The 129,211-nt window shown below is 41.5% G+C and overlaps 8 protein-coding genes and 1 long non-coding RNA gene across 17 annotated transcripts; 5 read left to right on the forward strand and 4 right to left on the reverse strand.

Annotated features, from left to right (window-relative positions):
- Nucleotides 1-537: 537 nt before the first annotated feature.
- Nucleotides 538-6,630, reverse strand: chst7 (carbohydrate (N-acetylglucosamine 6-O) sulfotransferase 7). Its single transcript, XM_077533752.1, has 3 exons — nucleotides 5,703-6,630; nucleotides 3,746-4,226; nucleotides 538-788 (listed from the first exon to the last, which is right to left on the reverse strand). Exons 1-2 carry the CDS (start codon nucleotides 6,516-6,518, stop codon nucleotides 3,759-3,761), a joined length of 1,284 nt encoding a protein of 427 aa, XP_077389878.1. The 5' UTR covers nucleotides 6,519-6,630; the 3' UTR covers nucleotides 538-788; nucleotides 3,746-3,758.
- A 638-nt stretch (nucleotides 6,631-7,268) lies between these two features.
- Nucleotides 7,269-17,746, forward strand: tubgcp5 (tubulin gamma complex component 5). Of its 2 annotated transcripts, none has more exons than XM_077533740.1 (22): nucleotides 7,269-7,598; nucleotides 7,961-8,014; nucleotides 8,169-8,277; nucleotides 8,354-8,450; nucleotides 9,503-9,582; nucleotides 9,860-9,995; nucleotides 10,136-10,253; nucleotides 11,273-11,362; nucleotides 11,999-12,092; nucleotides 12,220-12,454; nucleotides 12,813-13,015; nucleotides 13,123-13,504; nucleotides 13,893-14,091; nucleotides 14,182-14,370; nucleotides 14,773-14,955; nucleotides 15,029-15,113; nucleotides 15,528-15,648; nucleotides 15,723-15,871; nucleotides 16,065-16,190; nucleotides 17,204-17,292; nucleotides 17,369-17,469; nucleotides 17,535-17,746. In XM_077533740.1, the coding sequence occupies exons 1-22, from the start codon at nucleotides 7,465-7,467 to the stop codon at nucleotides 17,579-17,581; spliced, it is 3,021 nt and encodes a 1,006-aa protein (XP_077389866.1). In that variant the 5' UTR covers nucleotides 7,269-7,464; the 3' UTR covers nucleotides 17,582-17,746. The 2 variants fall into 2 exon arrangements, with proteins under 2 accessions (XP_077389866.1, XP_077389867.1); XM_077533741.1 differs by having other exon boundaries at nucleotides 15,732-15,871.
- A 517-nt stretch (nucleotides 17,747-18,263) lies between these two features.
- cyfip1 (cytoplasmic FMR1 interacting protein 1) lies at nucleotides 18,264-40,298 on the forward strand. Its single transcript, XM_077533726.1, has 31 exons — nucleotides 18,264-18,579; nucleotides 21,636-21,756; nucleotides 22,758-22,847; nucleotides 24,018-24,095; nucleotides 24,164-24,265; nucleotides 24,436-24,617; nucleotides 25,734-25,830; nucleotides 26,020-26,148; nucleotides 26,248-26,352; nucleotides 26,435-26,526; nucleotides 26,626-26,743; nucleotides 26,971-27,093; nucleotides 27,329-27,454; nucleotides 28,321-28,487; nucleotides 28,602-28,749; nucleotides 28,846-28,999; nucleotides 29,211-29,367; nucleotides 30,016-30,112; nucleotides 30,213-30,289; nucleotides 31,140-31,248; nucleotides 31,385-31,504; nucleotides 32,103-32,302; nucleotides 32,392-32,479; nucleotides 36,509-36,652; nucleotides 36,730-36,820; nucleotides 36,936-37,066; nucleotides 37,972-38,044; nucleotides 38,116-38,210; nucleotides 38,312-38,550; nucleotides 38,935-39,082; nucleotides 39,825-40,298. The coding sequence occupies exons 2-31, from the start codon at nucleotides 21,640-21,642 to the stop codon at nucleotides 39,987-39,989; spliced, it is 3,762 nt and encodes a 1,253-aa protein (XP_077389852.1). The 5' UTR covers nucleotides 18,264-18,579; nucleotides 21,636-21,639; the 3' UTR covers nucleotides 39,990-40,298.
- fndc9 (fibronectin type III domain containing 9) lies at nucleotides 33,169-35,318 on the reverse strand. The gene is made up of 2 exons (XM_077535027.1): nucleotides 35,181-35,318; nucleotides 33,169-33,909 (listed from the first exon to the last, which is right to left on the reverse strand). The coding sequence occupies exon 2, from the start codon at nucleotides 33,845-33,847 to the stop codon at nucleotides 33,266-33,268; it is 582 nt and encodes a 193-aa protein (XP_077391153.1). The 5' UTR covers nucleotides 33,848-33,909; nucleotides 35,181-35,318; the 3' UTR covers nucleotides 33,169-33,265.
- Nucleotides 40,250-46,986, reverse strand: nipa2 (NIPA magnesium transporter 2). 3 transcript variants are annotated; one of them, XM_077533756.1, is made up of 6 exons: nucleotides 46,709-46,986; nucleotides 45,324-45,587; nucleotides 43,902-43,958; nucleotides 43,339-43,429; nucleotides 43,084-43,244; nucleotides 40,250-42,649 (listed from the first exon to the last, which is right to left on the reverse strand). In XM_077533756.1, exons 2-6 carry the CDS (start codon nucleotides 45,460-45,462, stop codon nucleotides 42,018-42,020), a joined length of 1,080 nt encoding a protein of 359 aa, XP_077389882.1. In that variant the 5' UTR covers nucleotides 45,463-45,587; nucleotides 46,709-46,986; the 3' UTR covers nucleotides 40,250-42,017. The 3 variants fall into 3 exon arrangements, with proteins under 3 accessions (XP_077389882.1, XP_077389881.1, XP_077389880.1); XM_077533755.1 differs by having other exon boundaries at nucleotides 46,666-46,983; XM_077533754.1 differs by lacking the exon at nucleotides 46,709-46,986 and adding an exon at nucleotides 46,088-46,244.
- Nucleotides 42,751-47,049, forward strand: LOC144026769 (uncharacterized). Its single transcript, XR_013285293.1, has 2 exons — nucleotides 42,751-43,269; nucleotides 45,223-47,049. It is a non-coding gene; the product is annotated as an uncharacterized LOC144026769 (long non-coding RNA).
- A 731-nt stretch (nucleotides 47,050-47,780) lies between these two features.
- nipa1 (NIPA magnesium transporter 1) lies at nucleotides 47,781-52,133 on the reverse strand. Its single transcript, XM_077533757.1, is given in 6 exon segments — nucleotides 47,781-48,671; nucleotides 48,673-48,973; nucleotides 49,042-49,202; nucleotides 50,464-50,554; nucleotides 50,889-50,936; nucleotides 51,073-52,133. Coding segments are annotated over 6 exon segments (906 nt in total). The 5' UTR covers nucleotides 51,206-52,133; the 3' UTR covers nucleotides 47,781-48,499.
- Nucleotides 51,683-100,441, forward strand: herc2 (HECT and RLD domain containing E3 ubiquitin protein ligase 2). 5 transcript variants are annotated; one of them, XM_077533721.1, is made up of 92 exons: nucleotides 51,684-51,893; nucleotides 53,016-53,140; nucleotides 53,323-53,416; nucleotides 55,116-55,244; nucleotides 57,675-57,894; nucleotides 57,980-58,080; nucleotides 59,013-59,154; nucleotides 59,235-59,339; nucleotides 59,532-59,703; nucleotides 60,602-60,775; nucleotides 60,874-61,062; nucleotides 61,136-61,287; nucleotides 61,992-62,149; nucleotides 62,211-62,324; nucleotides 62,481-62,732; nucleotides 63,326-63,519; nucleotides 63,619-63,819; nucleotides 63,937-64,165; nucleotides 64,291-64,415; nucleotides 65,209-65,387; nucleotides 65,546-65,733; nucleotides 66,339-66,494; nucleotides 66,567-66,752; nucleotides 66,854-67,030; nucleotides 67,096-67,199; nucleotides 67,438-67,588; nucleotides 67,786-68,000; nucleotides 68,174-68,306; nucleotides 68,405-68,532; nucleotides 69,461-69,656; nucleotides 69,873-70,000; nucleotides 70,358-70,534; nucleotides 70,607-70,743; nucleotides 70,896-71,047; nucleotides 71,971-72,162; nucleotides 72,586-72,773; nucleotides 72,862-73,054; nucleotides 73,187-73,369; nucleotides 73,452-73,636; nucleotides 74,244-74,391; nucleotides 74,473-74,669; nucleotides 74,830-75,060; nucleotides 75,179-75,317; nucleotides 75,538-75,684; nucleotides 75,838-75,980; nucleotides 76,109-76,379; nucleotides 76,563-76,705; nucleotides 76,811-76,909; nucleotides 76,978-77,146; nucleotides 77,232-77,357; nucleotides 77,448-77,556; nucleotides 77,940-78,079; nucleotides 78,605-78,795; nucleotides 78,956-79,061; nucleotides 79,157-79,248; nucleotides 79,609-79,784; nucleotides 79,874-79,985; nucleotides 80,113-80,194; nucleotides 80,263-80,497; nucleotides 80,579-80,756; nucleotides 80,839-80,920; nucleotides 81,387-81,558; nucleotides 81,640-81,784; nucleotides 81,876-82,101; nucleotides 82,886-83,057; nucleotides 83,288-83,474; nucleotides 83,725-83,865; nucleotides 84,962-85,153; nucleotides 85,236-85,389; nucleotides 85,471-85,578; nucleotides 86,707-86,838; nucleotides 86,968-87,126; nucleotides 87,409-87,527; nucleotides 87,637-87,762; nucleotides 88,095-88,250; nucleotides 88,969-89,283; nucleotides 89,471-89,685; nucleotides 89,766-89,943; nucleotides 90,565-90,726; nucleotides 90,824-90,915; nucleotides 90,999-91,138; nucleotides 91,284-91,471; nucleotides 92,270-92,467; nucleotides 92,535-92,618; nucleotides 93,936-94,077; nucleotides 94,234-94,428; nucleotides 95,271-95,383; nucleotides 96,759-96,949; nucleotides 97,080-97,185; nucleotides 97,619-97,831; nucleotides 98,625-98,912; nucleotides 99,999-100,441. In XM_077533721.1, exons 2-91 carry the CDS (start codon nucleotides 53,069-53,071, stop codon nucleotides 98,895-98,897), a joined length of 14,481 nt encoding a protein of 4,826 aa, XP_077389847.1. In that variant the 5' UTR covers nucleotides 51,684-51,893; nucleotides 53,016-53,068; the 3' UTR covers nucleotides 98,898-98,912; nucleotides 99,999-100,441. The 5 variants fall into 5 exon arrangements, with proteins under 5 accessions (XP_077389850.1, XP_077389849.1, XP_077389847.1 ...); XM_077533720.1 differs by lacking the exon at nucleotides 99,999-100,441 and adding an exon at nucleotides 98,986-99,305; XM_077533724.1 differs by lacking the exon at nucleotides 99,999-100,441 and having other exon boundaries at nucleotides 51,683-51,893; nucleotides 91,287-91,471; nucleotides 98,625-99,305.
- A 2,058-nt stretch (nucleotides 100,442-102,499) lies between these two features.
- oca2 (oculocutaneous albinism II) lies at nucleotides 102,500-129,144 on the forward strand. 2 transcript variants are annotated; one of them, XM_077533743.1, is made up of 24 exons: nucleotides 102,500-102,704; nucleotides 106,084-106,312; nucleotides 107,600-107,695; nucleotides 107,784-107,981; nucleotides 108,050-108,107; nucleotides 108,665-108,737; nucleotides 108,811-108,968; nucleotides 109,722-109,804; nucleotides 109,952-110,105; nucleotides 111,378-111,449; nucleotides 111,674-111,739; nucleotides 112,370-112,426; nucleotides 114,588-114,712; nucleotides 115,980-116,118; nucleotides 118,797-118,929; nucleotides 119,773-119,920; nucleotides 121,152-121,209; nucleotides 121,352-121,460; nucleotides 123,258-123,385; nucleotides 123,575-123,634; nucleotides 124,210-124,314; nucleotides 124,452-124,545; nucleotides 125,610-125,703; nucleotides 128,648-129,144. In XM_077533743.1, the coding sequence occupies exons 2-24, from the start codon at nucleotides 106,092-106,094 to the stop codon at nucleotides 128,733-128,735; spliced, it is 2,517 nt and encodes an 838-aa protein (XP_077389869.1). In that variant the 5' UTR covers nucleotides 102,500-102,704; nucleotides 106,084-106,091; the 3' UTR covers nucleotides 128,736-129,144. The 2 variants fall into 2 exon arrangements, with proteins under 2 accessions (XP_077389869.1, XP_077389868.1); XM_077533742.1 differs by having other exon boundaries at nucleotides 102,500-102,700.
- The last annotated feature ends 67 nt before the right edge of the window (nucleotides 129,145-129,211 follow it).

Raw genomic sequence — 129,211 nt, forward strand, 5'->3', positions numbered from 1 at the left:
TATAATCTTAGAACAACTTGAAAAATCAGTCAAAATACTCCAAAAGCACGAACGATAAGCCTGTTCTGAAAGCAATTTCCATTGGAATCAGTAAAGAGCCAATGTGCAACAATTGCAAATTCTTGACCTATTCCCATCAATTCCCATGGAAAGTTTCAAACAAAAAACTTTACAACCCTAATCAGTACCATTTGTTTAAAAACAACAACAACAAAAAAAAGTGTCATTGGAAGGACAGCGGTGGAAAAAGTCCCGCCCATGTGAGTGTTTTGTCAGCGTGGTGCTGCTGCAGCTGTCCAGATTCCTCCGGGGCGAAGAGGGGTTGGAATGAGGGAGGAGGGGGGCAAGACTTCCTCACGCAGGCCTCTCAAAGCACACACGGTCTCCTTCAACTTTCCAGTTAGCGTGGTTAGCAGATCCACTTAGCCCTGTCACGCCAAGGTGAGGACACCCACCCAACTTTTTTTTTTTTTTTTTTTTTTTTTTTTTTTTTTTACACGGGGATTTGCAGTCAGGGTGTCAGTCGCTGGGGATTAGTGCGGCTAAAAATGGCCACTGGCGTGTCAAGCAGGCCTCCTGGCTGCTAGTCAACAGGTTAAAAAAAAAAAAAAAAAAAAAAGTGGTATCCCACGTGTTTTTCTTCCTACTCCTGCGGTCATGATCTCGCTGAGCTCGGCTGGAAGAAAAGGGGGAAAAAAAAAAAAAAAAAAAGCACGTTCGCCGCTCCCAGTCGGCCACGTTCCAGCTGTTGGTCCCTTCGTTTGCCCTCAGCCTCGTCTTGCAGGCCGCTGGAAAACAGCCGCATAAAAGCAGTGAGGATAAACAAAAAAACAAAAATCATCACAGGAAGCTGTGACCTTAAATAAAAATCTATAATAATGGATTTGTCCCACTTTTGCTGAAAATGATTTGCTTTTTAGACCCGCCACTTCTCTTATTTATCCTGAAACCAAACTTTTAAACTGTTTTTCCGGCATTAATCATCTCCACACAAGATTTTTTTTAATTTTTTTTTACGTAACAATGTGAAAATAAGTGTTTCCTCATGGAGAAGACGGCCCCAGTAAACACAACGATTAATACATTTTAAAAGAACATGTTTCACGTTTGGACGTCAAGTCAAATCAAGACAATTTGATTTATTTATTTATTTAGCGCCGAGGTGAGGGAAGGCGACTGCAAAAAAATGACACGACTGGTCCACTTGGTCTCAAACTAGCGGCGCGGGGGCCATTTGTGGCCCTTGGGAGCACATTTTGTGGCCCCCTATTTGGCTTCAGTGGCTAATGTCGGTGCAACCAAAAAACAAAAACAAAAAACCCGGAATAAAATGACCTGTAATAAATGAATGAATAAATAAAAAAATAAAAAATCTGTCCCCTTTCGCCCTAATTTTTGGTGCACCATGAGACCTGTTTTGGTGCTTTGTGGTGTCTGCTATATTTTGTGTTATGAATTTGATGTTTGTTTATTTATTTTGTTATTTATTTAATTATTTATTCATTGACTTACCTATTTCTTTTTATTATTAATTTATTGATGTACATTTATTTCACGTGTGTACTTACTTACAATGTTTTGTTTTGTTCTTATTTTATTAATCTTACTCTCTATCTTTACTGCCTGACCGATTCCTGTTTCATGTAAAGCACTTTGTATACTAGGAATGTAACGATACCGGGCAATATCGCGATATTAAAACTGCCACTATATATCGACGTCGTCATGTCATGATATTAAAAGCAGCACATCTTTAAAAAAAAAAAAAAAAAAAAAAAAAAAAAAAAGTCGGGTTGATTTCCATTTGTGCAGTTCTAGCACCCTCTGATGGCTATTTTTTTAAGTGCAGCTTCATTTTCACAAGGCATGTTTTGGCCCTTCTCTGTTTCAAATTCACGCTAATGGTTAAATGAAGCGTATGTAATATGATTGTGAACTGAGTCAATATGTGGAAGAACTCAATGTGAGCTAGCATTAGCATGTAAGTGCCTCAATATTAAGTTTATTATTATTATTCTTATTTTTTTTTTTAGCATGAAAGTTTTTTTGTTTTGTTTTGTTTTTTTTACAATATTGTGACCTTTTTTGTCTCGCCAACCTCCCCACAATATGGTGGTAATTATTGTATCGTGACCTTCATATTGTGATAATATTGTATCGTGATGTTTGGATATCGTTACATCCCGATTGTATACAGCAATGCTTGTTTTAAAGTGCTTTATAAATAAAATTGAGTTGAGTAGTTGGCACCTCAACAACCAATCGACCTTTGCTGAAACTGTGGCAGAATATCCACCTCCATCGAATCCAACAAATGCACAACAGAAGAAGAAGCCCTCCCACCCCAACCGCCATCTTCATAATAACGGCATGTATATGAAGGCCTGTTTTCTTCATGGTTCTGCCTGTCCAAAGCTGGCGGCGACACGTTGCTAACCCAGGGAGGAGTGTCAGCCTGTCACGGCCAGCCGCGGACAATGAAGCCCCTTCTCAAAGGGGTTAAGGGCGCGAGGGCCTGCAGGCGACACCCTCGGCCCGCCGTGGCGCCGACCGACCGCCCAACCGCGCAACAATGAGGCCTTTATTGGAGGACGGCAGAGCAAAATAGCCACCAGAGAAAAGCACTCGGATGGATTTGATTCATGTACAGTCATTTTCAACCTGCCTCTGGCTTTCACGCAACCAAGGTGGGAGGTATACTTGTGTCTGCTTTCACACAAGGAGACCGCCACGTAGGCCCACAATTGGATAATCAGCGATAACATCTGATACAACGTATAAAATACTACTGCAAACCCGCTTCGGGGAAATCAAGTCAACAATTTTCTATGCGCCCCCAGTAATCTAAATACGACATTCTGGTTAATTTTGTGTTTATGTAATATGATTGAAGTAGCAAAATCCACCTATTGTTATCCACCACAAGGGGCGGCCATTTTGTTTTGTAATTTATATATATATATATATATATATATATATTAGGGGTGTTAAAAAAAATCGATTCGGCGATATATCGCGATACTACATCGCACGATTCTCGAATCGATTAAAAAAAAATCGATTTTTTTTTTTTTTTTTTTTTTTTTTTAAAGAGCTCAGAATTGTTCATTCGGTAGTCTTACCGATTCAACGTCTTATCATCATTGCCTTTTTTTATTTTTTATTTTATTTTTTATTTTTGTGTGTGAATCGATTTTTAAACTTCCATTTTTAATGGAAAATATTCAACAAAACGTCTGACTTCGGGTTAGGATTCACACCTTGAGCATGGAAGAATGTTATATGAACGGCACATTAAGCCTTAATATTTTTATTTTAATGCTGTTCAAACATGAAACAGATTACAACCTCTATAAGACTGAAATTTCAGATAAATAAATAATACATTTTCATATAAATCTTACACTCTACAAGCTTACTGATTAGTATTTTCTAAATTTGAATGAAAAAAAATCGCAACAATCGACTTATAAATTCGTATCGGGATTAATCGGTATCGAATCGAATCGTGAATCGTGATACGAATCGAATCGTCAGGTACTAGGCAATTCACACCCCTAATATATGATATATATTATTATATTATATATATTATTATTATATTATATAATAATAAAAATAGGGGAACCGCACATGCAGACACTTGATTTAAGTTACAAACTTGTTAGTGCGCTATAAACAAACAAACAAAAAAAACAAGCAAACAATAGATGGATGGATAGTTAATACAGAGCAGTTATCTCACCCGTCCGTCCCCCTCATGTGGTTTTCTCCGCGCTGTGCTTGGGGTATCCGAGCTGCCTCATAACCTCGCTGCAGTAGGCCTCCACCTGGTTGATCTGCTCCACGCTCAGCCTCTCCCTCCACGCGTAGATGGCCTCCTTAGCGTCCCGCGACGAGATGAGGAAAGGCCGGTCCGACGAGTAGCCGCGGCCGTGGGTCATGTTGAGGGCGAATCTCTCCAGCTCCGGCGACGTGGACAGGTTGGAGAAGCGGTAGAGCTTCTGCAGCTCCTGGGCCGGGTGCAGCACCAGGTCCTCGTAGCGGACCCTGTGGTAGCTGCGGCGCACCCAGGGCGGCGCGTTGGTCACCAGCATCATGTCGCCCAGCCAGTTGTCGCAGATGAGCTCCATGGCGCTGGACACGTAGCTTTCGGCGCGGTTCATGCGGTTGTTGGGCACCAGCAGACGTTTGTACTTGTCGTTGTGCTTCTTGCTGCGGAGCACCTGAAAGCACAACGCACATTTTCAGCGTGAAGCAAATCCTCGTTTGTCTGCAAAAGTGGTCCTCTATCACGGGTCTGCAGACTGGTACCTATTTGGTACAGATACTGTAGGGATAGACCGATAATCGGCCCCGGCCGATTATCGGCGCCGATATTTGGCATTTTGACAAATATCGGCATCGGCCATTTTTTGAATCTGAAGGCCGATAAAGCTCACTGAGCAGGGGATACTTGCGAACGTAGCGAATTTGGGGTTTTCATCAGGATTTGTAAGATGTTCGCAGTCAGTTTTTATTTGTCGTAAACATATTCACACAATTTTTCACCGCGAAAATCTTTTTGAAACGTTTTTACGAACCCTAACAAAAACCCCAAATGAGCTACATTCACATGAATTTGTTACTCAGTGAGAAATTATATATATTTTGAAAGAATTCCCCCCACCCTCCCCATTTTACTGCAAATGAATATCGGCTTGAAATATCGGTTATCGGCCGACTTGACTACAAATAATCGGTATCGGCCTTGAAAAAACCATATCGGTCTATCACTAACAGGTAGATTGGGGGGGAAAAAAAGATAAATAAATAAAAATACAGTGATGGGGACCGGGCTGGTTTGCGGATAACAAAAATCCTCAAATAATTGATGCACAAAAAAATAATAACCTAAAAAAAATCTACAAAAAAAAGGGTGATGAAAATTCATTGTTTTCCGCAAAAACCCGACAAAATATTTACAAAATATTGACAAAAATTTGCAAAAAAACAAACAAACAAAACATTAGTGAACATGTGACTGATAGATTGTCATCACCATCACAAAATTTACATGATTGTGATCTTATGTCTGCTTCGGATTGGCTGTTTTCACTCGGCGTGGTAGTTTGCTGTATATCAAATTTGAGGCATGAGATGACAAATCGTAATGACTAATTAACAAATTTGACAAAAACTGATTATTTTTTCAGCAGTTACCCCTTTTTTTTTTTTTTTTACAGTATTTGCGTGGAAGTTAAGCATGTAAAAAAAAACTTTCATTCTGAGCTGTGTGCTAACTTATGCAGAAAAAAAGTCTGCTTCCGATTGATTGGTTGTTTTTTCCTCATATGTGGTGATTCTGAAAAATAATATTACTGGTACAAGTTTGGCCTGATTTTCTTTCCCCCGCAGATTTATTTGTGACTGTCGTGTGATTGCAAACTCCCCTTGTCAGAATGTCTTTTTGCATCTAATTTTAAATGGCTATCTTCGAAAAAAAAAACTTGGGTGAAAGTTAATCATATAAAAAAAAAAGTTCACAAAATGGTGCCAGAGTTGGCTGATTTTTTTTTTTTCTCACAGAAGTGTAAAAAAAAAGAAAAGAAGTGAAGTGCAAAAGGAAACAGAAATAGAAATCAACATGTCAAACTGTCACGCAAGCACAAAAAGATGCAAATTGCTAACTGTAAAAAGGCAAAAAAGAAAAAAAAGCTCACCTGGATGCTCTCCTTCACCAGAGCCTGCTTGGACTTGAGGCGAGAGTTGTGCACGGCTCTCGGGTCTCGAAAAAGCTGCACGATGTGCAAGTTGACACCCGGGTCCTTCATGAGCGGCACCAGCGTGCTGAGGTCCAGAACGCGCACGCCCTTGATGACCACCACCGGGTACTTCTTGCACTCCCGCTCCAGCTCGCGTATGTCCCGCTTGGGGCACTTGGCGCAGCGGTCCTCCTGCACCAGGCCGACTCGGTGGCGTTGGTGGGCGTCGCACAGCGGCTCGGAGCACACCACCTTGTTCATCTTCCAGCCGAAGATGAAGGCGGTGGTGAGGTTCTGCGAGCCGGCGTACAGCTTGAGCACGGAGAAGTCGCAGCGGAACAGCGCGCTCAACATGTCGCGCACGGCGCCCTGCAGGCTGCCCGCGTCGCCCGGGTACAGGGCCTGCCAGATGTGCCACATGGGCTCGTACAAGTAGAACACGTCCGGGTGCTGGTTGAACAGCTCGCCCAGGAACGACGAGCCGGTCCTCCAGGTGGCGTGCAGATAGATGTGCGTGCGAGGAGCGCCGGGCCCGGGCGGCTGCGTGCCGTTGGCGCCGTCCACTTTGTAGCCGTGCTCCCACAGCAGCGCCACGGCGTTCTTCAGGTCCGAGCACCGCGACTGCTGCTGCTGCTGCTCCTGCAGCTGCATGAGCCCGTGCTTGGAGCGCTGCAGCGAGCGCTCCCCGAAGTCGAACACATAGGGGATGAGCAGGAGCAAACCCGTGTAGGCGAGGATCAGAATCAAGTATTTCTTCTGGAGCCTCCTCTTCATCGCGCTGGCTTGCACGCGTCGCGCTTTGGAGCTCCGCTCGAGTTGTGCGTGCGCGAATGAGGCGACTTGTGTGGCATGCTCATGCTCAGATTCAGGGGGAGGGGCGGGTCGAGCTGGTTGCTTAAATAAAGGCGGGGTCAACTATGACGTCTGTTTAGTGCTACAAGTTGCTAGATGACGGCGTCGTTGATTGTTGCTAAAAGTTGCTCAATGAAGGCAGGGTCGATCTGGTGCAAAAACGTTCCCAAAATATAAAGCCTAATCAAACGACATTAAATTAAAGTGGGGCTATTTGTTGCTAAACATTGATGTTACCCTTGCATGAATTATCTGCACATCCTCAACCAGACAAGGCTACCTCTGTGGACAGCCTTGCCACATTCAAGATGGACATGCTTACGTATCCTAGCAACGGCCCATGCCACTCAAGCGAGGAAACAAGCTTTCATCACTAATTAAACCACATATAACCAAATGCGAATGCGGGATTTATTCGTAGCAAGGCCCTATTTTTAATGAAAGATTAATAGGAAGTTTAATAGCACCAAATCGGGCAAGTTGATACACTTCCTGTTTTGTGAGCACGCGATGCATTGTGGGAAAAGTGAATAAGACACACTCATGCAACTTGGACACTTTTTTTTAGTGTTAAGTTTCGACTTTTCATGTCACTTAAAATTTCATTCGTATCCTACTTAAATCAATGATACAATTTGTGTTGTAAAAATAAGACAGATAATAGCGGTTTGTGTTCGCGCATGCGCACACCTCCTCTGGAAGCTAATAGCGCGCCAGTGAAGATGTTGCTAAGTTAACCAGAGCTCCTCCTGCTACGGTCACAAATGGCGTTATCCAAAGCAGACCGCCGCTTGTGTTAGCGCCTCGCTCGGTGTAAGGTAGTCTACGCCGTTACGACAGCTCGCCACATGTGACGCCGAGCTAAGCTATGGCTCACTGGAGCACCTTCGAGAAGGAGACGGAGAGAGAGACCAAGGAGCTGATCAGGTGCTTGAGTGGACTGGAGGACGAAGAGGAGCACAACTTCCAGCTTGCGCTCAAATTCGCTTGGTCCAATTTCAGGTAAGATGTCCTGGCCCACATCCTGTCCAGAAAAAAAAAAAAATAGAAATTGATTTGTCATGTTCGCCTACGTTGTTTGTGTATGGTATTTGAAATTGTGACACAAGCACAACAAGCAACAGCGGGCCAGTTTGGCCATATTATTATTATTATTATTATTATTATTATTATTATTATTATTATTATTATTATTGTTGTTGTTGTTGTTGTTGTTGTTGTTGTTGTTGTTGTTGTTGTTGTTGATAATAATAATATTATTATTATTATTTTATTAGTGCTTTATCTTGCGTGCAGCTCAGGTGTTCAGGAGGTGATGCTAAATTGACTATCTCCTGTGTGTGTCGCCCCCCAACTCCCTCCAGGTTCCATCGTTTCCTGGATGTTGACAGCCACAAAGTGCAGCGTAGCATCAGTGGGTAAGTGTCAGTTTTGGGTTGAATTTCACGTTTCAAAGTACAAATTATACTACTACTTTTTGTCACATGATGTTACGCTTGCTTCTGGTTTTGAGCTCTTGAGTTTTGTAGGGAAAAAAAATGAATGTGAATGTGTTGTTGTTTTTCAACGCAGAATCTACGAAAAGCTGATGGTCCACTCGGAAGTGAGTAAGGCCGAAAGCTGGATGAGGCTGACTGATGAGTTCCTCAACTCGCCCCTAGCTAACACCAATGGAACAAAGGTGAATCCACAATTTGCCATAATCTTCCAGAATTGATTGCGTGTGTTAACGTAACGATGTGCCTGTGTGTTTACAGACTGATGTACACTACAGCATACTGTCGCTGCTTCTCCTGTTATCGGCCTCCCTCTCCAACACAAACTTTACAGAGAGACCCCGAGTAAAGGAGGCCGGTGAGTTGTTATAATGCAGAGTTTTACGTTATTAATTGTTATTTTATTTTATTTTTATTTTGACAGTATGCAGACAGGCACGTCTGAATTTAGGATTGCACACATTCAGTCGTATCATGTTGTGCCACATTCCATTAATAATATTTATTAAATTCTTTAAAAAAAGAAATGAAAGGGGACAGAAAGAAGTGAAACTTATATCTGCCCCTGATAAAAAAAAAATATATATATAAAAAAAATAATAATCTTTTTTTCCAGTAATTGAGCTTTTATGCATTTTTAAAAAAAAATACCAATGGACTAAGATGATTTTGATTTATAATCCAGATTGTTCCACAAACTGACACATTGAGTTGAAATACATCGTTCTTTTTGTTTTGTTCTATATTTAGGTTTGGATAAAATATCTGTTCCTCTTAATTTGTACTCACTTTCCCTGTTTTTTTGTTGTTTTTTTAAAATTTGATTTGCATGTTCATTGGTAACATTTCATGATGGTCTTTATACATTATTTGAAGGAGGTTAAACTCAATTAATTCATTGAATTTTCAAGTTTTTAGTTGTATAAATATTGGATTAGTGTGGTCTCTGTATCCACATGCAAACACGACACAAATAGCACGTTTCTGTAAAAGGAAAATGGATTCGGTGTAGGTTTTGCAGGCACACCCCCACACTTCAATGCAATTGGTCAGCTATGGAACAATCATATATAAATTATATAACAATGAAAATGAATTATTGTTCAATGATTCGTTAACCTTGTGTAGCAACGGCTACGGTTTGGGATACCTTATATCTAGAAACTTTATTTCATTAGTCTTTTCTATTTCTATGCCTTGTACATTCAGTGTTGCTTCAACATCTTTAGTTCTACAACTGAAAATCCTAAATCTGGTTTTACTAATATTTATAGACATCACCCTGGGCAGTAGGACTAAACAATTAAATTAATTAAAATGTTGTCGAATGCAATTTTCAATCAGCAAATTGTGAAATTTCTGGGGAAAAACACGGCTTCATATCGATAAAATGATAATCCGCTTCCACAGAACCAGAGGACAGCTTCGATTGGACGAAATACCTACTGGAGGGTGAGGACATAGACATTGGGCCATACCCTGATACTCCGGTGAGTATTAAGTCTAGTAGAACTGCCTTTTCTAGGTCTGCTGTGTTTGCCACTCGCACTCAAAAGTCACAGACGTCAGATACTACAGTTGAACATGACGAGGGCAACCCCAAGTGGTCAAAAATAATAGCTACACTTCACATGCATGTCGGTGTTTGTTCATCGAAAATCAATTTACATGATTCTAACGATTTTGGACAAGTTGCAGCATCAGTCGATTTTTTTGTTTTACGCTCAATTAATTTACTGAAGTCGCTATTTCCTGCGGGACGATCAGGAATGGTCCGAAGAGGACAGCGAGGGCGAGGAGAGCCGTCAGCCAATCAGCAGGGAGGACTCCGGGATCCAGTTGGACAAAACCCCCCAGGAGGACAAAGACCACGGCGACAAGACAGTTTTGGTACCGTGGACAGGTCGGAAACGATTGCGGTACTCAGCATAAGAGTTTCATTTATTCCGTGACCCAACTTGTAACACAATTTACGGACAAGAAGTCAGGGTACTACTGTCGATAAAAAGTAGAGAATAATATATTTGGTTCGTTTTGTCGTAGTGGGTGAACCCGATGCCCGAGCCTGGCTGGAGCAACACGTGGTGACTCCCTACTGGGTGCCGCACGCCCCCCGATTCGCCCACAGCCTCCATTTACACTCCAACTTGCTCAATGTCTGGTGAGACCCGATGCCAAAACACTGATACTATCTGATATTATTAAAAATTGAGCTGTCGAAATGAATCCGGTAATCGATTTTCAAATTAGTCAACTATTTTAATAATCGAGTTATCGTATGGAGCCTTTTTTTTTTTAGATTTATTTAAAATGGTCCAAATCCTCTGATTTCAGCATATCGATAGTAAATTGTTCACTGATTTCTGTAGTCCTTAATGAAAAAAACAACAACTGAACTGGTAACGTAGTACAACATTAATCCCCCTTGTTGCTTTTGTAATACACTTTAATGCACATAAAATGAATCCAATTAGTCGATTAATCGATTGAATAATCAACAGATTAATCGATTCTAAAGATATTCGATAGTGACAGCTTGGGCTGTGCAATTAGTCAAATTTCAATTATTACTCTCCACAATTACAAAATCAGCATAATCGTTAAAGAAAAAGAAAAAAATTCTTAATACTAATTTTGGAGTTGTTTAAATGTATACATTTGCAGTTTTTTTTTCCAATTTTAAAATAACTAATTTAATTTAAAAAAAATCATCCAAAGGGAACTTGCATAATCAGTGTTTCAAAGAATTTTATTTGTTTTGATTTACTTTTTTTAATGTTTTTTTAATTTTTTTTAATTTTTTTTAATTTTTTTTTACATTTAAGCATTTTCCTGTTTTGTACCAAAAACATAAATGATCGTCCTCAGAGCCCTTTCTTTTTATTGAAGATTAAGGAGGCCCTAAAAAAAAAAAAAAGTAAGAACACTTCTAAGGGGAGGGGAAAGATGGCAGAGCACTACGATGTTATCTCAAAACAATACACGTGTGTGTGCTATGTTATGACGTGTATGCATGACTATGGAATATTTCTGTTTAAATGTTTTGCAAGATCTTTTCTGCACAGCGCCAATTCAAAATATGTAGTAAGAGGACATTGACATTGGGGGTAATCACAATTATTTTTCAAAATGGGTTGGTCATACGTTTGTGATGTTCTGATGACCTGTTTTCCTGCGCAGGGACCAGCACTTGTACAACACCGATCCTCTGTATCTGCCCGACGAAAAAGCTTTTGTCACCGAGACCCAAGTCATCCGGGAGACACTGTGGTAAGCTGCGTGATCGCATTTTTCACTTTGAACACCCTCTTTATGGGTTATTAACTCATTTGCTCCCAAAAACGTATAAATACGTTCTATTTGAAATGTTTTAAGTGTCCCAAAGACGTATTTATGTTTTTTTTTTTTAATGCTAGAGCATACAGAAGGCTTTGATGCAGCCTCTCAACTGCAAAGAACGGTTGAGGAAATGGTAGTTATTACATAAACGGCCAGCAGGTGGCAGCAGAGTATAAGAGATCAACCAGGGCCATGTTGAGAAAACGCTCAATTACTCACAATTCTAAATAGATTTGTGAATGATGATGAAACTTAGCTATATTGTAATTCTAATTACTACAAAATGGAAACATATGAAAGAAGAGACTTTAATCTTTCTTTTGGTAGGTTCCATGTTTTTATAGCAATAGAACACAATATTCTGTGGGCCTTGCAAAATCTGTCAAAATCCAGTAAAACAGCCGAGAGTGAAGGGGATTGCTTCTGTGAAAATGCCTGGGAGTGAATGAGTTAAATACGGTCGACTCGTTTTACTACCGTGTCCTCAAAGTAAATGACATTTACAATAGTAGTAATTTATTCCTTAATTCTTATGTTGTGTTTTTTTTTTGTGTGTGTGTGTCTCAGGCTTCTATCCGGTGTTAAGAAGCACTTCATATTCCAGCATCATGAAGGGAAAGTGTCGGTCAGGACTAACGTGGTGGTCACTCACCTCACCGGTGTAAGTGCGGGGGGAAAAAAAAATAAATAAATAAATATATATATATATATATATATATATATATATATATATATATATATATTCGTAATACAGTTGGTGCCTTGAATTGATGTTGATTTGTCCGCAGAACTGCCTCCGATCCGTGCTGGAGCACGTAGCGGCGTACGGCCAGGCGGTGTTCCGGCTGCAGAGATTCATCGACGAGGTGACGGGCCACAGTCCCGAGCTCGGCCCGTCGGGATCCAAGAGGGGCTCGGAGCCCCCGTTCAGGACCTACCAGGCCTTTGTGTGGGCCCTCAATAAGTACTTCGCCGGCTTCAAGGAGGAGCTGGTCGCCATCGAGAGAGGCCTCGTGTGCAAAGGCAAGTGCCGTGAATAATTCATCGAATTCAAATCAGCATAACAATATAGTAGGAATTCATCATGGTCCTGGTTGATCTCTTATACTCTGCTGCCACCTGGTGGCCGTTTTTGTCATTACTAACATTTTTTTTTTTCACACTTTCTCTGCAGTTGAGAGGCTGCATCAAAGCCTTCTGTATGCCCCAGAATAAAACAAAACAAAACAAATAAAACGTATAAATACGTCTTTGGGACACTCAATACATTTAAAATAGAACGTATGTATACGCATTTGGGAACAAATCAGTTAATAAACAGTAATCAGGGGAAAAAAAAAAACGTGTCAGTTGTAATTTAAGGCGGTGGTTGTCGTTACAGACGAGACGGTGACGCTGTCGGCCGTGCTGGAGCGACTCAACCCGCAACTGGCGCAGATCAAAGTGCTGCACAAGGTCTTCTGCACCGGCATCGCCGAGGTGCCCCCCGAGACCCCCAATGTGGTGCGGGCCTCCCACCTGCTCAACACCCTCTACAAGGCCATCATCGAGTACGACAGCGTCGGGGAAGCTTCCGAGCAAACGGTGACCTTTTTTTTGTTCTTTTTTTTTGTTGGTCTGCCTCAATTCTCAAATACAAAAAAATAAAAAATACAAATTTAAAGTAAAAGTTTGCCACTTTTCTCCATTAGGTGGCCTTACTGTTTTCACTATGGACCGAGACCGTGCGGCCATATTTGGAGATAGTGGACGAATGGATCGTCCACGGTCACCTGTTCGATCCCGCCAAAGAGTTCATCATCCAGAGGAACAAGGACGTGGCGGTGAACCACCGGGACTTCTGGCACGCCACCTACACGCTGTACAGCATCTCGGAAACGGTGGAGAGCGAGATGAGCGACGCGGCGAGCGGCAGCTCCGGGGGGGGCGACGGCGCTGGCGGGGGAGGCAACCGGCAGCTCACCATGGTGTCCTTCCTCAAGCCCGTCCTCAAGCAGATCATCATGGCTGGGAAGTCCATGCAGCTGCTCAAGAACCTGGACCGGAAAGAAGATGCTCAGCAGGCCTCGAGAGGTCAGTCACTTTTTTGTGAAAAAGTCGACGTTGAACAGGGAGTTGGTCGTTTTTGGATTTTGAATCTGCGCTTTCGTAAGCTGTAAAAAAAAATAAAAAATAAATAAATAAAAAGCAGCAGCACGTAAACAAAGTTGAAAAAACTGCTGCTGGTGGGTTAGTAAAAAGCACCTTTTTATAAGTAACTAGACTACGTGCAATTTCTGGAGAAATTGCGTGCGAATGCTGAAAGCCGAATGCTAATAATCTTATTCCTTACTGCATGACCGATTTCTGTTCCATGTACAGCACTTTGTAAACAGCAATAATCGTTTTAAAGTGCTTTATTAATAAAGTTGAGTTGAGAGGAAATCAGCTATTCCGCTGAAACCATTGTCTTGCAACGCAGATGCCGAGCGCAAAAGTTTATATACGCTGTTCCTGGAGTCGGTGCAGTCGCGGCTCCGCAGCCAGGAGGCGTCTCCCTCCAGCGGCGTGACCGAGCAACGGGACGCCAGGAAGAGCCTGATCCGGATGCAGTCGGTCATTGCGCAGCATCTCCAGATGGAAGATCTGCGTGACCCGCTGCTGGCCATCAACTTTGCCAGGTGCGCACCAGGAAAAACCGAGCTCAAATATACACACGTGGCTTGACAGTGTTTGGAACGCCTCCTTGGTGTGTTTGTATTTTGCCTCAGGCTGTACTTGGAACAGAGCGACTTCCACGAGTGCTTCTCCCGGGACGACTTCACCGTGGACCGCTCGTCGCAGTCGGTCACCTGCCAGACGTTCGAGCTCACGCTGCGCTCCTGCCTCTACCCGCACATCCAGCGACGCTACGTCGAGTGCTGCGGCAATCTCATGAAGACCCTGAAAAAAGACTACAAGTAAGTCGAGCAGCAACGTCGCACGTTGGAACCTGCCAAGAATTTTTACCAGAGGAAATGATGGAAATAAAGCCAGTCCAGTAAATGCTGGGAGACGGTGCGTCTTCCCCTAATTCTTCTTCTTCGTATCTTTTTCTTATCTTCTTCTTCTTCTTATCTTCTACTTTTTCTTTTCTTCTTCGTCTTCTTCCTTTCTTCCTATCTTCTTCATCTTCTTATCTTCTTCTTCTCCACATCTTTGTCTTCCTTTTCTCCACATCGTCTTTTTCTTCTTCTTCTTCTCCTCCACATCTTCATCTTCTTCTCTTCTCCACATCTTCTTCCTCTTCTCCACATCTTCTTCTCCACATCTTCTTCTTCTCCTTCTTATCTTGTTGTTCTTCACACTTTCTTGTTCTTCAGGCTCCTGGAGTACCTTCAGGCCATGAGGAACTACTTCCTGCTCGAGGCTGGCGACACCATGTACGACTTCTACACGGCCATCTTTGACAAGGTGCGAGAAAAGGAGAGCTGGCAGCAGCCGTCCATCCTCAACGGCCAGCTTCAGGAAGCTGTTGGACAGCGCCGCCCGGAGGACAGTAGCCGGTACTGCATGTTCGCGCCCGCGTGTTTGTTTTGATGTGAAATTTAATCTGCATTTTTTTTCTTGCTTTGTAAGATTGTCAATCTTCTTGGAGACAATTGATCCTAGCCGGAAGAAACACCCTGTCAATAATCTTGAAGTGCTGACACTCAGTTATAAGGTAGCTTTTTATTATTAGCCAAGGATATTTTTTTGTTTGTTTGCTAAGAGGATTAAGCAAATATAAAAGTATACTATGCTTGTGTATCATTTCATTTTTTAATTTGTATTTTTTAGATTTTATTGTAGCCAATAAGTTATTAATTATTTTTATTTATTTTATTTTTTTGCAATTATGTAAAAAAAAAAAAAAAGATTTTTTTTTCAATCACTAGATTTAATAGATAGAACATTTTTTCCTTTATTTCCTGCTGAATACCCCACTAATCCTACTAACAAAAAATTAAAACCTATGCAAGCATCGTCTAGTAATATAGTGTACAATTTGATGGTGTTCCAATTTAGGATCGCTTTGTACTAGTCATTAAAGGTTCAAAACACGTCTTTGAATATTTTTGTCTTTCCTCCTGTCCAGGTTCCGTGGCCTGTGGACATCGTGATCAGCTCCGAGTGCCAAAAGATTTACAATCAAGTGTTTCTGCTGCTGCTTCAGATCAAATGGGCCAAGTACAGCTTGGACACGCTTCGATTCAGCGGTAAGGTGACGTCATTTGCACCGTCTTGCTCAACTGGCGCATATTCCACAGCATGCGATTCATTTAATCATCAGAGTTTGCAGATTTCGCAAAGAAACTGGAGGGCACGCCGGCCGCCGACGCGAAGCACAAACCAGTCAAGCAGCAGATTCACCGCATGTGTTTGCTGCGCGTCAAGCTCATGCACTTCGTCAACAGCCTTCACAACTACATCATGACCAGGGTGAGCGTCAGACCAACCCGAGAGAACTTTACATTCACCGTATTTGGTACGGCTGAAGTACCGTAATCCCTTCGCATGTGGGCAAGGAGAGCCACTGATGCCGATGCAATTTCACCGTTAATTGAACCGAGTTTTGCCGTGTCACTTGACAAAAGCAGTTTGTGTATTTAAATTTGTTTTGTCTCTTGGCCAGATTCTGCACAGTACCGGACTGGAGTTCCAGCACCAAGTGCAGGAAGCAAAGGACCTGGACCAGCTGATCAAGATCCATTACAGATACTTGGCGACCATTCATGACCGCTGCTTATTGAGGGAGAAGGTAATTAATAGAGGGGTGACGGTTCGTGTACTGCATTCCTATTTTTCAGTACGGTACAGATAGTATCAAGGCACAGCAAGTCTAACTGCCTCGCGCACTATAAAAATGTTTACAAGCCGTAAATAAATGCAGTACAGCTTCTGGTTAGCGGACGACTTGGCTTGCTTTTTGCTTCTTGGCAGTGAGTCAAAGTTGTTGACTCGTTTGAAACTAAAATGATCGCGTGATAATTAACTCATCTGCATCGTTAATTTCCTAAAATGACAAACTTTTGATGTTGCATGCTCTAAAAAGAAGACAAACTGTTGGTGTTACACTTTCCTAAAAAGAAGACGAAGAATGATGTTGCATTTCTCTCCAAAGAAGGCAACTGTTTTGCTTTCCTAAAAAGGCAAAGTATTGATGTGTCACATTCCTAAAAAGAAAATATAAATTGATGTCGAGCTAAAAAAGACAAACCATCGATTTTGCACATTGCTAAAAAGAAGACAAATAATTGTTGTACGTTCCTAAAAAGAAGACAACTGAACGCACTTTTTTTTTTAGTCAAACAGTTGATTTGCTTTCCTAAAAAAGAACACAAACTCTGATGAACATGTTGCACATTCCTGAGGATGACAAATAATTTCTGTTGCACTTTCCTAAGAAGAAAACATATTGACACATTGTTGGTTACACTTTTGTAAAAAGAAAAATGATTGGTGTTGCATTTTCCTAAACAAAAAAACAACAACACACAAACCAGTAATATTATATTTAGTAAAGAAACTATTTAGGCTGTATTATATTATTCATTTGATATTTTATTGTATACAAAATTTATTTAGTTGAGAATTTACTGCTAGAAGTTTTTTATGATAGATTTTGAAGTGCCATTTAAAGGGTTCCAGTTTACACAAAATATAATCACTTAACTACTTTGGAATTTGTTCTGTTATTATAATGTGTATTAATGTCAACACAACAGTGACATCAGCCATTTTCTCTTTCCTTGTTTTCCATTTCTTCCTTAGGTCAGTTTTGTTAAGGAAGCCATCATGAAGGTGCTCAACCTTGTCCTCATCTTCTCGGACCGATGGCAAGCCGGATTTGGAGCCTGGAAGTAAGAAAGATGTACCCACAGAAACCCTTCATTTTTCTTTTCTCTATTGATGTCCTGTGTTTATTTTTTTCAATAGGATTGAGTCCATTGCCAAAATGGAGTCCGATTTCAAAAACTGTCACATGTTCCTGGTGACCATCCTCAACAAGGCTGTGTGTCGTGGCTCCTTCCCTCACTGTAAGTTTAATTTGAATGCAATTGTAATGTTTAATGCACAGTTGAGATGTTGTGGTTGATTACAGTGGAGTCGCTCGCCCTCTCGTTGATGGCCGGCTTCGAGCAGTGCTGATGGTGGGGCTGCAGTCCAGCAATGTGTTTTATGAGCATCACAAGTCATCTGACTGTACATATTGAAGCAGGACTTGTTTGAAAACGTCTTTTTCCTTACTGTCAATGTGGCTGTTAAATTAATAATGTTGTTGTATGAAGCACAATAAATCCTACTTAATTCTGAGGTTGTCATTTTACTGGCTCTGATAGTGATGTTTATGAATTGCATTTCATCAGTCAGTCATTTGACCAAGGCAGAGTGATTTTGGAAGTGGGAACGCTGGTTGTAATTTCACATTTCAACAGTTACATAATGTTGTGGAAATTCAGGCTAACGTTAAGTTATCAAATGGAATTTAAAAAGTCTTGAATAAAGCAAATTTTAAAAAATGAAACTCATATCTCAGCACCACCTTACAGTGGACCCAGATTATTTGCGGTGACTCTGTACCAGGCTGGCCAGTGAAATCACAAATACTGAAAACCCTTTAAATTGCATTGTTTTATTTTTATTTTTTTTTATTGCAAATAAATCTCAAATTAGCGGGGATTTACCACCAACAAGAGTTTTCCATGAAAAACTGAGTTGGCTTCCACCCACCCCACCCAAAAAATAAATCAATAAAAGACTATCTGTCGAAAAAGTGAATAGGTGAACCCGCGAGTGCCGAACCGTTAGTATGCGGGGGTCCAGTGTGCATTCCTTTGCCTTCACCTTTCCTGGTTGGTTGGGGGAGGCGTAGGCACTGTGCTCTGCTTTGCGCCTGTCTCTCTTTTCTCTTCCTGTTGAATTTCCCAGTTTGTTTGAGCTTGGACAGGAACTCCGTGCTCCGCCCCATGGTAATAACAGCGAGCCTGGAAAGACTCTTCGAGCTGCCGACGATACATTTGGAAAAACTCCAACTTGAACAGCCAGCCTGGTTGGAAAAAGAGGACGAAGACGTGCCCGGCTGAATGGAGCTCCTGTCGGCCTAGACGACTCTTGGTTTCCGGTAACTAACCACCAACTCTCGGCGGGTGAGTTTGGACAGATTGAACGGCGAAGTTAAGCTAGCAAACTTTGGGTGTAGGCGTCCCTTATGTCGCCTGCTTGAATGTTTTCTCACAAAAATACCACTAAACTTGGCTTAAATGTTTACGTGGACTGTTACTTCTAGAAACACGGTGAAATGTATCAAAGTAACTTTTTTTTTTCTTCTTCTTCGTGGCTCGAGTGGTGAGGCCGCGGTCGGCTTACCGCAGCGACATACTGTATTGGGGGCAGGAATTTTATCACTTCAAATGCAAAATGTATCATTTTATTGAAATTTACGACATGTTGGGTTCTATTTATGTTTTAACTACCTAATAGGCACATTTTGCACACAACGTTGCTCGTTGAATCACCTGCCCTCGAACAGGGTAGAAAATGTGGCGTCAAACTAGTGTAACTGTGGTTGATGATGCATTCACGGGACTGTACTGTATCTCTCCCGTTCACTGTTCAATGTGCTGCGTTTAGGTGAGTAATGAAAACTTAGTTTTAGCCAAATTTTGTCACATTTGAATTGAAATACTTTATAGTTTCAATATTTTTAAACTGAAATTTGGTTCAGTTTGACCTGCTGCATGTATAGTTTTTTTTATTTTTTTTAAGGGAAGCGTATTGCTGCCTACCAAGAAAAATATATAAATAAATATCACACAACTCAATTTTATTTACAAACTTAAGCATTTTATAACAGCCATCGCTGCACATGGGATAACAATCAGTCATGCATAAAGACAGGTAAAACAAAATGTAAAAAAAAAAAAAAAAAAATGTCCTGAATTGGTAGGAATTGCTTAATTTTGTTCTGCCAAATGTGGAGGCCAAACTTGAATTTAGTGAAAAAAATAAGAAATTTAGTGATGGTAAAAAAAAAAAAGCCATATGCTGCTCTGGAGCCGCTGGTATAGTAGTAAAAAATTATATGTGATAAAGCGAGAGAGAAAAAAAACAAGCACAACAGAAAAACGTTTTACCCATGTTTTATTTTACATTTCTAAAATATTTTTTTACACATTTAATTTAAACAATAACCTGTTGCAGGTTTAAGAATGTTAGTTCATGTTAGTTCTTTGCCAATTAAATGCTAATGAAATATAATAAGCAAAATATAATAAACTAAAACAAGGACAGCACACTAAGTGATATTGTTTTTTTATTATTTTAAAATCATTTTCCAAGCCTCTTTAAGGTCAAATGTGAACCGCGGCATCGGCATTTTCAGGCAAAGTCAATAATAAAAAATAAAAAAAACATGACTAGCAAAAGATTTTAGACCTTTTCTTTCTTCCTTACATATATATTTAAAAACAACAACAAAAAAGTCTGATTTGTGAGCTTTATACTGGGTTAATTTGACCCACAGTGTAACAGGGGAGGGGGTGTCTTTAAATGAGCTCATTCTCAGCTGTGAGAATCCTTCCAACATCAACTGTCAGGAAATTCCGTAATGCACTGTTGTCATTTTGGAGAAGTTGACGAGTGCCTATAACCATAGAACAGGAAACGGAATGTTTGGCTCTGGCAGTAGCTCTTAAATGTGAAATGTTATCACCCTGCCTTGCACCAAACATGTGACTTAAGACCTTGTTTGTACACAAGAGTATTCATTTAACACTGGTGTTTACTATCAGTTGCAGTTCTACCACGAGCTTGTCTTGATTGCGTTTGAACACATCACTGTGCTTCCTGTGATGTCATAAAGAAGTTTGAGGAGGCATTAAATGGCGGGTGTTGCTTACTGGGCTTGACACTGCCCGCGTCACCCGCTTTAGGCCACTGTAAGTAATAAGCCTCTTACCGTGGTGGCAGGAATAAAACTTCTCTAGCTCTTTCTCGTTTATCAGAGGTGACACTTTCAGGCTACCCCCCCCCCCCCCCCCTCTCTCTCTTTTTTTTTTTTTTTTTTTAAATTAAATTTGTGTTCCTGTCTTTGGTATGCAAGGTTACAACCAGATTATTCTTATTATTATTATTATTTTGTTCTGTGAGGTTGAGAGCAATATGAATAGCTACTTAAGCACATTGAAAGAAATGCTTAAATATCTGAGCAGAAGTGGTTTCTTTCAATCCCGTGCTTTTGAGTTGCACTTCCTAGTCTGGTCGCTTGTTGCAAGTAAGGTATTGGCAAAACTTTGAAGGAAAGCCAAACCTCAGCTTTTTTTTTTTTTTTTTTTTTTTTCAAAAATACATCATAGGTGTTCAAATCATGTCATGAACCCATATTTATGCTAGTCCTTATGCTAGCATAGATGGGGATTCCGCAAACCTGGTTTTCATTTGAATATCTTTTATTGTTTGCGCTATGGTTCCCATGCCTCAATTGAGTTTCTTGCTGTACAGCCTCGAATACATAACGTACATTTCATGTAGATATAAAAGGAATGAAACTCTAGTTTCATCCGTAGCCAAGTGTGATGTCCTCCTGTGACCTTGCGGGCCCGACGTGCTTTGTTTGACTCGCTGATTGTTCGCTATCAGGGGGGAAAGTAAGCAGTCAGCAGCATCACTTTGATGAATCACTACTCGACAGTCGACACAATTTTGTTTTGTTGAGCTGCGCCAGTGCTTCTCAAACTGGGGTCCCCCACAGAGTTGTGGGTGCACGTAAAATGATCTGCAATCAATGATTATTGTATCGTTAAAATAAAAAAGAAAACAAAAAGTGCAGTGCTGTTTTAGCACAGCTGTCCTTCTCGGCCGTTCGGAACATTTGGTTACTTGGTCATTATTTTTAATGGCATTTTTTGTTTGGGGGTGTGACTTAAAAACCATCTTGCACACAAATACCCCATAATAATAATAATATACTAATAATAAAAACAAGCTAAAACTAACAAACCCGCTCTAGGAGCTAATTAAAATTAGTTGAACGTCAAATTGAAATACATCTTAACTATCATGACAAATTTAAAACTGTTATAACTTGTAACCCTGCTTCAACACACTCAAATTTGCTCTGATTTTGATGATTGACACATCTTGATTTTCCTCTTCTGTGCATGCTCGATGACAAACATAGTAAATGTGTTGTGTCTTTTTCCAGCAGAATGACGTCCACCGTCACCTTAGAGGATGCTCTCTCCAACGTGGACCTGCTGGAGGAGCTGCCGCTGCCCGACCAGCAGCCGTGCATCGAGCCTCTGCCTTCCTCGATCATGTACCAGGTCAGCTCCCGACGGGTCTTACCTTTTATGCTTCTCATGTTTATGCAGTGCTGGGCCATTCAAGTGGTACCTGGGCATTCATTGGGGATTTACGTGACTTTATCCAACTCTTAAAGCCTCCACTTTCACGCCGTAATTATAGAAGCCATCAAGACTATACAAAAACGCAATGCAATAAAACCCCTGTGTATTCAGTATTTGCCAATTAGACTGGTCACGGTTTAGTTTCTGTTTTTTTTGTGGTCGCTTTGGGGTCATCGGGTGTTAATTTGGTGTCAGAGAAACCATTTTAATTGATGTGAGGAGTACTTTTTTGCTGACATTTTGTAGCATCATCCCATTACTAGGAATGTAACGATATCCACGGTACGATAATTATCACGGTATTGTGGGGAGGTTGGCCATACAAAAAAAAGTCACAATATTCTATTAAAAAAATAATTTAAAAAAAACCCAATATTTTTGTGTAATACAGCAATGAAAAATATTAGAAAAATATTATAAATATTTATAAAAAAAAAATGCAAATATATATTGAGGCACTTGCTAATGCACGCAACATATTGAGTTTCTCCATATTGAGCATATTACGTTCCCCTTCATCTGACCATTTGTGTGGAATTGAAACATAGAAGGGCCAAAACATGCCTTGTGAAAATTAAATTGCACTAAAAAACTAGCCACCAGAGGGTGCTAGAACTGCACAAATGGAAATCAACCTGACTTTTTCAACAGATTGCTGCTTTTAATATCGTGACATGACGACGACAATATATTGTGGCAGTTTTAATGTCACGATATCACAATATTGTCGTCATCGTTACGTTACATCCCTACCCATTACTAATATAGTTGGTTATGAAGGCCCTTGGCAGATTAGATTGGCATAGATTGAGAAATCCAATTTTCATCTATTCACCTTCCAACTGTTGGGAAACGAATGTGAGTGCTTCCGATAGTGTTTATTGTTTGACCAACTTCTACTGTCTTTCCTTTTGCAGCCCAACTTCAACACCAACTTTGAGGACCGCAACGCGTTCGTCACGGGCATCGCCAGATACATCGAGCAGGCCACCGTCCACTCCAGCATGGTGCGCTACCTCGCTGCTTTCAAACCAGTGTCATAATCCATTGTCCCCCGTCATAGGAATAATTGGAATTGTACAGGCAAATGCTTTATGTGACATTTTTGCATTTTAAACTGTCATACAGGCTTAAAAACCACTATGTCACAAAAATGTAAAAATGGGAGATTACTCCGCATCCTGAGAGGCGAGACACAGTTCACAAGAGTATTTTATTATAAACAAAAAATAGTGTAGATGTTTTTAAAACTTCAATTAAAGAAAATGTCCAACCTTAAAATTGCAAAATACTAATATTAAGAACAAAAGTTAAAATAAAATAAAATAAAATAAAAGCACCCCACAGATTTCTATTTAAAGAAAATCTCCACAGTTTACTTATCACAAATCGTATTAATATTCTAATATTTATAATAGTAAAAACTTAGTGTGTCTCTTTACCTCAATTAAAGAAAACTGCACAGCAGATTAAAAAGGGAGAGATATTCTATTATTAAGCAGTATTGCAAATTTGTTTTAAGTGTAGATATTTGCAAAACTGACACATCCAAAAGAGACACATTTTATTCATGAGTTACAAAAATTCTGGCCCTTTACCTCAATTAAATCTAAACCGAATAAATATGGCAAACATTTTAATATTGTATTATTAATACATTGGAGCTTTGCTGTGTTTTATAAGGACAAGTGGCTGTCGGCAGGCATCTTTGGCAGGGCACGAAAAGGCTTTGTGTCCAATTAGGAGGCAGGAGGGGGATAATTCCTGGGTTTTGGAATCAAACACAACTTTGTTTGGAAGCAGCAATGCCTCCCTTTGCTCTGGTTTTCCTCCCACCTCCTCCCTGCCACCTCCTGGGAGTAAATGACTCACGCATGCCTTCAGTTTTTTGACCCCTCTATGTGTGTGTGAGCTATTGGAGGACAGGGAGTGGACATTGTTTACTCAACTGTATCAAAAAACGGGCCATCTTCATTTTGATAGTATGTTATAAAGTATCAAATGTATACATAGCGACAACAAGTTAACAACAGTCACATCAATATCAATATATTGTATTCAGCACAACATCAGTCTAGGAAATGAAGGTAAATGGAATAAAGTGACCAATTCCGTTTTGACAACACGTGTCATGGTGTTTTTTTTTTTTGTTATTGTTTGTTTGCTTGTGGCCATAGAACGAGATGCTGGAGGAGGGTCAGGAGTACGCAGTCATGCTGTACACCTGGAGGAGCTGCTCGCGCGCAATTCCTCAGGTAAATCGCCACAAGTCACAAACCTAGCGTTACCTTCACTCACTCGTCGTTCCTCTCTCCGGCTGTAGGTGAAATGCAACGAGCAGCCCAACCGAGTGGAGATCTACGAGAAGACGGTGGAGGTGTTGGAGCCTGAAGTCACCAAGCTGATGAACTTCATGTACTTTCAGGTACGTGACGCACATTCTATCCGATGTTTTTAGAATTGAATATTCAAGCGACTGTCACATCAATTAATAAAGTAATCAGATAAATAATTTTGTTTACGGCCTGGAATGCATCTCCCGTGATAAACGGGCTTTCACTGCAATAGAATCAACATTGAAGCTTCTTCTTCCAGCGCACCGCCATCGACCGCTTCTGCGGCGAGGTGCGCCGCTTGTGCCACACCGAGCGGCGCAAGGACTTTGTGTCCGAGGCCTATCTGCTGACGCTGGGGAAATTCATCAACATGTTTGCCGTGCTCGACGAGCTCAAGAACATGAAGTGCAGCGTCAAGAACGACCACTCGGCTTACAAGCGGTAAGAACAAACGGCAATCCAAACCCTCTGCAGATGATAAGTCGGCTTTTAAATAAGACTGCACTGCCACCAAAATAAAAGAACATTTCAAAACGGATGAAATACTGTTCAAAATAGGAACATATAATTATTCATAACAGAAAGGGTCTGAATTTGTTCCTAAAAATGTTTAAACAGAATTAATATTACCGAAAAATTGAATATTTTGATAATAAAAGCAACAACAAAAAATAAATAAATAAAAATCTGGATCTACATCTAAATTAAGGAAAATATAAACACAGATGAGATATTACAAAATATTATTATTATATTAGAAAAAATGAGTATTTCAATGAAAAATTATTATTATTATTTTAACCAAGATTAAGGTAATTGTCAAAATATAGGAAACAATAACATCTCGAACAAAACAACGTTATTAAAAGAGCAATATTAATTATTCATATTTTGTTATTAATCGATGTTTTTTTTTTTTTTCCAGTCTGTTTTTTTTGTCTTTTTGGAGCTGCACCTACCTGCAACTAAAGGAAATGTCAAAACTGATTCAGTGTTGAAAAAAAAAATCATATAGAGTTACTGATAAAAGTTTTTAAAAACTACAACTTAATAAAAAATAAATAAATACATAAATATGGCGAAGATGATTAGTATGCAGTATTATTTAAAGTATATGTATAAATATGCAACCTTCCTTAAATGAAGTAATTTTTTAAAAAAGTAATACAAAAAAGTAATGTACAAAAATTACATGTTAACTGAAGTTTAAAAAAAAATACATACAACTGCATTTTTTCAAGATTTGCATCAAAGTGAGATATGTTCTTCACACACTAATGCAATAAACATTAACTTTACTTTTTAACTGTTTAATTTTATTTAAACTATTTCATGTCAGTTCTATGGAATTTTATTGATATAAAAGCGTGACAGAGAGGTTTCTGTGTTTTGTGTGTAATCAGTGTTTGAGAAACAGCAAAATAAACACTAGGTGGCACCACCTGGCAACTATCCACTTCACACTACATGAAAGATGAAAAGATCTGCTTAAATGCTGTGAGATTTTGATTTGAGACGAAATCCTTCTTCCTTTTTTTTTTTTTTTTTGTCCTACAGCGCTGCTCAGTTTCTCCGAAAAATGTCTGAGCCGGCATCCATTCAGGAATCCCAGAACTTGTCCATGTTCCTGGCAAACCACAACAAAATCACTCAGGTTGGCCTCCAGATGAGCAGTGATTAAAAAAAAAAAAAAAAATAAAATACAGCAACATTCAATGCAATGTAAACTTTCTATTATGCAAAGGAAGCAGGAATTTACAAAATTTCAAAGTAACTCTTAAAGCTGTGTTGAGTAATTTTGTTTTTATTTTTAACAAGTCTCTATTTTTCTGCACACGCTCAGTCTTTGCAGCAACAACTGGAGGTAATCAACGGCTACGAAGAGCTGCTGGCCGACATCGTCAACCTGTGCGTGGATTATTACGACAACAAGATGTACCTGACCCCCGGCGAGAAACACATGCTGCTCAAGGCGAGTCATCCCGGCCAGCTCAGCAGGAAACCGTTTGCTCCAGTTTATTGTTTAGCCACCAAATTCATTGAGTAACCTCCTCACTTGCCTTTCAACCAGGTCATGGGTTTTGGCTTGTACCTCATGGATGGGAACAGCAGCAACATCTACAAGATGGATGCCAAGAAGAGGATTAACCTGACAAAGATTGATAAATTTTTCAAGGTATGATTGGAGGCGCATAAGCATGTGTGTCGTGTTACGCCACCTAAACTCAATTGCCTGATGTGGCTCGTCTCGTTCGCAGCAACTACAGGTGGTTCCTCTTTTCGGTGACATGCAGATCGAGTTGTCCCGGTACATCAAGACCAGCGCTCACTTTGAGGAGAACAAATCCAGGTGAGAGGAGAATGCACACGTTGCCGTTTGCAATGGTCCAGTTTTGTCTCCCATTCTTTTGTCTTCCCCTAACTGCGACGTGAACAACTGTCCCTCCAGGTGGACGTGCACGTCCATATCCAGCAGCCCTCAATACAACATCTGTGAGCAGATGATTCAGATCCGCGAGGATCACATGCGCTTCATCTCCGAGCTCGCCCGCTACAGCAACAGCGAGGTTGGTATGGAATTCCGGAGACGTTTATTTTTTTTACACGGGAATGGCTCAACCTGATATGTCACATGGACTTAAATATGTGTATTAATTGTGCTCACGAGAGGAATAGACAGAAAAGTGTGATTGATTTTTCTGGGCTATTTCGACATGAATTTGTTTGACAGTCAGATGTCTTAAGTTGCAGAAAGTGCAGAAGTGGATGAAAATGAACCATAATGATTCCTTAGGTGGTGACTGGGTCAGGTCGGCAGGAGGCCCAGAAGACGGATATGGAGTACAGGAAGCTTTTTGACCTGGCCCTGCAGGGCATGCAGCTCCTGTCGCAGTGGAGTGCTCATGTCATGGAAGTGGTGAGTCTTAAGAAAAACAACAACAAAGCGGTCGTTGACATTTACAGTGAGCAATCGTGCAGCATCACTTTAATGGAAATGAAGATGAAAAGAAGATGCTCACTGGCACTCTTCTCCACAGTTTGACTTGCTACAATAACCCATAAAAGATTTGCACTATAGCAGAGGTGTAAACGAACCAATTGTATAGCGCGGCTTCATTGTAAAAATGTCTTGACGCAACTTTTCTCCTCAGTACTCCTGGAAACTGGTCCATCCCACAGACAAGTACTCCAACAAGGAGTGCCCCGACAACGCTGAGGAATACGAGCGCGCCACCCGATATAACTACACCAGCGAGGAGAAGTTCGCCCTGGTTGAGGTGGGCCGATCACAATCACATCACAAATACTTCCATGTGGCAGAAGGTTTAGCTTAAGTGACTTTTCGATTGCTTGGATTAATAGCGCAGACATGATCTTTTCACGCTGAAATCGATAGTTAGCTAACAGGCTTGTTTTGTTTGCTAAATTACGCCCAGACAATCCTGACTAAAGAACTTAAATTTTTAGCACAATTTTCAGTTCAGGACATTTTTTTCCCAATCGGAAATAGGGATGTCACGATAACGACAATGACGTGATGCCGCGATAATAAAGTGGCCACAATATTGTTGTCGCCATAGCACGATTTATTAAATGCAGCACATCTGTTAAAAAGGTGAGGTTGTATTCCATTTGTGCAGTTTTAGCACTGCCTGGTGGTTAAGTATATTAGTGCAGCTTAATTTTAATTAGGAATGTTTTGGTCACTGTGGCCGTTAGCACTCCTATAAATCAGTCATTTTAGCAAATATATTTCAACTCCGTCAAAAAAATAAATGAAAAAGCAAACATTTACTTTTGGCCAACAATGGCAAAACAACATTGTGAACTACATAGACCATGATTCTTTGCGCCGATGTGCCAATAGGGGCACATGACAATGGCATAGCCACATCAATTTCTCCATCACTGCTGTTATTTATGTAAAAAGAAAAACCCACAATATTGTGCTTTTTTTTTTTTTTTTTTTAAACAATGGTGATCCTCCCTACAATATCGTGATAATTATCGTATCATTCATCAGTTTCATATGGTGCTGTACATCATATCGTGATGTTTTGGATTTCGTCACATCCCCACTGAGAAGTACTCTGGCGCCCATCGTCGACCAACATTACGAAACGTTGACGTTGGCCATTTGCAGGTGATCGCCATGATCAAGGGACTGCAGGTGCTGATGGGCCGCATGGAGAGCGTGTTCAACCACGCCATCCGCCACACCATCTACTCGGCCCTGCAGGACTTCTCGCAGGTGACGCTGCGCGACCCGCTCCGCCAGGCCATCAAGAAGAAGAAGAACGTCATCCAGAGGTGCAACACGCCACGCGCTTGACATTACATTCTGGAATAAAGGCCCGCCAAGCATAACGTTTAGCTGGTCTTGCTGGCTTTTCCTGACAATCTTCCTGCTCCTCCTCCTCTCAGTGTCCTCCAGGCCATCCGGAAGACCGTGTGCGACTGGGAGGCGGGCCGCGAGCCGTACAACGACCCGGCCCTTCGCGGGGAAAAGGACCCCAAGGGCGGATTCGACATCAAGGTCCCTCGACGAGCCGTGGGACCGTCCAGCACTCAGGTGACACGCCCACATCCGCCCGCAAGGATTTTGCTTCCTCTCCAAACTTAACGTGTTCACCAATGCGCTTCCCCCCCCCCCCCCCCCCCCTTGAAGCTCTACATGGTGAGGACCATGCTGGAGTCCCTCATCGCCGACAAAAGCGGCTCCAAGAAGACCCTGCGCAGCAGCCTGGAGGGCCCCACCATTTTGGATATCGAGAGGTTTCACCGCGAGTCCTTCTTCTACACGCACCTGCTAAACTTCAGTGGTGAGCGTCCGCATGTCACACCTTATTTTGGGTGGGAAGAGACCACCACTAGTCAACAAACTTTACTATTGTATGTCATTTGACCAAGGTACAGTGAATGATTAAACATGCCAAATGCCACAACGGATGATTTTAGTCTTTTAGTCTACAGCCATAATTTGAATATGTGAAGTGTGACCTGGTCAGTCTGCGTCCGCTCCTCTCTCTGCAGACACCTTGCAGCACTGTTGCGACCTCTCCCAGCTTTGGTTCAGGGAGTTCTTCCTGGAGCTCACCATGGGCCGCAGGATCCAGTTCCCCATTGAGATGTCCATGCCGTGGATCCTCACCGATCACATTCTGGAGACCAAGGAATCTTCCATGATGGAGTGAGCACACCTCCCCTCCACTTTTTTTTTTAATTATTTTTTTTGCTTGGTCTTAAAGCTTTCCGACAGTTTAACTCATTTACTCCCAAAAACGTATAAATACGTTCTATTTTAAATGTATTAAGTTTCCCAAAGACATATTTATACGTTTTTGTTTGTTTTTTATGCTAGAGCATACAGAAGGATTTTAGGTAGTTTCTGACCTGAAAGGTCGCTTAAAGCAATGGTTATTACAAAAAACGGCCAGTAGGTGGTAGGTAGCAGAGTATAAGAGATCAACCAGGGCTGTGATGAAAACAAGCTGTTTGCCCACAATTCTAAGATTTTTGAATAATGATGAAACTTAGCTCTATTCTAATGCTAATTGCTGCAAAACGGAAACAGATAGAAATATACTTTCTTCCTGATCAAAGAAGAGACTCTAATCTTTCTTTTGGTAGGTTCCATGTTATTATAGCAATAGAACACAATATTCTGTGGGCCTTGCAAAATCAGTCAAAATCCAGTAAAACAGCCGGGAGCAAAGGAGGTTGTTTCAGTGAAAATGGCTGTAAGTGAATGAGTTAAAGATTTGTTAAATTTTTTTTTTTCCATTGAGTGAACACTTTTGAAACACCTGACATGGTACTAAAAGTCATTCTATTTCAGGTACGTGCTGTATTCTCTGGATTTGTACAACGACAGCGCCCACTACGCCCTGACCAAGTTCAAGAAGCAGTTCCTCTATGACGAAATCGAGGCCGAGGTGATCCATGTCCTCCTTGTGTCGATTTTTGTGGTTAACCAAAACAAAAACCGGAATAAGATGTTATTAATTTCTTTGGTCCTTTCTTGATTTTTTTTAGGTGAACTTGTGCTTCGATCAGTTTGTCTACAAGCTTGCCGATCAGATATTTGCTTACTACAAGATCCTCGCTGGAAGGTAACTAATAGATGTTTATATTGATTAATTGATTTGAGGAATGGGTAAACTGAGCTACCCTGAGTTACTGAGTCACAGGCAGGGTTATTATAGTTTTGGAATTTTCATATTAGTTTTTTTTTTCGTTTTGAATTTTTTCTTTTTCGGTTTTTTTGTTTAATTTAGTTGGTTTTAATTAGTTTTCTGGATGGTTCTGTTAGTTTCCATTAGTTTTAGTTATTTAATAAATGCTTACTTTTAGTTAGTTTCGGTATTAGTTTTAGTTTTTATAAAAATGTGCCTTACTTGTGTACAATATTGAAAAAAAACACCATGGGAGCGACGTCATCTTAAGGTGCTTTTCTATTGGCTGCTGCTAGATGACGTCACTTCTGAGTGACACACTTTCACACGTCCTTATTCCGGTTTATACCAAAGTATATCTACTTAAAATCATCCCCAAATGCTCATGCATTAAATTAATTACCAAAACAAAGGACATTTTTGCTATAATTATAGTTTTGTAAACATAAAATATAGTTTCATTTTTCGTTTTTGAAAAAAGCATTTTCGTTCCTATTTTATTTCGTTAACGAGATTGTTTGTTTGTTTTTTGAATTTTAGTTTGAGTTTTTTTGGTTAGTTTTAGATAACTAAAATAACCTTGGTCACACTACAAATTAAAATCGTGAGCGTAAGTAACAAATCGATGTGCAGTTTTTGTATTAATTTTTTTGTGCTGGTTTTCAGTGGAATTGTTTTCATTTCCAACACAATGCCAAAAGTCACTCTTGAGGCCAAACCTTTGCAACAGCTCGTCTCTGTTTGTGGCCTACTAATGAGTGCTATTAAAAACTATGATTCCTTTTAGTCTCCTGCTGGACAAACGTTTGCGTGCTGACTGTAAGAACCAGGGCGCCAACATTCCCTGGCCAGCGTCCAACCGCTACGAGACTCTGCTGAAGCAGCGCCACGTACAGGTACCTTTTCTCTTGCGCTCTCTGCAATTTATAGACCTTTTCGCCATCAGTGGCCAGGCGCCTGTTGCTCACAAACGTTCAGAAAAAAAAATCTAGAGCGTTCTTTCCGTGTAACTAACATGCCGGCGTACCGCAGCTCCTCGGACGCTCCATCGACCTGAACAGGCTCATCACCCAGAGGGTCTCGGCCGCTTTGTACAAGTCCCTGGAGTTGGCCATCAACCGCTTTGAGAGTGAGGACCTCACTTCAATCATGGTAGGGAAATACCTGCTACAACTGTGTTCTATATCTAAATGTGCTATATTTGTGGCAACAATGTTAAACATTGCACTAACAATGAACTTAACTCATTCACTCCCAGCCATTTTCACTGAAGCAACCCCCTTCGCTCCCGGCTGTTTTACTGGATTTTGCAAGGCCCACAGAATATTGTGTTCTACTGCTATGAAAACATGGAACCTATCAAAAGAAAGATTAACGTCTCTTCTTTCATCAGGAAAAAAAGTATATTTGTATCTGTTTCCGTTTTGCAGTAATTAGCATTAGAATAGTTTCATCATTATTCACAAACCTGTTGAAAACACTGGAGAAAAGAGCTTGCTGCAACATGGCTCTGGTTCATCTTATACTCTGCTGCCACCTGCTGGCCGTTTTTTGTAATAACTACCATTGCTTTAAGCAACCTTTCATGTCAGAAGCTGCATTAAGGCCTTCTGTATACGCTAGCATAAAAAACAAAACAAAACAAAAACGTATAAATACGTTTTTGGGAGCAAATGAGTTAAAATGCTTCAATTTAAAACTCGAAAACCTCAAGGTATCAAGGCCCCGTTCGTAATCTTGCGTCTTGCAGGAACTGGAAGGACTCCTGGAGATCAACCGGCTGACGCACAAGCTCCTCTGCAAGTTTTTGACGCTGGATCGATTTGACGCCATGTTCCGCGAGGCCAACCACAACGTGTCGGCGCCGTACGGCCGCATCACGCTGCACGTCTTCTGGGAGCTCAACTATGACTTCCTGCCCAACTACTGCTACAACGGCTCCACCAACAGGTAACGGGCGCATCGGAACGGCCTGACGACATTCTGTCTGGATTGAGCTCTGCTAATGTTTTTTCGTTCTTTTTTTTTTTTGTGCTCAGGTTCGTGCGCACCGTCCTGCCTTTCTCTCAGGAGTTCCAGAGGGACAAGCCGCCCAATGCTCAACCCCAGTATCTGTATGGATCCAAGGTCAGTGGCACTTTACACACAAAATTGGTGGAAAATAATTACAAAACTGACGAAAAAATTCCAGAAAATAGCTAATAATGTAAAATAAAAAAAAAATAAAAAAGTATTAAAATTATAAAAAGCTTACAAAAAATAAAAATCCTATAAAAATGGACAGAACTGAAAATTAGGCTCCAGCTCCAGTTCTGAATTGCATACAAATTCGGGTTACTTTGTCAGTATATGAAAAGAATTCCATCGCAAGAACTCAGTTGCAATTGGATAACTATGCCACAAGATGGCGGCAAGACGCTTAAAACGGGGATGATCATGAAACATCAACACCCTGCATCTAGCATAAATGCATGGTACTATTTAATAGTTTAATAGTTAAATTCTAATAATATTAGCATAGACAAGCCACATTCACATGAGTCTCATCAAAAGTATTTTGCTAATCGCTAGCATATATGAATGGATAACACTTTAACACAAATCCGACATGGGCCAACAAATATGCACCCCACAAAACATGTGCAAGTCATGAACATCACCTTTTGGCATTTTCTCACAAAGATAAATGTGAGAGCATGCCAGACTCAGGAATCAAACCTGCACTCATCCACAGCTGCCCCACTTTACTTCCTAGGATTAAGTGATGGCAGATTAAAAGAACGAATTAAGCAGTCAATTTGAAGTGGGTCGTTTTTATTTTCCGACACATTGGATTCCATAATAATCCATAACACAGTACAACATGATTCCGTCTGGGCCGCACAATATGGCGGCGACCTCAATCCAATTGCGTCAAGCTGGCTCGCTCCCAGACAGCCGAGCCAGCGTCCTGAGCTCGAGGAGGCCGCGTTGGCCGCCGTTGTCGCAGCTGCCCCTGGGCGTGTAGAGCCGCCCGGCCGAGCAGCGACGCGACCGGACCGCGTCGGTCACCACCGAGCATCCGTCGCTCCGACCCGCGCACATGCCGGCGCCGCCGTGCAGGCACCCCCACAGCAGGACGCCGGCGACGAGCAGCAGCAAGAGGCAGCAGGTCAGCCACACGGCCGTGGCCAGCTCCCAGCCGGCGCGGTCCTGCCCGTCGCCGCCGTCGCGCAAGGTGGCGAACACCTGGCACTGGTCCCGCGCCGGGTTGGCGGCCTGGCACGTGACGCACAGTAAATAGGTGGTCTGCGGCAGCAGGTTGGCCAGGTGGGCGGCGGTCTGGCTGACGGGGATGCGCTCCTCGTGCATGAAGCTCTTGCGCTTGAAGGCCGTGAGCAGGCTGTTCCAGTTGGGGCTGTACATGACGCTGTAGAAGGTGTCCAGGCAGCCGGCCGACGGGGGCCAGCTCACCCTGGCCGAGGTCGCCGAGACGTTGTAGACCGCGATCGCCATGAGGGGAAAAATGCTTCGTCTCTGTAATTCCACGGGGCGACGCTCACGGTGTTAAAACGCACCTGGAAAAGAGGGGACAGTCATTCGCAAACTTTTTACGCCAAAAATACTTGGACTCTCATATAATACTGCGGGGCCTGAAGATACAAGTCCAATTCATTCTATGATTTAGTGTTAATTTTATGTCACTTTTAAATTTAGTCCAAGTCCAGTTTGAATCAAGCTTGTTAGTTTTCACCATAGTTAGTCAACCTCATACCTCATCCCATTTTTATTTAGTCCATTTTAGTCTGAGTAGTTTTGCTCAACAAAACCTGTCAACGTTTTGGTCAGGACAATCATTTAACCCTATATATTTTTTGTCAGCATATAGTTGAACATTTCGGATCTAAAACTATTTCACATAAAGTTTTCTCATCCTTTTGATGAAAAACGACTTCATACACAATTACAGTATATCAACAAGTGGCTACTGTGGCGCCATGCTATGAGCTAGTAAGTTAGCCAGCATCATTAGCGGACAGATGAACGTTATAGCCATTGGGTTAAAGGGGCGCGATGCAAGATTCAGAGTTTTTGCACATTTGCGACCCCTCTGGCGAAACGTGGAATGGACCCCAGCGACGCGCACAGGCCGGGAGCGTGCGCGACTTTTCGGGCACAAGAAAATCTCCAAGTTAATCGAACAAACGTAAACGCGGAGATTTTTTTTTATGTGAATTTAATAAGAAAAAAAAATCACTCAATTAAACCGTTTTTTGTTTTTTTTGCCGTGAATTCATGCATTGGGATTAGGGAACAATGGCAGGATAATAAGCATTCTGTGCAGGGGATTGTCTGGAATAAACCCTGGTCACTGGTGGGATTAAATTACATAATCGTGCCCAATGATTTGCCAAGAGGTCGTTGAGTCACCGCCAACCATTTGACTCTTTTTAGAATATGCCAATGATTGATGATCAACAATTCTCAAGCCTTTTACATCAACTACAAAAACAAAAACTGCAAGTACAACTATCACAATCATTGTCAAGAATTACACTTGGGTTTTATTCCTAAAACATTTACAATTCTAAAGCTCTGTTTTATTTGATTTCACAAAAAAAGGAGGTCAAACTGTATTCAGGAAGAGATTCTTTTGCATACCACTAGAGGGAGCATGTGCCCCACTAGTACTTTGAGCATCCATGTCAATAATAACACTTCATCAAAAACATTTTTTGTACAACCTAGCTATCAATTATAAGCCATAGCAACAAAACAAGCACTTCCATGTGGAATAACACATTTAGCGTTTTGAGCAAAAAATGAGAGCAAAACACGGGAGACTTACCTCTGCGGGCTCTTCAGATTATCCCGCGTCTATTCCCGTCACATCTGGGACGACGCTGTCGACATGCGGCGCAGATCAGCGCGTCCTGGTTTTTTTTTTGTTTGTGTTTTTTTTTTTTTTTAACCCATCGCGGTCGAGTTTGTGCGCAGCCGCCAGCAGACGAGAAGGGGCGGTGGGGGTGGACTGGGGCGGAATGTCCTGCAGTCGATGACGGAAAAAGGGAACAATCCCAATTTCCAAACATTATTATGAGATGGAGTTAAAAGCAACCATCTGCTCCTAAAAAGATTTCAAGGATTATCGAGCGGATCATTCCTAAAAGGTTGCTGACGCGCATAAAAAGGACTTCATTTTTTTTTTTTGTACTGAAATATGAATACCAAAAAAAAATGAAGCTCTGATGACATAACCACGGTTTGTTTTAGGGCCCGACCGATATGCCATTTTGAGGCAGACACCAATTATTGGCAGAAAAAAAAAAATACAGATTAATCTGTCGATTATTTAAAAAAAAAAAAAAAATGCATAAAATTAACCTTTTCCCAATTCCTTTTCAATGGGTGCCCTTATGCACAAACCTTTGCTATTAAGAGTCTCTGCTTTGAATGATAAGTCCGTGTAAAAAAAAAACAAAATTATGTGTTCATTCTTACTTGTTTAGAACTGCTGTAAAGCATTGACCTTTTCGATCTCATCTGTGGGTATGTTTACCACAAGATTTGTGTGTGGTTATTTGAAGCAAAAAAAACACTCCCGAAGTCGATGATAACTTCCTGTTAGCATTTGCTAACTTCCTGTTAGCGCTAGGCTAGCGATGTTTTAAAAACGAAGAATATTTTGTATGTGTAGAGTGGATGTCATTCTTAACGTTGTGTATTTAGTTTTACAGTTAAGTCCAACTGCGGTGTCGTTAAACAAAAGGACACTTCAGGACAACAGAATAATAGACTCTACACACTGGCTAGTTGCTAAAGTTAAATGGCGCATTCAGGGTACTTTCACAGTGTCGGAATCTTCAGTTTTCTTGTGGAGTTCAGCAGGTTGCAACAGAGAGTCTGGAAAGTAGACATTCTCTATGCTCTAATATTATTGTCATTTATGTAACATGGGTTAGTGATTGTGTACATGTTACTTAAACAGTGTTGATTTTTTATGATCCTGTCCATTTTAAGTGCTTTGCTGCCATCTTGTGGCACACATACACAATTATGAGCCCCTTGTCAATATTCAGGATTTTCACTATTTGCAGCAGGCAGGCGGGGGGGTTTCACTATGCCTTTTTTTTTTTTTGAACTTCCTGTTACTGCCCCTCCCCCTCCCAATCTCAGACGCTGAACTTGACCTACAGCAGCATCTTCAGCTGCTACCGCAACTTTGTGGGCCCGCCTCACATCAAGGTGATGTGCCGGCTGCTGGGCTACCAGGGCATCGCCGTGGTGATGGAGGAGCTGCTGAAGGTGGTGAAGAGCCTGGTGAGTCCGATTTGGCGATTGTCATCGGGATGACGCGGGTGTACCTAATGAAGTGTCCGCCGGCTGGGCTTTTCTAGCTCCAGGGCACCATCATGCAGTACGTGAGGACCCTGATGGAGGTGATGCCCAAGATTTGCCGGCTTCCTCGTCACGAGTACGGATCACCAGGTGTGTATGTGTGCACTCATTTGCAACAACAACTAATAATCAGAGACAAATATGAATGGCATCAACACAGACTTCCAAAACAGAAATGATATTCAATAATTTTTCCCCTCTTCAGGAATCCTGGAGTTCTTCCACCACCAGCTGAAGGACATCGTCGAGTACGCCGAGCTGAAGACGGTTTGCTTCCAGAACCTGCGCGAGGTGGGCAATGCCCTCCTCTTTTGCCTCCTCAGCGAGCAGAGTCTGGTACGAAGACGCCCACTCCCTCTCCATTGAATCTCACACACTTGGACCGCCATATTGTTTTCACGGATTTTCAGGAAAAATACATTTTTGTGTGATTTGTCAATGGGATAATTAGCAGAGTACTTGATTGGTAAATTTTTCAATAGCTGCAGCTCTAGTTATGAGTAACTTGTGTTTTTGAGTGGCCAGAAAAAAATGATATATAAATCTGATGGGTTGTTGTTGTTATTATTATTGAGAATTAATTAATATTGTTATAACTAAACTATTGAAAATACTGAAAATAAATAAATAAAACTGATGCATTATTATTACTATTATTATTATTGTAATTGATAATATAACTAAGCTATTGAAAATATTTGAAATATATAAATGCAATGCATTATTATTATTATTATTGATAATATAACTAAACTATTGAAAATGTATAATGAAAATGTATAAATCTGATGCATTATTATTATTATTGATAATTATTATACATACACTATTAGAAACATTGAAAATATATATAAATCTAATTTATTATTATTGATAAACATTATTATAACTGAACTATTGAAAATATTTAAAATATATAAATCTGATTTATTGTTATTGATAATTAATATAGCTGAACTGTTGAATATATTGTATATATATAAATTTGATACATTATTATTCTTATTATTATTGTTAATTTATTATTATTATTATTAGTAGTAGTAGTATTATAACTAAACTACTGAAAATCCTCCCCCCAGAAACTTCATCCATTCACTAATTAACTCAGCTAAAATTGCTTAATAAACTTGAGTTGAGTTGAGTTAAAAAAAACAACAAAAAACGCACAAGTGGTCAATTCCAGCCTAGAGGAGGGTCAACTAACGCCCGTTGTTGGTTTGTGTCGCGCTGCTGCGTAGTCGCAGGAGGAGGTTTGTGATCTGCTGCATGCGGCGCCTTTCCAGAACATTCTGCCCAGAGTCCACGTCAAAGGTAAACAGCAACCATAAGAATTGTTAAATTCATATAATGATTACAAAAATGTGGCGTGCGTGCGTGGACAGAGGGCGAGCGCCTGGACGCCAAGATGAAGCGCCTGGAGGCCAAATACACGGCGCTGCACATGGTTCCTCTCATCGAGCGCCTCGGCACGCCGCAGGTACGTCGTTATGACGATACGGTGCTAAAAAAAAAAAAGATGGGATTCGTATTTTTCAACTTCTGAACCATTTGTAAGATTATTTTTCCCATCGACCGTAGCAAATCGCCATCGCCCGCGAGGGCGACCTGCTGACCAAGGAGCGTCTGTGCTGCGGCCTGTCCATGTTCGAGGTGATCCTGGCGCGCGTGCGCGGCTTCCTGGACGACCCCATCTGGCGCGGCCCGCTGCCCGGCAACGGCGTCATGCACGTGGACGAGTGCGTGGAGTTCCACCGCCTGTGGAGCGCCATGCAGTTCGTCTACTGCATCCCCGTCGGCGCGCACGAGTTCACCGTCGAGTGAGTGCCCGACGTTTGTCCGACCGTGGGATTTAAAAAACGTTTTGTTTTGATTGAAACACCGCTAGCTTAAAGCTAATGTATACTGTAATGTGAAACGCTAACGAAGGTAGGCTAACGAAAATTTGTATAGGTTAGCATAGATGAAAAATGTTAAGACAAACCCCATTTTTACAAACGTCTGCTAGCTTAATGCTAACATGTAACGGGAAACACCATAGATGGGCTACTGAAAATTAGCATGGATGAAAAAAAAACATCTGCTAGCTTGATGCTATTCAAAACATGACATGACGTCATCCGGCACAGGCATGTGTACACAAACGTGACAATACGGATTTGTGCCACCTCTTGACCGCCGTGCGGTTCTGGTCCGGTTCTCAGGCAGTGCTTCGGCGACGGTCTCCACTGGACGGGCTGCATGATCATCAGCTTGCTGGGCCAGCAGAGACGATTCGACATCCTGGATTTCAGTTACCACCTGCTCAAGGTGCAGAAGCACGACGGCAAGGACGAACTCATCAAGAGCGTCGTGAGTACCGTACACCGAAAAAGGGGTACACCCTGGACTAGTTGTCAGCACACTTATATTCACATCTCAGGACTATTTAAAGGCCTCATTGAAGTTAAATATGAATGTTTTTGTCATGTTAAAAAGACTAAATCAAGCAATAAATGCTCTATTAAAATATGGAATGCAAACTCAAATATTTGTTTCACTAAATGATCCCAATTATGTCTTCATTCGTCAACAAATTTTAAATTGTTTTCTATTTAAGATTTGAGAGGTTTTTCTGAATTCATTTTTTTATTGTAATAATGAAATTGAAGAAACAGAATGCATCTTAAATTTTCCATTTACAATGAATGTTTTTTTCAAGTAATTTCTAACATTTTCTACTTCATTTAAAAAGGTATTATTTTATGTCGAAATACAAATATTTGTAAATTACTGACAGTAATAGAAAAGTATTTTATAATTTTGTATAAATTTTTTTGGACAATCAAAATGTTTAATTTATCATTTAAAAGGTATATTTTATGTATAAATACAAATATTTTGTATTACTGACTAATAGAAAAATTAATTTTAATTTTGTTAAAAGCAGGAACAACTAAAATGTAGTTTAAATTTATTTATTTTTTTATTATTTTTTTGGTTAAAGCATTGTGAAAATATGTAATGACAGAAATGACTTTTAACGCCTTCTCTTGATTGAAGTTATTGCATCACTTTTTGAATCCATTTTGTGTCCGTTTGTGCTTTGGCGCAGCCGCTGAAGAAAATGGTGGACCGCATCCGCAAGTTCCAAGTGCTCAACAACGAGATCTTCGCCATCCTCAACAAGTACCTCAAGTCGGGCGACGGCGAGAACATGCCGGTGGAGCACGTGCGCTGCTTCCAGCCGCCCATTCACCAATCGCTGGCCAGCAGCTGAGTGCAAAACAAAATATTACAAATATTCCTTTTTTTTTTTTTTTTTTGACTTGGCTAGCAGAGACCACCGAGTTTTATTCCCACAATAAAGTTTTTGTATTCACATGTGCCTTACCGGGAAATAGATTTGTTTTATACTTCTAGATATTGTTAAGAGATTAATATTTAAAAGATTTTGTGGTGGTGGTGGTGATGATGATGGAACGTTAGACGTGCGGTTGAAGTTTTTCATATTTTGCATGCTTTTCTATTGACTGTGCCTTGACTTTTAATCAACTTTTATTATTTCAATAAATACGTAACAAATCTGTTGGTTCATCTACAGAGCTGCATTTTTTTTAAGCAATTCAAAACAAAAAAAGTTACTTTCAAGTATCGCAACAATGTGTAGTGTCGAATATAAATGATAAATCCAGTGCATGAAAATGGGGTTTAATCCTCCTGTCTATGCTGCGGGTCAAATTTGGGTATTTAATACCACCTTGGGGGTGGTATTAAATTCATTTAACAATTTTCAACTTCACGATCAAGTGATTGATACACTGAGTGTTTATGGGTCAATATGACCCGCTGCATGAATAATACAGGTCATAACACAGGTGAAAATGATTGGAAATTAGTATAATATTTTGAGTGAAAAAAAATAAATACACTGGTGCCTTGAGATACAAGTATAATCCATTAAGTGACCATACTTGGATCTCAAAATTTCCCAAATCAACTTTCCCCAGGGGAAACATATAAAATTGCAGCAGGCCAAATTGATACATCATCTTTTTTTTTGGTATAACAAAACAAACATAAACAGGAGGGTTACACACAACGTGGGTCAAATTGACCCAGGAATGCAGGAAGAGTCTCGAAATCACTCACTTGGTCGCAAATCATTAGAAAATTATTTTTTTTAAACCATTTCTCATTTTTTTGGATTTAAATGCTCTAGTTGACAATACAGTAGTGCCTTGAACACGCATCTTACATCAGCTTTCCTCATTGGTCAGGTTGATTTCCATTTGTACAGCTCGAGCACCCTCTTGTGGCTAGTTTTTTAGTGTAGTTTAATTTTCACAAGGCATGTTTTGGCCCTTCTATGTTTAAAATTCACGCTAACGATCAAATTAAGGGTAACATAATATTCTTGTCAAGCGGGTCAATATGTGGATGAACTCAATGTGTGCTTTTTTTTTTTTTAAATACTGTGACTTTTTTTGGATCATCAACCTCCCCACAATATGGTGATAATTATCGGAGTGTGACCTTCATATCGTGATATCGTATCATGACTTTTGGATATCGTTATCTCTTGTTTGCTAGCAACAAACAAAAGAAAATTAGTACTCTATGGTGTTACTTTTTTTTAATTTTATCTCTCGCTCATCAAAAATTTATTTGGGAACTGGAACGGATAAACGCAGTGAGTGCACGAGTGTTTTGAGATACGAGCATTGTTTGCGGAACAAATTGAACTCATTTATCAAGGCACCACTGTATTTGGAATCTGGTTGTTAGGCTGTTAGTAGCTAATAAAATAAGACAAAAAAATGTTAGTTTTACTCAAAAAAACAAAACAAAATATTGATTGTGGACCCCACATACTCATGGTTCGGCACCTGGGGTTCACCCATTTGCAGATTTTTTTTTTTTCCCTTCTGTTTTTGTGGAAAATGCTTATTGATTGTTTATCCATGTTTTCCCAAGATTTTTTTTATTTTATTTTAAAAAATTGAATGCATTTACCATTAGTTGTTGCTATTTTGCAAACTGGTGCGGTCCCCTGGCAAATATCTGGGGTCCACTGTACCTCATAAACGTCATGTCATTATTTTCCATAAACGGAGGAGCAATTATCTGATTATAAATTCAGGATTTTGACTTCATCAATTCCCCTGAGGGAAACCATAAACGAACGTCCCATGATAAAAACGAGTTTTTCCAGCCGTGCCATTGTGATTCACAACACAGCCGTTTTTTTTTTGGTTGTTTTTTCCTCCAGTGCTACAACTGAACGTCAAAAGGAAATCCAGTCCACCTACGACGCCGCCAGGCTCCCGTTGCGCCTGGAGACGGCGTCGAACGGCGCTTCGTGCTCCTCGTCGGCAGCGGCGTCGCTGCGCAGGAGCTGGTACGTGCCGTTGGCGTCGGCGTAGGCGCCGTTCTTCTGCTCTTTCCGCACGGAGGCGGCGAGCGCCGCCAGGCTGACGCTGACGTCCTTGAAGGCGTGCAGCAGGAAGATGCCCACCACGATGGTGAGGAAGCCGGCCAGCGTGCCGATGACGTCGGCGGCGCCCATGCGCCGCCACTCCTTGAAGAGCGCCGCCGAGCACGTCAGCACCGAGGTGGTGAAGAAGACGTAGTAGACGGGCGTGACCAGCGACGTGTTGAAGATGTCCAGCGCCTTGTTGAGGAAGTTGATCTGCGTGCCCACGCAGGCCACCAGGCCCAGCAGCAGGAGCCAGGCCAGGGGGGCGCGCGCCACGTTGACGCCGCCCAGCGCCTCCTTGATGGCGATGCCCAGGCCCTTGACGCACGACACCGACAGCGAGCCGATGAGCGAGCAGATGCCGATGTACACCAGGATGTTGGTCTGGCCGTGGCGCGGGGCCACCGCCAAGATCAGCAGCAGCACCGCCAGCACCACCGCCGTGGCGAAGATGAAGAAGCCTCGACGGGACAAACAAAAGAGTTGCACACTGAAGCGCGAGGGCGGGGATTGTCAAAGTTTGGTGCGAGGGCTCCCTCTAGTGGTATGTCAAGATTTTTATTTCATTTAATTATTATTATTATTTTTTTTAATCCAGTGCAGTACATTTGTTAAGTGAGTTAAGATTAGGGCTGGCCCAAAAAGCTGCCCTCTTGTGACCGTTTTAGAATCATGATGTAGAAATTAGTGGATTGGAAAATTGCCATTAATTTCATGCAATTTTAAAATGATCTTTCCCAAAATTGATGAATGTGGTACAACAATCGGGTAGAAGACATGAAAAAAAAAAATAGAAACACTCAAGTGTTGAATGTAAACCATTTGACCCAAATTGTTTGATTCAATCCAGTGAAAACAACATTTTTCTTTCAACATACAATTGAACTGATGTTACCTGGGTCAACCAGCTTTTGCGCCATGTCCTCCAGGCTGCTGATCTCCTCCTCTTTGGGGGCGTGGATGACCATGGTGGTGGAGCCCAGCACACTCAGCAGGCAGCCCAGCTTACCGTGGAGGTTCAAGCGTTCATTCAGAAAGTACGACGACAGCACCGCGCTGGCCAGGGAAGACGGAGAAAACAGTAATTATCAACTGCAACATTTTTTTTTTTTTTTTTACATTTTCAAGTGACAGTAAGGATAATGCGTACCTGACCAGCACGCTGAGGGCGCCCAGAGGCGTCACCAGAGTGGCGGGGGCAAAGGCGTACGCCGCAAAGTTGGCGGCTTCACCCGCACCCACTGAAAACGGCCGGAATGAAAACAAAACAAACCAAAAAAATTTTTTAAGTCATTTACCGCCAGCCCAATAAAAATTTATGTCTTTCGAACCCTCGCCTCCTGTTTGCAGGTCAAAGCTCCGGCAAAAATTGACGTCTTTATCCGTCAATGGCAGTGAATGAGTCAATTAGCAAAAAATGTTTCGTTTATAATTGTTTTCCATACCAACACTTGCATTTTATTTATTTTTTTATGTTTTCTTGTGGGATTTGGCTAACGCAAGTTATTAAGAAGTTTAATATAATAATAATAATAATAAGTGATCCAAATCACAAGTAAAAACTGTTTTTATTTATTAATTAAGACCTCATGGTAATCTAAATTTAAAATGTAATGATTGAATTCCCTTAAAATAATTCCTATTATGAAAAACAAATGCAACCAAGTTTGATGTCAAGCAGGTTTGCAAATTGAGTTTCAATTCGCTACTTACTTGAAAGTAAACCAGCCCACCAAAGCCATTCCTTCAGGTAAGCATGGCCGCCCTGACCTGAAAGGTGAACGAGGAAAAACGATTGAAAACAAAAGCATAATCTCACGGACGCATTCCATTCACGTTGCCACACGGAATTAAAAGATCATTTCGCTATCGACCAGGATGTGTGCAAAACTACTTATGCATTCTACAGTTCACATGTACATCTTAGAGCACATTTTAGCTTCATCCTGAAATTTCTCCAAAAGTCTCAAATTGCAATGAAATGTCGCCTGCGTTTAAAATAATTGTGGGAATGCTTCAGCATTCCCCCACATATGTTATTGTCAGTTTTATTCTCCACACTTTTTTGCCGCCTAACAACTCCCACATACTTCCAATTTACATTGTTCAAATTTCAACTCGCTTAAAAAATTCCTGACTTCCGGGGTATATATAGCGTCTGATTCCAAATTACTTTCAGTATTTGCACAATTTCACATTTAATATCAACTTTTCGCCATTCATTTTCAATGGGACAGACATTGAACTTTTTCTAAGTATCACTTTCCACGCCCACTTCCATATATATTATATAACTTATCATCATTACCAGATGTCTGAGACTGTTCTGTGGCACAGTTGGTAAAGCACATTGTCCAGTAACCAGGAGGTTATAATTTCATAATTTATCTCTCAATGCGCTTTCAGCATTCCCACGCAATTTCTCCAGAAATTGCACTTAGTCTAGTTAAAAAAAAAAATGCTTCCGATGCAAAAGGCTGGCAGAATTGAGCAGCTGGTTTTGCTGCAACGTTGCCGGTGGCTCAACCCGACTGACTATACAGCAGGGCGGTCTCCAAAATGTGCCTCCACTGGTTTTTCCATAAGTCGCAGCTTTCCGGGTTGCACAATCACGAGCTGGCAGGACGTGCCAGCTAAGGTTAAAGTTATGTTTGTAAACAATAGCAAAAGTGAGTCAAACTAACCTGAACTGATGAAAAAAGCTGATTGTGTTTGGGGTTGCGCTACCAGATAAGTCGATGCTTATCTGTCCACAACTATTTATCGATAGTTGAAAGCAAAAGTTTACATTTACGTTTTTAGGTGTTTAGAAATTCTAAATTATTTTTCATTTGCGAAATGCCAGAGTAATTTTTCATTACTTTCCTCAAAATCAGCGCTTTTCAGGTCTAAAAATGTCTTTAATGTGTTTATCTGAAATCCATGCCATTCAAAGCAAACCCTAAGTCACATCTGTTGCCATAATGATGATGCTTGCAGCTTGATTTGACCATTCTCACAATATAATTTTCACTGTCCACCTTTGTTTTACAAGTGAACTCGGGAGAATGCCATTTTTGTGGCAATCTAGGCTACGAAGTTCACGTGAAAGGTAAATATGACTCCATCCCGCACACGTCGCTGAAAGCTTCTTACCGGCTCGCATGGATCCCTTCCTGGCCAAACGCAGCAGGCCCTTCTTCTTGAGGATGAAGCTGCCTCCGATGAAGATGCTGGAGCTGATGGCCAGAGCCAGGCCGATGTAGAAATCGTACTTGCCGTGGTCCTGAGCCATCCCGAAGCCGCCGGACGTGCTGCTATTGCTGCTGCTGTTGTCGTTTTTCTCCTGTGCCGCATTGACTACCAGGCAGCGAAGAAGTCCTTGCTGGCCAGAGGCGCAGCTCAAGTCGAGCCACACGCCTTCGGGGAAATAAAATAAAAAGTAGTTGTTAAGAAAGAATATTTTTGTTGGTCATCATCCTGTAGCGGTAAACAAACTTTCCTGACAAAAAAATTGGCATTCTGGAGAGCTGACTTGGAACGTTTGAATCTTATATGTTCATTTTCTCTTTTATGTACGCTTTCCGACCTTTGCCACTTTTATGTTCATGTTCTCTTTTATGTCTGCTTTCTCTCATTCTGTCGCCTTACCTACATTTAAGATGAAAAGGAACAAGCCTATTTTGACAAAGTGAGAAGAAGAAAGTACACATTTGGAAAAGGTCATCAGATTAAAAACAAAACTCAAGTACAGATGCCTGAAAAATCAAATTAAGTACAGTAACAAATTAATTCTTAAACAAATCCAGACGGGGTGGAGGTCATTTGTTTCTGTCCTATCGTTAAGTAGGCAAGCCAGTTGTTAAAATTCCATACAAAACGTGAACACGTTCCAATCTTAGGACAACTAATCCACGCACCATTTTCGCTACAAAAAGTCCAATTCGGTTCCGACGACGAGTCCAAAGCTTTTACGCTGCACTCCATGGCGAGCTCCAGAATCTCGTTTAACCGGCTCGCTCTCCTTTGGAAACACCAAAGGCACTCCACTTCCCACTCCAACGCGTAGTTTTTTTTTTTTTTTTTTTTACGCCTCGTTGTCACGCGTTCTCTTATGATAATTAAGAACCATTTTGGCTTCCTTCCTCTTTATTTTTATTTTTTTTCGTCGTCGTCACACTCAGGTGACAGGTGAGCGTAATTAGCTTCGTAGCTAGCTCGCACCGTAAGGAGGCCAAGTTTGGTTTATTTTCACTCGGGACTGATCTTTATTTGCCACTAACTTTTAAACAATAACTTGAGATGTAGGCAAAATATATATTTTTTGTGATAAATCAAACAAAAAGGCGAATAAACTCGCACTCCACATACACACGCTAGCGGCGCTAGCTTCCCTAGCATGAGGCGCTAACTCCGGCTAGCCAAAGTCGGTCACCGTACCTAAAACAATGTCACTTTTATTTTTGATTAATCCGATTATTATTATTTTTTTTGGTACCTTTCTAAAGACACTCCACGACAATCGGCTGAGTAGAGCTCACACCCAGGGCCGCTTGAGAACCATCACAAAAACCATCCATCTCTGTATGTGCAGCGTCCATCACAACCGACGAGACGACTGGCCGGCCGTCTTTCCGGCTGGCATCTCGGGCAGATTGAGGCAGCTTGTGCCGCACGTTGAGCAGCCGGCAGCGGCCCCAAGCGCCACAGTGTTCACGCGTGGGATCACACGTTCCTCTCCTGCACCTCCCACACACATTCATACAAAAGGGGGCGTTTCTAGACCACTCGTCCCAAAAACAAAAAACAGGACTATGGGTAAGCAAACGTATTTTTCAATGACTTCACTGATATTTAAAATAAAAAAGGCAACTTGCATTCATCTGTCGTCTTTGTCAGCCCTATTTTGTGTATTTTATGTTTCTTTTTCAATTAATGTTCTGTAAATGTTATTTTTGTGCCATTTTTGACGTTCTACTTTATTTGGATTTTTGACTGTTGTCATAGCGACCAGTAGAAACTTGACAGCCAGTCATGCGCTCACACGTACAACAGGTTTGTTTATTTTTAGATTTATCAAAACATAAAAGTTATTGACCATGGCAAAGGCAACTATTTTGAGTACAGCAGTACATACCTGTAGAAGGCTAGGCACTTTGTGACAGTATCTAAACAATTGACCAACTTTCTGTTTCAGACTGAATATGAGCTATTCTTGAGGCGATACCTTCCGTAAAAGTATATTATGGTAGGCTACTGTAATACAATGCACAGTTTGATAACACTGCACTTAAATATAGGGCAGAAAGTACTGAAATAAAGATTCAATTAAAATGTATGGCACATCAAAATGAAATAAAAATCTACCAAAATAAAAGTTTACAAACAGTTCTTAAAAATGACACGCAAATGATTCAACTGAAATGTACTTTTAGGTACTTGGCAAACTACAAGACAAAATCAAAATGAATCGAGTGATTGGACAGTGTAATATATAATAAGTTTGTTAGTGTTAAGTAGCATTTTTGTGTGTGTGCAGTTTTCCATTGGAAAGCCAAGACAAGTCAGTCCAGCCGACTAGTGACAATCCACAAGTGAACCACTTCAAAGTAGTTTGTAATTGCTTATTGATGCCACAAGGTGGCACTTGAAAACACTTCAAACAAAGGATCATAAAGCATCAACACTATCTCGAGCATGTAGGCTCCTCGTCCGCCATATTGCCCAAAGTGTTTTCCCCTCGTCCGCTATTTAGCCCTTAGCTAGTGCTAGCGCTTGTGCACTTGTGGGAGTATCTTTGGCTTTTTCGCCCTCTTTTTTTTCCCATATCATGGCCCCAACGAAGAAGAAAGCTACGTCTTCTATCAATGTTGGTCCAGCCAAAAGAAAAGCTATTACCATGGAAACGAAGCTAAACATCATAAAAAGATCGCACAAAGGAGAGACAACGACGAACATCTGCAAAGACTTGGGCTTCAGTCGGACAGTCGTGAGGCATCTTATTATTATTTTTTTTATTTTAATGTATTTTATATTTTTATGCAAGTTATTTTGATGTAAATATTGACTTTATTGGGGAAATTCGACTTAAGTCGAAATTTGGGTTACATCACTAGCGTAGAAACGTAACTCGAGGACTCCGTGTACATGAATGAACACATGGTACGTAAATAACTATTCAGTTGGTAAATTACTCAACACAAACAAAGCACCACATTAGCCTCGTCAATAGTATTAGCCACGCTAGCATAAATTCACACAAGTCATTGAAGTCACATGTTGGCATTTCGACAAAAAAAATAAGCTAGCTTTCACAAAGCGGTGTAAAAATGTCACTGCGTCTTTTTCGTTTGCTCCCAAGTGAGCGAGGCCCCCTGCGATATGCGCAGCAGGGCGACGCCCACGCACACCGTGGCCAAGCCGCACAGCGCGGCGAGCCAGTCGGCCGCCGTCAGCGCCGCCCACTCCCTGAAGAGCAGCGCCGACGACACCAGCGCCGCCGCAGTACGCCGCCTCGAACACGTGCGAGTCGAACGCCTCCAGGGCCTTGTTGATGTAGAACAACTGCAGCAGGACGCTGGCGCCCAGCGTGGCCAGCAGGCCCAGGAACAGGGCGAGGGCGGGGCCGCCCGAGAGGGCGTCGCCCGCCGCCAGGCCCAGGCTCTTGCAGCAGGGCACCGTGAGGCTTCCCAGCAGGGAGCAGATGGCCACGTAGGCCCCCATGCTGGACGGGACGCCGGCGGGGGACGTCCGTCTGATCAGCGCCGCCAGAGTCAGCGCCACCAGGAGCACGTAGGTCACAAACACTGGGAAGGCCACACAATTGTTGCTTGTTATTCATTTGAATTGAATTTAAAAGTTGTTGAAAAGTCACCTGGATCTGCCAGCCTGGCCGCCAGTTGGCGCGCCGACGTCACGCTCTCCGAGGCGGGCGCGTGCAGCACCAGCACGGCCGAGCCGCAGCAGGTGGCCACGCAGCCCAGTTTTCCCACGATGTTTAAACGCTCCTTCAGGATGCGGGAGGCCAGCACGGCTCTGGACGACACCAAAAGTACAATTATCGGTCAAACATGCCTCACACACGGACGGAATTTTGGCCTGTTTTACTGCCGCTTCTCTTCTTCTTCTTTTTTTTAAATTGATTCCAAGTACACTCGTTAAAATTGTGTTTTCGAAAATGAACATTTTATTGGTGTAAAATAAATGCATTACAATTTTATTTACAAAAATACATACTTAATTTTAGATTTTATTTTAAGAAATTTTGGCCTGTGTTATTTGAATTAATTCCAAGTATGCTCATTAAAGTTCCATTTTACAAAATCTACAATGTATTGGTAAAAAATGCATCAACATTTATTTGCAAAAAAAAAAACATGTTTAATTTGTTCAAAAAATATACAATTTTTAGATGTTATATTGAGAATTTTGTCCTGTTTTACTGCCACTTCTCTTCTTTTTTTGAATTGATTCAATGTACACTCGTTAAAATTGTGTTATAGAAAATAACAAATAAAACATTTTATTGGTCAAAGATGAAGTCAATCAAATTATATTTGAGAAAATCCATGTTTTATTGGTCAGAAATAAATGCATTTCAATTTTATTTATGAAAATACATGCTTAATTTTAGATTTTATTAAAAGACATTTTGGCCTGTTTTATTGCCACTTTCCTTATTTGAATTAATTCCAAGTATACTCGATAAAATTTCATTTTACAAAATATACATAGTGTTGGGGAAAAAAAAGAATAACTTTAAATTTTATTTGCAAAAAACATGTTTAATTTGGCCAAAAAATATAAAAGTTTTAGATTTTATGTTTTGAAAATTTTGTTTTGTTTTAAAATTTTGGGAGTCTGAGATATGGTTCATTTGTTAAAAATACACTATTTTTAATTAAATTCCAGAAAATTTAATCGATTTTATTAACACTTTATTTGTAATTTTCCATTACGAATGACAGAAATGAACAACCCAGGAAAATTTAAGTTTAAATGCATTTTAAAAATTGTTGGTTTAGTTAATTTAAATTGTTTTATTTTTTACATTTAAGAAAAATGTGTTTAATTGGCCTATTTTTTTATTTGATCTGTCTATACTGGATATATCTAATTCGTCAAAAATTCACCACATTAAATTTATTAAATGTATGTTATTTGTCAAAAAGTCTTTTCCTCTCTATTAGATGCTATATTTCGTCCTAAAAATATAAGATCTAAAAATTATCATAATATTTGATGGTGTGACACTGTGACCAGACATGTGCAATATGTATGCAACACATTTACATACCCAAACAGAACTCCCAGTGCTCCCAGTGGCGTGACTATAACGGCAGGGGCCGCGTTGTAGGCCAGGAAATTCCCAATTTGACCGACGACCACTTCATGACATGGGAGAAAAAAAATGTGCATTTTAACATAAACGTTCACCACCCAGACAAGGACAAACTCTTCTTTGTGTCGGAGAACGAGTGACAACAAACACACAGTACAGTACTGTGAACCTTAGTCACAATGTGTTTTTCTTCTAAAGAATCTAACAATTCACAAATATCACACATACCAAAACAGTCACAAACACCACCCAAAAAATACTTTTTTTTTTTTTAATGTGAGTTTTTTGGGGCGGGGCGTGTGTGTGTGTGCACGATTTGTTTTGTACACAATACTGTATTGTTCCTTCTCCATTTGAACGGCAGGTGTCGCCAAACTCACTGGACAGCGTGCCGCTCCACCACACAACATCTTTCAAGTAGGATACACCTGAGGGTAAAAAAAAAAAAGAAAAAAAAAAAGGAAAATAATTCGGTTAAGCGAATCCATCTGAATTGCTCGCTGAGTCAACTTTTGAAGAAGAAGAAAAAAAGTTTGTGAGTTTTCGTCAAATGTCCCATCGTACCTCGTTCTCGCGAGCGTAATATCCCCTTCTTCTGCAGCACAAACGTCGAGCCGTTGATGAAACTGGAAATAACCGCGATCGCTATGCCAACAGTTGGCTTCGAGACGCCACTCGGGTCCGAGTCTGACAACATTAAAGTGTGTATTTCCCCCGAACTACAGGAGAACGTTTTCCAGCGTCATCCGCAGTCGGGATGCAGGACTGTGGTTCCCAGGAGGTGGAATGGTGCGCATGCGCAGTTCGCCGCAATTTCGTGATATTTCAGGCACAAACTATTTTTTTGAAAAAAAGAAATGACTCATATTTCCCATCAATAATATATATTTTTAAGTAATTTGAAAAAGATATAAATGTTACTGTTGGTAGGTTATCAGTGAGTCGCATAAAGACTTCTATTTTTTTCTTTCTTTTTTTTTTATCCAATTATCTTTACTTATATTCAAGTCCAGCACTTTTGCCACATGTCATTATTTCAGACAGTATAATTTATACTTTTTAATAATTAAAAAATAAAATTCCGCAGGCTTCCGCGCTTACGACCCGCCTTGAATTTGGAATGAGCGCGTGATTTAGAAATAGTCAGTGCCGAGCGGGCGGAGCGTTAGGCACTTTGTAACGAGTGAACGTGCCTTCATTCACTCCACCCCCCACATTGGCGGCCCCGGAAGAAACAAAGAAATCCAACAATCGCCCTGTCATTGCTAATGGGTCTCTATGGTTTTTGCCCCGTTCTGCGAACTGTCAATCAAGTCCAAATAATGCAGCATAGTAGCTGAGGAGAAGGACGGCAAAGGCGTCAGCGCGTCAGCGGAAGACCGCAGGTAATGTCTTCTTCTGAACTATGAAGCCGTTTAAATACTAATTTCTCCCCAAATCGTTTCGACTGGGTGTCACTCTTTCGGAGGTGAGTTCCAACGGGCGAGAATGACGACAGCTGGATTAGCATGGCTAGCTGTGGCTAACGTTGTACAGTATTCCCATTGCGGCAGGCTACTTAGCATTAGCCGCCGAGCTAAAGGGCTCACTACTTTGCCTCCATAAATATTAATAATATAGATATGTATATGCAGCTGCGTTGTCGTGGGTTAACTATGACATCCCGCCTGCTATTTTAAAGCTACGACAATGATGTTTTGCCTCACCCTCCCATCGTCATGTCACGATAAATACACGCACGCGCATACATAAACGTATGTAATTCCTCGTTAGACTAATTGGTATTATGTTCATGTTCATGTTTATTCTAGACATGATAGTCTCTCAACGATGCAGCGACTGTGTGACGTTCTCGTCGCGATTAAAATGAAAAACAACTAAATTTAGATGCAGCAGCAGCATCAGCAACCTATTTTTCTGGTCCAGCCTGTAAACATCTCATGATTGAATTTCCAAAAGTGTTGCAATCATATAATGAGATCAGTGGCCTGCTACTATCGTGTTTACATTACACTATGCATTTCGTAAATTGAGTGTCCTTTCATTCCACCATGTCAAAGCTGCTAAGCTATTTTTTTCTCCTCAGAGGGCTGTTATGACTGGGATTTTGCCTCCTCAAACAAAAAAATGGTGGATAGATGTTTGCTTGCAATATATGAAAGTTATTAACATTGAAGACAAGTCACTGAGAACCAGAGTGTGCTAGCTCTATTTTTGTGTTTTTGCCAGATTTTAAAGCTTTATGACTTCCACTAAAAATTGAATGCTGTTGGAGTAATCGGTCTAATCTCTCAGTATTTTACGAAAGATGATAAATAACATGAAGTTGACGAACATGATTAGCTTTCGATGCCCGCATAGAATGATGCGGTGGGCTGGATCTGGCCGTCGGGTCTTGAGTTTGACCTGTGCGGTATATGCAGCATGTGTTATGTTGCATGGATGAGATCACATGTCATTTGATGTATTACACAGTCATGTTTTTTTTTCTTCTTTCATGTTTACAGGTTGGCTGCGTTTGCAGCCCAGAGAGAAGCAGGCGAGGGGGGTGGGGGAAAAGATGCCGTCTCCGTCTTTTAACCTCGACGCTCAGAGAAGATTTCATGACAAATGGCTCAAGATAGATTTACAGGTATGTGACGCAATAATCAACAAAGGTGACCTGATGGGTTGCAAAATTCGGGCAAAAAAAAAAAAAAGTTTACCCTGTTTGTTGGCAGCCAAGCCCGCTGGCCTCACTGGGCTACATTTATCTCAGGCTATCCGATCATGTGAAAGTGATCATTTGTCAAATATTTTGATTTCCTCTGGCAGTGGGCCTTCTCCGCAGAAGGGCTGAGCGAGATGTGGAACGAAATGGTGAAGGATGAGGAGATAACATTCAACGGAGAGGAATCGGCGCATCCAGGTATGACACCATCTTGGCATGTTCAGATAATTTTCTCACTAACAGCAAAAAATACTATGAGTTACTTTGACCCGGGGTGTGTTTTAATAACCCGGGGGAAAAAATAATCCAGTAATAGTCTTTTCTCATTAGAAATAACCAACCATTTTCATTGTGCATGATGGTTACATTCATTACTACAACTCTTTTTGATTTTTTTTTCTTATGGTTCAAATTTACCAATTTTACAGTTAAACTAATAAAATATACTAAAATAATAGGTATGGTTAAGCAACAAAATAGTAGGGATAGACCGATTATCGGCCGGGCCGATTATCGGTGCCGAAATTTGGCATTTTGACAAATGTCGGCATCGGCCATTTTTTGAATCTGAAGGCCGATAAAGCTGTAATCTCATTGAGCAGTGAATACTTGTGAATGTAACGAATTTGTGGTTTTCATCAGGAATTTTAAGATATTCAGTCAGTTTTTATTTATCGTAAACACATTTGGAACATATTCAGACAATTTCTCACTGCGAAGATCTTTTGTAACGTTTTACGAACCCGAATAAAAAACCCAAATTAGCTATATTAGCATGCATTTGTCACTCCGTGAGATATGGGGAACTTTTCATTTATGGGTCTATTTAAATTTCCACTTTATTGGAGGGAAAGAAAAAAAAAACTGACACACTTTTTATTTTAAAAAATTAAATCAAGAAATTATGTTGAAATTTTAGAAAACTTGGGAAGCTATTTACTTGCTTTTTAATTATTATTATTATTATTTTAATTTAGCTTAACCCATGCTAATGACCCTGGAAGCGCTGCAATTTTTGTTAACAAATTGTCAATATTGTTTTTATATATTTATTTGTTCTATTATATTGCAAATTGAATATCTGCTTGAAATATCGGTTATCGGTCTCCTTGTTTACGAATAATCTGTCTCGGTATCGGCCTTGAAAAAACCATATCGGTCTATCACTACAAAATAGTTGGGTCTGAATTTGTTGATGCGATACAGACGCACATGCTTATGGTATAGAAACTTTGCTCATCCATTTCACGCTCTTGTTTTATTCTCTAGTGTAGGTTAACCTGTTTAGGCAGCAGACTAGATGGGTCTGAATCAATTGGTACAATTTAGACATTGATAGGCTAACTTCACTCTCCTGTTATCATTACTGATCTCACATGACGCTCTCTTCCTGTTTTGACATCCGCTGCAGCCCATTTAGGCAGCAAAATAGTCGGGTCTGAATCAGTTGTAGACATTTTGATGTCATAACTTTGCTCATCTGTCAAAATGTTCTTGCACCATATTTTGCTGTTGTGCTGTGTCTGTTTTTGTGGCCGACAAGTCAGGTCTGAAATTGTTGATGCGATGGAAACGCTTTGCTTCATTTACCCGTCAAAATAATCATTGCGCAAAATCACAAATTCTGAATGTTTCCTCTTTTGGTCTCTGGTCACCCATTTACGTGGCAGACTAGTCGGGTCTGAATTAATTTAGTATTTTTTTTCCCCTTACTGTACTGAATGTGAACCTAACTATAACCTTGAAAACAATGTACGTACCGAACTGGAATATATACCGATCACAAAAATGACACAAAATGGCGACTCTTAAAACTACTGTAGCTGCAGTTGCTACCTTCTGCAAGCTAATTTATGCTAACAAAGCTAACCCTGACTTTGTCTTTGCGGTCTTGCAGAAGACTGCCCGGGCTGTTTCACAGGTCAGAAGAAGGATGAAGCCAACGACAAGGAGGAAGCGGCGGCTGTGCCGTCTGCTGCTGTCCACCATTCCATCATCGACACCTGGGACTGGGGACGGCAACCAGGTGAGAGACGCTTGGCAATATCACCTATTATGCTTTTTTTTTTTTTTTGCATGTGCAAAGTGGCTTGCTCTTCAATGGTAACTTTTTTTTTTTTTTTTTGCAGATTCCGATATTTTTGTTTGCGTTAACGTGTTTTAAAAAAAAAAATCAGCCGACCGATTCTTACCACCGTAATGCGTCAATCAAGGAAGCGATATATTGTCGGTTGTGTTTACTAATGCGACTGGGTGGGACGCCTTTATGCTGCAGTGAGATAAGCGTCGAGTTGACTTTGTGGGGTTGGACGACTGCGTCTCACTATAGATTGAGGAAATGACATCATCAGTAACTGGATCGCCGTATGGATGGGCGCTCTCCCATCCGGGCTGAGGGTTCAAGCGGCACATTTCCTGCCCACCCGCCCCCACTCTTATCGCGCACGTCAGCACTTTTCAAACTAAGATAAATATTGATATGTAATTTGGTCTCTCGACTATGCTTCCTGTTTTGATCTCCACAGTCGCCTGTTCAGCAGCAGAATGGTTGGGTCTGAATTGTTTGATGCGATGTGGACCTATTGCTCTGCAAATTTTGCTCAGCCATCAAATTGGCCGCACATATATTTATATTTCATTTGCCCTGTTTTGATGTGCCGTAGCCTGTTTGGTCAGCAGACAAGATGGGTCTGAACTGGTTGATGAGTTATGGATAATGTGATATGCTAACTTTGCTCAACAGGGAACACCACTATATTCCGAGCTGAAGTTTTTTGTTTTTTTTTCCCCTCCGAACGTGTGAATGAGTAGCAGCGACTGCCGAGTGTGTTTGCTATGCATCCCAACGGCTGCGTACAGTTGAGGCAATGTTGCTCCCGCAGCCTCTGGCCAGTCTGGCTTATATGAAGGCTTAAGTGGATTTCCAAGCGGCTATTTTGGCCGTCTCGTCCGTCCCGCTCAGCGCTGGCTGCTGTGACCCCGTGAGGAAAACAAAGGGGGGCTGCTTGAACACACATTGCTTCAAAAACCGTGTCACATATTTATATCCATGTAATATGTATATATTTTATTTATGCTTGTTCTCTAATATTTGTTGAACTTAATTACAGAGCGAAAAATGGGCCTTTCTTTTTTTCCCTGCTTTTCTTTCATTTTTGTACAGGTTAATACTAGGGGTGTTAAAAAAAAAAATCGATTCGGCGATATATCGCGATACTACATCGCGCGATTCTCGAATCGATTAAAAAAAAATCGAATTTTTTTTATTTATTTTTTTATATATTTTTTTTATTATTTTTTCTTATTTTTTTTAAGAGCTCAGAATTGTTCATTCGGTAGTCTTACCGATTCAACGTCTTATCATCATTGCCTTTTTTTTTTTTTTTTTTTTTTTTTTTTTTTGTGTGTGTGTGTGTGAATCGATTTTTAAACTTCCATTTTTAATGGAAAAATATTCAACAAAACGTCTGACTTCGGGTTAGGATTCACACCTTGAGCATGGAAGAATGTTATATGAACGGAACATTAAGCCTTAATATTTTATTTTAATGCTGTTCAAACATGAAACAGATTACAACCTCTATAAGACTGAAATTTCAGATAAATAAATAATACATTTTCATATAAATCTTACACTCTACAAGCTTACTGATTAGTATTTTCTAAATTTGAATGAAAAAAAATCGCAACAATCGACTTATAAATTCGTATCGGGATTAATCGGTATCGAATCGAATCGTGACCTGTGAATCGTGATACGAATCGAATCGTCAGGTACTAGGCAATTCACAGCCCTAGTTAATACTGTTAATGTCGAACCATGTAACTAGGGGGCACAATAAAGCTACTACTATATTTGCCAATATGTAAATACCTGTAGTATAATATCAAATAAATAGGGGTGTCAAAATTAGTACGTTAATTTTGAGATCATTTAAAGTTACTTAATTTTTAAGTTTTTTTTAATGCACAATTAATGACTGCCTCTTGCTTGGAAAGCCTGTGTTGGGGGAATTCCAGTCGCAACACAGCAGACATGACCATGTCAAAAATTTAGAAGTAATAAATTTAATAATAATGCATATACTTGTGGAGACTGGGGCCATGTTAAAGATTAGATAGCTCTTAATCTGAAAAGAAAAATGCACTGATCTGTCTCTGTCTTATGAATGTAATTATGCCATCTAGTGGCAGAAAAATTACCAACACAAATCAATATCACACTGTTTTTTTTTTTACAGTACAGTACACCTTTTTAATTGTAACAAAATTTTATGAATTAATGAAATTACCATCTAAAAGATGCTGCTGTATTTCTATTTTAATTTTTTTTTCCACTTTTATGTTAACAAGAGTATGAAAAATTTGTGATTAATCGTGAAGTCATGTGATTAATTACAATTAAAAAACAAATAATTGCCTGACACCCCTACAAATAATTGGTGTGCGTTACCAGACGAGAAGGAGCTGAAGGATTGCCTGATGGTGCTGGTGGACGACCAGCAGAATCTGTCGGCCCAGTTGGCCAAGAGCACGCTGTCGGCTCGCCGTCTCTGCCAGCGTCTGGTCATCCTGGAGCGCTACCACATCGCACTGAGTTACAGCATTGTGGAGAAGGACACCTTCTCTTGGAGGTTCCCCGTCAGCCCCCCGCGGCCCGCCGTTGACAATAAAAGGTACGGAGACGCTAGCGTTACCTGGTCGCAATGTAATTTGTTCCTGCTGAATGTGATTTTTTTTTTTTTTTTTTTTCCTTCTCAGCCCACGTCCCGACAGCAAAAGTGTGGAAGGTTTGGCCATGGTGGGCTCCAGGGCGGCGCTCTCGTTCGCCTTCGCCTTCTTGCGTCGGGCCTGGAGGTCAGGTAGGAGACGTAGCAGTGAGCGGGGTTCTCCAAATTGGTTACATGAGTGGCCGACTGTTGCCAACTTGTTTTGCTGAAATTCTTTGAAATTTCCATCGCAGGTGAACAGTGTCGCAGAATTTAACGGCCAATCAAAAATGACATTATTGTCTTACATGATGGTTCACAGCAAACATTTTAAACAGTAATCGCTTGTAATGATAATTTGAAACCCTACTTTTTTAAACTATTGTTTGAAGTCATAACCCTAAACTGTAAGTGAGTGGGTGGCCCTGTAAACCACTAATGTGTGTGCACAGAAATATGCTTAGGCTGATTTGGCTTGTTTACGTTGTAGCATAATCAAAAATGACATGTTACTGGTTTGATGTTGTATTCTTTTTGAATAGCTAATCAATTACGCACTCTGATTAGTTTTATTCATGCCGTGATACGTTATATGAAATAATAATTAAGAATTAGAAGTGCAAAATCAGGCTAGAGAGAGTGATGAAAGCTATTTTATTTGTCTTTAAAGGGAAAGTAAAAAAAAATAAAAAAATCTTGACACTAATACGTGCTATGCAGCCCCACTAGTCTAAATACAGTATTTTGGTTAATATTGCGTTAGTGGAATATGAGTTAAGCAGCAAAATACAGCAGTTTTTATCAATGTCACAAGGCGGCCATATTGTCACAACCAATCAATGCTCAGTTTCAGAAAACAGGTGGTTACCTGATTGGTTACCTGAGCCCTGAGCAACTGTGATGTAATCTTCAGTTGACAGCAAGTGGAAAAATGGCCGCCCCCTGAGATGGATAAAAATAGCTGGATTTTGCTGCATAACTCATATTCCACAAATGTAATATTAATCTTGAAAACAATGCCACCTTTTAACCTTGACTCGAAAGTCTAACCGCGCTAAAGCATTAGCCTTTGTGCTTGGGTGCAGGAGATGATGCAGACCTGTGCAGCGAACTCCTTCAGGAATCTTTGGACGCTCTTCGAGCCCTGCCCGAGGCCACGCTGTTCGACGAGGGCACCGTGTCCTCCGTGTGGCTGGAGGTGGTCGAGAGGGCCACCAAGTTCCTCAGGTGAGCCCGCTGCTCACGCTTCATTCACGACACCCAATCCACTCGGCTTTCTCACATATTCTCGTCTTCCTGTGGATTAGTGACATCCACGGAAACGCCAGCACCAAGGCCAACATTCCTCTTCAAGACCAACACCTGGCGCTGGCCATCCTGCTGGAGCTGGCTGTGCAGAGGGGCACACTTAGGTACCTCACAAGCCACATGTAGTCCTGTCCTACCAGGGGTTTTCCTTTTCCTGCTATTATTCTAATCGTTTTGAAATGTTTCCACAAATCCTCTACTAAAATACAAATACATCTGCATATGATGTCCAAAATGAAACCAGCAACTTACAGGTGAAAGCTTCCTCTCGAGCATTGCTGACTTCCTGTTTGCAGTCAGCTGCTGTCCGCCATCCTGCTGCTGCTGCGCCTGTGGGAGAGCGGCACCCGCGAGATGGACAACGAACGCTCCACACAGGGCACCAGCGCTCCCCTGCTGCCCCTCCTGCAGCGCCTCAAGAACATTCACAGCAGCAAGGACGAGCCCATCCCAGATGAGGAACCGGAGGTCAGTCGGTGTTTTTGTTTGAGAATGACAATGGAACGGCTACGGTGGAACAGATTGCCTTTTGCGACGCTGGTTGATCTGCAAACACATTTTGTCCCCTGTGGAAGAGATGGAAATTGAATTTTTCCTTCTCAGGCTTCAACTGTTGGTATTGCAAAATCTTGAAAAACTAATCCTGGCTTGAACTCTTAAACCATGATTAAGACCCCAGCATGTAACTTGATCCCTGGCTTGAAACCCTAACACTGACTTGAAACAGTAATTTGTTCTGTAAAGGATTAATGGTTGCACTCATTTTTTAATTCTAACCTTGGGTTGAAAATGGTTGTTTGCACTCTTAACACTGACTTGAAACCCTTAATTTAAAACCTAATCCTTGTATGAAATCCTAACTCCGGCACAGAACCCTAATTTGAAATTCTACCCTTTTGTGTGAAAAAAAATTGTTTGAAACCCTAACCAGTCTTACAGCCTTAACCCTTGGCTTGAAACCCGAACAGTGGTTTGAACCCGGTTCATTAAAACTGTCATTTGAAACCTTAACTTTGCCTTGAAGTCCTAATCCGGGTTTAAAATCCTGATTTAAAATCGTAACCCTTCTGTGTGAAACCCAAACCCAGGAATTAAATCCTCATTTGTAACCCTAAGCCTGGTTTGGAACCTAGTTTTAAATCCTAATCCTTGTGTCATACTATACCCCAAATTGTTCTTGGTGCCATCTTTGTTTTATAGTTTTTGTGGTGATGTGGAAAAAGTCAAAAGAATGATTGTAAACTTGGATTGCTGATCCACAAGATGCTCATTTAAGAGTCTTAATGACATGAACATTTTCCCTTGCTCGGTTTATCTGAACCCATTCCAAAAATAATTGTCTAAATAATCAATTTGACATTTCCAGATCCTTTCGGCACCACTGAGTCCAAATGAAAGTTTCCTGCGCTACCTGACCTTGCCCCAGGACAACGACCTGGCCATTGACCTGCGACAGACAGCCGTGGTCATTCTGGCCCACCTGGACCGGCTGGCCACCCCCCGCAGCCCTCCGCAACTCAACTCGGCCACCACGCACACGGTGACTGACGGGCGTTTTTGCTCGGGCGGCTGCAACGGAATAATTTCATGGTCACGGACAAATTAAACTTGTAAGTCAATGTGTCTCATGCTTTTCAGGGGAACATGCAGGAGGTGATCGCCTGCGGGCTGGTCGGCTGGAAGCTTTACGCCAACTTGAACGGGCCCATCCAGTGCAAAGCCCTCGCTAACGTGGGCGTCACGCAAGTGGTGTGCTCCGAAAAGGGCTTCCTCATCCTGTCCAACAGTGGCGCCGTGTACGCCCAGAACTACAAGAGCACCACCCTGGTGAGAGGCGTCCTTGGGGTCGCTATTATTCCACTTCGCCACAGGTTGATGTATTTCTGTTTCCCCACACCAGGCACCCATGCTCATCTACGGGCTGAGCTCCAGGAAGATCATCAAGGTGGCGGCCCACCCGGAAGGGCAGCACTACTTGGCTTTGTCATCCAGCGGGGAGGTTTTCTCTTGGGGCTGCGGTGATGGCGGCCGTCTCGGACATGGCGACACCACGTACGAGCCACTCGCGACTCGCATAGCAACTTTAAATCGACCCTTTTCGCCATTTTCAGCAATAAAAAGTTAATATTGTGTCTAGAGTTAATCATTGATTAATGTATTATTTTTTCACGTACAATTAAAACTTTAAAACATATCTTGCCACTTGCTGTTGACCGAAAATGACATCACAGGTGCTCAGGTAACGACCAATCACGGCTTGCCTGTTTTCTGGGCTTGTTCATGTGACGTTTGCAAACTGAGCCACGATTGGTTGTTAGCTGAGCCCTGTGCACACATGACATTTTCAGTCGACAGCATGTGGCAACATTCGATTTTAAAGGTATTGTATACATGGAAGAACAATGAAGTTATCAAACAGAAAAATATTTAACTTCTTACAGCTGAAAGTGGCTCAATTAGTCAAGTAACCCTTGAAATCCCAAGTATCCCTGAAATGCTGCTTCACCATGTTTGCTCTGAACCCTGGCACCCACTAATTGACCCGAGTTTGCACACTTCTGAGCCCTACTGGGTTTATATTCCATTAGGCAATCCTCAATGTATTCAGGATCCAAACCATCCCCTTGCAAAATCTTAAAATCTATTCTGAAGATGACTGGGCTCAAGTCAAAAGAGCATTTCAGCCAACCAGAAGCAAAATTGATGATGATGTTGAAAACATAAAGTTCTGATTTTTTTTTGCTGCATGTTTGCAGGTATCTGGAAGAGCCGACCATGATCACCGCCTTCAACGGGAAGCAGGCGGGCAAGCAGGTGGTGCACGTGACCTGCGGGAGCACGTACAGCGCCGCAATCACCGCAGATGGCGAACTATATACGTGGGGACGTGGGAACTACGGTCGCTTGGGCCATGGTAAGACGTGCAAAAAAAAAAAAGCCACCTCATTTATGACTTTGATTCCGTCTGATTGCAGGCTCCAGTGAGGACCAGATGACGCCCATGTTGGTGACTGCGCTGAAGGGTATGAAGGTGGTGGATGTGGCGTGCGGCAGCGGCGATGCGCAAACGCTCGCCGTCACGGAGAATGGTGAGGAGGGCTTGGCGATAAGTCAGTATTCATATCGTATGTCACGTTAGACATGATCAATAATAAAAAAAAATGTTCCATTACCTTCAGTCAGTCAGACTCTGTCTCTGAATTAAACCTCATGCTCAAAATGGAATCCTACAACGTTCCATCCAGGTCAAGTATGGTCCTGGGGCGACGGCGACTACGGCAAGTTGGGCCGAGGAGGCAGCGACGGCTGCAAGACGCCCAAGCTGGTTGAGAAGCTGCAAGACTTGGACATCGTCAAGGTGTGCTGTGGCAGCCAGTTCTCGGTGGCGCTCACCAAGGACGGACAAGTGTACACGTGGGGCAAAGGCGACAACCAGCGCCTGGGCCACGGCACGGACGAGCACGTGCGCTACCCCAAATTGCTGGACAGTCTGCAGGGTGAGGGAGAAAGAGAGCTCCAGTGATCAACTGGTCAATTAGATCCATATTTTCTACAAATCAATGATCATGACCTACTATTATAAAACCCTTACTTGAGACCCGACTTGAAATCCTAACTTGAAACCCAAACCTCCCTGCTTAAAAAAAAAATAAAAAAATCATTTCAAACCATAAACTTAGCTTGAATTTGTCATCTGAAGCCCTAACACATTTTGAAATCCTAATTTGAAACCCAAATTTCAATCACTTCAACCAGAATTTGAAATTCTTAAACCTGCCTTTAAGCCCTAGACTGAAACCTTGCCCTATTTCAAAACCTAACCCAGTCTTGAAACCCTAATTTCAAACCCCAATCCTTGTTTAAAATCCTAATTTGAAACCCCAACTCAGTGTTAAAATCCAAATTTAACAATTAAGTTCCAAGCACTTGCTTGAAATCAGACTTCAGGCTTGAAACCCTTCTTTGAAAACATATCCTTACGATGATACCTTAGCCCAGGCTTTAATTAAACCCTAACTTGAGATCTTAATAGGAAATAATATGGAAAAAACACTTCTGATAGCGACCTGCGTGTTATGTTTGTAATCAGGGAAGAAGGTGGTGGACGTGGCCGTAGGCTTGTCGCACTGCCTCGTCCTGACTGACAACGGCGAGGTGCACAGCTGGGGCAGCAACGACAAGCTGCAGCACTTCGACACCCTCTTTTACAACAAGAAGCATCCCAAGGCTCTGCCGGGTCTCAAGTCCAAACACATCGTGGGCATCTCCTGCGGCCCGGGACAGGTGACACGGCACTTGGACATAACTTGCGTTGTTCATATATCTTAAAGGTTCATTTCAAAATACGTAAAAAAAATACGTATCTCTTCCTGTGTTCTCCAGAGTTTCATGTGGTCATCATGCTCCGAGTGGTCCGTTGGCCAGCGCGTTCCCTTCGTGGTGGACGTGTGCCCCATGACCTTCGAGCAGCTGGACCTGCTGCTGCGGCAGGTCAGCGAGGGCATGGACGGCAGCTCGGACTGGCCTCCCCCGCAGGAGAAGGAGTGCATGGTGGTTGCCGCGCTCAACCTGCTCAGGCTGCAGGTAATATTCACTTATACTTGGGATTGAATCGATTAGCAGGCTAGTAATCAAATCACGTTGTTGTTTTGGGTTGCCAAATATGTGCTTTCATTTTGACCGAAATTTCACTCGCTCCAGCTCCACGCCGCTATTAGTAACCAGGTGGACCCGGAGGAGCTGGGCCTGGGGCTCGGCAGCGCCCTGCTGTACAATCTCAAGCAAACGGTGGTCGTGCTGGCTAGCAACGCCGGCGTGCTCAACACGGTGCAAGCCGCCGCCCAGTCCGTCCTGCAGAGCGGGTGGTCCGTGCTGCTGCCCACCGCTGAGGAACGGGCGAGGGCCTTATCGTCGTTGCTGCCCAATACTGGTGAGAGCATAACTACGTTTACATTCTAGAATTGTTTTCATCAGCTTTAGCACTGTTAATTTTATTTAAAACAATACATTGACAGTGACCTTTTTTATTTTTTGTATTTATTTTTTTTGCCAAAGCATCTGGGAATGAGAGGAGCGTGACCCCCGGCCGCCGCTTTATGATCGACTTGTTAGTCAGCAGCTTGATGGCCGACGGCGGCTTGGAATCCGCACTGAAGGCGGCCATCACTGCCGAAATACAGGTCAGAGCTCGAACCCAAACCATTGAGGCCATTTTTAGCCAATCAGAATCCTGAAGAAAGTCATCAAGCAGCAATGGTTAATCGAGACAAATCAGACACTGAATGTTTTTTTCTTCTTCCGCATTTAAGAGGTCAAATGCTTTGAATTTAATGAAAAAACGTGATCAGTTTGTTTAAAAGTTGCAACTTGGTGTCCCCTATCTGTTTGGAGGCTATTGGGTAATTTGCTTTGAGTCAAAATGGCCAACTTCCTGTTCAAATTCGGACATGCCTCATTTATACTTTTTCATGCGTCTTGTCTTGACGTATACGGCAAATTTCATGTTAATTGGTGAAACTGTCACCAGAGGGGCTAAATTTTAAACTTTTCCGAGGCCCCTACTGTGTGAGAAATGGCTGATTGAAACCAAAATGGCCGACTTCCCGTTTATTTTTGGACATGGCTTCTTCACTTATATCCTATTATAGTCAAGTCATTTTTATTTGTAGACATCTCTACCCGATTTTGGGTTGATTGGCGAAAAATCTGCTGTGGGAGGTAACTGCGTCCGGTTATGGTAGACCCAACTTTGTGTCTGTGAGACTGGTGTCAGTTTTCTTACTTTTGAAGAATCACTAAATAGAAATGGCTGCTTCAATCCAAAATGGCTGACTTCTTCTAGACCCATGTGACTTATTTTTGTCCAGTTATGATTTTGTGTGCTTCAGTAAAGCTGTTTTTTTCCTAATTATCCAGGTGGGGTTTCCGAACTGAGAAAATCACCTTTTTTTTTGGCTCACTCTTCTGTGACAGGACATTGAGGCCAAGAAAGAGGCACAAAAGGAGAAGGAAATAGACGAACAGGAGGCCAATGCTCCCTCCATGCAGCGCTGTCGCACCATGCTTGACAAAGACCTCATCAACACCGGCATCTACGAGTCGGCCGGCAAGCAAATCCTGCCTCTGGTGCAACTTGTGCAGCAACTTCTAAGGTATCTGCATTTTCATTTTAACCTATATTCTCGTACAATAGTACATTTTCACGAGTTCAGTTCATTATGTTACTCAAATCACTTGCATCTTAAATCAACCATCTAGTAGCCGAGTGTCCAAAGCTCACACGCTCTTAACGTGTGGGATCACGTTGCAGGAATATCGCGTCGCAGACAATCGCCAGGCTGAAGGACATCGCCCACTTGCGCATCTCCAACTATTTGGAGGCCGAGCACGACAGCAAGGAGCGCTCGGCGTCTTTGGACCTGCTGCTGCGCTTCCAAAGGCTGCTGGTCAGCAAGCTCTACCTCGGTGTCAACGATGGGGTCAATGTCAACGGATATGGTGAGTGGTGCATTACACTTAGCGACATAGCCAAACACTGTTATATTTCACCAGAAAATAGTTTCTTTCTCGTCTGTTCCTCAGTAATCCTCATTGGTTTCACCCAAAACACAGATTTCTGACCAATAAGCGGAGAAATTTTTCTTTTTGCGAAAGAAAGCTTATGACAAGCGAAACAGAGATATTGATGCGAATATTTATTTATTTTTTGCTTTTGAACAAAAACAAGAGGGCTATTTTTTATTTTTTTATTTACACACACAATTAAGCCGGGTAGTAATACAGTGGTTTAAAAACATGAATTTCACAGACAAGCCAGGTGAGACCCTCTTTCATGTCTACCTGTTGAAACTAAACTTTTTTTTTTCCCTAATGAAAGAAGAAACTTTAATCTTTCTTTTCGTACGTCCCATGTTTTTATCACAATAGATCGCAATATTCAGCGGGCCTTACAAAATCAGTCAGCTGGGGGCGAACAAGATTGCTTCTGAGTGAATGAGTTTAATAAGTGAATGATGGTCATGAAGTAGTATTTATTGGTGGTCTCAAGTCAAATTTAAAAACCACTACATTTTAGCTTGAACTATTCAACTTTCTTCTGTCAGATCGTGAGCTCCTGGGCGTCGGCTCGCTGCTAAAAAAGTACATCGCCTTGCTGTGCACCCACATCGGCGACATCCTCCCCGTAGCCACCAGTATCGCCTCCACCGGACGCCGCCATTTTGCTGAAGTATCTCACGTCATTGAAGGCGATCTAACGGGTAAGATGCTGCGCTGTGATTTGGTTTGTTTTGCATGAAGCGTGAATTGTGTGCTCTGCGGTCCTGATGTAGGCGTGCTCCTGCCCGAGTTGGTGGTGTCCATTGTTCTCCTCCTCACCATCGACGCAGGCCTGATGCAGGAGACGGGCGCCATCCCTCTGCTGGCCGGACTCTTGGAGCATCTCGACCGATTCAACCATTTGGCGCCTGGACACGAGAAGGATGACAACGAGGATCTTGCGTGGTCTGGAATTATGGGTACGCCAAGCTCTTTGTGCATGTCAGATCTGTACATTTTTATCTTTTCTATAGTACAACTTTGGAATCAATCCTAGCTAACTTTGTTTGTGTTGGGGCAGGCTCGTTCTTCACGGGACAAAGCACCAAAAACAACGAAGAGGTGTCCCTCATCCGCAAGGCTGACCTGGAGAATCACAACAAAGACGGCGGCTTCTGGACGGTCATCGACGGACGCGTCTACGACATTAAGGACTTTCAGGCTCAGTGCCAGTCGCTGACGGGAAGCAGCGTCCTCGGTAATTGATTTTAAACGGCTTTTCATTTCTGAAGGCGTTGCGCTGAAGTGTTTGCCCTCTCGCAGCCCAATTTGCTGGAGAGGACCCGGTAGTCGCTCTGAAAGCTGCTCTGCAGTTTGAGGACACCAAGGAGAACATGCAGGCCTTCTGTGTTGGCCAGTATATGGAGGTACGGTATGCCATCCTACTTTTGAGGCAGTGTACTTATGAATCATTTTTAGTTCTATGTAGAGTAAACCCCTATTATTCACATAAGCAAAAAATTTAGAGAACAGGCAAATTTGAACAGCATAGAAGACAAGCAAAAAAACGAAAAAGTTTCATTGAGTTGCTATTGTCAATGAAAAATTGTAAACATGAACTAAAGTGTAATTAAAATGAATACAAATCTTCTTCTATTTTTACAGCCAAACCAGGAGATGGTCACCACTCCGGACCTTAGCAGTCTGTCATCCCCTCTCATCGACACCGAGAGGAATCTGGGCCTGTTGCTGGGTCTCCACGCGTCCTACCTGGCCAAGAGCACCCCCTTGTCACCCATGGAGATCGAATGTGCCAGTAGGTTCACTTCCGTTTAAGTCTCCTTTGACGATATAGCCTTAATTTTTTTTTTTCTTCTTTTCCCCCACAAAAGTCTTGTTTATGATTTATGCAGTGAGTTTGAAGTACTGACGCTGCTAAGAAAAAAAAAAAAAGGGCCCGGTCCCCAAATCCTCCAAACCCAGTCCAACATGTCCTCTTGACACTTTTCACAGAGTGGTTGCAGTCCTCCATCTTCTCGGGCGGCTTGCAGACCAGCCAGATCCACTACAATTACAACGAGGAGAAAGACGAGGACCACTGCAGCTCCCTGGGGACCACCGCACCGGATAAAGCCAAGCTTTACTCTCGGCGGATAACCCTCAGCGACCACGCGCAGCCTTTCCTGCAGGCCATCGCCGACAACAATACTCAAGACCACACTGTCAAGGTGAAGCCAAGCGACTGAGCAAAAGGAAATCAACTGCTTTTTTTTTTTTCCCGATTTGAAAATTTGAATTGCAGTTGGATGCCTGCACAATGTTTCAGATGGAATGCCTTGCTGTATCACATTATATTTCACAACCAAAATTTATTTTTTATTTTTTTTTGGTTGCATTCCAGGACTTCCTATGCCAAATTGAGCGTTGTTGTAAGCAGTACCATCTCATTACTCCAATCACCTTCCCACCTGAGCATCCCGTGGAGGAAGTTGGCCGCCTGTTACTGTGCTGCTTGCTCAAACATCAGGACCTTGGTAACCAAGCAACAGGCCACCAATCCGCTAGTTGTGCCAACTTGGCCGGTTGTCCTTGTGTGCTATTTTAGAATGACTTTTATTTTTGTTTTCCTTAGGTCACGTTGCACTCTCGCTTGTCAGCCAATGTGCCTTAGAGGTGGACCAAGGGAAGCAGAGGTCCCTCCCTAAATCAGTTATCGACGTGTGCCGCATGGTCTACCAGGCAAAGTGTTCTTTAATCAAGGTAGAGATGGTGGTTAAGTGTTTTGATCGAATTTGATCATCTGAGGTTAAACTCAGTCTTATTGTATTTCTAAACATTTGTTACCTACATGTAATTTTATTTATTTATTTTATGTATTTTTTTATTTTTTGTTAAACGTGTTTTCCACATGTACATTTAAAAAAAAACATTTTCTTTATGTTGTTTATTTTGTTGACATTGGTTATCCATAATCATTACTAAAGCTGAATATCTAATGGTCATGAATCTTATTGGCAGTGACGGGGTTTAATTTTATGGTTTATTTTATTTTTGTTTCTTTTTTTTTTTGTGTGTGTGTGCTGGATGTCAGTCCTGTGTTTCATTTCATTTTGTCTTTTTTGCACTGGAAATCTATGCACTATTATTGCAAAAAATAAATAAAGAGATTTTGATTTAAAAAAAAAAAAATTTTCTTGATTAGAATTTCTAGCTGGTATTTTTAAAAATATTTTCCAGCAAATTTGACAAATTTCATTTTGAAAGTTTTTTTTCTGCTTGTTTTCAAGCTTTTTTTGCATAGTTGCATAGTGTTTTTTTTTCCTCGTCAGTATGTACCCGTACATAAAAAAGTGACTTTTTTTTTTTTTTTTTTTTTTCCCCCACACTTGCAGCCATGTCACATGGGTTAATAATTCAAATGGGGATCTCGAGTCTATCCATCAGTTATTGTTATATTTACTTCTATACTTTTATTTATAACAATTTTTCATGATGGGAAAAAAATCCATATAATTCTTTTTATTTATATAATCTTTATCTGTCTGTTTAAAACAACAACAACAACAAAAAAAGGAAATTCTCCCATTTTAAACGTTGATTTCCAAAGGCATAATTAGAACTCTACTTATTTCTGTTCCTTTGGCCATATTGTCCTGAGCATCCAGCAAGAAATGTGCGTCTCTTTCAGACCCATCAGGAGCAGGGCCGCTCCTACAAGGAAGTCTGCGCCCCGGTCATCGAGCGCCTGCGTTTCCTGTTCAATGAGCTGCGTCCGGCGGTGAGCAACGACTTGTCCATCGTGTCTAAGCTGAAACTGCTTAGCTCTCAGCCGCGTTGGCGCAGGATTGCGCAGAAGCTCATCAGGGACCGGCGGAAGAAAAGAGGTAGTTGTGGTCATGAAACTCGGTTGTACCTTCACTTAAAAGTGTCCCATTTTATATTTTGAGTTGGTCGGGTTGCAATCTGTCACTTGTTTACTTTTTCATTTTTTTTCTTTTTTTTTTAAATAATTACAAAAAACATTACAAAAAAATCAGTAGCCAGCCATACCGCCGATGCAATTTCATTGAAAAGCTTTTCGTTTTGTTTTTCTCTTCCAGTGTCTAAAAAGTCAGGTGATGTAGAAGAGCCAAAGCTGGAGAATGAAGGGACCATAGAAGAAGAAGTGAATGTCAACATCAGCCCTACAGCAGGTGACAGGAAATCACCCACAAGCAAGACTGCTAAGGTACTATTTATTTATTTTTTTTCATTGCAATTAACTTTGTGTTGAACCAGTGCAAGTGGGCAAGTTATGCCCTCTATTATCCTTACAATAATATCTTTTTATGCTCTCTCGCTAGTCTAAACACAACATGATGATTAATACTTAACCATCTCAGGGGGTGGCCCTTTTGCCTTGTTCTAAAAATAACATCTCAGTCCTTAAGAAATCATCTTGCAAAAATAACAAGACCAAACCTAGAATACAGGTGAGCTGTGATGGTCCTCACCTGAGCTCTTAGGCACTGTGATGTCATTTTCAGTTGCCACTTTGTCCATTCCTGCTCCTAAAGTATGACACGTTGATATTGCTCCACCACAGCAGGACAAGTGGGAGCCCATTCTGAGCACGGTGGACAACGTTCACAAGTACCGCTGGCTGAAACACAACGTGCACGGCGCTTTCCCCCAGTCCAGTCTGATGGCCAAAATCGTTCAGTTTGCGCTGAAGGAGGAGCCCTTGGATGTTGAGAAAATGAGGAAGTGTCTCCTCAAACAGGTGACGAATCAAAAAATGTCAGCGTAGTCCCCCATACAACGAAGCCCGAGCTAAATGGATTTTTGCTGATAGCTGGAGAGGGCGGAAGTCCGGTTGGAGGGCATCGACACCATGTTGAAGTTGGCCTCCAAGAGCTTTTTGCTGCCATCGGTGCAGTACGCCATGCTGTGTGGTTGGCAGAGGGTCATACCAGAAGGAACCAACATCGGGTAACTTGGCTACAAAAGACAGAGTTGGCTGTTTATTTAGTACTTGCATGTGGACATATGTGTGTGCATATGTAGACCTCTTCAGTTTGGCTTCACATCCTGCCGCTGTTTTGAAACATTATCAAAGGTCTAACGCTATTTTGGATCTTCAGAGAGCCTCTTTCCGATTGCCTGAAGGATGTGGACCTGATTCCTCCCTTCAACCGCATGCTCCTGGAGGTGACTTTTGGCAAGTTATACTCCTGGGCTATTCACAACGTTCGTAACATCCTGCTGGAGGCTAGCGCCCGCTTTAAAGAACTTGGTAAGCACGCCATGATGCGACATCAACATGTTTTTTCAATTTCCTTTTGGAAAGTACGTCTGTTGTTTGCATTCTTTTTGGGACTGGGAAATGGCAATTTCTGTTCTTTTCAGGAAAATGGGACGACATTTGTCTTTTAGTAATGGGCAACGGTAAATTGTATTCTTTCTAGAGGTTCTTTTTGAAGGGCAACGTCAAGCTTCTTCCTTTTCGGAAAATGGGCCAACAAAAGTGAAAGTTTCTTCTTTACAGTAAAGTGCAGGAGGGTCAACAGTTTTTTTTTTTTGTTTTTTTTTTTTGTTTGTCTTCTTTATAGGCAAGGCCAACATGAATAAATTATTGAATTACTTAATTAAATTACTGAATATTCTATTCAGGAAAGTGCAATGAAAGGTTTCTTCCTTTTAAGAAAGTAAATTATTTCCTTTCTTTATTGGAAAGTGCGAAGTCAAGAGTTTGCCTTCTTTATAGGAAAACCAAAGTGGCAATAGTTTCTCTTTTTGGGGGGGAAAATGTATACCATCTGTTGGTTGTCTTCTTTATAGGAAAGCGCAATGTCAATAGTTTGTCTTCCTCCAGCCACGTGCCACATCGATCATTTTGTCTTCTTTTTAGGAACATAATTATCAAAACTTTGATCTGTGTGGGAAATTAATACACTTTTTTACCATACCCAATGTTTTTGTACGAAAACATGCAAACACATACACTGTTAACTCCTCAAGTTTCTTTGTCGACCAGTCAATAGAAAGCAGCATATTTAGCTCCGTTTACACACAAAAAATATACTGTTGTGCGACCTGTCCTCCAATAAAAGGGTGTTTAAAAGTTTGACAACACAAATCAGTTACTATGCGGCTTTTTAGATTAGAAACGCTGAAAAATGTGTGCTGAATTGTACCTTGTATTTTTCTGAAACCCAGGGGTGCAGCCGGTTCCGTTGCAAACCATCACCAACGAGAACCCGGCGGGACCAAGCCTCGGCACCGTCCCGCAGGCCCGTTTCCTTCTGGCCATGATACACATGTTGTCTCTCAAGCACGGCGCCAACAGCCTGAGCCTCCTGCTCAACTCGGGCATGTTGGCCCTCACGCAGAGCATCCTCAGGCTCATAGGTGAGTGGATCGTGTTAAGTGTCATCCATAAGGCTAATGTTCGGGTGTTGCGTAAAATAATCACTGCTTTAAAGTTGAATAATGTCTATATAATCGTTTACAAACTTGTTTTTTTTAACATTAATTAAAATTTAACTTTTTTTTTTTTTTTTTTTTACTTTGTTTCACACGTTTTAATTGAAAGTATTTTTTCTTTTTCAATTTTACGATATGTTACAGTAGTTTACAATGATAAAGCAAATTTAAGAATTAAACTTGAGTCATTTTTGATGAACACTTTGGCCAGCTATGCTACTATATTTTAATGTTGGTCATTATGACTAGGTACTTCAAGCACCAAGTTGTGTGTTTTTTTTTTTTGGGGGGGGGGGGGGGGGGGTTGTACAGTTCTTGGTATAAAGCATGTGCTGTGTTGTCCATCAGGACCGAGCACCGACAGCAGCGATGAGGACCAGAGTTTGTCAGCGCACGGCGGCTCGGCCACTGTGCTGGAAGAGTCCAGGAAGGAAACGGCCCCCACACCTGTTCCCGCTTCCGGACCGGAGCTGGCGGCCATGATGAAAATCGGCACCCGGGTCACGAGGGGGGTGGACTGGAAATGGGGAGATCAGGTACGAGATTTTGGCTCACTATTTAATTCTGATTAATTTAGTTAATTTATGCAAACGTATCTAATGTGTGACTCTTTTCGGCATCCAGGACGGTCCCTCTCCAGGTCTGGGCCAGGTCATTGGCGAGCTGGGCGAGGACGGCTGGATCAGAGTCCAGTGGGACACGAGCAGCACCAACTCCTATCGAATGGGCAAGGAGGGCAAGTACGACCTCAAAATGGCCGAGCCGCCGCCTGCCGCTCTGCCGGCCACCGCGGAGTCTGACACGGAAGATGACGCGGGTCAGTGCTTTTACAGAGATCGTACCCTCAGCCCACTCATATTTCGTAATTTAATAAGTTTAAGTTTGTGGGAGTGCTAAAACATTTTTTTTAAAGTTTAATTTAATTAAACTTTTGTTGTCATTGTTCCAGAAGGCGAGCCAGCAGAAAAGAGCAGCCACCCGACAGCCATGATGCTAACGAGCACCATCAACCTGCTCAAGACCTTAGCGCTGTCCTCTGGGATCTACGCCGACGTGCTGCAAACAGACGCAACACGAACCCTCTGCGGGCTTCTCAGGATGCTCGTGGAAAGCGCGGCGAACGACAAGACGGGTAGCGCAACCATGCCGTGTCATAGTTTTGAAAGACAAAATTGTGTTTGGTCTCATCGCAGCCTCTCGTTGCTTGCCATCAGGTTGTCACACCCACCGGCTGGTGTCCCGGGAGCAGCACAAGAGCTGGTGCACGCTGGGCTTCATTCGCAGCATCGCACTTATGCCCCAAATGTGCAGCACGCTGAGCACCTCGGCGTGGATCGGCCTGCTCATCCGCATCGTGGAGGGCAACCAGTCCTTCAGCGCCGTCACATTGCAGCGACAGGTGAGTGGCAGAGATGGAAGGAGTCATGCATATGCAATCCTCAAGTCACATACAAATTCCAAGTCATTTTGTCTTGAGCAAGTAAAGTCCAATGGAATATTTGACCATGATAATAGTTGACCAGCGCATAGTCAGATTTTTTTTTTTTCACCCAAACTCCCTCCCCAAACTCCCTGTTTTGCATGGAAAGCGTATAGTACGTGCTTATTGTGTTTTTAAAAGAACTTTGGGGGTTTATTAACTCATTCACCATTTTTACTGAAGCAACCGCCTTCGTTCCCGGCTGTTTTATTGTTGTTGATTGTTTTGAGTTGATGTATGTATATTGTTGGATGTTAAATAAATTTTTATAAAAAAAAAAAACTGGGGAAAAGAGCCTTTTGCAACATGACCCTGGCTGATCTCTTATACTCTGCTGCCACCTGCTGGCCATTTTTGTAATAACTACCATTTCTTCAATCATTCTCTTCAGACCGCATCCTATATGCTCTAGCATAAAAAACACACAAAAAACATATAAATGTGTCTTTGGGAGCAAATGAAAAAAAAAAAAAAAAAAAACTCCCCCTCATAATTTGTGTGTTTACTTATCTGTGTGCACTTACAGATCCTCGCGTTGCGTCTCCTGCAAGCCGTGCTGCCCTCGTGGGACAAGCTGGAGCGCTTGCCTGACATGAGGTTCCTGGTGGAGAAGCTGTTTGGCTTCTTGGGAAGCCTACTGAGCACCTGCTCCTCTGACCTGCCCCTGCTCAGAGGTGTGCAGTTTTCCAAAGCTGACGTAGTCGCCGGGGTAGGTTCAAGGGCTGCTTTTTAAAGTTGTTCCATCTCCTTGGCAGAGGGTTCGTTACGACGCAGGAAGTCCCGCCCTCAGGCCTCGTTGACGGCCACTCACAGTAGCACGCTGGCTGAGGAGATCGTGAGCGTCCTGCGTACGTTGCACTCCCTCACCCAGTGGAACGGTCTCATCAATGAGTACATCAACGTTCAGCTGAGCTCCATTGGAGAAGTCATGACAAACTGTCAGTCAGAAGCAGTAAGTGCACTCGCATTGATTTCCTAATCATCGTGCTATATAAATGAACCAATTTCATTTAAATAGTCTTAAAAAAAAAAAATAATCTGTCTATAAAGGCTATGAAACTGCTCGACTGGATGCTACTTTGTTTCCAACATTTTCGGCCTCCTCATTCCAGAGTTTCCTGGAGGAGTATTTCCCTGACGCCGAGGGTCCCAGGGTTGGCAGCCTGATGGCAGTGCTGGCCGTGATTGGAGGAATTGACGGCCGCCTGCGTCTCGGCGGCCAGGTGGTCCACGAGGAATACGGCGAAGGCACAGTCACGCGCATCACGCCGAAAGGTCGCATCACTGCACAATTCCACGAAATGCGCAACAGCCGAGTGTGCCTCCTCGGTCACCTCAAACCGGTAAGGAAGACTGAGGACAAACAACGGTAATGTCCTTCTTTTTGTTTTTAAACTAGGCTGTCACAGGTTGTTTTTTTGTTGTTGTTTTTAATTCTCCTTGTATTTGAATTTCTCCTAGTGTCCTGCAGTATCCTTCAGCGTGCAGAATCTGCCTTTCTCTGAGCCTATGCTGGCTATCTGGGCTCAGCTGGTGAGCCTGGCAGGAAGCAAACTGGAGAAACAGCGCATGAAGAAGTGCCTCAGTCGAGGCCTTACAGGTGCAACTTATATTAATCCACTTCTTTTTCTTACAGACCTTTTTACCTTGGTAAACACTGGGCATATTTTGTGGTGCAACCCCAAACAAGTTTTTGTCATTGTTTTCAATTAGTCAATTTCTTTCTGACACAAGAAAGTACCCTCTTGTCCATTGTTTACAAGCCTTATGAAAAGGTAGCACTTGACATGCTGAATGAATCGTGTGTGTGTGTGATTCAGCGGACCAGGTGGACATCCACTTGCTGCGCTGGCAGCAGTTGAGGCTGTACATCCTCAAGGCTGCACGGGCGCTGCTCTCGCATCAGGACAAACTGCGGCAGATCCTCTCTCAGCCAGCCGTGGTGGACATGGGACCCAACCCTGGCGGTAAGAGAGATGTTGAAAAGTTTGCATTTTAAGTTGCAGTTCGGAAATAATCTATTTGCTCTTATATCGTACGGGTGCAGCCGTTGCTGTAAAGCAAAATTGAATATATATATGATTTATTTAATTTGTTTGTATGAATCTTTTGTTCATCAGACGATGCAGTTGTGTCATCGCCCGACGTCGGAGAGCTTTCCCCTGAGGGTCCCCTTCCCCCAATGATCCTCCTGCAGCAGCTCCTATCTGCCGCCACTCAGCCGTCGCCCATCAAAGCTATTTTTGACCGGCGGGAAATGGAGGTAAGTTGGGAGAACTGATGGTCAAAATCCATTTCATCGACCACAGTGGGCAATGGAGACAACAAAAAATAAAATAAACACTCAAGTGAAGTGAAAAATCTACAGTTATTTATTTTAACTTCTCATAGGCTGCAGCCCTGGCCGTGTGTCAGTACCTGGCCGTGGAGTCGGCCCACCCGTCCTCGCCGCTGTTTGAAGAGAGCAGCTCCAGCGAGGCCACCACACCCGTCACCGTGCAGCAGCACGTCCGGCCGCCCAAGCAGAAGAAGCACAAGACCTCGCCGGTCCCGCCTCTCCCCATCGTCCTGCAGCTGATGGAGATGGGCTTCCCACGGAAGAACATCGAGTTTGCCTTGAAGTCGCTGTCAGGAACGACTGGCAGTACCTCGGGTGTCCCAGGTATAGGACTGGCCCGTGATTCGTTTGTACCGGTTCACCTATTTGTGGACTCTGACGTTTCAGTTGCATTGTTTCAAGCGTACTTTGTGGAAATGCTGCAGACGTGTCTATCTATTTTGTTCGTCTTGCATTACCAGCCAACAGTGTCCTCGTTCATCAGTTTAATTTCCACTTCCTCTTCAGGTGTTGAATCTCTGGTGGGCTGGCTGCTGGACCATCCTGACATTCATACCTCGGAGGTGTCGGATGCTGACACTGTGTCGGACGAAGAGTCCGACGAGGAGGTGTTGGAGGAGCTGGAGGAGGCCGAGCCAACGTTTCCCGTGGTACGTCATCACTTTTACTTCTGTCTCTTTGCTCTAGTCTCAAAGCAACTATTTTTTTTTTACTGGGATAAGCTATTTCTTAACTGTTACTGTGTTGGCTGACAGCCTCCAGGTGTGGTGGTGACGGAAAGCCAGACGTTTAAGAAGCGATCAGATTTCCAGAGCAACGACGACTACGCCGTTTACATCCGAGAGAATATTCAGGTAAGGGGATGTTTTTTTTTTCAACTGGGATATCATGAACAGCGAGTGATGTCAGCATTTCCCTTCAGGTGGGCATGATGGTCAAGTGCTGCCGAACATACGAGGAGGTGTACGATGGCGACGTGGGCAAAGTAATCAAGCTGGATCGCGACGGCCTTCACGATTTAAACGTGCAGTGTGACTGGCAGCAAAAAGGCGGAACCTACTGGGTCCGCTACATCCACATTGAGTTGCTTGGTGAGCTTGGCGTCGGTTCACTGACTCAAGTTAGCTGACTTTTGAGAACATTTCGAGTCATCCCGGTCCACTTTTTTTCTTCCAGGGTTCCCGCCTCAGAGTTCTCCCTCACATATCAAGATTGGCGACAAAGTGAGGGTTAAGCCTTCAGTCACCACGCCAAAGTACAAATGGGGGTCCGTCACCCACAGGAGCGTTGGTGTTGTCAAAGGCAAGTGTGCATTTCGATTTTGCTGAAAAACAATTTATAATTAAGAAGAATCTCCCTAATGAAACATATTTATATGTGGCTTTGATTTAGCTTTCAGTGCCAATGGGAAGGATGTGATTGTGGACTTCCCTCAGCAGTCACACTGGACTGGCTTGCTGTCCGAGATGGAGCTGGTGCCCAGCGTGCACCCTGGAATCAGGTTGGGATACGACAGCATGTGCACATTGAAACTCCTGACCCAGTCATAATACGTTTGAAATCTGTGGTGCTAAGTGACCATAAAAAGTTCCTTCTTTTTTTTTTTTTTTTTTTTTTTAAGATGTAGTCTTACCCATCCCACACATTTGAAACACATTTAAACTCTGTAAACATTTTTTCCATGCTTAAGAGCTGCACAATCTTCACTAAGATATAAATGAAGATGACTAGACTAAAATGAATATACTAGACTGACCTGCGTCGCTAAATTGTGACCCCATTTGATCTATTCTACGTTATCTATAAGTCGTCGGTGTAGATCCTCTTGAGTGAGAAAATGTGAATGTCACGACTAAAATGGCCGCTTCCTTCTCAACTCCGCAGGTGCGACGGCTGCCAGATGTTCCCCATCAACGGCGCCCGGTTCAAATGCAGAATCTGCGATGACTTTGACTTCTGCGAAAACTGCTTCAAAACACGCAAGCACAACATCCGGCATTCTTTTGGCAGAATCAATGAGCCTGGTTAGTGAAACACACACACATACAAATACCTTGACACGAATGCGCCGACTTGGGAATTTTTCAGTTTCACAATGAGGGCCACAGTTGCATATTGAAAAGTTAAAAACAAGTACAAAAAAACACTCGCAATGAGCTACTGTAGGTCACGGTTCACGCTGAGATGCTCATGCAGATGAATAATCCAACCCAACTCAAGTCCCTGATGTCATTCATGAGGACACACCCATTAAAGGCACAGATCTGACATGAATACTACATTATATGCAGTAATTACATTTCTGAAAGTTTATTTCTTTACAGAGCCATTTTTCTTTCTTTTTTTAAATCCTAATCCTAACCCAAACGTTGTTTTTATTTATTTATTTATTCATTCATTCATTCAATCATTCACATTCATTTATTTATTTATTTTTAATTTTAATTTTTATTTTTTATTAATTTTTTTTTTTACACTGGATAATGGCCATTCAATTAATTTGATATACAATGGTACTTGACTTTCCCCCATTTGTTGATTTCCACCAGGCCAGTCGCCAGCCTTCAGCGGCCGCTCGGGCAAGCAGCTGAAGAAGCACCACAGCAGACAGCGCGGCATGCTGATCGACGATTGGTCGCGCGCCGTCAAGAGCCTCAACGTGTCGTCCTCCGTCATCCAGGCCTCGCGCCTCATCGACCCCGGCGACCAGTGCTGGCAGTCGTCAGGCTCTCAGGGGAAGGTAAGACTATATACTGATATTCTTGCCCCAAGAGAGGGGCTTGTACAACCCCAAGAGGCTCCTCCCCCACTACGCCAAGGACCTTGTCCGCCATATGCGGAAAGATTGTGTAAAAATGGGCTTTAGCACAGCTGTGGAGCCGTGTGACCTTGTCTGGCAGCACTGGATTCGTTTGGAGCTCTTCTCAGACATCCTGGTGCATCGGCTCAAGATGATTGTAGACCCAGCGGACAGCAGCTACATGCCCTCCCTGGTGGTGGTATCAGGTAAAAGTGACCATTTCAATTTAAAAAAATGGATAGTTGTGCAGTATATCTTTCATTCCTGCAACGAAACAAGAGAGCTGTCATGTTATTTGCAGGCGGCAGCTCACTTGACAACTTAACAGAGCTGAAGACCATTAACGTCAACCCGACAGACACCAGCGTCCTGCTGCTCAGTGACTGCACTGAGGTTGGTTCGATTAAAGTCATTTGTAATGAAGCCCCGTTTAGCACTCGGGATGCTTTAATGTATTCATTAAATTGCGTTGTTTCACTAAGAATTTTATTATTTTTTTTAAAAACAAAAAAAACAAAAACCTAACTTCATATTTAGGACTCCCAAATTATTACCAAGGTATATCCACCTAGCCAGCGCACAGCAATGTTGCTAACAGTCACTTTTAGCGTTGCAATTGGCAACAAACAAATTATTACAAGAAATTGCATGTACACCAAAAAATTCCTGAGTGTGAATCGCGATACATTAGGGGTCGACTTACCTTGTTTTCTGTTCAAATAAATACTTAATCGACACTCTCCCGCCCTTCAGTATCACAGATACTTTGAAGTTGCCATCAAGCAGTGCCGCAGCTCCGGAATCGACTGCAAGATTCACGGACTTGCCATCGTGGGACGCATCCGAGCAGAAGATGACGACCTGGCCACGGTCCCTTTCCTGGCGTCGGACAACGAGGAAGAGGAAGATGACAAAACTGCTACTGGAAGGTGTGACCAAGACCAACTTGCTGTTTTGGTTGTTGCATTATTATTCTATATTTTTTTGCATGAACAAATATGTGACCTCTTTACTTTAGTCTTGCTCGCAAGAAATCCACTGGCTTAGAGTCGTCCGCCACCATCAGGACTAAAGTGTTCGTCTGGGGGTTGAATGACAAAGACCAGTTGGGTGGACTCAAAGGATCCAAGGTGCGCTTTATGAAATATTAATAATGGTGTCCGGCTCATGGGAAATTTGGTATTAGCCTGCACAAATAGAGCATATATGTCGTCGCCATCATCATCATCTGAGGCGATGGTGTTTCTCGCTTCACAGATCAAGGTGCCCTCCTTCTCCGAAACCCTCTCTGCACTCAACGTGGTTCAAGTTGCCGGTGGTTCCAAAAGTCTCTTTGCAGGTAGGTTACACAATGTGCCATATATTGGAGGGAGCTGATATAACTGAGCCGTGTCAACTTCTTTGCAGTCACGGTGGAGGGTAAAATCTACGCGTGCGGCGAGGCCACCAACGGCCGTTTGGGCCTGGGCCTGTCGAGCGGCACCATCCCCATCCCGCGGCAGATCGGCGCCCTCAGCAACTACGTGGTGAAGAAGGTGGCCGTGCATTCGGGCGGACGCCACGCCATGGCGCTCACCGTGGACGGCAAGGTGTTCTCCTGGGGAGAGGGTGACGACGGGAAGCTGGGCCACTTCAGCAGAATGTATGTCTCGCTTAAAACTTTTTTATTTATTTTTTGGTGTGTGAAAGTTGTCGCCTTTACCACGTTTTTTTCCCATCTCAGGAACTGCGACAAGCCTCGGCTGATCGAGGCTCTGAAGACCAAGCGGATCCGAGACATCGCCTGTGGCAGCTCCCACAGCGCCGCCATCACCTCCTCCGGGGAGCTGTACAGCTGGGGGTTGGGGGAATATGGCCGCCTGGGACACGGCGACAACACGACGCAGCTGAGGCCGAAACTCGTATGCTTAATTTGGCGTTTCGGATTCGGTCACGCGCAAATTGTCGCGTAATTTCAAATTTGGTGTTTTGTGTGGCGTCCAGGTGAAAGTGCTCCTGGGACACCGTGTGATCCAGGTGGCCTGTGGAAGCAGGGACGCTCAAACGCTCGCTCTCACTGATGAAGGTATTCCTAAACATTACCGATGAATTGAGAGACTTGAATTGAACATATTCACCTTCAAAAAGTCTACAAAAATAGCTTTGACTGATGAAGGGATTGTAGTATAGAATAAAATACATTGAAGGGTCTTTGTTTACTCAACTCAACTCAAGTTTGAAGCAATCCCGATTTGACTGATTTTTGCAAGGCCCACAGATCTCTTGATCTCTTTTGCTCTGCCTCCACCTGCTGGCCGTTTGTGTAATAACTACCATTTCTTCAACCGTTCTTTGCAGTTGAGAGGCTGCATCAAAGCCTTCTGTATGCTCTAGCATAAAAAAATACAACATAAAAAAAACGTATAAATGCGTCTTTGGGATATTTCTGCATTTTTGGGAGCAAATGAGTTAAAGAGAACAGACACTTTACAAGTGTAAACAAGTTACTTCAAATTGACAACCAGGTGGCTAAAAGCTGTTTCCCCTTTCAGGATTGGTGTTCTCGTGGGGCGACGGGGACTTCGGGAAGCTGGGCCGCGGCGGGAGCGAAGGATGCAACATCCCCCAGAACATTGAAAGGTTGAACGGGCAAGGCGTCTGCCAGATTGAGTGCGGCGCTCAGTTCTCCTTGGCTCTCACCAAATCGGGGGTGGTGTGGACCTGGTAATGTGGACCCGTGATGTCATTCAGGACTCGTTACGTGTGCCGGGTTTGAACCGGTTCGACTTCTGTCCACGCGCACAGGGGCAAAGGGGACTACTTCCGACTGGGACACGGAACTGATGTTCATGTGCGGAAGCCCCAGATGGTGGAGGGGCTGAGGGGCAAAAAGATTGTCCACGTCGCAGTGGGAGCGCTGCATTGTTTGGCTGTTACCGATTCGGGACAGGTCTGTACGGTGATGATGTGATGTTTATCAAGCAACGGCTCATTCTTTAGTCTAAGCACAAGCCAATTTCCTTGTGTGTTGACACAATCAGGTGTACGCATGGGGCGACAACGACCACGGGCAGCAAGGCAACGGCACCACCACGGTCAACAGGAAGCCCACGCTGGTGCAAGGTCTGGAGGGCCAGAAGATCACCAGGGTGGCTTGCGGCTCCTCCCACAGCGTGGCCTGGACCACGGTGGACGTGACCACGCCCTCCGTGCACGAGCCGGTCCTTTTCCAGACCGCAAGGGACTCGCTGGGGGCGTCTTATCTAGGTGAATTTCCATACCGTAAATCGGCACAGGGTAAACTTGTGCACAAGGGCTGCATTTTGATTTTTAAGATGGGCAGATGGGCCAGGTCATTTTTTTGGTGAATTTAATTTAAAAATAACAATTGATTCTCATTTATTTAGTTTGATTTAAAATAAATTTAATGATGATTAATCAACTAATTTCATTGATTATGATAGATTTTATTTGTTTTCAATAAAAAAAGAAAATGTCAATATATTGAGTATATGAAATAGTCGATTTTTCTGTTTGTTTTTTTTATTACAGTTACTGTAATAATGTGAAGAAAAAATGAATACAGTAAATACATATTCATTTGTTTGCAGCGTCAAATTTCTCAAAATAATACATTTGTTCTCAGTTATTAAAGCTTTAAGTAATGTTTTTATTTTCAACAAATCAATCAATTTCAGGAAAAAAATATATAAATATTCAAGATTCTTGTTAAAAATTAAGCAATTTTATCAAGAAATGTTAAATGTACTGTTTACCTAAAATTGTTAATTTTACTACATTTATAAATATAGATTTTTAATAAATTTATCAAACAATTTGTTAATTAAAAGAATACATTTTACAATACAAACAATATTGTTAATGTAAATGCTATGTATACTGGATCAAAACTTGGGATGTGCTTTTGCCCACATCTGATCTAAATGCTTTTACCGATCTCTAAATGCAAAGTTGGGAACTGATTGTAACATCTGCTGTTTATTTATTTATTTATTTATTTATTTATTTATTTTTCTTGGTCACTGGGCAGGCGTCCAGTCAGACAGCGACTCGTCAGCGGCCAGCAACAAGATGAGCGGGCAGAGCAACGTGAAGCCCAATCGGCCGTCGCTGGCCAAGATCCTCCTCAGTCTGGACGGCAACCTGGCCAAGCAGCAAGCCCTGTCTCATGTGCTCTCCGCCCTCCAGATCATGTACGCCAGGTATGTGCCCAAAGATCATCTGAAGACCTCAACATCACTATAATGTCGCCCAGTGGGCGGGGGTTTTACGATGAAATTTGATGCGACTTTTTGAACCTAGTTGTACCTCTAATGCACAAAAATGCACTCTCTGTAATTGAACAACACTCCAAGTGATGGGATTCATCAATGTGGAGTGTCTTTTGCCCTTTACATACTTGCACATTAAATGACCGTGTGCGCTCTCCCAGGGACGCGGTGGTGGGAGCGCTGATGCCGGCCAGCATGATCGTGCCAGCCGAACGTCCTTCCAGTTCCCCCGTGCCCCCGTTCGACTCGTCATCTTCATCCAGCGTGAGTGACGACGAAGGGCCTCCCGTCATGCCCGAGACAGAAGCGCCGGTCAGCCCTAATCCCTGGCAAGACAAGAAGGGCGAGGTAAAAAAAACATGCAGTACGACCTCATGGATACATTTGTTTTCCAAATAATAGCAGTGGAGCACGACCGGTGCCCGTGTGTAGCTTTTCTGTCGGCAAAAAGCATCTCTACCTAAAAAAAAAAATGACATGCTGAAGAGGTTACAATTTGCACACTGCTGTTATTTTGACCATAACTGTACATTTAAATAAAAAAAAAAAAAAAAAGTGTTTAAGAACCAAACTTTTCCTTTTGTGTGTGTATGACAAGGTTCCTTCTTCAGAAGACGCCGTGACGCCGTCATCTGCCGTCGTCCTCGCGTCGCCGGCGTCCTCGCGTCCTTTCATCCCTGTCACAGATGACCCGGGAGCGGCCAGCATCATCGCAGAGACCATGACAAAGACCAAAGAGGCGCGTATGGACATGAAATATCATGTAAATGTGGTGATCTAAATTTATATGGACCATTAAATGTGCTGTAAATATGGTCCAGTTGGTGTGCGTAGACCATTATGGTACACGAGAGGTGTATAAAATATGATGTAATTGTGGTACATAGAGCTGAATCCAGCCATTAAATATGTAAATAATTACAGGTGTTTAGACGTTAAATATCGTCGCGCTATGTGGAAAAACACAGCTTCGTTTTTTTACACATGTTTTTGTCTGCATTCAGTTCCATCCCAAAAATAAAGTGTTTTTCACATAGCAGCAACGATATGATGTTAATGGGTGCATTCATGTTGCAAAATGTAGCGATATGACATGTAAATAGTACATAAATATGGTACAGTATAGTTATAGATCTTTATGATGTATATCTGGTACATTATAAGAGTATGAAATGATTTAAATGTCGTGCATTAGAATTATATAGAACATTAAATGTGCTGTAAATATGGTATATTACAGGCACGTAACGGTATCCAAAAGTCACGGTACGATATCACGATATGAAGCCCACGATACGATAATTATCATGATATTGTGGGGAGGTTGGCAATATTTAAAAAAGGTCACAATATTGTAAAAAAAAAAAAAAAAAAAAAAAGAACTCATACTAAAAAAGTACAATATTGTGCTTTTGTACATAACATCAATGTTATGTTATTATTATTATTATTATGTTATGTTGTTAATGCACGCACACATTGAGTACACACATATTGACTTGCTTCACAGGCATATTACGTTCCCCTTCATCTGACAATTAGTGTAGATTTTAAACATAGAAGGGCCAAAACATCCCTAATGAAATTTAAATTGCACTGAAAAAACTAGCCACGAGAGGGTGCTAGAACTGCACGAATGGAAATCAGCCTGAGTTGTTTTGTTTTTTTTTTAACAGATGTCGCATTTAAATATTATGAACATGACGACGACGATATTGTGACAGTTTTAATATCACAATATCGTGCTTATTGTTACATCCCTAGTATATAAGAGGTGTGTAGTTATCCATCCATCCATCCATCCATTAATTCAATAAAAATTCTTCACACAACAGGACTCTGAAAGCCAAAACAAAGTGGTTGGCCCAGAGCCTCAGTACCTGGACGAATTCTCCAGCCTGCTCGTACCCGACGACACCCGAGTCATGGTGGACCTGCTCAAGCTGGCCGTGTCTTGTCGCTCCGGGGAGAAAGGCAAAGACGTGCTGTCGGCCGTGTTGTCCGGCATGGGAACGGCGTACCCCCAGGTAAGGATAACTCTCATTTCAGTTAATAGCTTTTTGAATTTGTCACGGGACAAATGAAACCGCGCGTGTCTTTTGCGAGCAGGTGGCTGACATGCTTCTGGAGCTGTGCGTCACCGAGCTGGAGGACGTGGCCACCGACTCTCAGAGCGGCCGCCTGTCCTCGCAGCCCGTCGTCGTGGAGAGCAGCCACCCTTACACTGACGACACCTCCACCAGCGGCACCGTCAAGATCCCTGGTAACAATAAATAAAATAAATCAACACCAGAGATCCCAACAAGCGGGATTGAGCGAGCACGCAACTTGTTTTGTGCTCAAGGCGCAGAAGGTCTGCGGATTGAGTTTGACCGACAGTGTTCGACGGAACGGCGGCACGACCCTCTGACGGTCATGGATGGAGCCAATAGGATTGTGTCAGTCAGATCAGGTAAGAAGACACTAGGTGGGTTTCCAGCCAGTTTTTTTTTTTTAACCGAATTTAGGGAAAATGCGTGAATCGGACATGCAACTTACGCCCGTTTTCATCTGCTCTTTTATTGCGAATATTGAAGAAGGGACTCTGCCGCTGTACATAGCGGTACACACCATAGAGATGTGATCCACCAGTAATTTAAAAGAAGAAGACGACGAACAGAAAGCGACTGCACCGTGCGATGACGTCGTATGAGTTTGCTCTTGTAATTCTTGATAAACCGTAGCGTTTCTTTGCTGTTTTCCGTCTAAAGTTGCATTAATATTCAATTCTTTGAATAATTCCAAAAAGATTTCTATTTTGTCGTCTCCCCCCAAACATAACTTACTTTATCATCTGGCATTGCTTTGGGACTACAAACGTATGCGTGACACAATATCCAGTCAAAACGTGTGTACGGTCTTGTCAGGGGTTATTTACAAAACCTGTTTTCAAAATTCACATTTTCCTTTTTTCGATACGCTTCAACAAAATCCTCCCCCTCTTTTTCAAATTTCTATCATTTCCATCCCGTTTAAGTTTTGCATTTCTTGAAAATTCAAATAAAAATGGGTGGATGGAAACCCAACTATTAGTCTTCCTTATCAAAAAACTACAAATTATGTCAAAATATCATGTCTTTTATTTTTACGCTCCGTTAACCTCCCCAAAAACTTCTTGCCAGTAATGTCTTTTATGCAGCCCTACTACTATAAATACGGTATTGTGGTTAATATTGCTGCCGACTGAACATGACATCACAGATGCGCAGGTCTCAGGTAACAACCAATCACAGCTCAGCTTCAGAAAACAGGTGAGCTGTGTTTGGTTGTTGCCTGAGCAACTGTGATGACATCTTCAGTCGACAGCACGTGGCAAAATGGCCGCCCCCTGAGATGGATGAAAACGGCTGGATTTTGCTAACTTATATTGCACAAATGTAACATTGATCAGAGTGTCAGGTTTAGAATAGTGAAGCCATATATAACAAATTATTGTCAAGATATCTTTAAGGTTGACTTCCCCTTTGAAATCAAACATTTTGTTTCCAAAGGTTGTCTGCACTGGGTTGTTTAATTAAAATAACCTGCATGTGTATTTTAGGTCGCGAGTGGTCCGACTGGTCCAGCGAATTAAGGATCCCGGGCGACGAGCTCAAGTGGAAATTCACCAGCGATGGCTCGGTCAACGGCTGGGGCTGGCGCTTCACCGTGTATCCCATCATGCCTGCTGCAGGTAGGCTAAATCTTACAACTGAAGTGTAAGTGCAGATAAAGCCGTTGCTGTGCAGATACCCAAACAAAAAATCTACGTGCCATAACGAAGTATTGCACACTCACACGTACTGCATTTGGTCGTCTGCAGGTCCCAAAGACTTGCTGTCAGACCGCTGCATCTTGTCCTGCCCGTCCATGGACCTGGTGACGTGTCTCCTGGACTTCAGGCTCAACTTTGCCTCCAACAGGAGCATCGTGCCCCGTCTGGCGGCATCTCTGGCAGCTTGCGCCCAGCTCAGCGCTTTGGGTATGAACTCAGCGTCCATCGAGTATACGTGATTCCTTGACTTATGAATGTAGACAGCAAAAATTGGGGTGGGAACAGATTAATGGAATTTAAATTTATTTCAATGGGGAAAATTGATTTGGGTTTAGTTCATTTCAATTCAGTTTAACTGTATTACAGTGTATATATTATTCTCAACATTGTATTTTCATCCACTTGTGAAACTCGCAAAAATTGTCCGGCAGATGGTGGTGTTGGTGGTCTACACGCCATGCATTCCTAATTTCTGTTGTGTTTACGCAGCTGCCGGACACAGAATGTGGGCCCTGCAAAGACTGCGAAAGCTTCTGACCACAGAGTTTGGGCAGTCCATCAACATAAACAGGCTGCTGGGCGACACGGACGGCGAAGCTCGCGCCGTGGTGAGTCAACGCGCAGATGGGATGAGCCCCGATCCAATTTCCAATTTCTGTCTTACTCCGCAATTGTCTTGAGGAGTTTTTGTTCATTTGGGCTTTGTTTGTCTTTCAGAGTTTTACGGGCAGCGCGCTGGCCGCCCTGGTCAAGGGCCTTCCCGAGGCTCTGCAGAGGCAGTACGAGTACGAGGACCCCATCGTCCGGGGAGGAAAACAGCTCCTCCACAGCCCCTTTTTCAAGGTCTGAACACGTACCATATATTTTATTTAGATTTTTTTATTTTCTGATCTGCATTTTTGCAGCAAATAATGGTTCAAGAAATCCATGTTGAACAGGTTTATAGCGGAAAACTATTTCAGTATAATGATGGTGCAACCCCAAACACAAGTACTTGCCATAATTTTCATCCATCCATCCATTTTCTGAACCGCTTGCTCCTCACAAGGGTCGCGGGGGGTGCTGGAGCCTATCTCAGCTGGCTATGGGCAGCAGGCGGGGGGCACCCTGAACTGGTTTTGCCACCTGGAATTAATTTTTATCTCTAAAATGCACTCTTTACTGTTCCTCATCAGGTGTTGGTGGCTCTCGCCTGCGACCTGGAGCTGGACACGTTGCCGTGCTGTGCCGAGACACACAAATGGGCCTGGTTCCGCCGCTACTGTACGGCTTCCAGGGTCGCCGTGGCGCTGGACAAAAGGACGTCCCTGCCGAGACCTTTTCTGGACGAGGTGAGTGTCAATGACAAGTGCAACCCGACTTTATTTTCTGTGTTGTCTTCTGGTTTGTCGTAATTCCCATATAAAGTTTACAACCTTGCAAAATTCTGTAACATTTTAACCATAATTATTAGGGATGTGATGATATACAAACATCGTGATAAGATATTATCACAATATGAAGGTCGCGATACGATAATTATCACAATATTGTGGGGGTGTTGGCGATACAAAAAAGGTCACAAAAAAAAAATAAAAAATGTAGCTCACCCTGAAAAAAACATTGTGCTTTTATACATAATGCATATAAACAACGTACAATCTCTAATAACACTTAATATTAAGGCACTTACATGCTAATGCAAGCACACATTGAGTTCCTCCACATATTGGCTCGGTTCACAAACATGACGTTCCCCTTCATCTGACCATTAGTGTGGATTTTAAACATAGAAGGGCCAAAACATGGCTTGTGAAAATTAAACTGCACTAAAAGAAATAGCCACCAGAGGGTGCTAGAACTGTACAATTGGAAATCAACCGGACTTTTTTTTTAACAGATGCACTGCTTTGAATATGTGACATGACGACGTGTGTGGCTGTTTTAATATTGCAATATCACGATATTGCCATTATTGTTACATCCCTAATAATTATCCAAAATCAGCAAATAAAAAGTGATTTGGTGACATAAATAAATGTCCGCTAATAAAAAAGTGTTTCCTCCCAGGTGACCAAGAAGATCCGCGAGCTGATGGCCGACCACGAGAGCGTCAACGTGCTGCACGAGGGCCACGAGCTATTCAAGCGCGAGCACGACGAGCAGCTGGTGCAGTGGATGAACCGACGGCCCGACGACTGGACCCTGTCGGCGGGCGGCAGCGGCACCATCTACGGCTGGGGCCACAACCACCGCGGGCAGCTCGGCGGCATCGAGGGGGCGAAGGTCAAAGTGCCCACACCTACCGAAGCCCTCGCCACGCTACGGCCCGTGCAGCTCATCGGAGGGGAGCAGACGCTCTTTGCCGTCACTGCGGATGGAAAGGTGGGCTTTCACAAGGTTATTTAAAGGCAGGGTCTGTCGTTTTCATTCAGGAAAATGCACTTTTTAAATACAGGATGTACACACTTTAACTCTTTCTCAGTCTACACATCTAGGCTTATGTTAATGTTTGGTGGTGATTTTTTTTTTTTTCCTAAACCCCCGCGTTGTAAATACGGTCTTTTTGCAGCTGTATGCCACCGGCTACGGCGCCGGAGGCCGACTGGGTATCGGCGGCACCGAGTCGGTGTCCACCCCGACTCTGTTGGAGTCCATCCAGCACGTCTTCATCAGAAAAGTGGCGGTCAACTCGGGAGGAAAGCACTGCCTGGCGCTCTCCTCGGAGGGAGAGGTCTACTCGTGGGGTGAGGCGGAGGACGGAAAGCTTGGCCACGGCAACAGAAGGTGGGCAAATTGCTGGCAAAATGCAGTGGTGTGGAAGTTGACTTATTTAATTTCTTAATTTTTTTTCTTCTTCTCCCCAGCCCCTGTGATCGCCCTCGTGTAATCGAGTCCCTGAGGGGAGTGGAAGTGGTGGATATCGCCGCGGGAGGGGCGCACAGCGCTTGCATCACGGCCAGCGGAGAGCTCTTCACTTGGGGGAAGGGCCGCTACGGCCGCTTGGGCCACGGGGACAGCGAGGACCAACTGAAGCCCAAGCTGGTACCACGTCAATTACGCTACATAATACCAAATGACATGTAGAATTCAATAATAATATTAACAATAATAATAGTTGTTGTAATTATTAGGTAATACATAAAAATACGTGCAAAAAATTATACATAAAATACGAATAATAAAATGGTATTAAAGAAAATAATTACAATATTAACAAATAATAAAATTGTAATGAATATAATACTGTAATCATATAATGAAAACAATTTTTTTTGTACATTGTTATAAATATACAAAAATGTAACTTAATCGATTAGTGAATTTATTCATTTGACTGGTGTCAAATTATTATTCTTAAATGATTATTCTCCAATGAAAGATACATTTCTGTGGACAAACACACTTCCCTGAGCTTGTCCTGAAATCGAAAATCAATGACATTGATCATTTAAATTAATCGAGGACAGTATTCAGCCTAAAAAGAAATTATTTCAGCCAAAGTTTGTACAATGGCTTCATTTACGTTTTGCTCCAGATCTGGATCAATGGTTCTGGTTGTCCAAGTTCCAACTTGGGCAGTGACCCATTAGATCCAGCAGGTGGTGCGCTAGCTGAACTGTTTGTTGCATGCCACCGGAGCTAAACTGTAATTGTTCCTTGCAGGTGGACGCCCTGCAAGGCCACAGGGTGATCGACGTAGCCTGCGGCAGTGGCGACGCCCAGACCCTGTGCCTGACCGACGACGACATGGTGTGGTCGTGGGGCGACGGCGACTACGGAAAACTCGGGCGAGGAGGCAGCGACGGCTGCAAAATACCCATGAAAGTAAGTTGGCATCTACCACGTAACTATATTTTGATAATGCGTCATGCGTCTTTTGAAAATCCATCAATAAAATCATCTCATTTCCCCCCCCCTCAAGATTGATTCATTGACTGGCGTGGGCGTGGTCAAAGTGGAATGCGGCTCACAGTTCTCCGTCGCGCTCACAAAATCGGGAGCTGTCTACACGTGGTATGTTCCACAACATGGCATAATCGCCAATCACAGGACCTCACGTGTGTGGGTATGTTTTTTTTTTTTTTTTTTTTTTTAAGGGGCAAAGGAGATTACCATCGACTCGGACACGGGTCCGACGACCACGTAAGGCGGCCGCGGCAGGTCCAAGGCCTCCAAGGGAAGAAGGTTATCGCCATCGCGACTGGCTCACTGCACTGCGTGTGCTGCACGGAGGATGGTAGGCGGAGTTACGCCCCCCCCCCCCCCCCCCCCCCCTCGACCGTCAATCGAATAACTTCTACGAACTGCAGAAATGGACGCCTGATTCACGTGACTGAATGTTTGAGTTTGCGAAAATGTATCTGCTGTGGTGTTGGGCTCAGGAGAAGTGTTCACATGGGGCGACAACGACGAGGGCCAATTGGGCGACGGCACCACCAACGCCATCCAGAGGCCGCGGCTGGTGGCGGCGCTGCAAGGCAAGAAGATCAACCGGGTGGCCTGCGGATCGGCCCACACGCTCGCCTGGTCCACCAGCAAGCCCACCAACGCCGGCAAGCTTCCCGCTCAGGTACGATGACTCGGGAGCGCCAAGTCAGTGAGTCACAAAGGGCTCCCTCTAGTGGTACGACAGGAATCCAATTATGCATTCAATTATGAAACTGATCATAATGCTGTCACAATTAGAGTTGAACATTTTTGAAAAATAATCTGTGCTTTGTATTTATTTGCAAGATTGAGTTTAAATTTGCAGTTATTTTTCCCCCATTTATTTATAATAAACAAGCAGTAAATTGTTACGATAAACAATATCAGATTTATTAGATGTTATAGGTTATACCTGAATTAATTTGAAAGACAGTTTATTTATTTGAAATCAAATTGTTAAAGGGATACTTGAGCCATTTTCAGCAGTAAAAAGTGAATATTTTGTCTATCATTAATGTGGTAACTTCATTATATTTCATGTACAATTAGTACCTTTTTAAAAAGTTTTTTTTTTTCCACTTGCTGTCAACTAATGATGACATCACCTGTGCTGAGGAAGTAGGTAACGACCAATCATGGCTCAGTTTACTGACCAAACCCAGAAAACAGGTGAGCCATGATTGGCCGTTACCTACTTCCTCAGCACAGGTGATGTCCTCATCAGTCGACAGCAAGTAGAAAAAAATACTTTTTACAGGTATTAATTCTGCCAAACAAGTGTGGCATAAAAATAAATCAGTAAGTCAGATTACAATAATGATGGAAACAAGTCTACAATTTAAATTCACGATGGGTACATTTGTGAGAGCTAACTATTTTTTGAGATGTAAACATTGTGTGAAGCCCGCCTCCAGACAGCTGACCAATGTTTGAATCCAAGGTCCCCATGGAGTACAACCACCTGCAGGAGATCCCCATCATGGCGCTGAGGAACCGCCTCCTCCTACTGCATCACATCTCCGAACTCTTCTGTCCCTGCATTCCCATGTTCGACCTGGAGGGGCGCTTGGGCCAGACGGGCCAGGGACCCTCCCTGGGCTTTGACACCCTCCGTGGCATCCTCATCTCGCAGGGCAAGGTGGGTGAGGTGCTGCTGGTAGTACACATGGTACACAGTTGTTTTGAATACGGCTTTCTTTGAACAGGAAGCGGCTTTCAGGAAGGTGGTCCAGGCCACCATGGTGCGGGACAGACAGCACGGACCTGTGGTGGAGCTCAACAGGATACAGGTAGCGATTTTCTTGTTTCCCACAATTCCCAGAAAATATGTTATTTTTATTTTAGTTTTTTTTCAAGCAATACAGCTTGTCAAATGTCTTTATAGCATAATTGTCTTTTTAAACATTTTTGGAAAACCAAAAAAGAAAACCCATCAAATTAACTCATTCAAACCCAAAAACGTGTTAATACGTTTTTAAATACTTTGTCCTTGACTCCCAAAAACATATTTATACTTTTTTAAATGTTTTTTTCATGCAAGAACACACAGAAGGCTTTGATGCGCTCTTCTGACATGAAGAGATGGCTTAAAGCAATGGTAGTTATTACAAAGAAACTTCCAGCAGGTAGCAGCAGAGTATAAGAGATCAGCCAGGGCCATGTTGCAACAATCTCTTTTTGACAGTGTTTTCACCAGGAATGGCTGGGAGTGAATGAGATAAAAATAAATAAATAAAAGTCCAGTTGCCTTGATTCAACATTTACAGATTTCCATTATCTGGCTGACTTGAATCGACACACATTAAAAATAAAACTGGCAACCACATTGCTATTTTTCATTGGTATCGTGACAGAAGTAAAAAATAAAAAAAAAATAAAAAAAAAATAAAAAAAATTGTTTAGGCAACGAAGCCTTTTTTCATATTTTACCTCAAAATTATTGAGAATTATAGAATATATGAATCCTCTCAAACATACACTTTATTCAAAAGTATGTTGTTTTTTTTTCTTATTGGATAATATTTACTTAAGGTTTTTCTACAAATCTACAACCATACAACAATATCCAACTTTTTTTTCTCAACTATTTTCAACTTTAATCTGAAACAATATGAAATAGTGGAGAATATTTAAACACACAGACACTCGTAGAAATTCCATGTATTTAGTTAAACACAATGTTGTAACTTTTGATGGATATTTAACTGGGAGCCTCTCTTATCTGTAACCTTGATCTACTTTCCTCTTTAGGCGGCTGCAGGCAGGCTCCTGATGATTACATGTGATGTCTTTCAGAAAAGGGATTTTTCTATCCGTGTGTGTGCGTGATCTGCACACCAGACTGTCTGTAGGGCTTCCTGCTCAGTTTTACACAAAGGGCCTCGGTTTGGGCCACACAATCAATCACCCGTGTATTGCCGGATCGTTGAACGTAGTTGTGATCTCCACTGCTCATAAAAGTTAAACATATTCACCTTTGTGGTGAAATTTTCGAATGAACATAAAACCAACCACTGATTTGTGCACTTTACGTTCATCTGGAAAGAATAACACAAACCGTCGTGCGAGGACGCCAAACTGACCGCCGCCGTCCTCTTTGCTTGCAGGTGAAGCGCTCGCGAAGCAAAGGAGGCCTGGCGGGACCCGACGGAACCAAATCGGTGTTCGGTCAGATGTGCGCCAAAATGAGCTCGTTCAGCCCCGACTCGCTGCTGCTCCCCCATCGCGTGTGGAAGGTCAAATTTGTGGGTGGGTGTCACAAAGATGAAATCAGTCAAAACAACAGAAACATGCATGGCGTGACTTATGTCCTTTCACATCCATTTTTCTGTTTTATAAGATGCACATATTTTTTTCCAGTCATGTGCAAGGTGCATATAAGAATGAATGTTCGTCCTGGTTTAGGGGAGTCCGTGGACGACTGCGGCGGCGGCTACAGCGAGTCCATCGCCGAGATGTGCGAGGAGCTGCAGAACGCGCTGACGCCGCTGCTCATCGTCACCCCCAACGGGCGCGACGAGTCGGGGGCCAACCGCGACTGCTTCCTGCTCAACCCCGCCTCCAAGTCACAGCTGCACATGAGCATGTTTCGCTTCCTTGGTAACCGCCTACGCCTCCACTCTTCTTGTGACGTTTGTAGAAATTGTATGTCTTATCTTGAAAATAGGACGGTACACCCTGGACTGGTTGCCAGCCAATCGCAGGAATTTGGACTGTATTTCTTGAGAATTTGACTTTCTCAAAAATAAGGCTTTATTATTCTAATATTACATCTTTTTGATGTTTAATTGTTTTCTTCTTGAAAATACGACTATTTTTTAAAGGTGAAAAGGTTTTTTTTGTTTTTTTTTGTTTTTGCTGCAGAATTTGACTTTCTCTCAAATGGCTGTTTTCGTCAGATTCACTTTTTTGATCAAATTTGAGTTTTTCTTCACAAGAATGTTTCTTAAAAATAATGCTTCTCAAAAATGACATTGCCATAAATGAGTTTACAACTTTTTTTTTTTCCTCTGAAATACTTCTTCCTGAAAGTACAGATGTCTTATTTTCTTCTAAAATCGACTTCTTCCACTCTAAAAATGGAGTCCATTTTTTTTCAAAATTAAAACGTTGCTCTTGCAACATTGCGACTTTTCTATGACGCATGACATAGAAAATATTACTGCTTTTCACAAATGACTATTCTCATAGGGTTAAGACTTTCTGTAATTTGAATTTTTCTCAATATGCCGTATTAAGAGTACACATTTTTTTTTCTCTCTGTAATTTGACTAAGATTGTTTTTCTTGAAAGTACAAGACTTATCCCAAACTTAGATAAAAGAAAAAAATAGATTGATATTCATAGATTTATCCCCAAAAATATATACATATAAAATATCTCTCTATTTTTTTATTTTCCTCCAACGTTTATTGGCCTCATTCCCGCTTTTGCATCTGCAGGGGTTCTGCTGGGCATCGCGATCCGCTCCGGAAGTCCGCTGAGTCTCAATCTGGCCGAGCCGGTGTGGAAACAGCTGGCCGGGATGAACTTGACCATCGCAGACCTCAGTGAGGTGAGATCACTTTTCGAGCCTGCCACTGTTATAAATTTCCCTTTTTAATAGCATTTGCTACAACAAGATTTATTTTTTTTTTATTTATTTTTTTTTTACTTTTTCTAATCACCAAGTGATTCAACTGGAACTAATACAACTAATCACTACGATGGTCTCTCAGCCAATCAGTGAAGACTACTACAAAAAAGCTGCTATAAAATGTTGAATCAGACTATACAGCGTTAAATGAGGGCACAGCGGCGACTCTCACCATTAGCACTTCTGATGTAATTACATCCCTCATGACGAGCTTTTTTTTTTTTTCCCCTCCTGTAAATGGAGCACATTCCTCCACATTCCTTCTCTCATTAAAACCTTGGTTAATCCCCGTCGGGAATGGGAACGTACAAGTCGGACCGATGTTGTAGTAGTAATTCACTACTGGCGTCACTCTGCGATCATGAGCCTCCCTTCTTCTTCTACACACGCACTCTTCACATGCTCTGCCCTTGAGATATCGCAAAGGTTAGGGCAGGAATATTTCATACTTGCAACAAGCACAAGACTTGAATGCCGCATGCCTTGGTGGTGTAAGTGTGCTTTTGTGTGTGTGATTTGTGAAAACTAGTTGACTAGTCTACACGACAGTGATGTTTTTAGAGCGTGGCATCATCGACTAGGCGCTAATGTGTTTTTGGCTCGAAGAAGACGCGAAGCCACTTGCAGTAACAGATGAGTGAAATCTGTATGTTACCTTAATTGATTTACATTTTTAATTAACTCACTTGCTCCCAAAAACGTATAAATACATTGTATTATAAATGTTTTAAGGTTCCCAAAGACGTATTTATACGTTTTTTTTTAAAAAATGCTATAAGGCTTTGATGCAGCCTCTCAACTGCAAGAATGATTGATGAAATGGTAGTTATTATACAAACGGCCAGTAGGTGGCAGCAGAGCAAAGCAGATCAACCAGGGCCATGTTAGGAAAAAGAAAAAAAAAAAAGAAGCTCAATTACTCAGAATTCAAAGTAAATTTGTGAATAATGATCAAACTAAGCTATATTTTAATGCTAATTGCTGCAAAACGGAAACAGAATTTTTTTTTTTTCCTGTAATCTTTAATTTGGTAGGTTCTATGTTTTTTTTTAGCAATAGAACACAATATTCTGTGGGTCTTGCAAAATCAATCAAAATACAGGAAAACAACCGGGAGATAAAGGGATTGCCTCTGTCAAAATGGCTTTGAGTGAATGAGTTAATTAAATGTTTTATTTAAAAAAAATAAAAATAAAAACAAAATTCTGTGGTGGACCCGTAACAAGTACTGCTTTCCCCATTTGGCCAAGTTGCACTCGCCCTGACCAGACTCTCTCCACTGTCCTGTCTCCAGGTGGACAAGGACTTCATTCCGGGCCTGATGTACATCCGCGACAACGAGGCGACGTCGGAGGAGTTTGAGGCCATGACTCTGCCCTTCACCGTGCCCAACGCCAGCGGGCAGGACATCCAGCTCAGCTCCAAGTACTCGCACATCACGCTGGACAACCGCGCGGAATACGTGCGACTCGCCATCAATTACAGGCCAGTACAAGGACGCGTCATGCACATTGGCGCCGCCTGCAGGATCGGAGTGGACCAGCGTGTACCTAATAAATAGTCCGCTGTGTGTTAATATTCACCCTGTGGCGCTTTTGTTGTTGTTTCTGTCCAGGCTGCACGAGTTTGACGAGCAGGTGTCGGCCGTGCGAGAGGGCATGGCCCGCGTCGTCCCCGTTCCTGTGCTGTCACTTTTCACCGGATATGAACTGGAAACCATGGTGACAGACGACTGACACATGGGTTTCTTTAGGGTCAATTTGGGGTCTGTTTGGCAAGGCAATCAAGTTTGAAGAGTAGACATATGACAAGAACTGTTTTTTTTGTTGTTGTTTTTTAATTCAGCCACCGATGAGTTATGAAATTTGGTTGGCATGTGTATCATGCGATACCTATATATATATATATATATATATATATATATATATATATATATATATATATATTTATTTTTTTTAAAGCCATTCTCAGAAACATACTCAGCCATTTTGATTGCAAGTGGCCATTTCTAAAAGTGCTTCAAAAGTGAACTTGTCCTAGAATTTTTTGTCCAATTGCTTCCAAATATAAACCTAATATACCAGCCAGTTACGCCATCTTAAATTTTCAACTTTCCTCCACTCTAAAAGCATTTCATACGTTCTCTGCGCGCAGGTGTGCGGGAGCCCCGACATCCCGCTGCACCTGCTGAAGTCCGTGGCCACCTACAAGGGCGTGGAGCCCACGGCCCCGCTGGTGCAGTGGTTCTGGGAGGTGATGGAGTCCTTCTCCAACACGGAGCGCTCGCTCTTCCTGCGCTTCGTCTGGGGGCGCACGCGGCTGCCGCGCACCATCGCGGACTTCCGCGGACGCGACTTTGTCGTGCAGGTAGGAAGACGGATGAGGACTCGTGGTACATGGAGACCAGATTAAAAAAAATACATAAATAAATAAATATTAAAAAAAAAAATATATATATATATATATATATATATATAAAGATTGCAAATAATTTTGACCACATTTAAAAAATAATAATAATTTTAAAAAAAATCAAATGTTACTTTTGTGTTGTTGTTCAACATAATTATTTTTAAAAGGAAAATATTTAAAATAATTTTGACCTTATTAAAAAAAACCCATTTAATTAAAAAAAAAAAAAGCGATAGAAAATTAACCAATGAAAATTAGCCAGTTGCTTTTGTGTTGTGGTTGAACAGAATTATTTTAAAAAGAAAAAAAATGTAAAATAATTTTGACCATAAAAGAACATTTCATTAAAAAATATATAATAATTCTAATAATAATAATAATCAAATGTTACTTTTGTGTTGTTGTTCAACATAATTCATTTTAAAAAGAAAAGAGTTAAAATAATTTTGACATTATTAAAAAAAAGAACGAAAATTAACCAATGAAAATTAGCCAGTTGCTTTTGTGTTATGGTTCAACAGAATTATTTTTAAGAAGAAAAAATGTAAAATAATTTTGACCATCCATCGATCCATCCACTTTCTTGACCGCTGATTCCTCACAAGGGTCGCGGGGGGTGCTGGAGCCTATCTCAGCTGGCTTTGGACAGTAGGCAGGGGACACCCTGTACTGGTTGCCAGCCAATTGCAGCACATGGCTAATTTTAATTTTATTGATTTTGTTCTTATAAATATTTTTTTCATTTCAGGTGCTGGACAAGTACAACCCTCCCGACCACTTCCTCCCCGAGTCGTACACGTGTTTCTTCCTGCTCAAGTTGCCGCGCTACTCGTGCAAGCAGGTGCTGCAGGAGAAGCTCAAGTACGCCATCCACTTCTGCAAGTCCATCGACACGGACGACTACGCCCGCATCGCCTTGTCGGGCGAGCCGGCCGCCGACGACAGCAGCGACGACTCGTACAACGAGGACGCCGACTCCTTCGCCTCGGACTCCACCCAGGACTACCTCACCGGCCACTGATCACCTCCTGCAAGGGTTAGTTGGCGACAATGCCGGTCCAGGTGGATTCTTCTTTTTTTTTTTTTAATTAATGCTCACATTCCTGCAGGTTAGACGCACTCGTCTGTGTGTGAATGTGTGTGCGCAACCAGCTGTGAAGCATTATGAGCTTAGAAGAAGAAGAAGAGCCATCCTGTGTGATTGTTACGATGTATTTATAATAAAACGACGACTTTAGTCTTTGTAAATAGAAGTGCATAAACAATAGCTGCCCCTTTTATGTCTTTGGAAATAAAATAATCATTTAACAAAAAATGTAGTTATTGCTCAGACGTCGGTCTACTGAAGTGTCCGTTATCACCGTGTTTCCCCGTTGAATGTGTGTACATAATTAAACGGAATTAAAATATGACTGTGCCATGTATGAAACGGAAAGTTGTCATTATTGTACGTACGTGTGCATGGAGACGGTATTATTTATTATTTTTTCTTTCAAAATCAAACAGTTGGTGATTCTAGACTAGAAATTGACATTCCCCTCACTTTTCGCGGGTTATACGTTAGGGATGTAACGATAACGGCAATATTGTCGTCATATTAAATTAAAAAAAAATAAAAAAATAGGTTGATTTCCATTTGTGCAGTTCTAGCACCCTCTGGTGGCTAGTTTTGTTTTTTTTAGTGCAGTTTAATTTTCACAAGGCATGTTTTGGCCCTTCTATGTAGCTTTTTATATGCACTGCTGTTGTGTACAAAGGCGCAGAACAATGTTCTTTTAAACATGACAATCTCAGCTTTATTGCACAATTTCTCTGTCTTGATTTCTTTTTTTTTCCTTTCGAGCTGCTATATATGCTGCAAAAAGTTGTAAAAGTTTGCATCGAGCAGGAGAATCGATGTTTTGGCGCTCGTCTTAAGATCCCTCGTGCTTGGACAACCATTCGTACACATTCTTTTCTGTGTGTCTGACTGTAAGAAGCCTCCCACTCCCAACTTGGAAGCAAAAAAAAAAAAAAAAAAAGCATGTTTCTGCGTAGTTCAAAGGCACGAGGGAAGGCTTGGCTTAAAAATCAATAGCATTCTTTGTGGGCTTAGTGTTCTTTTTTTTTCTTTCCTTCCCAGGAAGAATGACCAAAAGTACATTACGCTGCTGAGAGTCAGGTGCTCTCACACAGTCGCGCTGCAGGCGAGAGAGTGAAGGCCAAGTCCGTTGCACTCAAATGTAGTAAGTTATGTCAAGTGGTCTCGGTGCCAATTTCCAAACCTCAATGAACTGAACGTACGATATGCCATTAGCCAACATCAAAAGTGGTTTTCTTCCGTCAAGGAACCTAATTAGCGGTTTGTTTGTTTTTTCCCCTATACATCAAACATTTTATGCTGTCATGTGAGAGTAAAAGTCAAAACTGGATCTGACCGTTTCATGGCAGTTATTGAAACTAGCTCACTTTTTTTTTTCTCCCAAGTTTGTCCCAAATGTTTTCGTAACAAGTTTGCATGCACAGTGGACATTAAAAAAAAAATAAAAAAATAAAAAATTCTGCACACCCCTGTTCAAATACCTGGTTTTTATGATGCAAAAAAATTAAATGGAAAAAAAATGCAAAAAATTCCCACTTTCTTTCTTTTTTTTAATTTTTTTTATTATTATTATTATTATTTTTTTTATTTTTATTTATTTATTTTTTATTTATTTTTTTTGGGGGGGGGGAATCCACATCATCCAATGTGGATCATATCCCAATGGCTGCTAGGTTGTGGAGTTTTCACATGCAGTCTGGAGCTAACACATGATACACCTGTGCTGACTAAAAGTATTTATTTAGTTATTTATTTATTTTAAAGTTTCATTATTAAAGTTAAAATCTTGTCTTGAGATCAGACTCAGAGCCTGCGGCAGCCCCGCCCCCTCCTATTTTTTTTTTCTTTTTTCTTTTTTTGTGGCCAACCAGCGCAAATCAAGTTTGCTTCTTGCTCAATGCATAATTTGTTGATCTGATTATGGCAGAAAATCTGTATTGAAATTGCAATTTTACGTCAATTTGTACGGATGTTCCAATGATTTTGTACGTCCACCAAATCTCTCAATATGAACTGAACAGTAGCATTTTATTTGGTTGTCACTATTTTCCATGACTTCTTATTTCAAACCAGTTTTGTTGATAGCGATTATAAAAAACAAAACAAAAAAACAAGTTTGATATGTTATTGAAAGCGTCAACTAATTTCAAGTGACCTGAATGGACTTGGACCTGGTCCCATAACCTTTGACCCCGAGTTGTCTTTCGGCTTTAACCACTTGCACATCACACTCACATATATGCACGCACACACACTTTCTTCAAAGTCTCGTTTGTGATTTGACCTTTGGCCGCCTTTAAATGTGTCAAGTTGATTGAGTTGCTTTACGAACGTTTTAACAGTTTAAGCTTTCTTTTTTTTTTTTTTTTTTTTTTTTTTTTTCCCTCTCCTCCAATAGGCCAAGCAAAGAAAAGTCAAATATTTCCCCCCCCAAAATAAGAAAATATTCAAATGTAGGTGAACACCAACAGGATGACAGTTTTTCGGATAAAAACAAAAATACATAATGCAATAACAATTTTGAAAATAATTAATATAATGCATAAAATAAGCAATAACAATTAGGACAACCATTAATGTATGTATATATAATCAGAAAAACATGGCTAGCAATGACATGATTCATAAAAATCTTTTAAATGATTTAAAAAATATATATAAAAATGATTTAATATTCACATTGAATTTATTGAAAGATTTTTATAGAATTGTGTACCTTTATTTACATGATTCTGTATTATTTAGGATGTAAGTATTAGAAAACATGACTAGCCATGCCATATTCATAAAAACTCAACATTTTATAATTTTATATTCTTTATTAATAAAGTAAAAAGTAATGTAATTTATATATATATATATTTAAAACTGCCTACCCAACTTAATGCCACTTTGCACTCCCACAATGCCCAAACCCCATTATTATTATTATTATTATTATTATTATCATCATATTTATTTATTTATTTATTTATTTATTTAAAAAAAAAAATTAAACAGTGTTTCTCATGAAATCGTTTTTAAATTGTATTGTATATATAAAATAAAGTTATATGCAGTTTAATATTTTATTTGTTAATACAGTAATACTTATATAGTTTATTAATATTACATTAATGAAAAAAGGGGGCATCATTAACATTAAAAAGATGTCAAAATTACAATTTTGAGAAACATGAACAGCGACTTTTTTTTTTTTTTTTTTTTACTCATGGAAACAAAATATTACAATATAAGTAACATAAAACAATTTGTAATTGTAATGTATCTCAATTCTCAACTCAGTCAGTACTCCATTCAAACTTTCTGCAACTTCTTCAGTTCTTCTCAAGTTATGAGGCAAAAAAAGTTTGTAAATACCAATAAGAGTGAAAATGAGCGTGTTGCAAAAATGCAGTCATGAAGGAACGTTGTGAGGATTACGAGCAAAAAGGGGCTGCAGGGGGTGGAGAATGGGGAAAGTCTTGCTGTTAAGCCGCTATTAGAAGATTGGGCCTCCTCCTCCTCTTCCTCCTCCTCCTCCTTCGTCCTGCTGGCCGATCTCCCGTACGCCAGGACGCTGACGACCATCCGCCTCCTTGGCTGGGAGAGGAGACGGCGACACCTCCAGCCTCCCTTCCTCCCTCCTTCCTTCCCTTCCTTCCGTCTCCATCTTCTTCTTCTCCAGTCGCGACCCTGAAGGAGGTCGCCAAGCGGGACCGTCATCATCATCATCATCATCATCTTGAGGAACTTTTGTCAATGTAGGTACGCGCTCACTTCCTCTACTGTGTGTCAAATCGGTCACTTTTTAACTTTCAAAGTGGGTGAAATTGGCTTGTTTTGAAGGTTTCAAGCTCAAGAAAAATACTTATTTATAAATTGTTGGCATCCTGACATTTCCAAAATCATCACTTTCGGGAGAAATGGCATGTTTGCCCAACCATTACATTGTTGAAGAGCACAAGCCGTTTTCAATTGATTTTTTACTATGACAGGGTGGACATGTTAAGATTTCTTGTGCAACTAGCAATTCTATTGACAAAAATGGTAGAATTGATGTCACTCATCAAACATGTCAAACACCTTATCGTGACAGGATGGACATTCATTGAGTTTTGCATGACAGGGTGGACATTCATCAAGTTTTGCATGTGGCTTTGCTTGTCCATTTGTTTGTTAGTTAGCAGGCTACTTTTTGTCCAATCAAGGTTGTGAAATAGATGGGAGGCGGGACCATTCCCATTCCTTGTTTGTTGATGTTTTGATGTGACCGGTCTGCAACTGGACTGGCCGTTGGGTACATTCCCAAAATTCTCGATGGCCACCACGATTCTGGATGGGAGGTGCCAAAAGGAGGTTGGACAGTTCCAACAGCCACATGACAATAACAATGAACTCTGATCCATATCATTCCCAAAGAGGATGCAATGAAATGGAATTGGTTGTTGAAATATAATTTGCTAGGGTTCGCTTGCGCTGTTTTAACAAAATAAAATAAAAACGAAAATGCTTTTTAAAAAAACGAAAACTAACTGAAACTACATTTTATGTTTACAAAACTAACTAAAACTAACTACAAATTTATAGCAAAAATCTCCTTCATTTTAGTCTTTGATAATTAATATAATGCATGAGCCTATGGGGATGACGTCACTCCTCTGGTGTTTTTTTTTTTTTTTTTTTTTTGTGTAAATATTGCGCACAAGTAATACGCGTATTAAAAAAAAAAGAAAACTAATACTGAAACTAACTAAACTAAAAGTAATAAATACAAATATAAATAAATAATAATAATAACATTAAAAAATACAATAAAATAAATAATAAATACATAAATATATAAATAAATTAATAAATAATAAAATCAAATAAAATCATAATTAAAAAAAAACCTAACAGAACCACCCTGAAAACTAATTTAAAAAAAAACAACTAAAATGCAAATTCCAAAACTATAATAACCCTGATACAAACTTGACATTTTAAAAATATTTTCATTTTCATGTGTATTGGTCACTTTTGAAAAGAGTCATCAAATTACAAAATGAAAAAAAAAAAAACATTTAGTATTTTCTACTGCTGTTTAATGTCCAATCCGGTCAATTTTTTACCCAAACAATCCATAAGAGTTAAATCTTGTGTGAATCCAAAAAGTGTAAAATTGTTAAAAAAGCAGTTTGTCTTGCTCGCGCTGCCGGCGGGCGGGAAGCATCCACAAAAGTGTTCATTCATCGCCGGGATGAGGCCCATCACATGAATTGGACAAGGCTGTTAGGCGGCGAGTGAAAACGTCGGCAACAAAACGATTCTCACCACATGAACGCGTCAGTCAAGCGAATGCTCGCCGTGTAAAGATTTCGCTTTCGGGACAGCCGCAGGGCGGACGCTGACATCTTGCAGTTGACGGATAGTCAAGGCCAATCACCTTTGCTGGGCCTTGATGACATCAGCAGTTTTCTGTCCTTTGATTGGTTGGTCGGAGCAAAGTTATTACAAACGCTTACGACTAAAAAAAAAAAATGTGTTGTAGCAATCTGCACACATTACGATGTTACATTTATACACATTTTTTTGTCGTGATCGTTTTTTTGGAATGTTTGGATTTGTGGAAATTGATAAGTCACGTAAGTAACTTCGCGTTGGAATTTTAGACATCCGTATAGCCTCATCCTTAGTTTTCGTTTATCAGGTATCAGATAAACCAATAGATGCACATGTTTAGAATTGTTATCGTCTCTATGGTTTTCACCATTGTTGCGTAATTTAATTTAATCAAACCGGTCGGTGAAGTCAGGGACCTTTTTTTTTTCTTTTTTTTTTTTTTTTTCTCCGCCTTTGCCATTTTGATTCCCAAGTTCAAAGGGGCGCTCCCGTGCATACTTCCTGGTATGAAGTCGGAAAATTCCAACTTCCCACCTTCCTCGAATGCAGCATAACTCCCTCAGGTTCTGGACTGTGTTGTGATTAGTCAATCTTTGTTTATCATCGTAAAATTTCAACCATTATATAATATATTTTCTTGACCGCTCATTCCTCACAAGGGTCGCGGGGGGTGCTGGAGCCTATCTCAGCTGGCTTTGGGCAGTAGGTGGGGTACACTCTGAACTGGTTGTCAGCCAATCGCAGTATTTGAATTTCAAATTGAAAAATAGTTTTTTTTTATAAAATTGATCAAATATTCTCTTTTGTAAACCAACAAATGTAGTAAAACACAAACCTATTTAATATATGTACAATATTCCAAATATAAAAAAAAAATATTCACGAAAGTGAAGCTCTCATGTATCACATATGATACTTTTGGCATTAGAGGATGATGTATTAGCATAACATGAGTTAGTGGACATTCACATGCAGATTTATCGTGTTTCTGGTGTTTATGTTCTATTTGAGAGGTTAAAAATAAGTGCGTTTCAAGAAAGGAGCCTAATAATGGATTTTTCTTTTTTTTTTCTTTTTTTTTCTTTTTATCTACAACTAAGGTAATTCCATGCAACCCAAGCAATTGCAGAGGAACCCAAGCTGAAGGGGGCCCTTGACTTTGGCCCATTTCATTGACAAAATAAAGACACTGCATAGGGCCCCTTACTAGCCCCAAGAGACGGCTAATATTGGTCAATATCAACGACACAACTGTCAACTTGTTTGCAGTTTTAGGGGGACTCCAAGGTCCTCCTTTCCCGGGGCCCCAGGGGGTCTGGAAACGCCCGTGGACCGTCAATGAATGCTTGCATTTAGGAAGGAATCATTCGCAGCTATTCCGCCTCCCATTCTCGTTCCTTCGGAGGCGTGTGATCGCGCGTGAGCGCCAGTCGGCCTCCCATGTGAGCAATAATCCCGTCGGATTCCTGCCGGAGCCAACCCGGTCCACTGACCCCCTGCCGCCCCGCTCAGCTGATGTGTTGGATTGACTGTTGCCTTTTTCATATTTGCCGGTCATGTGATGGCTGAAAACTGACGGCGATGCCGCCACTTATTCGTTTAAAATAACTATGGCCAATAGAGGGAGACAGAACAGGAAAGCCTGACGGTTCACGAGCTAGCGCCCCGAGTTTCTTTGGCAACAAAGCGTCATTTTTATTGAGATTGCAGGGGAAACAAAAAAACAAAGAAAAGTGACCATTGGTTTAATGCATCTCCTCAGTCGCCAACATGTACCTGGAGAACAAAAGCAACCTGGACCTGGAGATGTCGCAGGCCTCGGCGCCGGTCCACCAGGCCGCGGGCAATTTCGGTGAGCTGCGTCTGCTGCAGGGCATCTCGGAGCGGCGCGAGACGCAGAAGCTGCAGCAGCAGTCGGCGGCGGGTCTGCCGGCGGGACAGCGCGTCATCCACGCGGAGGCTTTCCTGCCCGGTCGGAAGACGGAAGACGGGTGAGGACTGACAAAAATTCAGAATTCAAAGTTTTTGGGGAGATTTTTGGGTGAGGTTTGCAAAGCTTTCAAGATGCGTTTTTTTTTTTTTTAATTGTGTTATTGAATTCCTCAAATTAAAGCAAAACTATCAGTTAAATCCACTGCCAGCCGCTTGAAATCTAGTTGAAATTCTGAAAAAAAAAAAAAAAAAAAAAATCAAAGAAAAAAAATACAAATTATTCGTCTCAAGGACCCATTACTGAATAGTGCTGATTGGAGGAAAAAAATAAAATAAAATAAAATAATAATAATAATAAATATAAATAATAATAAAAAAAAAAAGCCCCCAATCTATTTTTAATCGATCAAAAAAAATAAATAATAATAATAATAATCTCATGGACTCATGCTTGAAATTGAACAGGAATTCGGCCATCTTGTTTTGAATCAGCAGTTCCTTTCTCAGTAGTTCACTCTGGAAATTAAAAAAAAGATAATAATAATAAATAAAAAATCCCTGCCGCCATTTCACCAATCGCCACAGAATTGGGTGGACACATCTGTCATAATATGCGTGAAAAAGTCTCAAAGACGCATCTCGGAAAATGAACAGAAAATCGGCCATTTTAATTTGATGACAGCAAATTCTCACTCAGTAGACCCGCACTAGAAAGTTGGAAAAAAAAAAATTCTTTTGACAACAATTTCACCAGTTGACATGACTTTGGATGAACATCATAAGAAGAAGTACAAACAAGTCTCAAGGAACCATGGCTGAAATTGAACCAGGAAGTCAACCATTTTGGCCGAAAATGAACAGGAAGTCAGCCATTTTGTTTTGAATCATCTCATTCGCTCCTCCTTGAAAGTTGTTTGGCTCAACTTGTCAATCATATAGATTAGAATATAGTAAAAAGTCTCAAGGACCAGTGACTGAAATTGATCAAGAAGTCGGCCATTTCAGTTTGAAGCAGCCATTTTGTATTGAATTCCAGGTCTTTGACAAGCTATCTCCCTGCATGAAATTATACAGTGAACTTCTGAACTGTATGGAATGCTTATGAAATAAGATAAAAACAATAAATGAAGCAAAATTACGAAAAGGTAAGTTTTCTGGAGGTCAAAAATGAGTTTTATGAACCAAAATAAAAAAACAAATTACCACTATCCACCATTTTGGTTGTTTACGTTCACCTCGAACACTTTCAGGTCGGAACTATGGAAAAAACAATTCGGATATATCCGATTTCCGACCATCCTCGAATGCAGCGTAAGTTTGTTGATCTTTTTTTTTTTTTGTTCCAGGCACAACTTTAACATGGTTAACATTCTCAGCGGCAAGACAAATTCAGCCAGCATCTCAGAAAGGTCGCCACTGCTGAGGTTCTCACAGGATGACAGGTGAGCAAGTTGTAACACCCCAAAAAATAAACAAAACAAACCAACGCGTCGTCTATCTTAAAGCTAGCTTGCCTTGCTCACGTTTCAGCATAGCCTACATGACCATGCATAATCCCAGTTTCTACGGCGGGGAGGAGCCTTGGGACAGCAGCGCCATGGATCTGGAGAGGAGGTACCGCTTGGGCAGCGAGGTGACCAATCTGTCCCTGCTGCGCTCCAACTCGTCGGAGAAGAGCGACCCCCTGGAGCACCTCGGTCTCCGCTTCAAGATCGCCAGAAGTCTCAAGTGTGCATCACGTTTGTTGTGTATCACATGTTATTGGTAGTTGATGTGATGTTTTGTTGCGTTTCCAGATTCTGCTTCCGCATCTCCAAAGTGGCCACCATCTTCACTATTGTTGTTTTGTGCAGTGTAAGTGTGTCATGATAACTTTATTTAGAAGAAGTTTTTTTTTTTTGTTTTTTTGTTTTTTAACTCATTCTCTCCCAGCCATTTTCACAGCAGTCCCGGTCGCTCCGGGCTGTTTTAGTGAATTTTGACTGATTTTGCAAGGCCCACAGAATATTGTGTTCAACTGCTATAAAAGCATGGAACCTATCAAAAGAAAGAATAAAATCTCGTAAAAAACATGTTTCTATCTGTTTCCGTTTTGCAGCAATTAGCATTAGAAGAGAGCTAAGTTTCATTAGTTTTCACAAATCTATTTAAAATTGTAAGTAATTTAGCTTTTTTTCTACATGGCCCTGGTTAATCTCCTTTCTCTGCTGCCACCTGCTGGCTGTTTGTGTAATAACTACCATTTCTGCAACCGTTCCTTTGCAGTTGAGAGGCTGCAAAACCTTCTGTATGCTCTAGCATTTTTTTAAAAAACCCGTATAAATACGTCTTTGGACACTTAAAACAAAAAACATATTTACACGTTATTGGGAGCAAATGAGTTAACTTCCACCTTGTCATTGCCGTTCCAGCTCTTCTTCAGCATGTATCCCGATCGGGACAACCCGTGGAGGATGTTGGCAGTCTCGTCAACCGACAGCTTCTGTATCCGCTCAAAATTCCCAACAAACAAAAAGTAGTCGACGTTTCGGGTTCGTTTTCCTCCTTGACCCGCCAGCGATGAACCTGACGGACTTCCGGGACAATGCTCTCCTCAAGCTGCAGGTGGGCGGGCCCTTCAGCGGCAACCTGGTGGATTTGGACAACCAGGAGTACGTCCTGGTCCAGGTGGAGCAGACCGACCCGCCGGGCCAGAGGAGGAGGCGGGCGCAGCAGGTGGGCGGCAGTCGCTAACCCAAACAGCAGCACCTAGTCAAGCAAACACATATTGAAGTCACAATAATGTGAAAAGAAAGTTATATTTTTGAGAAATAATGTTTATCTTAGAAAAATTAGTTGCGTAATTGTATTTTTTTTTTTGCACAAAATATTTTGTTTTCCAGAACAAATTTCTATATATTTTCCAGACTAGTCATAATGTTACAATTTTTTTTTTTTTCAGAAAAAAATAAGCACTTTTTTTTAGTTTAGTCGTTTTGTGATTAAAGTCAATATTACAAACATAAACTCTAAAAAGTGTTATATACAGTATTTTCCTTAAAATAAAGTATGTTTACCGTAAAATATAAATATATATTTTACAGATTAAACCCATGATATTACAATTTTTAAATGATATAACATTCTTGAAAAAAGTAGCACATTTTCAGATTGAAGTCATAATATTATGATATTTTTGAGGGGAAAAAAAATGTATATTTTCCAGATTAAAGTGAAAATATAGTGGACCCTGCTTTTTGCTATCAAACCCAACCATCAACAGAAAAAAAAATGAAAAATTTGACCCCCCACAAAATTAGCTTGCATAAGTCACATGACCATACTCAGAAAAAATGTGAGATGGATAAAAACGGGTGTTTTCTGCTTAATTCATATTCCACAAATGCAATTCTAAGCAGAATGTCCTGTTAGTGTCGTCGTTGTCAAGAAGATTTCTGACTCGACTTCCACCTGAATTTCTTTTTGCAGGTGCTTTACAACTGGACCATTCCTCTGCACAGCGAGCGAAGCGACCAGATGGTGCTGACCAGAACGTTTGAGATGCTCAGCAGGTACGTCACGCGCATTCTACCGCACTTAAGTGCCACATCTTCGTTTGTCGTAGTTGCTGCAATACGACAGGAGACAAATTCCTTTGTGTGTTTATTTATTTTTACATACTTGGCCAATCACGCTGATTCCCAAACTTTTCACGCTAGCGACCCCATCACGATCACGGTGCAGGCCTTCATGGCGGCCGAGCAAGTGGTGCCGCTCTCCATCACCCACCAGTCGCTCTACGTCGGCGTGGAGACGCAGGTGGCCATCGCCGGCGTCATCCTGACCGGCGTCTACGTCCTCATCATCTTTGAGGTGCGACCGTCCGATTGAAAAGGTCTTGACGGCTTTACGGCTGTCACGTCCGCTGTGGTCAAAGATGAGTTGATGTTATCTGGAGTGTTTAGCGCGCGGATTAGCAGCGTTGACTCGTGGTCAGTCACTCCGTACTTTTGCGTGCATGTTGGTAGGAGCAAAAGTAGTAGAAATTGTATTACGGTATTTATAAAATAAAAGGAGTTGTAGTTGTAAAAGTAGTAGTAGCGATTGTACTACTGTATTACCAAAATACACTAAACAGTAGTTTTAGTAACAAATATAGCAGTAATTGTGCTGTTAGTAAAAATACTATTAAAGGAGAAGTAATAAAAGTAGTATTAATTGTGCTACTGTTTAGCAAAATTGTAGCTGCTGTAGTAAAATTGTCATGACTAGGGTCATGCAAGGGTTATGTTTACTGTCATGACTAGGGTAATGCAAGGTTAATGTCATGACTAGGGTCATGCAAGGTTGTTTACTGTCATGACTAGGATCATGTAAGGGTTATGTTTACTGTCATGACTAGGGTCATGCAAGGGTTATGTTTACTGTCATGACTAGGATCATGTAAGGGTTATGTTTACTGTCATGACTAGGGTCATGCAACGGTTATGTTTACTGTCATGACTAGGGTCATGCAAGGGTTATGTTTACTGTCATGACTAGGGTCATGCAAGGGTTATGCTTAATGTCATGACTAGGGTCATGCAAAGTTGTTTACTGCCATAACGAGGTCATGTAAGGGTTATTTTTACTGTCATGACTAAGGTTATGCTTACTGTCATGACTAGGGTCATGTAAGTTTAATTAAGCAGAAGTTGTAGAAGTTAAAGTAGTGGCTATTGTACTGTACAATTATAGTAACAGTAAAGTAGAGGTAGTAGAAATAGTAATTGCACGAGTTGTAAAATTATTATAAGTAGTCTTAAAGTAAGAAATAGTAGTTGTACGACTAAGTAGTTGTAGTTATAGTTATAGTAGAAATAAAATCAATAGTATTGATAATAGTAAAAGAGTAGTAGGGATTAGTTATAATTAAGGAAGGTAGTAGTTAAAAAGCAGTACAAATTCTACTAGTAGTAAAATAATCTATTGTAGTTGTAGCAAAATAAGTTGTAGTACTTGTAGTAAAATGTGTAAAACTAGCAGTAAAACTATCTGGTAAAGTTGTAAAATCATTTGTAGTAGTGTAAATGTATTAGCAAATAATGTTTTTTTTCCCTTTCTCGAGTGTACTGACGTGTTGACTTGTCAATGTTTTTTTTTCAGATCGTCCATCGGACTCTGGCGGCCATGTTGGGATCTTTGGCCGCCTTGTCCGCTTTGGCCATCATTGGTGACGTGCGTCCACATTTTCAAGTCACCGCAATAAACTCATCAGCTCACACTTATTGATCATCCATATTATTGCATTTCGACATTTTTTTTTCCAACCTCATTCCACCTTTCTTAACAGATTCAAACGTCACCTCACAATCTGCAGTTCAAAATTAATTGCGCCGCATTTCACTTTCAATTTTCTGCCAAACTTGCATTTGCAGCTGTTGTTTGTTTCCCCCCCGCAGCGTCCCAGTTTGGTCCAGGTGGTGGAATGGATCGACTACGAGACCCTGGCTCTGCTCTTTGGCATGGTGAGACGACGGGAGTCCGTCCACATTTTCAAGCCCGTCTCCATGGTTACGAGAATGCCCCGCTTGGTTTTTGTGTGTAACTCAAATGCGCCTCCTTACATTGCCGATGCTACAGTTTACACGCATGACATGATGATTGCTTTGGAGGGTCCGCACACTGCCGGTAAACATCTGGTCCGCTGACAACAGGACAAATGTGTCATTTTTGCGAAGCGGGACATAAATCTGACTGTCATCCACATAGCAGTGAAAGGAAATACCACATTTTGTTTTTTGTTTTTTGTTTTTTTTATGATGGAATCCTGGGGCAGCAAATATGATGCAAAGAAAACAGCAGGGGCCCCAAAATTGAACCCTGTGGAACACCATACAACAGTGGTGCAGAGAGGGCTAACACAAAAATTCTTTCTTTTTTTTTGACAAAAAAATAAACACACAAAAAAATGAAAATAAATAAATAAATACATAAATAAATAAACTTTACTACTGCCACTACAAATACTGATAAATATCATGGCAAATAAAATAAAATTAGATTAAAAATGTCATAAAATTCCAGAATGGAATTGTGTGATAACTATCACAATAATAAATAAAAGAGAACCAAACGAAACGTTCCTTTTCTTCCAGATGGTGCTGGTGGCCATTTTCTCCGAGACGGGTTTCTTCGACTACTGCGCCGTCAAGGTGCGTTTTGTTGCCCCTTCCTTCCACTTGAGTCCAAAGCGATGGCGCGAGATTGATGTTGACCTATCGACTATTCTTCACACGCTTGACATTTGAATGGCCCCGCGTGGATGACATTTTGCCGTGTTTAGCGTTGGGAAAGTAGGTCATCGCTGCAGAGATGAGTCGTCCTCAGCTTTTTTTTTTTTTTTTCCCCGCGCACTCCTGCCGTGTGACTTCCTATTCTGGGGGAATGTCCACGGATGAGTTGGTTAAAAAGGTGAAAGGTCGCCGCGACCTCATCCCACTTTGGGGCCGAGATCGCAAATTTCACACGGGGATGTAAAGAGGTGCGAGGGCTTTTTTTTTTTTGTCTTGTGAAGCTTTTAGTCTGCCTGGCTTGATTTTCACGAGTGTAAATTGAATTTGTGGCCCTTGAGCGAGCGCGCCTTCATCATCGTCGTCGCCCCTCGTGGAGGTCAAGGACGTGCGGAACTCTTGCCGGTAATCCCGAATATGCGGAATGTGTCCTCTGGGCCGAGGCGGGGATCATAATCAAGGCTGATGAATGTTATACGTGTTGAGGGAGAAGGACGGGACGAGACCCTCGCAGCAGATGAACACTCATCAGAGATTTTGCTTTGTCTGCTGCACTAAGAATGAGGAGTAAAAAAAAAAAAAAAGAGTAAGATTATACAATAAACAAAATAAACATACTGGTAATTAAATAACTATGAACTGGAATGAGAAAAAAAATCGAATGTTATATCAAAATTAGAATATGTAGTCAATATATATATTTGTAGAAAACAAAAAAAAAAAACTTTCATATAATGTCGTAATATAAAGATAATAGTTTATGTATGTCAAAAATTCAATGAGAAATTAAAAATGTAGGAGAAAAATCTTATACACTGTATAGTATGACAAAATATATATACAGTATAAAGATAATGTAAAAGTAGATGAGAAAATAATTTATAATAATAAAAAAATGAGATTTTATATTTATTTATTATTATTATTATTATATATTTGGGTATGTGGCTTTTTATGTATAAGGAACAAGCTTATTTTAATGCAAAAAATAGATGTGAAAATGTTTACATATAGTGTCAAAAAAACTCCATCAATATTTCTAAGAAAAAGCTTATATTTAATATAAAGAAAGATGAGAAAAATCATTTATATACTGTATCATATCAGATTAAAAAATTTAGATATAAAAACAAAAAAGATAGGATATAATACATGAGAACATTTTTCTATACAGTATATGCGTAAAATATATAAAAAGCAAAATATTAGAAAATATTTCATAAATATAGCTATCAGAATAAAAAAAACAATATAATATGAAATTATATGTGAGAAAATCTTCTATACTAAACTGTGTGGTAAAGTATAACTTTTAAATGTAAAATTATACGAGGTAAAACATGGAATAATTTGGAAGAAGAATCTTATTTTGATTATTATACATCAAATGTACAAATAGATATGGGAAAATTATTCAAGATATGAAATAGAAACAGCTTACATTTTGTACATAAAGTACAAAAATAGCTATAAGAAAATAATTTGTCTAATGTCAAAAAAAAAAAAAATGATGATGATGGATATTCATAGTTCATATATAATTTAAAATGACAAATAGATACAAGAATATACAGTAATTCATTGAACAGTGCAAAAAAAGATGAGAAAAATCATTTAAAAAAACATTTAAAAAAAAATAAAGTCTACATTTCATGACAAAAGGCTTTTAATGGATATAATGTAACATTTAAAAAAAAGAAAAAGAAAAACTCGTCACAAGTTGCATTTTTGTTTAACTATTTATGCCAATGATGTATAATGACAATGAAATGGTCTTCCACTCTATGACAGAAGGTACACGACTAACCTGTGCATTGTGCAACCACTTTTTGTTCCATCTTTGTTTGGAAAAAATGTTTTTAAATGTAAAATTTGTGGCTTAGCGTGACAAATCTTTTTACCCTCTTATGAAAATTAACCACTGATTTTCCACCCATTTGCAACAAACGCCAACTTCCACTTTGCTCTTAAGACGTTCCGCTGTAATTTAGTATTTGCGTCGTCACGCAGCATCACTTTTGCACTCGCTGACTGACGCTGACTCATCGTTCTGTCACTTTCCTTTCCCGTTGGTGGGGCGCAGGCCTACCGCCTCTCCAAAGGCCGAGTGTGGCCCATGATCATCATCCTGTGCCTGATCGCCGCCATCCTCTCCGCCTTCCTGGACAACGTCACCACCATGATGCTGTTCACCCCCGTCACCATCAGGTGCCGCCATTTGGAGTCTTTCCGACCACCGCTGTCCAACCTTTGACGCCATGCTCCGCCCACTTTCTGTCTTGGATTTCGGCTCGTTTAGTAGTAGTTAGCGTTGCCATGGTTACCTTGAAAAAGTAACTATTTACTTTGATTTCTTATTGAAACTTGATAAAACACTCTGATGACGTCACAGAGTGTGCGACAAAGCTTAACATTAAAAATGTTTCTTAGCTGACACGTAGTGTGTTTACAGCTTGAAAACGTGACTCTCTGATTTGGACACGTGATGAGTCGTCTCTGAAAACGTGAAACAACTCATGACGTGCCACGTGACGGGTGACGCGATGTTACTCACTCAGAGGGGACTGTGAAGTTTTCCCTTTCTTCATGTTCTTTAATGTACACTTAATTGGTTGAGTGCCTTTACTGAGTATTATTTTGTTCTCATTTTTATTTATTATTTTTATATTTATTTATTATTTTATTTATTATTTTGTTATTATTTTGTATTTTGTTATTTTGTAACCTTTTCCAACATTCCACTAGTGACTGTGAAATGGTTGTTCCAAACTTCAACGGTGAACTTCCTGTTCCATTTTGCAGTTTTTTTTCCATCCGTCTTGTAACAATAGAGGTGTCCACCAAATACTGTGTTGATGTGGAAGTCAATCTTAAAAATTTCTTGACAATGTTATATGTGACCTCACTAGTCTAAACATGACATTCTATTTGTGGAATATGAGTTATGAAGCAACATCCAGGGGGTGGCCATCTTGCCACTTGCTGGAGACTGAAGATGACATCACAGCTCACCTGTTTTCTGAAGCTGAGCTGTGATTGGTTCTTACCTGAGACCTGTGATGTCATCTTCACTCGACAGCGAGTGGCAAAATGGCCGCCTTTTGATATGGATAAAAATGGCTGGATTTTGCTGTTTAACTCATATTCCATATTAAAGTAGCGTGGCTACATAGAAGTTCTAGAGCACATTATTGTCAAGCGGTTTTCGGTGTAAACAGCAAATTTACTATTATGATTTGATTTTGAAGTTACGATAGGCAAAGCTGCCCCATTTTGTATCACGCTGGGAAACTGGTATGGGGTGCTAGCTCGCTATCAAGGTATTTAGTCAAGTCAAGTCATCTTTATTTATATAGCGCTTTCAAACAGCCTTGGCTGTCACAAAGCACTTTACAGGAAGACAAAAAACAAACAAATATAACATAAAACATTAACTACGACTTTACATTTTATTCCTCTGTGCCTTTCGCTGCAGATTGTGCGAGGTGCTCAATCTGGACCCCAGACACGTCCTGATCGCCGAAGTCATCTTCACCAACATCGGCGGGGCGGCCACAGCCGTGGGCGACCCGCCGAACGTCATCATCGTGTCCAATCAAGACCTGCGCAGACAAGTAGGAGCTCGCCCACGCTGGCTTTCTTTGTCCTCGCAGTGTCACACAGACACACACAGGTGGCAACACTATTTGTGTAAAAAAATAATAGACTCCCGTAAAAAGGTTGTTACTTATGGAAGCGTATTACATTCATTTGAGAAAAAAAACAAACAAACAAACAAAAAACTCCTGTTTTTCTGACTAATTTTTTGGGGGGAGCTTTTATTGAATATCTTTTTCTGTCATAAAAAAATATTCCGAAAAACAGGAGGAAAAATTACTCAGAAAAAAAGGATAAAAAAAAATTATTCAGAAAAACAGGGGGGGAAAGATAATTCAAAATTCCCCCTGTTTTTCGGAATAATTTTTTTCTGACAGAAAAAAATATTCGGTAAAAAAAAGAAAAAATGTTAAAAAAAAAAAAAAAAAAAAAAAAAAACAGAAAAAAAAATACTCAAAAAAACAAAGCTCCCAAAAAAATTAGCCAGAAAAACAGGAGATTTTTTTTTTCAAGTGTATGCAATATGCTTCCATATATTTTCCCTCTGTTTTTCTGTTATTTTTTCCCCCTGTTTTTCTGAATATTTTTTTCCCTGTTTTTCGGAATATTTAAAAAATATTCAGGAAAACAGAAAAAAAGAAAAAAATACTCAAAAAAACAAAAAAACAAAGCTCCCCCAAAAATTGGTCATAAAAACAGGAGATTTATTTTTATTTTTTCAAGTGAATGCAATACACTTCCGTAGCTACTGATTCAAGTCCTTAGATGTAAAAGTAGCAACTCTGAACGTCAACTTCCCGCAATTGTAACAAACTGACCAATAGTTGGTGAGTGCTCAAAGAGGTGCAGGTTGCAGAACGCAAGGACACTCGGACGTGGTGTAATCAACAACGCACGCTCCACAGCTTGCCCGCCGCCGTCTATCTCTGGATTGCGCCCGAAAATATCCCCCCCCTTCCGTGACACGCAAGCAAACAAACAAGCACACAAGCTGTCCTTATCAGAGTGCAGCCACGACACAAGCGGCGCCCCCCAACCGCCCCCCCTGCCCACTGCTCTTCTGTGATCGGCGCCAAGACAAACTCGACGGCGGGAGTCCCATTTGCCGGAATCAACAGAGCGCGCACGGCCGGCGCGCCCGCCAAAGGCCAAAATGTCAAGCGAGGGTGTCAGCGGGAAGCCGCTTGGGGGGGACGATGAGGTGATGCGAGGTCTGGTGATGCTCCTCGGAGGGAGATTACGAAGTTGCTTCAAGCAGAAATGCAGCACGGTCGTGCCGAACGGCTTGTTCAAAATGCAAATAGCCACGCAAACGTTCTTAATTCAAATGAAAATTTTCACGATTTAGTGGCTCCCACAGTGCATCATTCGAAATTTAGTGCAGAATGTCTTGTTCCTCCAGGAAAAGTCTTTGAACATTTCATTACGGGTAATGGCTCAAAAATGGATGATTCTGATGGAGAAAAAAAAATAAATCATGCAATGTTCCGCTCGTATTCATTGCTCAAATGCTTTGTGATATCGTGTCACCCGTCTGTCGATCATACCGGCTCCAATTTACCGCCGAACGGCTTGTTCCTCCAGGAGCGGCCCGGTAAAGTTTCATTGCTGCAAAATTGCCCATAATGACCGTTTTAACGTTCACGTTTTCGCTCCACGTTCCATCCGTAGTCTTTGCTGAAAGCTAAACGCTCGTTCCTCCAAGAGGAGTCCAAGTACAACATCTGGAAATGGGTGAAATCCTTGTATGGAAACAAAAATTTGGCCCTAATATATATTTTTCTAACAAAACACTTTATGTGAAACCTGTTGGGCTCTGGGGTTGGATCCCAAAAACGCAGACACAAATACGATTTTAACTCTTTATTTGCATAACATTGAGAGGTGTAGAACAAACTTGGCTAGACGAGAAACAACGAGAATGCATCGAGAATAACGAGACGCTAAGCTAAACTTGGGCTGTGGAGGTGCACAGAGGAACAGAGGTAATAATCCGACAAAAAAAAACACACTTCCCAGACAGGCTTCTATAGACAGCCAATCGATCTGATTGGTTGTGGCTAGACATGTGGGTAACAGGACTGACATGGAATTATCTGATTGGCTATTGACCAGATAAAGAGACGAAAGATTCCTGACATCACGTAGCATGTTGATGCTGGTTACATCAGTTCAAAACAGACACATGACCTCACGGTCATGACCCAAACATAACCCTTGCGTGACCCTAGTCATAACAGTAAACATAACCCTTACATGACTCTAGTCATGACACTAAGCATAACCCTTGCATGACCCTAGTCATAACAGTAAGCATAACTCGTGCATGACCCTAGGCATGACACTAAGCATCCTGGCGGACCCCTAGGTTTAAACATAACCCTTGCATGACCCGAGTCATGACACTAAGCATAACCCTTGCATGACCCTAGTCATAACAGTAAGCATAACCCGTGCATGACCCTAGTCATGACACTAAGCATAACCCTTGCATGACCCTACTCATGACAGTACCCCCCCCCCCTCACCCAAGGACGCATCCTGGCGGACCCCTAGGTTTAAACATAACCCTTGCATGACCCTAGTCATGACAAAACCAGTCTATGGCGCCCAAAAATTCTTCTGCCAACTGCCACTACGATGCAAAACCCCGTGATGACCGTCGTGTTTCGTTGTGTGCGTGCGTCTCTCACAGGGCATCGACTTCGCCAACTTCACCGGCTACATGTTCCTGGGAATATGTCTGGTCCTGTTCACCTCCTTCCCCTTCCTGCGCATGCTCTACTGGAACAAGAAGCTCTACAACAAAGAGTCCATCGAAATAGTGGGTGAGTTGATATTCTGGACAGTCAAGTCAACCCACTTCCATTGCAGGTTCCTGGTTTGCCATCCAACGATTTCTCTTTTTTTTTTTTTTTCTTTCAGTTTCTACCTATTTTTTTCTGCCTTCGTGATAACTGTTTGTGTAATTACATCGTTGACCATTAGATGGCATCGCACTATTCTGTTTGCCACTGGATAAGTTTGAAAGAAGAAGAGTGCAAACAGGAAGTATTTCAAGCTCAGCCTTGTTTTTGCTGAAAATTATTGAATGTCAAATCCCCTTTATGCTGTTTTTACGCCGACTGAAAGTGATGGCTGTAGGCTCATTTTATTTATTTTATCATGTAATTTAATCATTTTATTTTATCAAATCAAATAAGATAAGAACTGCGACTTCCAAGTTGACTTGTGAGGATGTGGTCCATTAAACCAGCGACATGCACATCACACAGAGACACGGACGTTTACACTCAATAACGTGCGGTCCCAAGGAGAGGAAGCTCAGCGGGGCATCATTAAAAACTGAAGCACAAGTAGGTGGATCGTTTGGCGCCACGCTGTCAAGGCGAGCCACCGGGCCGATTGAAGGAAGCCGCCGATCGCCGCGGCTGCAGCCACCCGCCGCCATCTTTACATTGCATGTTTTAAGTCCATTTTGGACCAAGTCAAGAATATTCTTATAAATTAGCGTCAAGTGTCAGCCAGTGTTAGCACAGCACTTATCACCTTCTCCGTCAGACGTGGTGGCCTCGCTGCATTAGTCCCTCAGCGTTTATTGACCGGAAATGTCATCTTCAAAGACACAATCAGCACCGTGTTTTTTATTTTTATTTTTTAATCTGCCGCAGAGCTCAAACACGAGATTCTGGTGTGGAGGCAGACGGCGCAGCGTATCAATCCCGCCAGCCGCGAGGAGACGGCCGTCAAATGCCTCCTGATGCAGAAAGTCCTCAACCTGGAAAGTCTGCTGCGCAAGATGATGAAAACATTCCAGAGGTAAAAATAATAATAATAATAATGGTTGCTTCAAACCAAAATGGCTGACTTCCTGTTCACTTTTAGCCATCAGTCCTTGAGACTTTTTTGTCCATGCTATTCAGCTCAACATGTCTGACCAGTTTCGTGTTGATTGGTGAAATTTTGTCACGGGCTAAGTTTTATTTAGCCTTCCAATAGTAGCTACTTGCTAGTGAGTAAGAAACGGCTACTTTAAACCAAAATGGCTGACTTCCTGTTCAATTTTAGACATTGATCCTTGAGACTTTTTCTTGTGTTATGTTAGTCTGCCAAATTTCGTGTTGATTGGTGAAATTTCTTCAAGGGCTAAGTTTTATTTAGCCTACAATAGTAGCTACTTGCCAATGAGTAAAAAACGGCTACTTTAAACCAAAATGGCTGACTTCCTGTTCAATTTTAGACATTGATCCTTGAGACTTCTTCCTGTGTTATGTTAGTCTGCCAAATTTCGTGTTGATTGGTGAAATTTCTTCAAGGGCTAAGTTTTATTTAGCCTTTCAATGGTAGCTACTTGCTAGTGAGTAAGAAATGGCTACTTCAAACCAAAATGGCTGACTTCCTTTTCAATTTTCAGCATCAGTCCTTGAGACTTTTTAGTCCGTGCTGTTCGGCTCAACATGTCAGCCCAGTTTCGTGTTGATTGGTGAAATTTTGTCACGGGCTAAGTTTTATTTAGCTTTCCATTGGTAGCTACTTGCTAGTAAGTAAGAAACGGCTACTTTAAACCAAAATGGCTGACTTCCTGTTCAATTTTAAACATTGACCCTTGAGACTTTTTCCTGTGTTATGTTAGTCTACTAAATTTCGTGTTGATTGGTGAAATTTAGTCACGGGCTAAGTTTTATTTAGCTTTCCATTGGTAGCTACTTGCTAGTGAGTAAGAAACGGCTACTTCACAACAAAATGGCTGACTTCCTGCTCAGCGTTAGACATTGATCCTTGAAACTTTTTCCTGTGTTAGTCTGCCAAATTTTGTGTTGATTGGTGAAATTCTTTTTTTTTTTAGCCTTCCATGTGTTGCTCGTGAGTAAGAAATGGCTGCTTTAAACCAAAATGGCCGACTTCCTGTTTGATTTTAGGCATAGGCTCTTGAGGCTTTTCTGTGTCCACCCAATTGATGATTGGTGAAACTGCCTCAATTCATAATGTCATTGTGTTCAAGCAATATTATTAGCACGAATTTGAACATGTCATGAAATGTGTTTGACAGAGAAATTTCCCAAGAGGACAAGAACTGGGAGCAGAATATTCAAGAGCTTCAAAAGAAGGTTCTTTTTTTGTTGTTTTTTTCCCTTTACTTCTGAACGCTTGACCTCGGCGGATGTTATCTCCGTAATGAAGTGTTTGAAAGTTGAGCAATCGCCACCTCCCGGCTTGTGCCTGACTGTTCTTTTCTTTTGTTCCCCGCAGCACAGAATCACCGACAAGGTGCTCTTGGTGAAGTGCGTGTCGGTGCTGGCGGTGGTGATCTTCATGTTCTTTGTCAACTCGTTTGTTCCCAGCATACATCTGGATCTCGGTGAGGGGGCACGATTGTGTTTCATTAGGCGAGAGTCAAATTATGCCCGTATATAATTCAACACAAGTTGATGTCAGCTAAAATTGCGGACTGAGTTACCAAGTTGGTGAATGTTATTTTGTGAATGGGTTATTTATTGAGTGAGTGGCAAATCTTTACGATGTCTGAGACAGATTAACAAGACGTGCAAGCAATAAGGACGCCGGCTGGTGATTGTCCTGGAGCAGGCGGAGTCAATTACAGGCCGCCTGGCCGTGACATTTGTTCAACGAGCGTGACCTCGCCACAGCAGCGTCCCGGGTGCAAACACGACATTCGTTTCAATTACACCTGCGTTCGAAAGCGCGGCCTCATTAAAAGCTCATGAAGCCAACACGGGCCAGATTTCATTCCGCTCTTTTGGTGGCCGCTGAAGCGTTTTTCGTCCGTCCGACGGACGTGGACGCTCGCTCGCCGGATTGCGTGCAAACAGAAAATCAGATTTGCTGATCGACATCAGCATTTAGTTCAGAATGAACTCAGTCATCGTTAGTGTAAAATGTGAATGCGACTTTTATCCTACAGTGACGTTTTACACTCTTTTTACACCTCATACATTTCTACTTGTACATACGGGACCTGTCAAAGATTGTTTTCATTCACATTAGTCAGTGAATTTGTTGGCCTGTGGCTGAGTGAAAGACTTGTGAAAGTGTTAGCACGTGAGTTTATTGGATGAATCAACATATTGAGTGAGTGGATCTATTTATTTAGTGAATGAGTTAGTGAGTGGGTGAGTTATGTATTTAGTGATCTAGTTAGTTAACTAGTTCAGTGTGTTAATATAATGAGTGAGTGAATTAGAGCTAGTTTCTCATTTTGTTTGGTTAGTTTCTCATTTAGTGAGTGAGTTAGTTTCATTTAGTGAATTAGAGCTAGTTTTGTTATTTGGTTAGTTTCATTTTGTGAGAGTGAATGAGTTACTTTCTCATTTAGTGAGTTAGTTGGTGACTGGGTGTGTTGTGCTATGTACTTAATTAGTAGTGTGGTTATTAGCTGACTGGGTTAGTTAATGTGTGCGTAACTCGAGCGAGCGAGCGGGCTAGTTTTTCATTTCGTGAGTGAGTTGGTTAGTTTCATATTTAGTGAGTTATTTTCTCATTGAGTGAGTTAGTTAGCTAGTTAGTTGGTTGGTGAATGGGTGGGTGGGTGATGCTATTTACTTACTAAGTGATCTAGTAGTTATTAGTTGAGTATGTTAGTTGCTAAGTTAATGAGTGAGGTAGTTAGTTCCTCATTTAGTGAGTAAATGAGTGTGGGAGTTAGTGAGTGTGTGAATTATGTTTTGTACTTAGTGATCTAGTTAGTTGTTAGTGGCTATGGTTAGTTAACAAGTGAGTGAGTTTGTCATTAGTTTCTTATGTAGTGAGTGAGTCAGTTAGTTTCTCACTCGGACTAATATATTTAATTAAGTACTAATAATTTTTTTTAACAGAAACTCTGTAAATACGAATAGAAGTTACTTTTTTTTTTTTCTTGTTTTTTGTTTAGTTATATTGTCAGCCAAAATGAAAAAAAAAAAAAAATCATCATGAATGTGAACGATCGTCCAGTTCAGTGAGGCCTGCTTGAGAAGCAAAATGATCAAAACATACTTTAGACTAAATTGATTGATTGCATGGAGTCCATTATTTTTTTTTTCTTTGCATCCTTCTGCTTCCGCTCATCTTTGTCCTCCTTCTCGGAAATGAAGCAGTCACCACAGATCTTTTCATGGAATCACAACGGTTAGTTTCTGATGTGTTGTCTCCCGCTCAGGTTGGATCGCCATTCTGGGCGCGCTGTGGCTTTTGGTGCTGGCCGACATTCAAGACTTTGAGATTATCTTGCACCGCGTGGAGTGGGCCACTCTGCTCTTCTTCGCTGCCCTCTTCGTCTTGATGGAGGTGCAGAATTTGTTTTGAAAAAATTCATTTAAAATTGACTATTAACTGTATTAATATCTTGAAAATTACTGTGGCCAATATTCGCACGATTTGAGCCACTGAGAGCTCGTGTGGGCTAACCCCAATTTTTGTCATTTTGCTGGAGAATTGCGCAATTTTTATTCGTAGGATTTGTTGTTGATGTTGCAGGCTCTGGCCCAGCTGCAGCTCATCGATTACATCGGCGAGCAGACGGCCTTACTCATCAAAGTAAGTCGACTTATTTTCAAGTACAAATACTCAAGTACAGAGTGTGAGTACTTTCATCACCTGAGCATCTGTGCCATTACGACAGCTTTCATACATTTGGTTCCGTAAGAAACGCTCGCGCGTTTCCACCTGGCCTCGCTTCCAATGGCTGGCGAGCGTGCACGAGATTGCCGCCGTAATATACGTGTCAGCCGGTATAAACTGGCGGACCCCCGCAGCGCGGATAATCGCTAGTGACAGGCGGCGTGGCGCTCTTTCCGTCTGACTTCCTGTGAAAGAAAGAAAAGAAAAAACCGCACATCTGCATGCAACCGTGCGACAGGTGCAAGGCAGAGATCTCATTTGTGTTGTTTAGCAGCTTGATGGAGCAAAAACTGAGCATTATTCGTCTTGGTGAGGCAGCCGTGGGAAGTCACAAAATACAAATACTTAAGTATTTGAGTAAAAAAAAAATTCTAACATGACTCAAAATAGGCTGGTACTTATTTTTTTGTTTGTTTTAACGGTACCTTTTTTAAAGGTAAAATTGGCGTAAATAGAGGGGAGTGATAATGTTGTTGTTGTTTTAATTCCAGGCAGTGCCGGAGGACCAGCGCATGGCCATCGCCATCATCTTGGTGATGTGGGTTTCCGCCCTGGCTTCTTCTCTGATCGACAACATCCCCTTCACCGCCACCATGGTGAGGAATGCACGTCAAGTCAGCGTCATTTAGAACGCAGCATGCGACAGAAGATTATACATGCTAGTATGCAGCATGAAGTTTCTATTTGCTGCACTATTGGAAGTGAAAAGAAGTCTCATCTCTTTTTCTTCCAGATTCCAGTCCTCATCAACTTGAGTCAGGATGCAGACGTGAACCTGCCAGTGAAACCGCTCATCTTTGCCTTGGCCATGGGAGCCTGTCTTGGCGGTGAGTCTGACCCATGTGAAACTCAAACAACTAACCAACTTTTGACATTGTCCTGGTAACTCACCAACAAACTAACAAATGGTGACCAAAACATAACCTCTTGTCTTCAAAGTCAGTTTTGTCAACTGCTTACCAACCAACCAACCAACCAACCAACCAACCAACCAGCTAGTTACCTACTACAACCAACCATTTAACCAAGTAACCTAGTAGGTTACTTAGTGAGTTATATTCTTACCTAGCTGTACACTTCTTATATTTTCTTATATACTTAGTTATATAAACGAAATACCTAACTAGCTGGTTAATTGCATACTACCACTTACTAACTAAATAACTAGCTATGTAGCTGTCTAGTTACCACCCACCAACTAACTAAGCAACTAGCTGTAGAGCTACGTAGCTACAATTTACAACTAACTAACTAACTAGCTAACTAACTAACTAACTAACTAACTAACTAACTAACTAACTAACTAACTAACTAACTAACTAACTAACCAAACAAACTAGCTAACTAACCATGGACAACATACTAACCAACCAACTAACTAACTAACTAACTAACTAACTAACTAACTAACTAACTAACTAACTAACTAACTAACTAACTAACTAACCATTAACAACATATTAACTAACTAACTAACTAACTAGCTAGCTAACCCACTAACCCTCCTACTAACAGTGCCCAAAACTAATTGGGTTATTTTTGTGCAATACTGGTAACTAACTAATTAGCTAGCAAGCTAAGTTAACTAACTAACTGCTTCATGCTGATCCGTATGAGCATTTCCTTAATATAAGTTCCATGTACTAGTACGCTGTTTGGCCTGAACAGTAGGACTACTTTGGCGTACTGGTAGGATGGCATGTTGCAAGTGAGGCACAGTTGTGCACATTTACTTAACAACTGCGTGCTGTTACTGCTATTTTCTACTAGTGACATCATCAAAATCTGCCAGTTAAAATGTGGTGCTTCAGTAGTAGTAGTAGTAGGTTAGTTAGTATCCTTGGTCACTGATGTACAATGCTGATACTTGTGTGTATGTGTGCGTGTGAAGGAAATGGCACGTTGATCGGCGCGTCCGCCAACGTGGTCTGCGCTGGCATCGCAGAGCAACACGGCTACGGCTTCTCCTTCATGGAGTTCTTCAGGTACGCGCCTTCCTTCCACAAACGCCGCGCTACTCTTAAGTCGGGGCGCTCGCAAGCCAATTGATCCCTGAATGTGACAAATCCGATCTGCGCTGCCGTCTTGCTGCGCCCGGAGCTCTGCTTGCATGTTTAATGTCCCGGCATATGTCTCCACCGACGAACTATCGCGTCACAACGATCGGATGGAGGAAATGGAAGCAAGGCAGCTCTGAAGGCTTCATTGGCTCATTTGCGACCTTGTCACCACATATTTGGCAGAACGGGCTTTGTGCCCGAGAATCACCGGTGGCGATTAACCCAGCTTTTTTTTTTTTTTTAAAGAAACGGTGTAGGTTCTTCTTCATTTTCATCATTTTAACTTTCCAAAAAAAAAAAAAAAACCCGAGGATGCACCTGAATTCCAAAACTTCAAAACTCTGATGATTATCCAAATAATGTCTAAACTCCACCTGTATATGATTGGGACCACTACTTTTTAATGCTTATGATTAGGCTACTTCTCTCAACCCTCCCATGTGCGCACTGAACACAAAGCCAAGCAGCTCGTTGCCATGGCAGCCAGGTCACGATTCCATGTCGAGCCACAGCAAGTCATCACATTTGAACAGAGGTGGCAAAAGTACTCACACTCGCTAACAAAGTACAAGTTCAGACATTGTCTTTGTGTCAATCAAAACTCGGGATAAACAAACTTTTTTTTATTTCTTCCCAAACGGAATCGTTCTTTGTCAAGCTACGAAACGCCGTTGTTGGGTAAACAAATGATTAGTTGTTTTTTTCTTCCTCACCGTCTTGCCACTTCCTGCGTGGAAGAACTGCTCACCTTTGCCTTGGTCACAGCTGCTCGGAGAGAAGGTACTGATTGGTAGGAAGACGCCCCTTGGAGCCCTCGACAGCTGAGGTCTGACAAGCGCGCCGTTGACTTCACGCCCCGCTCTGACCCCTCGCTGACTTTTTTTGCCAGTTGGCTGCCTGGTTCTTCCGTTCCGTCGTCCTGGCGAGCTATTATGTCGCTTCGACTGACGGTTATTAGCCGCCAGTCCATCACCGACTATGACCGTCGTTACATATGTAAGCGACAGCTGCTGCTAATGACATTTTAATGACGGCAGTCCCGGACGAAAGGACGCGGGCAGACATTTCATAATAATTAAAGCCGTTTTAGCTAACAAATGGAGATTTAAAATAATAATAATAATCTCTGCGTCAAACAAATTAACCAATAAACTGACGAGTGGTAAACTAAAAAAAAAAATCAACAAATCAAAACTAAATAAGCAGCGAAATTGTCAAATTTACCTTTAAGTCCAAAAAATTAGAGGTCATCACCAATCGCACATAATGTCACCAAATACAATTCTTGTCATTTATCTAATTTTTATGCTAATATAAATGATGATAGATGTACGTTTTGGATGTAGACTGACATAATCCAGTACTGTTTAATGTGGGATATTCTGTAAGCTTGTTGCTACTATGGTATATTATTATTGAGAGTTTAGACATTTTATTCGGTGGCTGTGAATTCATTTTTAGTTTGACTTGGTTCACTGAACTGCTTATAGACCTTATTCATGTTTTTAAGCGACAAGAAATTTGACAAACATTTGTGAGTTAGAGAAAAGCGTCTGGTTCCTTCCTGGTGTTTGGAACAATGAAGAGAAGCTTGATGTTCATTGGCTGTAAGCGGATATTTTTGCATATTCATTGAGAACTAATATCACTTCATTTTTAAAGGACCTCTAGAATACGACCTGAAAACATCTGTTTTCAAATGTCACACTTCCTGTGTCTTGGGCCCTAATATTAATATCAAGTGTCTGGCACAATGCGCATGTCGGCTTTCTGGTGTGGGTCCAAGTGATCCGTGCTGGCTGACGACCCGGGGCAAAGTCTCCCGGGCCCCGCGAGGCGCCATGTGTCCAATGGAGGACATGGGCGGCGGCCAAACGGACAACCATCTGCAGTCGTTAGAGCATGCGAGGACGCGCTAAAGTTTAACGTCTCACTCGGCGGCAAAGTGAGAGGGCGCTGACAAGTTCATACGGAAGATGTCGGAAGTCATTCGGAAAACTGTCAAAAAAATAATAATTCGACAGTTGATAGTTGCCCCAGTTAATCACTTTTACGCCCCAATGCTAGGTGGCTAAGTGTTAGCATTGCTAACGTCATGTACAATTTTCACAAAAGGTTACACATCAATGCTAAGTGACTGTTAGCATTGCTAATATGTACAATTTTAACAAAAGGTTACGCCCCAATGCTAGGTGGCTAAGTGTTAGCATTGCTAACGTCATGTACAATTTTCACAAAAGGTTACACATCAATGCTAAGTGACTGTTAGCATTGCTAACATGTACAATTTTAACAAAAGGTTACGCCCCGATGCTAGGTGGCTAAACGTTAGCATCGCTAACGTCAAATACAATTCTCACAAAAGGTTACGGCCCGATGCTAGGTGGCTAAGCATTAGCATTGCTAAGATCATGTACAATTCTCACAAAAAATTGCGCCCCGATGCTAGGTGGCTAAGCGTTAGCATTGCTAACATCACGTACAATTCTCACAGAAAGTTTATATGGGTTAAGATCTCTGGTAGAACCTAAAACCCATGATAATCTTCACAGGTGCACTTAATTTGACATTTTTTAAATCGCGTTCAACTTTTAGCAAAACTTGCCGTTTTCTAACAAGACAATAAACGGCAAATCTGGTCACTTGTACACTTTAGATTCATATTTGTGTAATCTTACCAACGTTTTTATGAAATCAAATGACATTTCGGCCTGCAGTTGGAGATCATTTTTGAAAATCCTGGCTGACATCTGCTCATCATGGATGGCTCGTAACTGTTAAAACTCTTGATGATGGCAGCTTATTCGTACTGGATCTCATCATGATTGTACCTCATGCTGTGTCCTTTTTTTGTTTTGTGATCTGACAGGTTAGGCTTCCCCATGATGATCATGACGTGCATGATTGGCATGTGCTACCTGCTGGCCACTCACATCGGACTCGGATGGAACATGTGATCCAGGACTTGAATTTACCAGACCACAACCAGCGATCCAAAGCTTAAATGGGCCCCTTTTACCACAAAGCAAAGAAGAAGACAAAATCGCAGCCTCTTCTTCTCTGGAGTGCAAGGAAGCGACCCAATTGTACATTTTTTCACCCGTCCAATTAAGCAAATAATTGTTATCGATCACGATTGTCAACAATATGGCCTCGTTTATTAAACAGAATAGTCCCTAAAAGTTTATTGTTATTATTATTTATATGTAAAGGAACCATAACACCCATTTAAAGGGATTTTATAATGGTTAATGTGTAATATTTTGGGCACATAAATGATTCTACTCTGTTGGCACAGATCTGATGTAAAGCGATTTAGTGCGGATGATTTCTAACTTTAGTTCTGACGAGGTCTAGTCAGCAGCACCACAGAAATAAATAAAGTTGATGGTGTTTTTCAATTCTTTCTCAGGTTTTGTCGTTTTTTCTGTCT

Source organism: Festucalex cinctus, chromosome 10 (genome assembly GCF_051991245.1).
Source record: "Festucalex cinctus isolate MCC-2025b chromosome 10, RoL_Fcin_1.0, whole genome shotgun sequence".
In the NCBI taxonomy this organism is placed as follows: Eukaryota; Metazoa; Chordata; class Actinopteri; order Syngnathiformes; family Syngnathidae; genus Festucalex; species Festucalex cinctus.

What these genes read in the sequence shown, in the direction of transcription:
- chst7 (XM_077533752.1), bottom strand. Translation starts at nt 6,518, where the DNA reads ATGAAGAGGAGGCTCCAGAAGAAATACTTGATTCTGATCCTCGCCTAC. An exon ending in TGGTGAAGGAGAGCATCCAG is followed by an intron (nt 4,227 to 5,702) that starts GTGAGCTTTTTT and finishes TTGTGCTTTCAG; the next exon opens with GTGCTCCGCAGCAAGAAGCA.
- tubgcp5 (XM_077533740.1), top strand. Translation starts at nt 7,465, where the DNA reads ATGGCTCACTGGAGCACCTTCGAGAAGGAGACGGAGAGAGAGACCAAG. An exon ending in ACCCCGAGTAAAGGAGGCCG is followed by an intron (nt 8,451 to 9,502) that starts GTGAGTTGTTAT and finishes CCGCTTCCACAG; the next exon opens with AACCAGAGGACAGCTTCGAT. An exon ending in TGCTCAGCAGGCCTCGAGAG is followed by an intron (nt 13,505 to 13,892) that starts GTCAGTCACTTT and finishes CTTGCAACGCAG; the next exon opens with ATGCCGAGCGCAAAAGTTTA.
- cyfip1 (XM_077533726.1), top strand. Translation starts at nt 21,640, where the DNA reads ATGACGTCCACCGTCACCTTAGAGGATGCTCTCTCCAACGTGGACCTG. An exon ending in CTTCCTCGATCATGTACCAG is followed by an intron (nt 21,757 to 22,757) that starts GTCAGCTCCCGA and finishes TTCCTTTTGCAG; the next exon opens with CCCAACTTCAACACCAACTT. An exon ending in TCACGAGTACGGATCACCAG is followed by an intron (nt 36,821 to 36,935) that starts GTGTGTATGTGT and finishes TCCCCTCTTCAG; the next exon opens with GAATCCTGGAGTTCTTCCAC.
- fndc9 (XM_077535027.1), bottom strand. Translation starts at nt 33,847, where the DNA reads ATGGCGATCGCGGTCTACAACGTCTCGGCGACCTCGGCCAGGGTGAGC.
- nipa2 (XM_077533754.1), bottom strand. Translation starts at nt 46,154, where the DNA reads ATGGAGTGCAGCGTAAAAGCTTTGGACTCGTCGTCGGAACCGAATTGG. An exon ending in GAAGGGATCCATGCGAGCCG is followed by an intron (nt 43,959 to 45,323) that starts GTAAGAAGCTTT and finishes TTCACCTTTCAG; the next exon opens with GTCAGGGCGGCCATGCTTAC. An exon ending in GCAAAAGCTGGTTGACCCAG is followed by an intron (nt 42,650 to 43,083) that starts GTAACATCAGTT and finishes TGTCCCGTCGAG; the next exon opens with GCTTCTTCATCTTCGCCACG.
- herc2 (XM_077533721.1), top strand. Translation starts at nt 53,069, where the DNA reads ATGCCGTCTCCGTCTTTTAACCTCGACGCTCAGAGAAGATTTCATGAC. An exon ending in CAAACTGTCAGTCAGAAGCA is followed by an intron (nt 74,670 to 74,829) that starts GTAAGTGCACTC and finishes TCCTCATTCCAG; the next exon opens with AGTTTCCTGGAGGAGTATTT. An exon ending in GATATGAACTGGAAACCATG is followed by an intron (nt 97,186 to 97,618) that starts GTGACAGACGAC and finishes CTCTGCGCGCAG; the next exon opens with GTGTGCGGGAGCCCCGACAT.
- oca2 (XM_077533743.1), top strand. Translation starts at nt 106,092, where the DNA reads ATGTACCTGGAGAACAAAAGCAACCTGGACCTGGAGATGTCGCAGGCC. An exon ending in CTTTGGCCATCATTGGTGAC is followed by an intron (nt 111,450 to 111,673) that starts GTGCGTCCACAT and finishes TCCCCCCCGCAG; the next exon opens with CGTCCCAGTTTGGTCCAGGT. An exon ending in TGGCTCTGCTCTTTGGCATG is followed by an intron (nt 111,740 to 112,369) that starts GTGAGACGACGG and finishes CTTTTCTTCCAG; the next exon opens with ATGGTGCTGGTGGCCATTTT.